General features: G+C 43.0%; 2 protein-coding genes and 1 pseudogene across 2 annotated transcripts; all 3 read right to left on the bottom strand.

Annotated features, from left to right (window-relative positions):
- Nucleotides 1-7,379: 7,379 nt before the first annotated feature.
- Nucleotides 7,380-33,010, bottom strand: LOC121272607 (EEF1A lysine methyltransferase 3-like). The gene is made up of 3 exons (XM_041179280.1): nucleotides 32,858-33,010; nucleotides 29,886-29,997; nucleotides 7,380-7,780 (listed from the first exon to the last, which is right to left on the bottom strand). The coding sequence occupies exons 1-3, from the start codon at nucleotides 33,008-33,010 to the stop codon at nucleotides 7,380-7,382; spliced, it is 666 nt and encodes a 221-aa protein (XP_041035214.1).
- Nucleotides 33,011-66,237: 33,227 nt separating this feature from the next.
- LOC121272578 lies at nucleotides 66,238-106,845 on the bottom strand (annotated as a pseudogene).
- Nucleotides 106,846-119,286: 12,441 nt separating this feature from the next.
- Nucleotides 119,287-134,195, bottom strand: LOC121293292 (extracellular calcium-sensing receptor-like). Its single transcript, XM_041216193.1, has 6 exons — nucleotides 134,059-134,195; nucleotides 130,535-130,820; nucleotides 125,095-125,925; nucleotides 123,124-123,351; nucleotides 121,327-121,450; nucleotides 119,287-120,185 (listed from the first exon to the last, which is right to left on the bottom strand). Exons 1-6 carry the CDS (start codon nucleotides 134,166-134,168, stop codon nucleotides 119,287-119,289), a joined length of 2,478 nt encoding a protein of 825 aa, XP_041072127.1. The 5' UTR covers nucleotides 134,169-134,195.
- Nucleotides 134,196-144,179: the final 9,984 nt, after the last annotated feature.

Genomic DNA, 144,179 nt, shown 5'->3' with positions numbered 1-144,179 from the left:
GACGCTTAGAAAATATCAACGGGATTTGACAAATTCAACATGGATTTATGGAAGTTAAATCACGTTTACCAAACCTACTGGTGTTGTTTGAGTACGTAACTAACAGAATACATGATGGAGAACCACTGGATGTGATGTATTTGGATTTTCAGAAAGTCTTTGGTAGACTTCCATATAAGAGATTAAGTGTGTAACATTAAAGCACATGGGCATGGATTGAGAATTGGTTAGCAGTCAGAAAACGGAGTAAGAATAAATGTGGTCTTTTTGGGGTTTCAAGCAGTGACCAGTGGGTCACCATCAGTGCTTGGACCCTGGCTAGTCATAACATTTATCAATGATTTGGATGACGGAGCCAAATGTAATGTTTCCAAGTTTGCTGATGACACGAAACTTGGTGGGAAAGTGAGCAATGAGGACGGTGTTAAGATGCTTCAAGGCGAATTGGACAGGTTCAGTGAGTGGGCAACCACATGGCAGGTGCAGCATAATGTGGCTAAGTGTGAAGTCATCCACTTCGGTAGGAAAAATAGGATGGCAATGCATTATTTAAATGGTGATAGATTGCGAAATGTTGATATACAAAAACCCTGAGTGCCCTGGTACACAACTCACTGAAAGCAAGCATGCAGGCACAGTAAGCAATTAAGAAGGCAAATTATATGCTGATTTTCATTGAGAGAGGATTTGAGTAGTGGAGCAAAAATGTCTTACTGCAGCTGGACAGGATCTTGGTGAGACCACACCTGAAGTATTGTGTGTAGTTTTGGTCTCCTTACATTAGAAAGGATATATTTGCCACAGAGTGAGTGCAGTGGATGTTCACCAGGATTGTTGTATGATGAGAGATTGGCCCCACTAGGCCTGTATTCGCTGGAATTTGGAAGAATGAGAGGAGATCTAATTGAAACGTATAAAATCCTGTCAGGAATGGACAGACTGGATGCAGGAGTAATATTTTCTCTGGCTGGTGTGGGGTCTAGAATAAGGGGTCACCATCTCAGGATACGGAATAGGCCATTTAGGACTGAGATGAGGGGATGCTTCTTCACTTGGAGGGTGGTGAACCTGTGGAATTCTCTACCACAGAGGCTGTGGAGGCCAAGTCACTGAATGTATTTAAGGAGGAAATAGATATACTCTACAGGCGTCAAGGGGTATGGGGAGAGCGCTGGGATAAAGGATCAGCCATGATCATATTGAATGGCGGAGGAGGCTTGAATGGCTGAATGACCTTCTCCTGTTCCTATTTTCTATGTTTCTACATCTACTCGGACTTTTTGCTGTCTGTCTCATTTGAATGTTACCTTATGCCACGTGCAGTGTCTCTTAGCTCACTTCTGGAATTTAGTTATTCCAGCATGTTTGGACAAAGGTTGCAATGAATTATGGAGCCGAGTGGTCCTGCTGGAACTCAAATGAGCTTTGCTGAGCGGGTGGTTGCTCAGTAAATGCTGCTTGTGGGCTCTGTCCACGACTCGTTCCTTCATTTTGCTGACGTTTCACAGTAGACTGATGGGGTTGTAATTGCTCGGGTGGGATCTGTCTCTTTGTGTGTGCGTGGACAGGGCACACCGGCAATTTTCCACAATGTCAGCTATAACCCTGATGTAGCTGTACTGGAACAGCTTGGCTAGCGGCACGGCTACTTCTGGCGCCAATGCCCTCAACACTTACATCGGATGTCATCCTGTCCCATAATCCTCGCTGTGCTAGCAAATCTATTTTCATGCTTTCTCTTAACAGCCCCTTTTCTTTATTAGACCTCTTCTGCACTTACTATATTTAGCGCAGATCTCTACCATATAATGATCATTAGGATTGTCGTAAGCTTCCTTTTTTCTGCCCCATTTTAATCCCTATATCCACAGTCCAGGGACCTCTCGCTGCTGATGTGTTTTCTTTCCGCTTTATGGGAATCCGTCCAGTCTAAATGAAAACCAGCTTCCGTCTAAAGGCTTCTTGCTGATCTGTGTTAATTTTCCCACCATTTTTGATGCCCGTTGGCCGGGGTCAGATTCATTTTCAAATCACGCAAATAAGGCCTTCTCCAATTAAGTACTTGTATGTTTGATTGTGCCTTGCCCTATTCGAATTCTGATTATGCTAAGATCACTGCTCCCAAAATACTCTTCCAATGAAATATTTTCCAGACAGGAACTCCATTCCATAGGTCCTTGATCCAGTACTGTTTCCTTCCTCATTGGGCTGGAAACACACAGAAGAAAGTTCTCCAGTACACATTCCATGAATTCCACCCCTTCTTTGTCTTTTGCACTGTCACTATTCCAGGCTGAATTAGGATAATAGCAATTTTCCTATTGCCACTACTCTCTAGTTTCTGCAGGTTTAGTCGAGTTACCCGCAATTTTGCTCCTTCGCCTCTTCCCTGCTATTTGGTGGCCGGTATAGTTTATTCCTGTACCATACTACAACAAGTCTCTGATATAGCTCCTATATAGCCATCCAATATGGTAACATGCTTATAGGTTATTTATCGAACACGTTCCATGAAGTTATTCATAATCACTTCGACCATTCCTCTACCGCTTCATGTTAGACGGTTATCGAATCCCTCCTGCTTCTGAAGCAGTTTACTGCCGTGTTATTTAACTCCCCTAATTTATTTTGCGCCTTCTTTCCGCTCTCTATTATTTTATCATGGTTCCAATACACCTGGTAATTTAATTTGAAGCCCTCGCTTCCAGCAAGGACATTAATCTCAGCTCTGTTGAGGTTCAACACATCCACCTTAAGTGGTTCTCTGCTGCTCCAGAATTTAACCCAGGGCCCCTGAGCATCCTGCACCATTCGTGCATTTGCCTGCTAACTTGTTTTATATTGTTACTATTATGCTCTATGGTGTATGGAAGTGGCAACCAACCAGAGGCTGCTGCCTTTGAGGTGATGTCTTTTTTATTTCCCCCCGAGCTCCAGAAATTTTAACAAAAACTTTAAACCTTTTCACTTCCATTGTCATTGACTCTCAAGTGGCCAAGTGTTCCTGACTGTTCACATTCAGCACTCTCTCACTGAAATACTTTACCCTGTCATTAGTGTAGTAACGCACCATGCTAGTCTCATGCTGACGTTGTGGAAACGTCAATTTCCCGCTGATCCGGTTCCCTATCCCAACTGAATTTCTACACGTTATTCTGACTCACTATGTACTAATTTGCCCTACCGTGCCTTCGAACGTGTTCTAGGCTGTGTTTTCCAAAGATTCGTCAATCTCATGGTTATTCACCGCCCGAAACCACGCCTTTGGAGGAATCCAGTACTGCCTGCCTCTTCGTACCATCTCGAATGACCACGCAGTTAAGGTCCTTCTGAACTGCCTTGTGCTGCCTCTTGAAACGTGTCGTCCCCGTATTTCACAGTGTCCCTACGTGCAGCAGAGACTTCAACTGCTCTTAAAGCTCAGAAACCCTGAATTTTAGTTTTAGCGGAGAAACTGTCCGGACTTCTAGCTGTCCAGGCCAGCAGAGTGCACTGGAGTTTCCACATTATGCAATAATTGCAGGCAACGGATCTCAGCTGTCCCACTATTTTGCTTATAATCCCCTTTAGGTATAATTCATTACACCGATGACTGATACATGTAAAAGTTTTTGCAGTACCCGCTCGCCTCTTTTTTCATAGCTGCGGTTATAAACACAGCTGTGAGCCTGAAAATTCCTGTTTGTTTATGAGTAGAGTTACCGAGATATACCCAATTATGTGAACTGTTTCTCTAACTGTTGCCTGGGCAGTTGCTTATCTGAACATCTTTGGTTAAAGACTACCGCACAATCGAACACTGAGATCTTTCTGATGCGCTGCCCCTGCAGCAGCAATACAAGGTCAAGTGAACAGATGCTGTCTGCAGAGCAGTGGGTTGAGTTACAGTGCAAAGTGTCTGATTTATGTCTAGGCTTTCAATAACAGTGTAACATACAAGTACAAATTTAAAACCTCTTCAGCAAACCGCAAGCAGTTTCATTCTACAAGAAAAGGGGGCTTAAAAGCATAAACAGTACTAATTCAGCCCCTTATCCTGCGTCACAGATGATGTTCCTAGAACGTCTTCCATTTATATAGAGAATTTAACGTAGCAGAAGGCCCCAAGGCACTTCTGACCTCTTCCAAAACAGCGTGTAGGAGGCTTGGGCATGGGTATTTAGACTATAATAAGAGCACAGTTACAACAGGAGATATCGAGCCTTCAGGAATTGACTCTCCCCTTTCTTCTAGGCTCAAAAAGTCATCGCATTGTCATGAGCCCAAACTTAGACATTTTTATAGAATCATACAATCATACAGCTGAAGAGGAGCCGTGGGGCCTATCGTGCCTGTGCCAGCTCTCTGAAAGAGTTACTGATTAGGCCTAAAATAAAATCAAAATACTGCGGATGCTCGAGACCTAAAAAGGAATAGGACAATGGACGTAAGCAGTAATGAAAACAGAAAATGTTGAAAAAAACTCCGCTGCTCTGGCACCATCTGTGGGGAGAGAAACAGAGTCATATTGATTGGACTCGAAATGTGAACTTTGTTCATCTCTCCATAGATGCTGCCAGAGCTGCTGAGCTTTTCCAGCATTTATTGTTTTCATTACTGCTTATGTCCATTGTCCTACTCCTTCCCAACTGATTTGCAATGTTTTCGTTTTTTAACTCAAGAGACAATTCCCATTTGACTGTTAGCAATGAATCTGATTTTACCACACTTGCAGGTAATGCATTCAAGATCATGACAACTGACAGTGCCATGCAAAGCGCTTCTCTGCATCATCCTCTCTAACTTTATGCCAATAATTTTAAATCTGTCTTGCCTGGCTAGCAAACCTTCTGCCAATAGAAACAATCCAATTTCTAACCTATCAAAAAGCCTCAGAATTTTGAACACCTTCAAATTAACTGCTCTGTCCTATGGTTTCTCTAGCCGTTCTACATAACTGGAAATCCTCAAAATCGACACCATCCTTATTAATCTATTGTGCACCATCTCCAAAATTTAAATGCCTTCCGACAGCGTCACTCAGAGAATCTGGCACAATATTCCAATTAATCTAATTAATGATTTGTAATAGTTCAGCACTGTCTCTAAGGTTTTACATTGCTGCTGCATTTATGAAGCCAAATTACTTTGTTTTCGCTAACTCAGCTAGTTCAGTCACTTTTAAAGATTTGTGTATGTGAACTCGCAGGCCTCTCTGTTACTGTACACCTTTATAACTGTTCCCTTTGTGTCGTACCGGTGTCCTAATTCTTCCTTCTAAAATGTACGGGAAATTGGATTGTTTCTATTGGCAGGAGGTTAGATAGCTAGGCAAGGCAGTTTTAAAATTATTGGCATAAAAATCCAGAGGGTGATGCAGAGAAGTGCTTTGTGGCACAGTTAGTTGTCATGATCTCGAATACATTACCTGCAAGCGTGGTAAAAGTAGGTCCATTGCTAACAGTCAAAAGGGAATTGTCAAATTTCTCAGCATCAATTCTTAATCTGCCAGATTAACCAGTTGACAGATATTATCCTTTTAGCTTTGGGTGGCATTTACCATTTATTTTTGCTGATATGACTTGTAGTTTTATTGCCAATACTGCAAATCATCAATGTCATTATTTATTCATTTAAACAATCTTTTCCACATTGATCCTTTATATTTCAATAATGACTCAATGTCCATTGAGTTCACATGTGCAGCTCATTCCATAGTTGTTGTACCTAACCCTTCTGGAAAATCCCTCTGATTTTCTTTTTTTCAAAGTTTTAAACCATGATCGTCTACATGCATTTCTCTATACAACAGCAAGGACACTTTTTTCTTATTCAGAATGTAGCAGGGTACTGAAAAAGTTGATTGGCTGGAAATGCAAATTAATTGCTGTAAAATATGCTGGCATAAAAAAACTAAAGTCGCAGGTATTGGTTCCACAAATGAGTGCAAATGAATTCCAAAAGAGAGATTATGGCCTGAAGAGTTTTGTCTACTCATTATTCATCTAACGTCTACAGGGCAAACTTCCAACCACTGTTAAGGAACGCTTACTCAAATTCCTCAAATTCTAACGTAATCATTTCAAATACTACAAAGATGACAAAATAAATGTGTAACACTATAACGGTGGATTTTCAAAATTGGAAGCTCTTACTTCGTGGGCAATGCTAATCAGCTGAAACAAGCCGAAAATAATTGTTGATTAATTACCCTATCAAGATCGTTATGCTTCTTTTTTTTTGTATTTTGAGCTCTATCCTATTGGGGCCGATAGAATTTTAGTTTGCTCATCTCATTTAAAATGAAAAGTTGCATTTCCTCCTCCCTTCTCATAAACACTCAAATCAATAAGACTTATGAAGACCACCCTAATTCTCCAACAATTTTCACATGTTGAATGAAAATTAGTTCTACATTATCATTATTTTATTAATATCTTACAATTGTATAACTTTTCCTAGAGTTCAACTAAATTCCTAAAGTACAAAACTTAAGATAAGAACACCCAACAAATTCTAACGATTTATCCTGAATTTATTGATTTCTGTTGTAGGCAATCAACTCATCCATGCAACTTGTTACGCGATGAATTCATACGGCAAACTATGTTGGCTTAATTTACTTAACTAAATGTCTGTGGTTCGGGACACAGAAAAGATGAATTAATAATTTAATTCACTTGATTAGAAACTTGGGTGAGAAACTCAATTTATTTATCGCCAATGACTGTAACCTATTCAAAATAACCAGGAAAGGCGAGAATTTAACTCAATCAGCACCCAGCCAGTTATACAGACTAGAGATCATGCCCCGCATATGTTAAAATAGCACAGACATATAATTATCGCTAAATCAGCATAAATAGCAAAACATCGGCTTCATAACGAATTATTCTCGTCTTTCTTGGGCATTGCAACTAAAGAAAAATCCACTGAATACAACTGATTAAAGGAAAGCCATATGATAAGGTATAATATCAATATATTGGAACAACTTGAACTAAGGTCGAGTAAAAGTAAAATATTGCAGCGTAAGCAAAACGGGATACACTCAGAGAGTGCTGGCTCCAATTTAAAGAGATGTTAGGCCGAAAATAAAAAAAAAACGCTGCAGGCTTTAACACGCAAACTACGATATTTTCCTGCTTCGTTTCCTTCCTCAGTTTTAACTGTTTGTCCAGTTTGATCACATCTTCAGTTTAATCCGGATTTCTACTGAATTAAAACCTGATTCAGGAATATGAAATACCCTTTTACGAGTTTGTATGTAGACGGTAGGAAAGAGAAAAGTCTATTTTGGTCAATGAGACATTCTGAAGACCAAAGTCAAGTCGAGTATCCCTTTTCCAACCGAACATCTCCACTGTCGGAGAGACGGAGTTCTCATTATACTGTTCGGTTTAAGCTAAATCATTATTGCTCATTTTAGTCATTTTGTACACTCGGACATCTTTGGCTTCGTTTCTGTAAACAAGCTTGGAGTTAAAATGCTGAGACAGAAACTTATAACCGGAATTAATCAAACCATGGCCTATTGACATTGTGGAGGCGAAATAAATAATCGTATTTTCATTGCTGAGATGCAGAAGTGTCTTTAAAATTAAAGGAAAACTTTCAGAATCATACATGATATCCGCACAAAGGATGTAGTCGTAGTCTGAAGGAAATGAAGTGTGATCGTAACCCCAGGATAGGGCACGGACTTTGATACGAGATCTGCAGGAGGAAGGAATATTGACCGCAACGTTCCATTCCATTTGCTTCAGAACCTCTGGCTTGTCTGTAATGGTGACGTCTCCGCCTGAAACAAGATAAAGAGCTATCTCTGTCTCTGTTAGTTAGGACAGAATATATGCGGTCCTTACTCTGTCTGGCCCAATGTGACCCAGGTCTGCAGTAACACGATTGACTCTGAACTGACCTCTGAAGTAGTCTGGTAAGCCATTGAGTTGTATCAAACCAGTTCGGAAAGAATGAAAAAGAAAAAGCGGGATGGGACACCCAGCATCAAACGAGGCACTGGAAACTAGAACGGCACGTACCGCCCAGACAACCCTGCAAAGTGCTCCTCAATAACCTCTGGGGACTTGTGCCAAATTTGGGAGAACTATAGCAAGCTTTAAAAATCCAACCCTTCAGACAATCTTCCAACCTCTTCTATCACCATCCCTGGGTATGTCCTGCCCATGCAGCAGTAATGGCACATTTCTTCACAGTGGGAAGAAGAATGCTCGGCATGTCCTCAGCATTGAAAATGGACCCCAAGAATTCTCAAGGCAGCAGGGCCCTGCTGTTGATTACTACATCCAGGTCTTTCTCAGTTCCGACCTGTGGGAGGACGTGAGGTAGTGGTAATGTCATTGGGCTATTGATCGAAACGCCCAAGTCAAAACAGCAGGAAAGCATTGGTTCAAAAGCTACAGCACCTGCTGGAATGCTAATTCAATTAATAAAACCAGGTTTGTGTTCTTTTGAATAAACTGACCTCATTAATGATGGCCATGAAGCCATTGTCGTCAAAACCCATTTGGTTCTGAATGCCTTTTGAGGAAGGAAAGCTGCACACTTACCAGGCCTGATCTGCACGTGACTCCAGACCTACACAGATGTGGTTGAGTCTTAAATGCCCTCTGAAATGCCTAGCAAACCATGCAGTCCAACAAACGACTGTAGAAAGTTTGATATGAAATGAAAGAGGACAGAGCACCTGGAATCGACTTCAGCACTGCAGAGAGAATGCATGCACATTAGTGTTGGCCCTGCAAAGTCCGTCTTATTAACATATATGGGTTTGTGCCAAAATTGGGAGAGCTGTCCCACAAACTAGTCAAGCAACAGTTTGACATGTTCATGCTCATGGAATGAGACCATACAGAAAATGTCCCAGATACCACTATCACCCTCAATGGGTGTGCCCTCTCTGACCGTCGGGATAGACTCACCAGGAGTGGTGGCACAGTGATATGCAGTCGGAAGGAGTTGCCGTGGGAATCCTTAAAAATTACTCAGGACCCCATGAAGTCTCGTGGCATCATATGACACATAAGCAAGGGAAGGTTCCTCTGATGACTACTTACCAATGCCAACCTGCTCAATCTTCCCCACCCCAGCACCACAAGCCCTCACCACGCCCCAGCACAGCTGATGAATCAGTAGTCCTCAATGTCAAACACTATTTAGAGGAAGCAAGGGTGGAAAACGCAAAAGTGCTCTCTGGCCTGGGAACTTCAATGTCCATCACCATGAGTGGTTGGGTAGCACCATTACGAGTCGACATTGTTGCTGCACTGGGTCTGTGGCAGATGGTGATGGAATGAACGAAAGGGAAAAAACTCGTCCTCACCATTCTACCTGTCACAAATACACCTGTCCATGATTGTATTTTGGCAGTGCCAACAGCCACAGATCAGTGCTTGAGGAAGCGAAGTCCAGTCTTCGCATGGATATACCCTCGATCATGTTATGTGGCACCACCATCATGCTAAATGGGAGAGATTTCAAACAGGTCTAGCAACACAAAACTTAGCAGCCATGAAGCGTCAGAATTTTGCTTAACCATCTTGCACAATCATCTCACTTCCAGGACATCACTGCAGGAGTGCCTCAGGGTAGTGTCCCAGGATCAGTCATCTTCAACTGCTTCATCAATTACCTTCCTTCCATCAGAATTTCAGAAGTGGGGGTGTTTGCTGATGATTTCACTATGCTCAGCATCATTCGCAACTACTCAGATATTGTAGCAGTCCATGTCCAGTTGCAGCAGGACCTAGACAATATCCAGACTTGCTCTTAGAAGTGGTAAGTAGCATTCACGCCACACACGAGCCAGGGAATAGCCATCTCCAACAAGAGAGAAGCTGACCATCGACATTTGACGTTTACTGGCATTACCATCGATGAATCCCCCCACAATCAATACCCTGGGAGTAACTTTTGACCAGAACCTGAATTGGACTAGCCAGATAAATACTGTGGTTACAAGACCAGGTCAGACTAAGAACCCTACAGTGAGTAACTCACATCCTGACTCCCCAAGGCCTGTCCACATCTAAAAAGCACAGGTTAAGAGTGTGATGGAATCCTCCCCATTTTCCTGAATGAGTGCTGATCCAATGACACTCAAGAAGCTTGACATAATCCAGGACAAAGCAAAAATGAAAGCAAAATACTGTGGACACTGGAAATCTAAAACAAAAACAAAATTACCTGGAAAAACTCATCTGTTCTGACATCATCTGTGGAGAGGGATACAGTTGATGTTTCGAGTCCTTACACCCCTCACATCCCGCTTCCTGAAAGGACTCCATCCCATTCTATCAGTTCCTTTGGCTCTGTCGCATCTGTTCTGATGATGCCACTTTCAATAACAATTCATCTGACATGTCTTCCTTCTTCCTTAAATGAGGTTTTCCACCCACAGTGGTTGACAGGGCCCTCAACCATGTCCAGCCCACATCCCACGCATCCACCCTTACACCCTCCTCTCCTTCTGAGAACCATGAAAGGATCTCCCTTGTCCTCACTTGTCACCCCACCAGCCTCCGCATTCAAAGGGTCATCCTCTGCCATTTCCGCCAACTCCAGCATGATGCCACCACCAAACACATCTTCCCTTCACACCCCCTTGCGGCTTTCCGCAGGGATCGTTCCCTCTGGGAAACCCTGGCCCACTCCTCCATCACCCCCTACACCTCAACCCACGGCACCTTCCCATGAACCCACAGAAGGTGCAACAACTGCCCCTTTACTTCCCTCCTCTACACCGTCCAAGGGCCCAAACACTCCTTTCAAGTGAAGCAGCACTTAAATTGCACTTCCCTCAATTTAGTCTAACGCATTTGCTGCTCCCAAGGCGGTATCCTCTGCATTAGAGAGACCAAACACAGACTGGGTGACCACTTTGTGGAACACCTTCACAAGCATGACCCAGACCTCGCTGTCACTTGCCATTTCAACACACCATCCTGCTCTCATGCCCACATGTCTGTCCTTGGCCTGCTGCAATGTTCCAGTGAAGGTCAACGCAAACTGGAGGAACAGCACATCATCTTCTGAATATGCACTTTACAGCCTTCCGGACTAAGTATTGAGTTCAACAATTTCAGATCATGAACTGTCTCCTCCATCCCACCCCCTTTCCAATCCCCCTTTTTCCAATAATTTATAATTTTTTTCCAAATATATTTTCCTTTTCCCTCCTATTTATGAATGTATTTCAATCTATTGTTTCATCTCTACCTTTTAGCCCATTTCAATTCCTTCCACACACCCCACCCCCACTAAGGCCATCTCCCACTTGCTCGTTCTGCTTTCTACCCTTAATGTCCCCATTAGCACATCCTTTAGACCATATCACCACCGTCAACACCCCTTTACCCTTTTGTCTATGACATCTTTGGCAGTTTCCTCTTGGTCTCCACCTGTCACTAGCCCCCTATTGAGCTCTACCTGTCCCACTGACTCCCCTCTACCAGCTTATATTTAATCTCATATGTCTTAGTTCTGATGAAGGGTCATATGGACTCGAAACATCATCTGTATCCCTCTCCGCAGATGCTGTCAGATCTGCTCAGTTTTTCCAGGTATTTTTCTTTTTGTTCCAGGACAAAGAAGCACACTTGATTGGCAGTCCTTCCACAAACATTCTCTCCCACCACCACGGACGCACAGTGACAGCACTTTGTACCTTAAGCAGGATGCAATGCAGCAACCCACCAAGGCTCCTTATGCAACACCTTCCAAACTCACGACCGCTACAACCTAGGAGGACATTGCCAGCAGACATGTGGGAACATCATAACCTGGAGGTTCCTCTCCAAGCCTCTCGCCATCGAGACTTGGAAATATATTGCTGTTCCTTCACTGTCGCTGGGTCAAAGTCCAGGAACTCCCTCCCCAACAGCACTGTGAGTGTACCTACACCACATGGAAGGCAGCTGTTCAAGAAGGCAGCTCACCACCACCTTCCCAAGCGCAATGAGGGCTGAGAAATAAACGTTAGCCTAGCCAGCGATGACCACATCCAATAACTGAATTAAAAAAATCACAATCTGAAAACTCATGGTCATGTGTTATTGTCAAATCAGTGGATCAACACTGATTCAATGAAAAGAACGGAAAGGCTGGCCAGGAGTAACACAAAGCATACCGAAAATGAGGGGTCAGCCTAGTTAAGCTACAACACAGCATGGCTCACGTGCCAAACAAGCAAGGAGCATGCAATAGGCAGATATAAGCAGATATAAGGAACATGGGGATATAGGAACAGGAGTTGACCATTCAGCCCGTCGAGCCTGTGTACCACCATTCAAATAGATTATGGTTGATCAACTACCTCTATACCATTTTCCCAACCATGTCAAAATCCCTTAATGTCACTTTATCCAGATATCTATCGATTTCCGTCTTGAAAATGCTCAGTGATTTAGCTTTCACAGCCCTCTAGTGCAGAGAAATTCCTCCACATCTCAGTCTTAAATTGCCTGTTCCTTTTTCTGAGACTAGAACCCCTGATTCTAGACTCATCAGCCCGGGGAAACATCCTGTCTGCATCTACCCCGTTACGCCTTGTCAGATGTTTGTAAGTTTCAGTGAGGTCACCTCTCATCATTTGAAACCCTAAAGAAAACTGGCCCAGTTTCCTCAATCTCTCCTCATAAAACAAGACTGCAATCCCTTGGGTTAGCCCGGTGAACTACCATCACAATATTTCCATGGCAAGTTGTCATTACTTAGGTAAGAAGATGAAAAGTGTAAATATTTCTCTAAGGCACGGCCTCACCAAGGCTCTATGCTATTGCACAAATACATATTTACTCCTGTACTCAAATCCCTTGTCATGGGTGCTAGCATACCATTTGCCTTCCTAATTGCTGGTTGCACCTGCATTCTAGCTTTTAGTGACTCATGAACAAGGGCACCCAGCTCCTTTCCAACATAACACTTCTCAGCCTCTCATCAGTGAAGAAATACTCTATCATCCTGTTTATTCTACCAAAGTAGATAACCACACAGTTAGTCACATTATATCCCATCTGCCGTGTTCTTGCCCATTCACTAAGCCGGTCCAAATCCCTTTGAAGCCCCCTGGATTCCTCCTGACAACTTATGCCCCCGAGAAGTTTTGTGCCATCAGCAAATTTAGAAATATTACATTTGATTCCCACTTCCAAATCATTTATATAGGTTGTGAGCAGCTAGCCCCAGTATTGATCCTTGAGGTATCCCACAAGTTTATTCCTACTCTCTGTTTTCTGTCTGTTAACCAATTCTCAATACTTGAGTATAATGCCCCCAATAACATGTGCTTTAATTTTGCTCACTAAACTCTTATGATGGGCCCTATCAAAAGCCCTCTGAAAATTTAAACACATCACATCAGTTGGTTCTTCTTTGCCTATGACACAAGTAACATCCTCAAAAACCCCAACAGGTCTGCCAAACTTGATTTCCCTTTCATAAATCCATGTGGACTCTGCCCAATCATATCAGTATTTATGTGTCCAGTTATCACATCCTTTATGATAGATTGTAACATTTTCCCTAAGACTAATATTAAAATAACAGGTCTGTAGTTCTCCGTTTTATCTATCCCACCCCATCCCCCTTCCTTAAAGAGTGGGATTAAATTTGCTACTTTGCAGTCACAGAGTCAAAGAATCACAGAATCACACAGTGCAGAAGAGGCCCTTTGGCCAATCGAGTCTGCACCAACACGTGAGAAACACCTGACATACCTATCTAACCCCTTTACCAGCACTTGGCTCATAGCCTTGAATGTTATGACGTGCCAAGTGCTCATCCAGGTACTTTTTAAAGGATGTGAGGCAACCCGCCTTCACTACTTTCCCAGGCAGCGCATTCCAGACCCTCACAACCCTCTGGGTAAAAAGATTTTTTATCACATCCCCCAAAAACTATTGCCCCTCACCTTGAACTTGTATCCCCTCGTGACTGACCTTTCAACTAAGGGGAACAGCTGCTCCCTATCCACCCTGTCCATGCCCCTCATAAACTTTTACACCTCGATCAGGTCTCCCCTCAATCTTCTCTGCATCAACGAAAACTACCTAAGCCTATCCAACTTCTTTTCATAACTTAAATGTTTCATGCAAGGCAACATCGTGGTGAATCTCCTCTGCACCCCCTCCAGTGCAACCACATCCTTCCTATAATGTGGCAACCAGGACTGCAAACAGTACTCCAGCTGCAGCCTCACCAAGGTTCTATACAACTCCAAAATGACCTCCCTACTTTTGTAATCTATGCCTCGATTGATAAAGGTAAGTGTCCCATATGCCTTTTTCACCACCCCACTGACATGCCCCTCCACCTTCAGACATCTATGGACACACACGCCTAGGTCCCTTTGTTCCTCAGAACTTCTTAGTGTCATGCCGTTCATTGAATACTTCCTTGTCAAATTATTCCTTCCAAAGTGTATCACCTCAAACTTTTCAGTGTTAAATTCCATCTGCCACTTATCTGCCCATCTGACAATCCCGTCTATATGTTCCTGTAGCCCAGGACACTCAACGTCACTGTTAACCACCCGGCCAATATTTGTATCATCCACAAATTTATTAATCCTAAAATAGTCATCTATGTTGTTTATATAAATGACAAATAATGGGGGACGGAGCACAGACCCCTGCGCTATGCCACTGGACACTGGCTTCCAGTCACTAAAGCATTTTTCTCTCATCACCATATCTCTCCTACAACTAAGCTAATTTTGTATCCATCTTATCCAATTACCCTGTATCCCATGTGCATTTGCCTTTCAGAAACTTTCCAGAATATATAGAAATTTGAAAGATAACCTTTTCTCTATAGTGATCTCCTTTAAGACGCAGGGACGTAACTCATCTAGTCCAGTTGATTTATCAAACTGAAAGCCAATTAATTTTTCGAGCAGTACCTCTTTATTAATAGTAATTTCTTTCAAGTCCATTCATTCCGTCGTATTTCTGGGAGATTTTCTGAATCTTCCTCGTGAAAACAGATATAAAGTGGCTGGTTAATTTCATCACCATTACTCTGTTCTCAATTACAAATTCTCCTGTCTCCACCTGTAATAAGACCCACATCTGCCTTTGCTTATATTTTCCTTTCCACGTGCTAAAATAAGCTTTTACTGTCCACCCTGATATTTCTCACATTCTTACATTGAAATTATTTTTCCCTTTTCTTTATCAGTTTCTTGGCCCTGCATTGCTGGATTCTAAATTTTCCCCAATCCTCGGGTTTGCCACATTTTTGACAACTTTGTAAGACACTCCCCTTTGATCTACTGCAATGTTCAACTTAATTTTTTAGCCATGGCGAATTAAACTTCTCTGTTGAAGTTTTGTATCGTAGAGTCATAGAGTTAAGCAGCTCAGGAACAGGCTCTTCAGCCCATCATGTCCGTGCCAGCCATCAAGCAACTATCTATTCTAATCCCGTAGCCCAGTATGCTATGGCGTTTCAAGTATTCTTCTAAATATTTCTTAAATTTGGTGAGGGTTCGTGCCCCTACCACCCCCTCATGCAGTGTGTTTCAGATTCCAACCACCCTCTGGGCGAAAACAATTTTCCTCAAATCCCCTATAAACCATCTTCCCCTTACCTTAAATTGATGCCCCTGGTTATTGACACCTCTCTATGGGAAAAAGTCTCTTCCTATCTACCCTATTACTGCCTCTCATACTTTTGTATACCCATATTATGTCCCCACTCCCCCCCCACCCCCGCCCCCCCCGCCCTCATCCTTCTCTGCTCTAAGGAAAACAACCCTGGCCTATACAGCCTCTCTTCATAGCTGAAACGTTTCTGCCCAGGCAACACCCTGGTGAATCGCATTTGCACCCTCTCCAGTGTGATCACATCCTTCCTATAGTGTGGCGACCAGAACTGCACACGGTACGCCAGCTGTGGCATAACTAGCATTTTATATAGCTCCAATACAACATCCCTGCTCTTACATTCTATGCCTTAGCTAATAAAGGCAAGTATCCCATTTGTCTTCTTAACCACCTTATATACCTGCGTTACTGCCTTCAGGGATCTATGGGCATATACACCAAGGTCCGTCTGATCCTCTATACTTCCTAAGGTCCTTATATTGTGTATTCCCTTGCAGTGTTAGTCCTCCCAAAATGTATCACCTCACACTTCTCAGGATTAAATTCCAATTGGCATGGCTCTGCCCATCTTACCAGCCCATCTACATCACCATGTAGTCTAAGGCTTTCTTCCTCACTATTTATGGCACCACCAATTTTCAAGTCATCTGTGAATGTACTGATCATACCTCCTATATTCACGTCTAAATCATTATCCACACTACAAAGGGGCAAGGGGCCCAGCACTGATCTCTGCGACACACCACTCATCATAGGCTTCTAATCGCAAAAACAACTTTCGGCCATCACCCTCTGCCTCCTGCCACTAAGCCAACTTTGGATCCAATTTGCCAAATTGCTCTGGATTCCATGCACTCTTAATTTTTTGACCATTCTCACATACAGAACCTTGCCAAAATTATTACTGAATTCCATGTAGACTACACCAACTGCACCACCCTCATCTACACATCTAATCAACTCATCGAAAAATTATATCAAATTTGTTAGACATGATCTCCCCATGACAAAGCCATGCTGACTATCCCTGATTAAACCCTGTCTCGCCAAGTGGAGAGTAATCCTAGCCCTCAGAATTGTTTCCAATAGTTTCCCTACCACTCATGTTAGACTCACTGACCTGTAGTTACCTGGTTGACTCCTACTAACATTCTTCAATAATGGCGCCACATCGCTCTCCTCCAGGCCTATGGCACCTTTCCTGTGGCCAACGAGGATTTGAAAATTAGTGTCAGAGCCCCTGCAATCTCCTCTCTTGCCTTACATAGCAGCCTGGGTCTGGTGATTTATCAAATTTTAAGACCACTAAAACCATTAATATCTCCGCCCTTTCAATGCTAATTTGTTCAAGTATATCACAGTCCCCCTCCCAGATTTCTACACCTACATCGTCTTTCTTCAAAGTGAATACAGATGTAAAGCAATCATTTAAACCCTCACCTACATCCACTGGCTCCACGCACAGGTTGCCACTTTGGTCCCTAATGGGCCCTAAACTTTGCCTGGTTATCCTCTTGAGCTTAATATATTTATAAAATGCCTTGGGGTTTTCCGTTACCTTGTCTACCAGTGTTTTCATGCCTCCTCTACGCTCTCCTAATTACGTTTTTAAGCACCACTTGTCATGAAGCTATTGATGTGTATAATATTGTTGGAAATAATTATTTTTTAAGCAGAGGCTTAGTCTGTGGGTGTATCTTAATTGGATTAAAGCCAGTTAGTCTGAGTGATCTGATGTAGACTAGTTTTGATGTGTAAGAGAGGTAAAGTGCATTTGCAATTATTTGAAGAGAGCATTCACGAAGGGAAGTGAAATCTGGCACTGAGCTAATGGGGACCCAGCAATGTTTACATTACTAATAAAATGGATACTATGAAGGGAGCTTAATTGTTATTAGAAGAGGTGGTGTTCAAAGGGGCTGGTGATACAATGAGAATTTACATTCAAAGGGATGTGCTGGATATAACAGTGAGCATTGTTGTATGTGCAGAGCACAGGCATGTAACATCAAAGCAGCTGTAAGCCTAAAACTGCCTGCGCAGGAACCAAAGGGAAAGGAACCTCAGTTTAAAGTTGTGGTGTGAAAATGCTTTGCCCGGTGTCTGCTAAAAGTCTATGGGTTGCTCGGGCATTAGTGGAGATTATTTTGGGAATTAGTTAAAAGTTACGATAGTAGCAATTTGTAGCCATGTGTATAGGTTTAACTTGTGTCAAGTAATAAATGTCTCATGTAGTTTGATGTGAAAAAACCTGTCGAGAACTGGTGGTTTTATGCCTGATTTCAGACTTGCAACTGAAATATACGTTATGACAGTTTTTAAAGTTTCCCTCTGGGATTTTTAAATAACAACTTTACCAACTGCAGTGTCATAACTTACCCCTACACTTTTTACACTCCTCTGGGGCTTCCACTGTTTTCAGTCTCCTGTAACTGCCATAATCCTCTTCTTTTTTGCCTTATCCAATCCTTTATATTCCTTGATATCCAGTGTTCCCTGGATTTGCTGATCCTACCTTTCACTTTTGCTGAACATGTTGGCCCTGAACTCTCACTATTTCCTTTTTGAATGACTCCCACTGGTCTGATCAGACTTTCATACTACTAGCTGCTCCCACTTTGGCCAGGTCCTGTCTTATATTGAAATCGACCTCCCCCCAATTCAGGACCATTATTTCGGGTTTTTCTTTTTCCTTTTCCATAGCCACCTTAAATCTTAGGGAGCTTTGGTCTCTATCCCCGAAATGCTCCCCCACTGATGCTTATTCCGCTTGCCTGGTCTTAATTCCCCAATATTAGGTCCAGTACCACTTGTTTGCTTGCAGGGCTTTCTGCCTTCTGACTCAAAAAGCTCTCCTGGATGCACTTTAAGAATTTTGCCCGCTCTACGCTTTTCATACTAACACGATACCAGTTAATATTGAGGAAGTTGAAATCCCCTACTATTGTTACCCTATCATTTTTACGCTTCTCTGAGATTTGCCTACACATCTGCGCCTCTATTCTCCACTGCCAGAGTGAACTCCCAGAAAAATGATTGCCCTTTATTTGTTTTTACGTTCTACCCATATAGCCTCATTTGAGGAATCTTCTAAGATACCATCCTTCCTTACTGCGTAGTTGACTCTTTGATCAATAGTGCAATGACACCTCCTCTTCTCCACCCACCCTGCTCCCCACCCCCCAACCCATGGCACACCTGAAGATTCTATACCATGAAACATTGACCTGCCAGTCCTGCCCTTCCCTCACCCAAGTCCTTGTGATAGTAACAATATCATATTCCCATGTGTTAAATAACACCCTCAATTCATCTGCCTTACTTGTACGATTCCTTGTGTTAAAATAGATGCAATCTAGCTTGCATTATTCCCTTGTGCATGAAGAACTCTGTATTTGCTCTGCCTTCCAGACTTACTTTGTTTATTCTGTATATTTGGCTGTGCATCATCCCCTACTCTACCTCCACTCTATCCCACCCCTCTGCCAAATTTGCATAAAGCTCCCTGCCCACCACCCCTCCCCACCTCCCCCTGCCCCACACTCCCCCCTCCCCCACCCCCCGCTATAGCACCAGTAATTCTCCCCACATGCATGTTGGCCCTGTTCCAGTTCAGGTGCAACCTGTCTGATCATCCAATTTGTACAGGCCCCACCTTCACCAGAAACAGACCCAGTCATCCAAGATACTAAAGCCCTCCCTCCTGCATCGTCTTTTCAGCCACACATTCAAACTCTCTATCCTCCTTTTCCTATACTCACTAGCAAGTGGCATGGGGAGTAATCCAGAGATTACAACCTTTGAGGTCCTAAATGATTGTTGCAGGACCTCATTCCTATTTCTGCTGATGTGGTTGGTACCAATGTGAACCACGACCTCTGAATTCTCCCACCCCTCCCTCATTCAGAATGTCCTGTTGTTCTGTGACATCCTTGACCCTGGCACCAGGGACTCAACACACCATCCTGGAGTCACGTCTATGGCTACAAAAGTGCATGTCTGCACCCCTCACTATTGAGCCCCCTACCACAATTGTTCTTACACTCTTACTCCTCCCCCCCTCCTTGTGTAGCTGAGCCACCCATAGCGCTGTTAAGTTGGCTCTGGTTGCAATCTCCAGAGCAACCTTCACTCTCCCCATTTCCCAACACAAAGAAATGGTTCTTGAGTGAGATGCACTCTGGGGCTTTCCTGACGACCAGCCCTCCTTTTGACTGATGGACACACATTCCCTCTCTGACTGCTCTTCCTTAGGCTGCGGAGTGACCACATCTAAAAATGTGCTATCCATGTAAACCTCAGCATCGCGGATGCATCGCTGTGTGTCCAGCTGACACTCAAGCTCTGAAACCTGTTGCTCAAGCCGATCAATTCTGTGGCACTTCCTGCAAATGTGGTAATCCAGGCAGCAAGGAGTGTCTACAAATTCCCACATGCTGCAGGCGTATAACACACTGGACTGAGCACCTTTGCCATAATTTTTGCTTGTTTCTAACTAAACAACTATTTCCTTAAACTAAAGCCATGCTCTGCTCACTGAAGTCTCACCGTTCATAGCCCCACTCTGCTCACTGAAGTTTCGCTCTTTATAGTCCCGCACTGCTCGAAGTCACTCTCTTTACAGCCCCGCTCTGCTCATTGAAGTCTCGCCCTTTACAGTCCGGACTGTTCACTGAAGAGCTTCGACCTGATCATTTGGAATGTATGTTTGTTGTAGGTCATGTAATATTTCTTTAAATACTAGCCATTTCTTGTCTAATGTCAACATTTTAAATATATTTTACGAACCCACCATAGCCAACATCGCCCCACATATTTCATAATTTCCATTATTCAAGAGTAAGACCCTAGTTTCAGAATGAACCACATCACTTTCAAACTTAACGTAAAACTTTATCATATTTTGGCCACTATTTTAAAAAGGCTCCTTTGCAGTAACGTTATCAGTTAGCCCTTTCTGATTACATTATGCTAAATCTAAAATAGCCTGATCCCTAGTTGATTCGTCAACGTACTACTCCAGATTCCAATCTCCTGCACATTCCAGCAATTCATTCTCCACAACATTAGCGCTAATTAGGTTTTTCCAGTCTACAAGTACAAAGAAGAAGAGAACAAAGAAAAGTACAGGACAAGAACAGGCCCTTCGACCCTCCAAGCCTGCGCCGATCATACTGCCTGTCAAATTAAAACATTTTGCACTTCCGGGGTCGGTATCCCTCTATTCCCATCCTATTCATGTATTTGTCAAGCTGCCTCTTAAACACCACTATCGTACCTGCTTCCACCACCTCCTCTGGCAGTGAATTCCAGACACTCACTACCCTCTGTGTAAAAACTTGCCCCACACATTTCCTCTAAAGTTTTATCCTCTCATCTTAAATCTATTGTCCCCTAGTAATTGACTCTTTCACCCTGGGAAAAATCTTCTGACTATCTACTCTGTCCATGCCACTCATAATTTTGTAAACTTCAATCAAGTCGCCCCTCAATCTCCGTCACTCTAGTGAGAACAATCTGAGTTTCTCCAACCTCTCCTCATGGCTAATAACCTCCAGACCAGGCAGCATCCTGGTAAACCTCCTCTGCACCCTCTCCAATGCCTCCATATCCTTCTGTTAATGTGGTGACCAGAATTGCACACAATATTCCAAGTGTGGCCTAACCAAAGTTCTATGCAGGTGCAGCATGACTTCCCAGCTTTTAAACTCAATACCCCTGCCGATGAAGGCAAGCATGCCATTTGCCTTCCTGATTATCTTATCCATCTGCGTTGCCACTTTCAGTGACCTGTGGACCTGTACACTCAGATCCCTGAACTTGTCAATTAATGGCTCTGCAGTTTACTGTATGATTCCTACCTGTACTAGACCTTCCAAAATGCATTATCTCGCATTTGTCCAGATTAAACTCCAACTGCCATTTCTCCGCCTAAGTCTCCGACTGATCTATATCCCATTGTATCCTTTGACAATCCTCTTCACTATCTGCAACTCCTTCAACCCGAGTATTATCTGCAAACTTAATAATTAGCCCAGTTACATTTTCCTCCAAATCATTTACATATACTACAAACAGCAAAGGTCCCAGCATTGATCCCTGCGGAACACCACTAGACACAGCTCTCCATTCAGAAAAGCACCCTTCCACTGAGACCCTCTGTCTTCTATGACCAAGCCAATTCTGTATCCATCTTGCCAGCTCACCTCTGATCCCATGCGACTTTATCTTCTGTACCAGTCTACCATGAGGGACCTTGTCAAAGGCATTACAGAAATCCATGTAGATAACATCCACTGCCCTTCCATCGTTGATCATCTTTGTCACTTCCTCGAAAAACTCGATCAAGTTAGTGAGACACGACCTCCCCTTCACGAAACCATGCTGCCTCTCACTAGTACGCCCATTTGCTTCCAAATGGTAGTAAATCCTGACACGAAGAATCTTCTCCAATAATTTCTCTACCACTGATGTAGGCTCACCGGCCTGTAATATCCTGGATTATCCCAGCTAGCCTTCTTAAACAATGGAACATTGGTCATTCTCCTGTCCTCTCAGACCTCACCAGTGAGGAAACAAAGATTTCTGTCAAGGCCCCAGCAGTCCTCTCCCTTGTCTCCCTCAGTACTCTGGGGTAGGTCCCATCTGGCCCTGGGGACTTATCCACCTTTGTATTCTTCAAGACTGTAAACTGAAGTCGCCCATTATTAGTGCATTACCGATATTGCATGCAGCTCTAATTTCCTGATTTGCAAGCAACGGATCATGTCGAAACTCTTCAGTCCTGCTACAACCTGTCAAGAATGGTAGTAGACAATTAAACAGTTTATTGAAGGACTGATTTCCACAAATATCCCAGCCTCAATGATGGGTGATTCCAGTACATCAGTGCAAAAGGCAAGGCTGAAGGATTTGTAACCATCTTGAACCATCTTCAACCAGAAGTGCCGAGTGGATGATCCCCAGAATCATAGATGCCAGTCGTCAGCCATTTTGATTCCAATCACGTTTTCTAAAAATGGCTGAAGGCACTGGATACTGCAAAGGCTTTAGTCCTTGGCAACATTTTTGCAATCGTACTGAAGAATTGTACTCCAGAGATAGCCACACCCCAAGCCAAACTGCACCAGCAGAGCTACAGCACCAGCATTTACCCAGCAATGTGGAAATTTTCACGATCCATTATGTCCACAAAAAGCAGTGACCCCATGTGGCACTTACTCAGCAAAAGCCTGCTCACTGATGTTCAGTTTGGGTTCTGCCAGGTCCGCTGAGCTCCTGACCTCATTGCAGCCTTGGCTGAAGCATGGACAAAAGAGCTGAACTCAGGAGGTGAGGTGAGAGTGATCGTCCTCTGCATCAAGGTAGCATTTCAATGAGTGTGAGATCAAGGAGCCCTAGCAAAACTGGAGTCAATAGAAATCAAGTAGAAAACTCTCCACTGATTGTAGTCTTAGCTAGCACCAAGGAACATGGTTGTGGAGTTGTTGGATGCCAATCATTTTAGTCCCCTAAGAAAGGAGTTCCATGATTTTGACCCAATGTCAGTGAAGGAGCGGCAATACAGTTCCAAGTCAAGGTGGTGTGTGGCTTGGAAGAGAACTTGCACCTGATTGTGTTCCCATGCATCTGCTATCCTTGTCCATTGAGATAGTGAATGTCGCACGTTTGGAAGGCACTGTCAAGGGAGCCTTGTTGAGTTGCGGCAAAGCATCTCGTACATGGCACACATAACTACCATTGTGCATCAGAGGTGGAGGGAGTAAATGTCAAACGTGATGGAAGGGGTGCCAATCAAGCGGGCTGCTTTTCGCTGGGTGGTGTCAAGCTTCTTGAGTGTTGTTGGAGCTTTGCTCATCAAGGCAAGTGGAGAGAATTCCAGCATGCTCCTGACTTGAGATTTGCAGATAGTAGACTAGAGTGGTTGAGTTATTCGCCGAAGAATTCCAGCCTCTGACCTGCTCATGTACCTACATTATTTATGTTATATTCAGCTTTTGGCCAATAGTAACTCCCAACATGTTAATAGAGAGGGATTCAGTGATGGTAATGCCATCGAATGTTAAGGGGAGATGGTTAGTTTCCTTCTTGTTGGAGTTAGTAATTGTGTTGTATTTATGTGGCGCAAATGTATTTTGCCCTTATCAGGCCAAGGCTGAATGATCTCCATGACTTGATACAGGGCAGGCCAGGGATGATGCTGAACATTGTGCAATCATTCGCAAACATCCTCACTTCTGAACATCTCATGAAGGGAAAGCTCTTGATGAGGCATCTGAAGATGGTTGGGCCTTGGGCACTACCTGAAGAGCTCCTGCACTGATGTCCCGGGACAGAAATGATTAACCTCCAACATGCACAAAAATCCTCCTTTATGCTAGGTATGACTGCAACCAGTGGAGGGTTTTCCCCCTGATTTCCATTGGCACCAGTTTTGCTCAGGATCCTTGATGCCACACTCGGTAAAATGCTGGCTTAATGTCAAGGACGGTCACTTTCATCTCACCTCTTCAGTTCATCACTTTTGCCCATGCTTGGGCCAACTGTGGAATAAGTTCAGTCGCTGAGCTGCCCTGTCAGAACCCAAACTGAACGTCACTGACCAAGTTATTGCTGAGTAGGTGCCGCTTGATAGCACTGTCGAGAACATTTTCCAACAAGTTGCTCATGATTGAAAGCAGACTGATGGAATGGTAAATGACTAGGTTAGATTCATCTTGCTTTTTGTGCAGAGGGCGCACCTGGGCAGTTTTCCATTTAGCCGGGTAACTGCCAGTATTGTAGCTGTACTAGAACATCTTGGTTGGTGCACAGCAAGTTCGGGAGCAAGGGTCTTCAGTAGTATTGCTGGAATATTGTAAGGGCTCAGCCTTTGCAGTATCCAGTGCCATCAGCAGTTTTTCATATCACGTGGAGTGACCTGATGGGTGAAAGGCCAAAATCTTCAATAACATGTTCCTTTTTTCAGCAGTATTCAAGTTTTGTACGACCAATCTACTGTTTACGTACATAACTCGAGTTCCTCATTCCTGGAATCATTCTCGTAAATCTTTTCTGTCCACTCTCTATTCCCTTCACATCCCCCCTAAAGTGCGGTGCCCAGAATTGGATGCAATATTCCAGTTGAAGTTGACTGAAGCTCCAAGAACACTTAGGAAGTTCAACACCAGCCAGTACAAAGCAGTTCACTTGATCTTCACCTCTTTCCACCACCTTAAACATTCAATCCCCCGACCACTGGCGCACAGTGACTTCAGCGTTCTTTATCTGCATGATGCAACACACTAACTAGCCCAGGTCTGTCCACAACACCTTCCCACCTATAGAGAAAAACAAAAGCAGCAGGCGCATGGAAACACAACCACTTGCAAGTTCCCTCCAAACATGCACCATCCTGATTTGGAAATACATCACGGTTGCTGCATTATCGCTGATTCAAAATTCTGGAACTCCATCCTTAACAACTCTGTTGATGTTTGTGCATCACATGGACAGCAAAGGTTAAAGAAAACAAAAGATCTTGCCTTTTCAATGCAACAGGTTTGGCCAATAAATGTTTGAATGCCAGCCATGGCCCAAATCCTTGAAATAATGAAACGAAAAGCAGCATTTCCAGGAAAGCAGTCGAATCCTGATCTCTGAATCTTGTGACCACGTCATTTTATTCCTGGTAGGTGAAGGGTAAGGGAGGGCCAGGTAACGTTTGAGCTGGAAGGTGATTCATGCGAAATGAGTCCTGGATCGGTCCCTCTGCCACCGGAAGATATATTTTAGTGGCTTATTAACTCAGGTACATTCGCGGCTCTGCAGTTAAACAGGAGCAAAGACATTTCTGATGCAGTAATTCCCTCTAAAGCAATCGTATCCGTGTACCACATGGAGGAGAGGCATCTGTGAGGTCCGATTGAGATGATGAGCCTCTGGATTCAGCCTTCCAACACACTTGGAAGTGTCATGCAGGTAGAAGCCTTCAGCAGTGAGTCAGAGGAGTGCATTATCCATGCTCTCTGAGGAAGTGGTGTCCACAGGTGCGTGTACTGAGGTCTTCATGTGAAGGATGATGAACGCCCCAGCAGAGTGCAGCAATGTGCGCAGACGTGCACTCCATCACAGCAGCCATGGGTGAGATCCTGCAGTGGCATTGCAAAAGGGAGACAGGGCACCGCGATCTCCCACGAGGTGCTCTTTGCCTCAAGTAGTCAGGCTATGGGCCTCAGGCCCACGAAGGGAGGAAGAGCAGCAACTGGACATCCCTGGGACATGCATTCAGGAACCTCAGAGGTAGTCCCCCACCCCCGCACCCTCTGAGTCCCCTTTGCCTGTGACCCATCAACCTTGTCCTCTGTCACCGCAAAGGGAGCAGCTGGCCCACAGGAGGACAGCAAAGCAATTTGGGGCTTCAAGTGCTCGGACCTCCAGAGGACACAAGCCAAAGTCATCAGAGGCAACAGGGCTGACCATTGCACACAGAGATAAAAGCAAAGAACTGCAGATGCTGGAAATCCAAAAGAAAAACAAAACAAAAATACCTGGAAAAACTCAGCAGGTCTGGCAGCATCGGTGGAGAAGAGCACAGTTGATGTTTCGAGTCCTCATGACCCTTCAACAGAACTAAGTAAAAATAGAAAAGTTGTAAAAAATACGAAAACCCTAGTGGAGAGAAGAGCAAAACTTCTTCAAGGCAGGCATTCCTTGAAGAGAAGTGGCAGTCAATTAAACACAGAGATAAAAGCAAAGAACTGCAGATGCTGGAAATCCAAAACAACAACAATTGCACAGGCCATCTCCAGCCCTGCGGTAGATGTCAGAGCAACAGCTAGAAGAAGTGGTAGTCCTACAAAATTCTGATAAGTGATTGCACATGTGAATATATTTTGTCACTTTATAAGCTGAAAGTGTATTTGCTTTCATTTTATAATATGTTTTGTTATCGTTCAGCTTCATTGACAGGGTTCACAAGTCCTCGCATTGCAACCTCCAATTCACCCACACTGCCACACCCTGCCCCGCAAATACTAGCAGTTCAGCTGCATGCAACCAGACCACAACAGATTCTGGAGGGAGAGGTGTGTGTGTGTGAGTGTGTGGAGAGCCTTTCAGAGCCTCGTGCATGCACTCTCACACGTGCGTGGAGACTTCATCCATCACACTTATCTCAATGTAGTGCACAATCACCCACCACCCCCACCTCACACCCCCACCCAGGAAACCTTCCTCCCCCTGCACTCCTTCCCCAATCTGAACTTCTTCCTCCACCACAGACACCTTCCGCCTTCTGAACACCTCCCATGCTCCAAGCTTCCTCCTCCCCCGGATACCTTCCTCCCCCTGACTCCATCCCCCTCCAAACCCTTCCCCCATCTGAACTCTTTCCATTACACCTTCGTCCCCACTTACACATACATCCCCACTTGCTGTATTCTCCTCGTGATGCCTTCCCCCTAAAAACCCATCTCCACCCCGAAACTCACCCATTTAACACCTTAGCCCACCCTTCCAACTTCACACCCTTCCTGACACCTTCGTACCCCCTCCCAAGCTGATCCCCCCAACACCTTCGTCTCCGCCTGCCAACTTCACCACCGAACTGCACCCCCCACCTACCCCCCACCCCCCTCCCCTCACCACACAGTAAACCTTTTTCTCCCAATCACACTGGACCTTCCTCGCACCCCCTCGCCAATCACCCATAGCAGCCAATGGCCAAGACCGTGATGTTCTGAAGCAGACCCAAGGCATCAATGGAGGCCTCCTACCTTCCAGGAGTTGCTTCACGGTGGGGCCATGTCCATGAGAATCCATCCAGCATGTGATATGCATATTCCTCCAGGATCTGGTAGCAGTAGGGGTCCAGTACCTTCTGCTCCTCGGGTGCTTGCAATCAGAGTGAGGCCCTAACAGTAACTCCCGACTCCTGCACGTCATTCTTGTCAAGGTGTGTTCTGCACTGGCGTGTTTTCCCACCAGTGTAACAGTAAAGCTGGTGTGGGAGGACGATTCTGGTCGGGCTCTCCTTTGCATCCCATTAGCTGGTAATGCACTTGGGGAGGGCAACAGAAGCAAGGGAATGCCCAATAAATAGGAAGTTATTGAGAGGGGTTGAGAAAGTGTGAGGCCTTGGAATGTATGTCCAGAGGTCCTAAAAGGTGGAAAGGCAGGTGGACAAGGTGGTCCAGAAAACATATGGAATGTTTTCCTTTATTGGCTGAAGAATTGAGTACAAAAGCATGGATGTAATGTTGGAACTGTATAAAACGTTAGTTAGGCTACAGCTGGAATATTGTATACAGTTCTGGTCACCAAGTTACAGGAAGGACATAATTGCCCTAGAGAGAGTGCAGAGGAGATTGACAAGAATGTTGTCAGGGTTGGAAAATTGCAGCTATGAGGAGAGATTGGATAGGTTCGGGTTGCTTTGCACAGAACATAGAGGTCAATATAAAAGGGACATATATTTAAGGTGATTGGTGGAAGGATTAGACGGGACATGAAGAAAAACTCTTCCATCCAGAGGGCGAAGGGCACCTGGAATTCATTGCCTAAATTGGTGGCTGAGGCTGAAACACCCCATTAATTCAAAAGGTATATGGATCTGCATCTGAAGTGCTGGAACCTGCAAGGCTATGGACCAGGTACCGGAAAGCTGGATTAAGATGAGTGGCTAGTTTTTTTTTCTCTCTTTATCGGCTGACGCAGGCACGATGGGCTGAATGGCCTCTTTCTGCACCTTAACCTTTCTATGGCTCTATGGTTCTAAAGCGGATTCACACCGGCCTCCAGCGGGATTAGCGTTCCTCCATGGTGGTCCCCAGTGAACGATCCCACTGTGTTTTCACGCCGGTGTGAAACCAATTTTTGACCTCTTGACATGTTGTTCACTCCACCCCCGACACACCACCCCGACCGCTCACCCCAACGCCAACAAGGCCAGAAAACTCCTGCCTTTGAGTTCAGCAACTTCCGATATTAACAGCCAGCCTCTCCCAAACCATGCTTCCGTTCTCGGGATTTGTAAAATAATGAAGTGAATGAATGGTGTTTTCAGCTGGTTGTTTGTTATAATCAAATAGTTTTGCAAGGATCCGGGGTCACCTATCTAATGTCAGATATGGGCAAGCGGTCTTTTCTTAAATTGGCTCATGGGATGTGAGCATCGCTGGCTAGGCCAGCATTTATTGCCCATCTCTCACTGTCCTGTTCAGAGGTCATTTAAGAGTGAACCACATTGCTATGTGTCTGGAGTCACATGTAGTCAGACCGGGTGGGAGCAGCAGATTTCCTTCCCTAAAGGATATTAGTGAACCAGATGGATTTTTAAAACAAGGGCTTTGTGGTCACCATCAGACTTTTATTGAATTCAAATTTCACTATCTGCCATAGTGGAATTCAAACTTGGGACCCCGGAGCATGATGCTGGCTCTCTGGAATAGCTGTCCAGTGTCAATACCACTATGCCACCACCGCCCATGAGGTGGTTCCTTCCCACTGACACAGGCTGCCTTCAAGTGAGAGCCTTACCAATGTCTACTTGGGCCGGCCATCCCCACTTGCAAAAGATAGATATTTCGGGGAATACAGGTCCTCTGCCAGCTCCATTCTAGTTTGCCTCACTAGATTGGTCAGAGATACATTTTTCCTGATACTTGTTTCCAAATTAGCCTGGAAGTGTATCTGTTTTATTCGCTTCCACCAAGGAACCACATTGTTTATGCTGCTTTACTAAAAGTATGTGGGACAGGCTGGATGGACCAGAAGGTCAAAACATGTTTGTATGTTTTCACTTCAACCTCCTTATTGGCACATCTTTCGGTACATTACTAGCCTTTATCATCCCACCTAGCTGTTGCCTTCTTTTTTTTTCCACTCCGAAGTGTTCCTCGCCATATTTTTCCTGCTCCTATGCATTTTTTTATTCTTTCTTTGGATGTGGGCGTCGTTGGCAAGGCCTGCATCTGTTCCCCATCCCTAATAGCCCTTGAACTGAGTGGCTTGCTAGGGCATTTCAGAAGGCAGTTAAGGGTCAACCACATTGCTGTGGATCTGGAGTCACATGTAAGCCAGTCCAGGTAAGGATAGCAGTTTCCTTCCCTAAACGACATTTGAAAACCAGATGGGTTTTTACGACAATCCAGAATGGTTTCATAGTCACTGTATCCGACACGAGATTCCTTAATTCCATATTTTGTTTTATTAATTAAATTGAAATTCCACCAGCTGCCCTGGAGGGATTTGAACCACGGAGCATTAGCCAGCGCTATACATAAGTTAATTTTTACTCACCTAGAAGGACTGTTAGAATGCCCAATATTCCAGTGCCCGAGCCCAGCTCAATCACCTTCTTCTGCACGAAGCTCATCTTCTGTTCCTCAAAGTACTGTAGCAAAGCAAGAGCCTTCAAAGGAAACGTGCACAACATTATTAATGATACAAAGGTGTTCACGCGAAGCATTGAATCAAGGGAGCAGCATCGGTAGACATCTTCCCATTGAGATCAGCCGCAAGAATATTAAACACCGCACTGCAGGTAGCAAAAGAATTAAATGCCAGCTAGTTTTCTAGTGGAAGAGGATTCATATTCACACACCACACAATCGTTGGGCAGAGAGCAGCTTTTAACGGACAGTAGCAACCAGTGTAGCCTTGCGTTTGGCTAATCGATTAAAATTATGGCCAAATGGTTCGCGCTGATTATATCTGAGTACCGGGGAGGTATGATGGAATCGATGATATAACTCAACCTCCATTTTCACGCACTGAACATTGAGCTGGGTTTCCAGCTTAAATGCGCTGGCCCATATATGGTTCAGTAGATGCAACACAAATGAAAGTGAAGAAAGATGGCCTCTGCAGTTATAGCTGTGTTTTGATACTGTTAGATACGGCACTTGTGCCGTGTGATAGGTCCCGCATCGACTACGTGGAGACCAAATAGTTCAAAATATCACAAAGGGACGTGAGCTCGGGCTTCTAGAGGGGAATCATGTACAAGCCACAGAGGAAGCCTAAAAATGCTAAGCGAAGAATAGAAGCTGTTTTTTTTATTCCACAATCAAATCGTCAACTGTCAGTTTCTTGGAGAAACCTCCTGTGGGCACTCTAGCAATATTTTTTTCGTAGGTTTTAGCGCCATGCTGTGGAGGAAGAAAATAGATGCATGCATTTCTCTTAAGGTACCAGTTTCATTATAGGTAATAGACAAAGGGTGCTCATGCTACCAAGTACTATATGTATTTAAATGTCTGAAAATTTTTAATCATTACACCCGCACAAACATCCTATCATTTTCCAGTTATTTTTGCTTTTCGTAATGCAACCTGCCTTGGTAAACATCTCATGCTACAATTACAGTCAAAGCACTGAAATCTTACTATTGGCGACATCTTCCTCGAGAAAAAAAGACGGGTTGTAATTCCACCCACGCGCTACTGCCAGCAAATTGAATTCTGATCTTTAAGGCTGCGATTTTGTTTGCAGCACGTACTCATTGCGGGAGGAATCTGTTTTCTAGGATGTAAGAGCGCCCTTGACTTTAGTTTGCTAATATAAAGGAGCGTGCAAGCTGTACGTTTGAGAATCCAATGTGGGGAATGTCGCTATTTTGGACTGCGGCGCAGAAAATGGCGGCGCCTGCCTACAGTGGTTCGCGGCACTTATTTTACAATGCTCATCCTTTTGTTTAATTAATTCCAAGGCCTAGCTCCCTCCTTTCACTCCAGCCCTGAAACCGTTCGAAATCCTGACGTCTTGCGCGAGCCCAATTTCCATCGCTCCACCATTGGCTACCTGACGTCAGCTGCTCAAGAGTTCGGGTCTGGGATTACCATGCTAAACCACCCCTCCTCTCTGTTCCCCGAGCCTCCTTGAAGGCGTTCCTTGAAACTTGCCCTTTGGCCAAGCTTTTGATCACCTGTGACAATGTAGCATTATGATGATCGGTACCAAATGGTACCTGATTACGCTCCTGTGAAGCACTCTGGGGCATTGCCTTACGTTAACGGAGCTTTACACATGTAAGCTATTGTTATTGAAAAATGTTCAGACTAGTGTGATCCAGAGTTTGGATTACGCAGTGTTCTGTTTCGTCCACCGCCCGAATAGGCAAATTGTACAAATTAGGAAAGACAGGTTTTTCGCGAATGTCACCTTTGCTATTGGATCGCCTCTCACTTTGTTTAAGTCACGCAGTGGCGTTCAAGAAGCTGCCAAGAAACTTAATGGCGCCCCTTCCGGCGGATACTGTACATTCTATAAATGAACTGCCAGTAACTGGTCTATCTCATTCAGGTAGCCACCGTGAACTGTACCTGAGTCAGCCCATAAGCACTGCCGGAATCCCACATTCTCGCCCCAACCCGCTGAAGACCGACAGCCTGAATTTTCGAGCCCCGGGTCCCAAGTATATGCAGATCTCAAGGCACCTTAATCCGGGAAGCCTGCATCAGAGAAGCAGCTTCACCTCCCCGCTAAACCCCACCCCCCTCGCCCACCCACCCACCCCATCACCATCACCCACCACCCTGCGATCATGAAAACCAAGCAGGAAGGAAAGAGGGGTGGTGATTAGTACTTAACACGTGCCTGATTATACGAGGAGAAGGCAAGTAAGGGAATCGTTTCAGGGGAAACAAACGGATAATTCAACTTAATAAAAATATTGGAACGCAGACGTGGCTCTTCATTAAATTGATTGGTGGAGGTTTGTGAGGCCAATTGTGGGTCATCCGTGTTATATGAACACTGAACCCGTTCCTTGAGCTAAACAAAATTGTTCAGCGCATTAACTGATGATAATCATTTCCCCTGATATTTTGGGCCGCTGTCAAATTAGAAATGGCACTTGCAGCGGAACCAGAACTTTGTGCATTATTTCAAGTGTAGTCTAACCAAATGCCTAAATAATTTTAACAAAACTTCTTTGAGCTTTAAATCAATTGCAAATAAACCCGATCATTCATTTTATGTAACAGCCTAGATTATATTTGTCATTTTACCGCAGAGCGTTACTGGCATCACAGCCAATCCAAATGATCCCTCACCCCTGGACCATCATGATATCAGTTCCCTGCCCTCGAATGGGGGTGGGACCGCCGACATCTTGGTCTGTATGACATAGGCTCAACATCAAAATAAAATCTGAGCCATCGGAAAAGCCCTTTAGTGTTACGTTTGAGAACAAGCTGGAAAATTACATGGCTTCATGCACCAGCAGCACTGATTTTAGCGCCCCCATATATAATTAGAGCTAGACTTACTGCATCCCAGACTATGGAGCCAAAGCCTATCTCAGTAAACGAGTATAGGCCGATGTTTAAAACGAAGCCACACGCCTTGTAGCCATGCTGGGTAATTAAATCCTTGTCCTCTGGAAGAACGTGAGTTCCATTACTTTTCGGCTGAGTCGTCATCTTCCTCTCCGCAGTTCAGTTCGTATGTCTTTAATTTCTAGTAGAATTTGGCAAACTGTAGTAAATCTCTTTCACATCCACTTTGATCGTCAATAGTAAACTGGTAATCAAAATATTTTTCAATGAACAAATCATAGAATGGTTGGACGTTTCACTTAATTTCTTTTTTCCAGGAAATCCGCTAGACTGAGGTTACCCTCAAAGCTCAGTTACCGACGTAAACATATTATAAATTATATAGAATTTACAGCACAAACACGTCATTTGAAGCAGTCGGTTTGTGTCGGCAATTATGCTCCACGAGGGCCTCCTCCATCTTCATCTCACCCATTGGCATACCTCCCTATTCTTTTCTCTATCGTGTGTCTAATTACTTTGCGGTTAGGTTCGAATATGAGGCTTGAGACAAAGAATTGATTAAATTACGATATTGAGGTAGAACAAAATTGACATTTAGCCTTCTGGAGATGACAGCTTCACCAACAAAGCTTACGCTTATTGATCCAAGCAAAACGTTTTACTTTGCATCAAGAAAATAAGACCATAAGACAAAGGAGCAGAAATTAGGCCAATCGGCCCATCAAGTCTGCTCCGCCATTCAATCATGGCTGCTAAGTTTCTCAAACCCATTCTCCCGCCTTCTCCCCGTAACCTTGATCCCCTTACCAATCAAGAACCTATCTATCTCGGTCTTAAATACACTCAATGACCTGGCCTCCACAGCCTTCTGTGGCAATGAATTCCATAGATTCACCACTCTCTGGCTAAAGAAGTTTCTCTGTCGTAAAAGGTCTTCCCTTTACTCTGAGGCTGTGCCCTCAGGTCCTAGTCTCTCCTACTAATGGAATTATCTTCCCCACGTCCACTCTATCCTAGCCTTTCTGTAAGTATTCTGTAAGCTTCAGTCAGATACCCCCTCATCCTTCTAAACTCCCTCGGGTATAGACCCAGAGTCCTCAAACGTTCCTCATATGTTAAGCCTTTCATTCCTAGGATCATTCTCGTGAAGCTCCTTTGGACCCTCACCAGGGCCAGCACATCCTTCCTGAGATACGGGGGCCAAAATTGCTCACAATATTCTAAATATGGCCTGACCAGAGCCTTATAAAGCCTCAGCAGCACATCCCTGCTTTTATATTCTAGTCCTCATGAAATAAATGCCAACATTGCATTTGCCTTCCTAACTACCGTGTCAACCTGCCAGTTAACCTTAAGAGAATCCTGGACTAGGACTCTCAAGTCCCTTTGCACTCCAGATTTCTGAATTCTCTCCCCATTTAGAAAATAGTCTATGCCTTTATTCTTCCTACCAAAGTGCATGACCTCACACTTCCCTACGTTGTATTCCACCTGCGACTTCTTTGCCCATTCTCCAAATCCTTCTGCTGCCTCCCCGTCTCCTCAATACTACCTGTCCCTCCACCTATCTTGGTATCATCTGCAAACTTAGCCATGATGCCCCCAGTTCCTTCATCTAGATCATTAATGTATAAAGTGAAAGGTTGTGCTCCCAACACTAACCCCTGCAGAACTCCACTAGTCACCGGTCACCATCCTGAGAAGGACCCCCTTATCCCCACTCTCTGCCTCCTGTCAGCCAGCCAATCTTCTATCCATGCTGGTACCTTGCCTCTAACACATGGGCTCTTATCTTACTGAGCAGCCTCCTGTGTGGCACCTTGTCAAAGGCCTTCTGGAAGTCCAAGTAGATAACATCCATTGGCTCTCCTTTGTCTAACCTACTCGTTACCTCCTCAAAGAATTCTGACATATTTGTCGGGCATGACCTTGATGAAACCATGCTGACTCTGCCCGATTTTACCATGCACTTCCAAGTATTCTGAAATCTCATCCTTAATAATGGACTTTAAAATCTTACCAACGACCGAGGTCAGGCTAATCGGCCTGTAATTTCCCGTCTTTTGCCTCACTCCCTTCTTAAACAAGAGGGTAACATTAGCGATTTTCCAGTACTCTGGGACCCTCCCCGACTCCAGTGATTCCTGAAAGATCACCACTAACGCCTCCACTATCTCTTCAGCTATCTCCTTCAGAACTCTGGGGTATAATCCATCTGGTCCAGGTGATTTATCCACCTTCAGACCTTTCAGTTTTCCCCGCACCTTCTCCTTGGTAATGGGCACCATACTCACCGCTGCACCCCGACTCTCTTGAACTTTGGGAATGTCACTCGTGTCTTCCACTGTGAGGACTGACGCAAAATACTTATTCAGTGCCTCCACCATTTCTTTGTTCCCCACTACTACTTCTCTATCGTCATTTCCCAACGGCTCAATGTCCACTTTTGCCTCTCTCTTACCCTTTATATATCTAAAATATACTTTTGAATTCTTCTTTTATACGTTGTAAGAACAACCTAATTACAAATTAAACACAAGAAACTGAATTTACTACTATGCAACGTTGTAAAAGTCCAAATTTAGGATCTGCAATAGCGTTACCTATGGCAGAGAACTCAAAAACTGACTGATCGCCGCAATCTAAAGAAGAGATTCAGCATGACCAGTCGGTCAGTATTAAACATAACTTGGGATGGTGAACTGTGACACGAAGCATATATAAAATGAGTAGGAATTATGTACATAACTCCTGACAACAACGGGAAAGGTAAAGCAATTATGAGAAAATAGGGCAAAGACGGTAAAAAAATGAGCATGAGATTGCATTCATAGAGAACAAAGCATAATAAATAAGCAGAGAGAAGAAAATATTCAGAGAGAAATTTTGCAAGAGAGACCGAAAAAGATTGCCAATCTTTTAATTAGACACAATCTCATCCCGTCTCCGGAGTCTTGGCAGTCAATGACTACAAACCTGATACGTGCTCATAAGCGCTCAATCTTCAATCTTCAATAAAATAAAATGAAAATTTCACACCGTTTGCTGTATTGTTTTATTTTAAAAGAAAGGAAATCACATCAGTCCCCCAGAGCTGTAGCAAGAGGTTGAACTCTGTCATACGCAATTGTTATGCCCTACACGCTAACAATGAGCCATATGCATAGCCAAGAGAGCCAGAGAACATGCAATGTTACATTGATGAGCGAGAGTCAAACCACGAGATTTTGACACAATATTGCGCCTGGGGCTGTGTCTTTTTTTAATCTTTCGTGTTGATGTGCATATGTGCTACGGGTGGGAAGCTTATGCATATTATGCAGATTAATCCGGAAGTGGAGTCGGGAGCGGCACACAGACAATTAGTCAGCAGTTTCAGATAACTAGAATAACATTCCAATGGGAAAAAAAAGTGGAGCAGCTAGAGAGTAGGTGAGAGGATGAGGTCGCGTTGCAGAGGTCTGGGGTCAAATAGTAACTGGAAGCAGGAAACAGATAGCGAGAGCAGGGTAACAGAAACCTGCATATTACTCTAAAATTTCGTCTTTGAGTGGGAAATCATTTCATTCTAGTGCCTGTTCTTCTGAGAAAATTCACATTAAGGGTGGATTCACAGACAGGAAAGTTGAGTGCAAGATGAAATCAGCAATGAGTAAAACACAGAAAAAGAATAACAGAATTGATTACGAAAAGCATGCAAGGGAGGGCAATACATGTGTGAAAGAAAGATTCCTCCTGACCTTGTAAGGAAAACATTGCGTTGTTCCATATTTAGCATATGTGAGATCACTCAATGAGGTGAATTATAGTTCAACCCCCATCCCAACTCCATCCCCCTCCACAGACATACACACACATACACACACACACACACACCTTATGGGTTAATACAATCACGAATATACTTAAGCAACTCAGTGATAATGATGAAATACAATAGATGGACGCACTAATTTACCTGTGAAAGTGTGAATTCTCCAGAATGGCAATACCAACGATTTTCTGGAGTCACGGTCTCCTTCATCAGCACTTTAATTGCAACTGGGTTGCAACATGAGGGCGCTTTGGAAATGATGCAGCTGTCGTTATTTTGACAGCACTGAATTCCAATGCTGAACCTTTTGCACGATAATTGACTAAGGAGGTTCCGCCCACAGCGCAATGGAACTTGAAGAAACTCCCTTATCATGTTATTCGACCTTGAAATTGCAACAAAGCGTGCATTTCTTGACGAACGCACATCCTGTAAAGCAGTGACATGATGCATCTCAAACATTATTATGTTGCAAGTATTTCAGTTGATTCACCAAAATCTGAAGGAGAACGAGACATCAGTAATAAACATTATAGAGGACCAAAAAGAAATTGTGCTGCCGTGTCACCAGTACTCCATCAACTAAAAGTCCGTTAAGTATTCATTCAACGCCCTGAACATTTATTAAGAAAGCAGATCTGACTATGTCTCAGGTGACTAACTCTTTGGGTGAGTATGACATTCCAGAGATCCCAAGCATAGACAGCTAGGTCAAATTCACCTTCATGTGCCGGGTTATCGGGAGAGCTGCAACACCATTCACCATAATGAATCTGGCGGTAAAATTCTGCAATTCGCTTGAAGGGACCATCACTTGCGATGTTGGATGCGTCTGGAACGCTAATACTGAGGCTCATAGATTTACTACCGCTGGTCAGAAGGGAAATAAAATCCTCAGCCAGTTAAAGGGAAAGGCCATTTGCTGTATAACGGAACTAAATGAGAGCAATGACTCCAGAAGCCGAGGCATGGAGGAAGTCATCAACTAGAGAAGTCCTTATGTTTCAGATGGTTTTTAAACGCTAGCTAATGCTTATTATAGATTCTTTAAGATTTATGTGTTTTTCGGTGATATTTACACGTAGCTTCTATGTGTCATAGGAGGAATATCGTCATACGTTTAGTTCAAGAGGATCTGTTTCACCTCATAGGGAGTACCTTGCAGGAAAATGGCCGACTCGATAATGACTCACTGGACATTTCACTGAAGAATTAGCCGTTGGACCATCACTGCCTACACCATAATGGCATCTTACTTGGGCAAACAGGATGAGGAGACCGATTCTCATGACGTTGCTAATGTGTCAGAGGTGCTTTCACCGGTTGAAGCACTGAGCGCAAGTGAAGGTGAGGTGCATGGAGAAGAAGCGAGGGTTAGGGCGGTTAGTCCACAGGAAATGAGGAACCGACCAGCCTACGGTGAGGAGCCGAGGACCCAGTTCTCAGTGCTTCAGTCTTCCATAGAGTCTCGAAATTATATGCATGCAGCAGCGGCAACTTTAAGACAAGTGGTTGAGAATATGGAAGAATGGGAGAAGAAGATTTCTTGCATTGCTTGTAAATTGGAGAAAGTTTGCTGCGACCTGCAGGATACCACGGAGACTGTGGCCTGCCAGAAATATCCGACATCAAGACCCTAAGAGTATTTTTTAAAGACTTTGATACCTTTCAGATAACAGTGCTGCCAGTGATGTTTTTAACCTGACATTTTCACAGAGCTTCAAGGGACTGATAGAGACCATTCGGCCTTTACTCACATCCAGCATGTCTTTAAATAAATAAGATTGAAAGGAGATCTGATCGAAGTGTTTAACATGTTTAAAATGTTCGGTTAGGCCCTTATAGATAAAATATTTTCTTGGGTGGAATAATACAATGCAATGGGGGCATCAACTTAAAATTACAACTGGAGCATTCATAATGGAAACCAGGAAGCACTTTCTCACGCAAACGGTCATAGCACTCTGAAAACTCTCTCCTTCAAAATGTTCTGGGCCCTGGGGGGGGAGACAATTGGAGATTTCAAGGTTGCGAGCGATAGATAGTGGGCAAATAGATTTGTGGTGCTGACCGTCCAGGATATATTTGAATGCTGAGCATGTTTAAGGGTATAAATGGGATGCATCTATTTTCATGATCATTCTAATATCTCCACTTTGCCAGCATCAGCGGGCTCCAGGAATGGGTGCAGACGTCAGTAAATCTTTGAAAATTAACAGGAAGTCTTCTGTTTTAAGACTTTTCCAATGGTTCCAAAAGGGCAATGCATATCTTGCATCGCCTCTCCTGATAGCCTGAAAGCTGTGTATCCCTTTGGATAATGTTACTATGAGACAAGTGTCACTTTAAACATCAAAAGCTACAGAGACCATCACAACCACAAATCTGTCAACCATATATAACTCAAGAAGCATCATTTGGCACAGTGGATGTGGACCACGAGCAAGTAAGTTAGTTTGCTCAAATTGTGGATGCAGTGTTAATAGTAAAGCTTTTAATGTTAGAGTGGATTTGGCAACAAACATTGACCTCTGAAATAAATTTGGATTGGCCATGAAGACTTCTGTAAGATGGCTGAGTGTTATTTCTCGCTTGGGGCTTTGGATTATGAAACTTGTCAGAAAACTTTACCAGCAAGCAGCATGATGTGGGCAGGTGTTGGGTGAAGAAGAGGTGACGGGCTAGGGTGGGTAATGGTGCTACGGGTAGTGCACGGGGTGAAGAATTGAGGGCAGGAGGTATCTGCTGTTTTGATGAAGTGAGCCTTGGTTTTGCAATGTGCTGGGTTTTTTGGGACGCCCTTCTTTCTCCTCCTGATGCCTTGTCCCATAACCATTCTCTAGCAATTTCTCCTTCCACCCGTCCTGAATGGCCTGCCTCGTTATGTACAATTTAATTAAAATGAAACAGGGCTTGTGTCGTAGAAACATAGAACATTGGAGCAGGAGTAGATCATTCAGGGCTTTGAGCCTGCTCCATCATTCAATATGATCATGGCTCCATCGCAATGCGGTACTTCTGCAATCTCCCCACACCCTTTGACATCTTTAGAGTTCAGAAATCTACCTATTTCCTTTCTAAATATATTCGGTGACTTGGCCTCCACCACCCATTGTGGCAGAGAATGCCACAGTTTCACCACCCTCTGAGTGAAGAAGTTTCTCTTCACCTCAGTCTTAAATGGTCTACCCCATATCCTGAGACCCCCAGCCAGAGGTAATATCATCCCTGCATCCAGTCTGTCCATCCCTGTCAGAATTTTATGTGTTTCAATGAAATCGCCTCTCATTTCTTTAAGTTTCAGTGAATACAGGCCAAGTCGGCCCAATCCCTCTTCATAGGACAATCCTGCAATCCCAAGAATCAGGCTGGTGATCCTTCACTGCACTCCCTCTATGACAGGTATATCCTTTCTTCGATAAGGAGGCCAAAACTGCACACAATACTCCAGGTGTGGTCTCATGAAAGCACTGTACAGCTGCAGTAAGTTGCCTTTGCTTCTGCACTCAAGTCCTCTTGCAATGAAGGCCAAGAAACCATTTGTCTTCTTAACTGCTTAACCTGCACGTTTGCTTTCAGTGGCTGGCGTACAAGATCACCAAAGTCCCTTTGTACATCAAGGTTTCCAAATCTATCACCATTTAAATAATACTCTGCCATTCTGTTTTTCTACAGAAATGGACAACAGCACACTCATCCACATTATACTGCATCGCCCAGTACTTGACCACACACCCAGCTTGTCTAAATCGCCTTGAAGCCTCTTAACACACTCCATATCGCTAACATTCCAACCAAGCTTTTGTGTCATCAGCAAACTTGGAAATATTACATTTGGTTCCCTCATCCAAATGATTGATATGTATATTGTGAATAGCCGGAACCCAAACACTGATCCTTGCTGTGACACACTAGTCACTGCCTGCCACTCTGAAAAAGAACCATTTATTCCTACTCTCTGCTTCCTGTCTGCTGACCTATTCTCAATCTATGCCAAAATATTAACCAATCCAATGTGCTTTAATTTTGCATACTAACCTCTTATGTGGGACTTTATCAAAAGTTTTCTGAAAATTAAAATACACGACATCTGCTGGTTCTACCTTAGCTATTTTGCTGGTTACATCCTCAGAAACCTCCAGTCGGTTTGTCAACCAAGATTTCCCTTTCATTAATCAGTGTTGACTTTGTCTAATCCCGCTGATATTTTCTAAGTGTCCTGTTATCATATCCTTTATGATAGACTCTAGCATTTTCCCCACTACTGTTGCGAGGCTAGCTGCTTTGCAATTCGCTGTTATCTCCCTCTCTCCTTTTTTTCAATATTGGAGTTCTATGTGCCACTCTGTATTCTGCCAGGACTTGCCATGATCTACAGAATATTGAAAAATTACAGCCAACCATTAATTTCATGGTCACCTCCCTTAGTGCCTTGGATGTAGATTATCAGGCCCTCGGGATTTATCAGCTTTCAGTCCCATTAATTTTTCCAGTACTGTTTTTTTAGTAATGTTAATTTCCTTGAATTTATCACCCTCATTAGGCCCTTGGTTCTCTAGTATCCTGGGGAAGTCATTTATATTATCCTCAGCGAAGACTTAATTAAAATGGCTGGTAAATTGTTCTCTCATTCCCTTCTTCTCTATTATAAATTCTCCCTTTTCAGACTGTAAGGGACCTACTTTTGTCTTCACTAATCTTTGTTTTTTTTTCTTTTTACATTCTTATAGGAGCTTTCACAGTCCGCTTTTGTGTTCCTCACAAGTTTATTCTCACATTCCATTTTCCCCCCTTAATCAATCTCGTGGTCCTCCTTTGCTGAATTCTAAACCATTCCCAATCCTCAGGCTTGCTACTTTATCGAAGAACTTTATATGAATCCTCTTTGGATCTAATACCAATCTTCATTTCTTTTGTTATCCATGTTTGGGGTGCTTTCCCTGTTTTTGTTTTTGTTCTATGCACCAGAAAAGAATGTACAACTGTTGCAATGCATACATTCATTCCTTAAATATTAGCCACTGTCTATCCACCATCATGTCTTTTAATGAAATTACCAATCTACCCTAACCAATTTACGTCTCATACCTTTGTACTTTACTTTGTTAAGACTTAGGATCCTAGTTTCAGATCAGAATACTTCACTTTCCATCCTAATGAAGAATTATATCATGTTCTGGTCACTGTTCCCTAAAGGACCCTGCAGAACAAGACTATTAATGAACCCCTTTCCATTGCGCAATACCAAATCCAGGATAGCCTGTTCCCTGGTCGGTTCCTCGACATACTGGTCTAAACAAAATCTCGTAAACACTCCAGGAATTCATCTGCCACAGCATTATTGCTAATTTTGTTTGCTCGGGGTCTATTTATAAATTAAGTTCGCCCAGGATCACTGTTGAACCCTTGTTGCATGCATCTCCAATTTCCTGTTTAATGCTGTCCCCTACCTTATCATTAATGTTTGGAGGCCTGTAGACAAACTCCCAGTAATATTTCCGCCCTTTGTTTCTTCTTAGCTCCACCCAGACTGACTCCACATTTAGACTTTCTGAGCCAATATCCTCTCTCACTATCGCACTGATTTCATCCTTAATTAACAACGCCACGCCATGTCTTTTCTTTCTTGCCTCTCCATCTTAAATATCGAGTACCCTTGGATATACAGTTCCAAGCCTAGGTCACCCAGCAGCTAAGTGTCCATAATCACAATCATATCACACCCATTTACAGGTATTTGCACTGTTAATTCATCTACCTTATTATGAATGCTCCGTGCTCTCAGGTACAGTGCCTTTAGACTATATTTTTAACATTTTTACACATCTTTTTCGTACTGTGGCCCTATTTTCTGCTAGCCCTGTTTCCTCTGCCTTCCGCTTTTGCTTTCTGCTTTTTCATTTTTCATTTCTATCTTTGTTTCCCTCTCTTGCATCTCGCCGCTCATGTTCCCACCCCCTGCCAATCCAGCTTAAACCCTACCCCACAGCACTGACAAATACCTCTATGAGGACATTAGTTCCAGTCCTGCTGGGGTTCAATCCATCCAGCTTGTATTCCTGATCTCAGTAGCATGTGGCACTGGGAGTAATCCTGAGATTACAACCTTTGGGCTCCTGCCTATTAATATATTTCCTAAATCCCTATATACTGCTTTCAGGATCTCATCCCTCTTTTTACCTATGTTGTTGATACTGATATGGGCCACAACCTCTGGCTGTTCACCCTTCAGAATGTCCTGCAACTGCTCAGTGACTTTCTTGGCCCTGGTGCCAGGCAGGCAACATACCATCCTGGTGTCTCGTCTGCAGCTGCAGCAACATCTTCTGTTCCTCTTACAATAGAGCCCCCCATCGCTATTGATCTCCCACTGAACCTAACACCGCTCGCACCATCTCTTCAGCTGAGCCACTTATAGCGCCATGGATTTAGATCTTGCTGCTTTCCCCAGAAGGAACCATCTCCCCCAGCAGTATTCAAACTGGAAAATCTGATGGAGAGGGAGATGTACTCAGGGGACTCCTGCACTCCCTGCCTAGTGCTTTTACTCTGTCTGGAGATCACCGATTGCCTTTCTATTTGTGGACTCTTTACCTGCGGTGTGACACATCACTGTACATGCTATCCATGAAGACCTCATCCTTGCAGATGCTGCACAGTGACTCCAAGTGCAAGTCCTGTTCCAAAACGTGGATTTTGGGTAGCTGCAGCTGGGGGCACTTCCTGCCCACCTGGTTGTCCTGGACAGTGGAAGTGTCCCTGAATTCCGATAACGCACAGGAGGAGCATGCCACTTGGCTGAGCTGCCCTGCCATGATCTACCCTTAAATGCATCTCTTTACTTTTCATTCCTCCATCTTAGAGAATATTAAGCACAAAAGAAACAATTATCAGGCCCTCCTTCTGAAGGCCGAGGCTCTCCCTACTGTGGAAAGGTAGAAAAATGAAAGGATCACCTCGTTCCCTCTTCACCAAACTCCCTTTCTCACTAAATTCCAACTGAAGCACTCTAATGCAGCCCAAAGCAGCACTCCAATGCAGACAAAAGCAGCACTGTTGATGACTTGATTTTAAGTTGTCTGAATCGAGCTTCTGAAAACCTGTTTAAGCCAATTATCTAATTAACTAGCTATAGCTGCAAGCAAAGCCTGTATAACCCCTGTTTTAAAGCTGGACGAAAATTCACCTTCTGCCAACCCAAAGAACAACACTTAGTTAGTGACTAAATTAAAGATGGGTTATACTTCAGATAGAAATTGACTCTTAAAATTCCCTCTCTCACCAAACTCCAACTGAAGCACTCTAATCCAGTCCAAAGCAGCACTCCAGTTCCAGTCCTCTGGCTTGTTTACTGAGGCCAATGTGCATGTATGAGCACAGATCGCCACATTGGTCAATTTGGAAAGCCTACCGAAGAAGTGACTTCATACCTTTTGACTTTAGAGTCTCTACATGAATCCATACTGTTGTATGTCAATACGCGACTGACCTTACCTTCACTCAGGGATCACACCTTAGGCGTTCAGGAGGGATTATTGGAACTCTTGATATTTTGTTATTTCTGTAATCCTTATCTTGAAAAGGCATATAGTAATTACTTTCCTCATTAAACTACTTTTTTGACCTACCCCATTAGCTTTTTTGATAAACTGGGCGGTTGAGTCATGGGAAGCCTACACTCTACACTCCTCAAAGTGACAAAGCGACTGAGAAGTCGTATTTGCTTTGGGAGGGCGTGTAAAGCGACCTATTTCGGATCAGCCAACAGAAATAAACATCTCCAGGTATTCATTTCTATGGGCTTACTTGGAAAGGAATGTCGGAAGGGCATATAGCCGCTGGCCAACGTGTGTTCAATAGTTTCACCCTGTTGCCAAAAGTCGCAAGCACCATATTAATTAAAGAACAAAAAAAACAACTTTGTCAACAAGTATGATTGGTTCTGTGACGCATGTGCTGTCAGCAAGTTCTCCATCATTAGATGCTGATTGGCCACTAAAAACACATTACAATGTATACAAAGGAATCTATGCAATACCTCACGCCCTTCCCGATCTCTTTTCTTGTGAAGGTGGGAAAGGAGCATTTGTCAATAATAGTTTTGCCAACAACGTGCATATTAGACCATGGCAGTTAAAGGATCAGTGAGGAACGCTAAAAAAAACTTTCAAACTACCGCTGCATAACAGCAAAAGTATCTATGGTAAGGATATCTTATGTGAGGTGAGCCAACTTAGCCATTTAATAACTTATATCTGTTGTTGAAGGCAAAGGAATTGTCAGGGAATTCTGGGGAACCAAGTGTTAAAGAAGAGTGGGGAATGAAAATGTAAATAATATTAAGAAAGACAAAATTATTGAATTAATGCATAAGACTAAAAACGATGGACATTAAAGGGGCTTCAAAGGCGTGACAGCAGAGATAATGGATGCATTGTTTTTGACCTTCCATAATTCCACAAGTTCTAGAACTGCACTTCTGGATTCAGAGTTAGCAAATGCAACCTCAATATTCAAAATAGGACAAAATATTGACCAATAGGTCAATTGGCCAGTCATCTGTAGTCATGGAAAAGCTAGAATGTATTATTAGGGACTGTGTAACAGAACAATTCGAAAATTTTATGATTAGCCCGAACCAACAAAATATTGTGAAAGAGAAATAGTGTTAGTCGTGTCAACAAGAGGTTATTTAGAGTCTAGCTAGTAGAGTAAACAAGGGAGAAACAATGTATAGAATGTACTTGGATTTTCAAAAGCCACTTTAAGGTGTCACCCCAGAGCTTGTTACAGAAGTTTCGGGATCACACGACCAGGGGTAACACATTCGGTTGGATGGAGGATTGGTTCACGGACAGAAAAGAGAGCATAGGAATAAATTGGTCATTTTCGGTTGGATAGGTAAGCAGAGTAGGAGGTGAGAGGATAAGTGGCTGGGTTTCAACTATTTACCGTCTATACCAATGGCTTAGATCAAGGAATCACCTATAACATAATCATGGTTGCTGGTGATATGAAGCTAGGTGGGGAACTACAATGGTAGGGCGCAAAGACGACGCACAGGTTAAGTGACTGTTCAAAATGGCGAAAGATGCATTATAATGTGGAAATTATGATATTACCGCCTTGTGGAAAATCAGAACAGCAGAATTCCTCTTAAAAGGTGAGAGATAAGTAAATATTTGTAGACAGGCAGCGAGAGTCTTAAAAGAAATGTCTGCTGAGATAGCAGGTAGAATGGTTTTGATTTTCCTAAAAAAGTCTAGATCCTGGAAAGGATCCCATGGATTGTAAATTGAGTGAATATGACTCCTCTGTTTTTGAAAGGATGGAAATGGAAAACAGAAAACTACAGGCTAGTTAGCTTAACATCTGCCATAGGAATATTGCTGGAGTGTATTATTAAGTAGGTTATAGAGAGAGACATAATAAATCTTCGGAAAGCTCTTTGATCCAAGCATGGACAAAAGAGTTGACTTCCTGAGGTGAGGTGAGACTGACTTCTTTGACAGAGAGACAACATTTAAACGAATGTGACATCAAGGAGCCCTAGAAAAACTGGAGTCAATGGGAATCAAGGGGAAAACTCTCCACTGATTGGAGTCATGTCTAGCACAAAGGAAGATAGCAGTGGCTATTGGCAGTCAATCTTCTCAGCTCCAGGACATCACCACAGGAGTTCCTCAGGGTAGTGCCCTCGGCCCAACCATCCGCAGCTGCTTCACCAATGACCTTCCATCCATCATAATGTCAGAAGTAAGGATGTTCGCTGATAATTGCACAATGTTCAGCACCACCCCTCAGACACTGAAGCAGTCCATGCCCAGGTGCAGCAAGACCTGGACGATATCCAGGCTTGGACTGACAAGTTGCAAGTAATATTCATGCGATGCAAGTGCTAGGCAATGACCATCTCCAACAAGAGAGAGTCCAACCATCGCCCCTTGACGTTCAGTGGCATTACCATCACTGAATCCTGCGCTATCAATATCCTGGGGGTATACCATTGGCCAGAAATTGAACTGGATTAGCCATATAAATATTGTTGCTACAAGAGCAGGTCAGACACTGGGAATCCTGCGACGGATAACTCATCTTCTGACTCCCCAAAGCCTGTCCATCATCTACAAGGCACAAGTCAGGAGTGTGATGGGACACCTCTCACTTGCTTGGATGAGTAAAGCTTCCACAACACTTAAGAAGCTCAACACCATGCAGGACAGAGCAGCTCGCTTGATTGGCACCACATCCACAAATGTTCACTTCATCTGCCACCGAGGCAAAGAAGCAGCATTGTGTATCAACAACAAGTTGCAAGGCAGGAATTCACCAATGATCCTTAGAAAGCACCTTCCAAACCCACGAGCACTACCATCTGGAAGGTCAAGGGCATCAGATAGAAGGGAGCATCACCACCTGGAGGTTTCTCTACAAATAATTCATTATTCTGACTAGGAAATATATCAGCGTTCTTTCACTGTCACTGGGTCAAAATCCTGTAACTCCTTTCCTAACAGCACTGTGGATGCACATGGGCCACATGGACTGCATCGTTTCAAGATGGCAACTCAACACCACCTTCTCAAGGACAACAAGAAATGCACAATAAATGCTGGCCCAGCCAGCGAAGCCCACATCCCGCAAATGAATTTTTAAAAATCCCTTCGGGAAGAGCAGCCAGAGGTGGACCTGTGGGAGATGCAGAGATGGCAGAGGGAATAAATACATCCAACGGAATCACTCACCTTCTGGACTAGCAGTCAGAGCGGTGGACCTCTCACCTGCTTAGAACTGGCCCACGCTGAGTTTGAAAGGAGTGTGAAAAAAAAAGAAATTGCGACAGCACAGAGAAGGAGCAATTTGATTAGTTGGAGAAGGAGCTAGTTGTTTGGTGACTCTTTGCTGAGTGTCTAGTAAGTGTTTAAGGTTTATTCTATTCCTAAGGTTTAAAATGAGGTAGGAACGGTACATTTGGTAAGATTCATGAAATAAAGCCAAGGAATATAAAGGCAATAGAAGTAAACGAAACTAAAATAAAAGAAGCACATGGCAGGAGAGTTTGGTCACGTAGAATGCGTGTCATGTAATATCTGAGAAGTTGTGGAAGCCCTCAAAGTTCTAGATGACCACATGAGCAAGAACCATCACTAGCTGCAGAACATTGAGCTGCGGGTTTCAAAGCTTGCATGGCAGCTGGAGTCACTTTGGTGCATCTACGAGGCTAAAAGCTGTGCTGATAGTACATTCAGAGAGGTGGTCACACTGCAGCTTAGGAATCTGAGGTAGAAATGGAATGGATGACCGCCGGGCATTCCACGGAAGCTAGGCACGTAGTGTAGGAGTCCACTGGGGTCCCACTCACAAATCAGTTTTCCATTTTGGCAGCTGGTCGGGGCGCTGGTTCCGCAGAGGGGTGCAGTCAGAGCCAAGTTTGTGGCACTACAAGCGGCTCAGCTGCACTGCAGGAGAGGAAGAACAAAGCAAGAGCTAAGTGATAGGGAATTAATTAGTTAGGGGAACAGACAAGAGTTTCTGTGACCGCAGTCATGACTCAAGAATGGTATGTTGCTTCCCTGGTGCCAGGGTCAAGGTGTTCATGGAGCTGCTACAGGAACTTCTTCGTGAGGGAGAGTGATAATGCTAAGGTCGTGGTCCAAGTTGGCACCAATGACTTAGATAGGAAAGGGGATGAGGTCCTGAGAGCAAACTTTAAGGAGCTAGGAAGAATATTATAAAGCAGGATCTCGAAAACAGTAATGTCAATCCACGTTCAAGTGAGTATAGGAAATTGAGAATTGAGTGATTAAACACATGGCTGGACTGTGATGGGACTGTGATGAATATCCATGCAGGGAGATTTACTAGTTCTGTTGTGGCGGGGCTGGTGGGGATGGGTAGGGGGTGCGGGCGGGAGTGCGGGGAAGGGGTGAAACTAGATTGGCAGGAGGATGAGAACCTGAGGGCAAAGTCAGATCAGAGAATAGAACATAGAGAATTAGTGAGTGACCTGAAAGAAAGGAGAAGCACAGGTTAAAAAGTGTACAGAAAAGCAATGTGGCAGTATTAAAAGACTTATATGTAAATGCCAGGAATATAGCAAATAAAGCCGATGGGCTAAGGACACAGATAGGCATATGGTAACATGATATTGTTGCTCTAACGGAAATTAGCTTAAGGAGTGGCAGAAATGGAAGCTCAACATCCCTGGGTATAGCGTTTTCTGACAGGATAGGGAGAAGCATAGAAAAGGTGTGGTGTAGCATTATTGGTTAATGAATCAATTACAGCTATGAGGAGGGATGACATACTAAATGAGGCATCAAATGAGGCCATATGGATTGAGCTCAGACATTTAGAAAGGGGTAGGAACACTGCTAGGAGTGTACTATACGCCCCTAAATAGTGGAAGGGAATTAGAAGAGCAAATAAGAAGGCAGATTTCCGAGTGCAAAAACAACAGGCCAGTAATATTTGGGGACTTCATCTGGCTTAATATTAATTGGGATACGAACAGTGTGAAGGGCACAGTGGGCACACAATTCTTGAACTGCATTCAAAAGAACTTTTTCAGACTGAACAGAACAAGCTCACTGAGAGTGGGTGCAATTCTAGATTTTGCCTCAGGAAATGAAGCTGGGCAAATGGATGAAGTAGCAGTCGGGGGCCATTTTAGAGATAGTGACCATAATACAGTTAGATTTAGTATCATTATGGTAAAGCACAAAGTTGAGGGGTTAACTATCAAGAAGCATATATTTAAGGTGATTGGTAGAAGGATTAGAGGGGATATGAGGAAAACCTTTTTCATGCGGAGGGTGGTGGGTGACTGGAATTCACTGCCTAAGCTGGTAATTGAGGTTGATATGCTCAATCAATTAGGGTTGAGATTAGGAAAAATTTCTTCACTCGGGCTGAGAAATTTAAGATGTTGTATCCTACTGGGATGTGAATAGCCAATCGTTGAGTATATTAAGGCTGAGATCTGTAGACATTTGGAAGCTAAGTCCTGAATCTTATGATCATCACACACCCGCAATCAGCAGGCCCGGAAGCAGACTCAAAATGCGCTTCCATAGAAAGATAGAAACTAGAAGCAGGCATAGGCCATTCAGCTCTTCGAGCCTGCTCCACCATTAAACATGATCATGGCTGATCCTCTACCTCAACGCCATATTCCCGCTTTTTCTCCACACCACCTGGTGCCCCTAATATACAAAATATTATCAATTTCTTTCTTGAATATACTCAGTGACCCGGCCTCCATAGCCTTCTGAGATAGAGACTTCCACAGGTTGACGATCCTCTGAGTGAAGAAATGTTTCCTCATCTCAGTCCTAAATGGCCTACCCTGTATGCTGAGACTGTGACCCCTGTTTCTAGACTCCAGCCAGGGGAAAATCCTCCCTGCATCTAGTCTGTCTAGCCCAGTTAGAATTTTACATATTTCAATCAGATCCCTTCTCATTTTTCTAAGCTCTAGTGAATGCAGGCCCAGTCGAACCATTCTTTCCTCATAATACAGCCCTGTCATCCCCGGTATCAGCCAGTGAACCTTCTCTGCACTGCCTCTATGGCAGGTATATTCTTTCTTCGGTAGAGAGACCAAAACTGCATGCAATACTCCAGGTGTGGTCTCACCAAGGCCCTGTATAACTGCAGTCAGACATCCGTACTTCTGAACTCAAATCCTCTTGCAATGAAGGCCAACACTCCATTTGCCTTCCTAATTGCTTGCTGCATCTGTTTACTTTCACTGACTGGCGTACAAGGACACCCAGGTCCCTTTGTACATCTACATTTCCCAATATATCACCATTTAAATGATATTCTGTCTTTCTGTTTTTCATACCAAAGCATATAACTTTACATTTATCCACGTTATACTGCATCTGCCATGTGTATGTCCGCTCAGGCAAATTGTCTAAATCGCTCTGAAGCCTCCTTGTATCCTCCTCACAACTCACAACCCCACCCAGTTTTGTGTCATCAGCAAACTTGTAAATATTGTAATCTGTTTCCTCATCCAAGTCATTTCTATATATCATGAATAGCTGGGGCCCAAGCACTGATCCCTGCGGTACACCACTAGTCGCTGCCTGCCATTCAGAAAAAAAACATTTATTCCCATTCTCTGTATCTGGTCTGTCAACCAGTTCTCAATCCATGCCAGCATATTACCCACAATCCCATGCGCTTCAATTTTGTCCATTAGCCTCTAATGTGGGACCTTATCAAAAGCCATCTTGAAATCCAAATACACCACATCCACTCTTTCTCTCTCATTTATTCTGCTCATTAAATCCTCAAAAAAAACCTCCATAGATTAGTTAAGCATGATTTCCCTTACATAAACCCATGTTGACGTTGTCTAACCCAGTGAATGCTTTCCAAGTCTTCTTTACCACATCTTTTATAATAGACTCTAGCGCATTCCTCGCGACTGATATTGGGCTAATATTAGCTCTGTAATTCTGTTTTTCCCCTTCCTCCTTTTCTAAATAGTGGGGTTACATTTTTCACCCTTCAATCTGTAGGAACTGCTCCAGAGCCTATAGAATTTCAGAGGATAACCACCAATGCATCCAATATACCCAGGGCCACTTCCTTTGGTACTCTGGGATGTAGATCATGAGGTACTGGGGATTTTTCAGCCTTTAACCCCATTAATTTCTCTGGCACCATTTTTATATACTACTGATTTTCTTCAATCCCTCCCTCTCACTAGACCCTTGGTTCCCTAACATTCCTGGGAAATTATTTAGTCATCTTTTGTGAAGGGAGAACCACCTACGATTGGCTCCAGAACGCTAGTTCACGCTGGCTGGCCTATTAACGGCCACCCAGTGTGAAACAACGCGCTGCTAAAGTCTCAACGCTGCCGGGGGGTGCTGGCAAGAGGGTAGCTGCCTACAGAAGTGAGGTTGCGCGTGAGCACTTCAAGCGAGCTCCCCGAAGGGAGACAGCTGCTGCGGAGCTGCCTCAGGGAGTTGCAAACCCGGTCAGATTAAATGGCAAAAGAAAAAGCAACACCTTCAAGCACCTGACAGCAAAATCGATCTTAATGATTTCCTTTATAGGCTTCAGTGCCGTCTTAATTGTTGTCATGCGCGCTTCCGACTGCCACGCGCGCCCACCGAGCGTAATATCGCGTCAGTGTGTGATGACGGGACACGCATGCTAAGTCTTCTCGCTCAATGTCTCGACCTCTTGGGTCGGGTGTGCGCCCGGGGAACCAGCTTAAAATTCTGGCCTGAGGGAATAGAAGGACGTGGGAATTGGTAAAGAAACAGAATTGATGTAGACGTTCAGCAAATATTTAATTGACTGTTGGAACAAGCTCAAGGCGTCGAATGGCCTACTGCTGCTTTCATTTCTTATGTTCTTATGCACTTCATTTGTTTTAATTTCCATCAAAAATCGTTTGCACTACCTGAAACACGTTAGCTTTACAGACAGATTTGAGGAAGTAGCATTTGATAAGAATCGAAGTAGTAGCCCATCCTATGATTTAATCAACTGGCGGAGAAATGTTGCCTGTTCTATTCAGTATGTGTCGGTGGGCCGGTTTGGTGGTTCTTTTAATTCAAATCACAAGCTTCAAATAGAGGAAAGTGCAATCGTTTGGAATAACGGTAAAGTAGAGATAAGTCTACATCCTATCTGGTTTCAGCATGATCTTCCTGGTCGATTGACTCGTGTGTAATTGCCTTCTTTGCAAATTCTCAGCGTGAGAAGATCATATCCTGCTAGGACTAGTGAACGATTTACAAAGCATGATCGCAATGCTTGACTTGATGGTATCACAGTAGAGAGGAGAGAATTCTTAAAAGAAGAAACCATAAAGTTATTTCACGACCCCCAGAGGTACCAGAGCGTTATACAGTCAAGTAACGATTTTGAAGGTACACTCACCGCAAAAAATACTATTAAATCGCACATCTCTCCCGCTACAAGCAAGGATAGCACTTTTTAAATGGATTATATATAGTATGGCACAAGCTAAGTGAGAAATTGAAGGCGAACAGATACATTCTGGTGATTAGGTACACAACGCTTTCATTTGCGTTTGACAGAAAGTCAATTCAACCTGTTTGCCTCTATATTATGAAGAATTGTCGTCGTTGTTTTCCAATATTTAAACGGAGGGAAGGAATGACCAGTACTTAGTTCAGAAATGCTCTTGCCTAAGAAAAGCTGGGGCTATAATTTCCATCGTTTTTACTGCATTACTATTTTACTCTGCGCTTAACAAATACATTATAGTAGGGCAACAGTGCATTATTTAGATAGCAAGAAAGAACGTCCAATTAGAAAGCGCCTTACACGATCTCACGACATTCCAGAGCGCTTTACACTGAACGAAGAACTATTCAAATGAACTCGATTCTGATGGAGTGCATTCGCCCTTTCCCAATAATCATGTTCCATTTATCTACATTGAAGTCCATGTACCAATCGTTAAGCGATCCGCTAAATCCCCCGCCCCCACCAGTCCCCACGAGCCCCAGCCGATCCCCAATGACTAGAATCAATTTCCATTATATTGATCACGTGTTTATAAAGCTGCGTGTCTTCAGAAAGTTTCATACGTCGTCCATCTAGCACTGGGATTGGACAAAAACTTCACTTAAACGATTTGGAGTCTTTGCAATTTGCTTACTCAAATTGCTGTGGATGCTCCGTTGTTGAATATGTTCAAGACTGAGAGTGATAGATTGTTGACACCAAAAGCATCAAGGGATCTGGGGGCATGGTGGATATGTGAACTACGAAGATCAGCCCGATCAGGCCGGTCGAGGGCTCCTCTGCCATTGGCCTGCCCTCATTTCTTATGCTCTTGTGTTCTTATGAATGGCTGGTCCCTTGGTGAGTAACTGATACAGCAAGACTTGTGGAGGAGCAGGTCATCAGCAACTTTCCCATTTCGATGATTAACTGTGTACATGCAAATTCAGGGAGTTTCTGTCCAGTTTGCTCCAAAATGACAGTGAGCTGTGGTGGCCTCTTCATTGTTCTTACCGCAAAATCTTGACCTATGAGCCGTAAGAACATAGGTTGATTTGTCAGGTCTGAGCCTGCAGCAATGACCAGTATCAGCATGAAGCAATAAGAGATTTTAATTAAACAGGGACCATTAAATCATTTCAGTCATTAGAAAATAAACCAAGTCGTACCAATCTCAAGGCAAGGGAATCGAAAACCGAAGGAGGTGTATAATTGGCGGTGGATACAACATCACACGTTTAACAATTTTACTATGCTATATTTAACCCCACTAGTTCGAAGCTTATCTGGCAAATCTAAAATGACCCCACATAGGGTTTACATTTTCCACTGAGGTTTGTATCATTCCCTCTTGAATGTAAGATCGGGGTTGGAAGACCCCCTCAAATTCCAGACGACAGACGTTCGTTAGATTGACTCGAAATCTCCTCTGTGCCAGGAAACCTCAATGCTTCATGGCTATTGTATAAAATAGGCACTTATACATTCTCTTCACAGGTTGCTGAATCCACATGTAGTGCGGGCTGCATTGTTTACTGTTTTGATTGTATACCATGTGCAGACGGAGAGATTAGTGATCAGACAGATGAGGAGATCAGCGTCCTATAACGTTGTCTGCTGTACTCGGTTTAGAGTATTTCTCCGATGTTAAACTTCCTAAGTATCTTTACGTCAATAGAACCAGGTCCATCATTAGTATTTTTACATTGTACTGCGAACGGTAATGTAATAGTTATGCCAATTGACTACTAACGCTGAGGGCTGAACTAATAATCCAGAGAATATGAGTTCACACGCTACGAAGACAGTTTGAGAATCTGAATAGCATTTGAAAGAAAAATATGGAAATAAAATAAGCTGCCATAAGCTAGAGTAACCATGACGCTGTAGGTTCATTAACGCCCTATAGCAAGGAAATTTTATCCAGCCTGGCCTGTATGTATTTTCAGCCCAGAGCAATGTGATTCACGCTGAACTATCTCCTAGCGTGGTAAAGCAAGTTAATTAGTTGTTTAAAAAGCGAATACAAATAACAAGAATAATATTCCAGATGAGGCAGGGACAGGCGATGGAATACAGGTCAAAACTGTTATCGGGTAAAACTTCAAATGAACACTGGGAAATCTTGAATGTCGCATTTAGCATAATCGAGGATCAGTATCTAGCCCGAAGTGGGAAGACTTCTTCCCAAATGAAACAGCCGCGATGAGCGGAAGTGGTGAGATATAACGAGAAACATAAGGAAATCGCAAAAAGACTACTGTAGATCCAGGAACACTGGGCGGGGCGGGGCGGGGGGGGGGGGTTGTGGGGATGTGCGGGGGAAGGATGTAAACAAAAAAGGAGAACAAAACAATCTTAAATATCAGAAAGTACTGAAAACGAAAAGACACACCACAAATGTCAAAATTAACACAATGCGTTATTACAAAGTTATTGGAAGACAACCACAATGTTCCTTTTACCCAAGGACGCTCCGAACAAGAGTCATATTCGACTCGAAACGTCAACTCTCTTTCTGTCTGCACAGATACTGCCAGACGTCCTGAGTTTTCCCAAATACCTTTTTTAATTTCAGATCTCCAGAATCCGCAGTAATGCATTTGCCTTCGTGGGTAAAGTGCGGTTCTTTAAGCCAACTGTGCGTAATGTTGCAAATAAAAATAAGCAAATGGAATACATGATGAATAATTACTTAGTGCAAGTCTGCAAAATAAAGAAAGAAGATAAATACTTTACATTAATCAAGCACTACAAGAACTAAATTTAACTTAAAGAAATAAAACTGAAAAACTGCAATGCACTAAAGACTGACGAAACACCAGTGCCTATTGGAACTTGCAAATATTTTAGCCATAATCTAGCAAAGCGCCATTTATTCAAGAATTAAATTTCAAGATTGAGTAATTGCAAATGTAAATCAATAATTTAAGAAAATTGATCGTGAGAAACTAAGATATTACATAAATTAGTCTAGCATCTCTTGTAGGAAGTTAACGGAGTCAAAGTTGAAGAAGAGCATGACAGAGCACTTAAGTGAAATCTGAGGTAACTAGGGAGCGTCAACATTGTTCTTTTTAATTGTGAGTAATATATCAAGAGGACAATTATAGTTTTGAAGATATAACTAAGGTAGAACGTTGGGGAATGTCTGCATGTAGTTGCTATAGACTTCCAGACAGTATTTGCTAAGGTTCCACATAAGAGACTTACCTAAAATTCAAATGCGGAGAGCTGAAAGACCGTTACTAAAGGGATTGGTTAGACTAGGGTTGTCCGACCTTTTCAAGTGGGGAGGACATTTTTAAAATTTTCCCACTCAAGAGGCTGATGAGCAAATTTCGGAAAGATGAAGTTTGGCACAAATGTACATATGAATTGAGAAGCAGAGAGATATAAATTTAAACAACTTGCTGAACAAAAATAATATGCAATAAAGATGAGTATCAGTGTGTAATAAGGTTAGACCATATGTCTCCAATTCACTCCCAGTCTCAGGGTGCTCACTCATTCACCCTCACTCCCTGTGAAAGTGGACGAGAGTGCATCATGATGTTTGATGAGGGTGAATGAAAACGCTGATACTGGGTGTGAGCCAGACTTATGGACACATTCTGCCCTCGCAGACACTCCCTCTCCTCCTTCTCACCTCTCACATCCCCCCCCCACACCCTCCTCCCTCTCCCCCTCACACACTCTCTCCCTCCCCCTCATGCCTTCCCATTGGCCCCCACACCCTCCTGCTCCCCCCTGACACGCTCCCCCTCCACATCACACTGCCCCCCCCCCACACAGGCTCCCTCACACCCTCTCTCTCTCACTCTCTCTCTCCTGCCTCACTGCCCCTCTCTCTCACATTAATTCTCTCTCTCTGTTCCCTCCGCCTCACTCCCTCTCCCCCTTGCATGCTCTCTCTGCACCCATTTCTCTTCATACCCTCTCCCCCTCACACACTCCCCTTCACATGCTCTCTCTTCTTTCTCTCCCTCATTCTTCTCTCCCCTCAAATCCTGTCCCACGCCCCATTCTCCCCTCACCCTCCATCCCTCCCCACACTCTCCCTCTTGCACACTCACACTCTTTCTCTCACTCCCTCACACTCTCTCTCTTTCACTACCTCACCAGAAGAAAGAGGTTCTGAATAATGATAGGTACTCAAACTGATAGGCAGTGTATGTATATTGATGTTAGACAAAGATATGTTCTGGGGCTTTAGCTATTTACTAAATGTATTAATGACATACGTAACTCCACAGAGAGCCATATAGCCACGTTTATTTATAACAAAATATTCATGATTAGGTAATTTCTATAGATGACAACATATGTTTACAAAAAAACATATTGACAGATAACGTAAGTGGGGAAACATTTGGTAAATGCATTTCGATGCAGGCAACTATGTAGTCATTCATTATGGATCAAAACTGTTATATCAGATTTTTTTTAAATTTTGTGAAGCTAGCAAAGTGGAGTCTAAAATGATTTAAGGATCCATGTGTATAATTCATCAAAATGTTATAGCAATTAGGAACAATCAAATCATCAAAATGACTAATGGAATGTTAACTTATATAATTAGAGGGCTAGAATATATTAAAAATATATTAAAAAGGAAATCTTACCACTTACCACAAAGTACATGTCGAACCACATATAGAATATTGTGTACGTTGCTGCTGTAGTAGAAAGCATGCAAAGGCCTTGGATAGAACAGAGTACAGAATCAACCAAATGTTAGGAGGGTTTCAGGGGTAAATTATGCAGACAACGTCTATAAACTACCCTAGCAACTCCTAGAATATATGCGGTTAAGGAATGAATTAAATTAAGTTTTAGGTCCTTGAAAAGAATTGCTAGAGTGGCCATTGTTCCTTGACCAATCTTTATCGCTGGTGCAGGATTCTTAGACAAGCTAGTGTGGATTTAAATTCAGAATAAGGCTACTCAGGAAAGAAGCGAATAAACAAATCTTCGTGAAATGTGAGGTAGAATTGTGAATCCTTTCCTACATAAATCAGTGGATTCTGCCTCAAATTATAATTTTAATTCTTGGATCGATCTGTTGACATAAAGCGATGTCATCAAAGCGGATTGGCGATCAACCAAGGTCTCGTTAAATGATGTACCAAGGAACAGTCAACGGGGGCTGAATGATTTATTCCTATCGTTGTAGTTATCTTAAGGCTGTGAAAAATGACCAATAATTTCCAGCCTTTTCAGCGATGCCTACATTCAGAAAATATTTGTTTTTAAAGTAACGATCGTGAGCGCTTGTATTATGGTTCAGTCGGCGATTTGGTGTATCAGATCAGGCCTAGGAAAACATGGATTTTCAATAACTTGTTCTCGTGTACAAAACCCTCTATGACCTTACAATTACATTTCTCCACAACTTTTTCCAACTAACCAACCTTCCGAGAACTCTGCGCCCCTCCAAGCTGGCACCTTCTACCGCCCTGGCGCCTTCACTTCCTTTGCGCCATTATTTCTGGCCATCCCAGCATATACCTAGGCTCTAAGCTACGAAATTCATTCTCTGTATTTTTCTTTAGAACCTTCCTAAAAACCTACCTCTTTTACCAGCCACCTACTGCTAAATTGCATTGTTTATCTGTTACCTTATGGACGGGAGTAGTCCTCAATCCACGATTTCAATCAAGCCAGGTGATCAACCTGGGTTCAATGAGAAGTGCAGAAGAGCACGCCAGGTGCAGTACCAGGGTCGCTTAAAAACAACCAGTTGAAAATGTAACACAGGACATCATGCATGCTAACCAGTAGGCGTAGCATGCTATGGGCGGAGGTAAGCAATGTCACAACAAACAGATCAGACCAAACCTCTACATTCCTGCCACATCTAGTCATAAGTGCCATTAGAACATTTAATGTGTAACCAAAGGAGGAGATTCGATGAACATCCCCATCCTCAGTGTGACTGAACCCAACACATAAGAGCAAATGACAAGCTTGAATTATTTGCAATCACTTTGGACAGAAGCACCGGCAGAATGCTTCATCTTGACCTCCTCCTCAGGTCCCCATCAGGTGCCAGCCTTCAGGCACACACCACGTGATATCAAATAACAACAGAGAACATGGAATACAACTGGATGGAGAAAAAACTTTCCCCACTGATAAAAGGGTCAAGAACAAGAAAACATAGATTTAAGGTGACTAGCAAAGGAAACAATGGAGAGACGAGGAGAAATTCTTCATGCAGCGAGTGGTTAAGACCTGGAATACATTGCCTGAGGGTGCAGTAGAGGCATGTTCAATTGAAGCATTCAAGAAGGATTTGGATTATTATCCCGCCATGCTGCCACCTCCTCCAGGAGTGCAGCTAGGCACTCATCCAAAACACGGGGTGCACACTGCCCCACTGCCCTACCCTCTGGCCTGGTTTGGTCTGCTGGCCTACCCTCCAGACTGACCAGCTCACCAGAAGCCCTCAGGTGAGCCTTTCTACTTGGCATTGTGAGCAGCTTTGCAAAGGCTGCCAGCACATCATTTAAACAGGCCACCGGGTCGACAACGGACCCAGTGGTCTGTACACTCCCGCAGCTGCCCGCCACCCTCAGAGGTCATGCATTACACTAGGCAGGCCTTAGTTTACCCACCTGCGTAACATGGCAACATGGACCTGATTAGGTCCAGGCCTGCTCAGCATGAGAAAATTCTCCCCTAAGAGTCGACCACATTGCTGTGGGTCTGGAGTCACATGTAGGCCAGAACAGGTAAGGATGGCAGATTTGCCCTCCCTAAAGGGACATTAGTGAACTAGAAGGATTTTTATGATAATTGACAATGGTTTTATGGTCATCTTTAGACTTTTAATTCCAGACTTTTATTTTACTAATTAATCCTGTCATGGCTGGATTTGAACATGGGTGCTCAGAGCATTGGGTTTCTGGATTATTAGTCCTGCAACAAAGAACTACGCCATTGTCCCCCCACCTTCCCTAGGCAAGTCGTAGCCTTGCAGTCATTGAAAGGCCACCCTGCCTAATGGCTGACCTGGTAGATAGAGACCTGACGGTGAGGCCCCCTAAAATTGAGTGATGCTGCCTGTGAAGCCTGGTGCTGATTACAGCGAGTGCTGCCCAAAGCAAGGTAGGCAAACAAACCCTGAAGTCCCGAGCGAAGTGCAGCTCGCCAGGTGCACATTGCTTGTGTAGAGTTGTGAAATATGTTGGTGTGCAATCACATTCACACGCCCAGATGATCCAGCATGGGAGGATGATTCCACTAAGCAGGACCTGCAATGAGATGATAAAAGTATTAAAATTAGGTTCCCAGCGTGCAGCGGCGGGTAACGCGGCCCACCATTGATGGATGGACCGGAGGATCGCAAACTGGGGCAGAATTTTACGTCCTGTGGGCGGTGCGTGCCCGACCCTATCGGGTGTGAAATCGTGAGATGATGTCAGGCGAGTGTCCTGACCTCATCACGCACTAGCGCCATACGTCATTCGACAGGCATGCGCAAAGGTCGGAAACGCAGCTGCTGGCGATTAAGAGGGTAATTGGGCCCAAATGGCGCAATTGCCTCCGATCTTTCGTAGCCAGTCCAACCTGACGGTTGGCGGACGGGCGAATCCAGCAGGCGGCCTTTGATTTTTTTCATCATATCTCATCCAAGAGTGGGATGAGATTTCCGGTATGAAGTAAAATAAAAATAAACATTTGTGAAGCATTTTTATCAGCTATATTTTCAGGTGCTTGATTATGATGCATGGACATTTGTTTGCAGTTTGGCTCTTTGCCCCATTCTCATTCAGAACTAATATTTATTGTTCAATGATTTCCGTTCAACTCATTGCTCTTTACATCGACCCAAATCGGCATTCTAGAGTTTAGGACCGCAAACCTGAACCATGTAGGGTAATTTTTAAACGGGCACTACATCCATGTATTCATGTATACCCCAGCACCCTTCGTACCTCAGCCTGAATCTTCAAGAATCTGCCTCCGCTATACTGATCATTTCTGAGAAACGTTTATGTTGTTTACACTGTGTCCAAACGATTTAAACTCACAGTCTACGGCAGATAATTTATCACGTTTTTGCAAGAGATGTTAAAGAAATGCTAGTGCTCAAGTGGAAGCTGAAGATCCAATGAGTTTATTGTATGGGATTCTGTCTCTCCTCCCTTAAAGAACGCTAATGAAACAAATCAGCGCTTTATCCATCCCTTTGTTTTTCGCGGGCCTTTGCTATACAGGATTTGACTATAGAGCTTGCGCACAAATCAAAAGTGAATTCATTTCAAAATGAGAATTTAGCGTTCAGCAAGGAGAGAAAAATTTGAAGTAATGTACACAAAAGCATTCTCTTTTATCCGTTTATTTCCAGCCTAACGAGGAAAGAATCAGTGCTGGATCTAGTTCTCCGGAATGAAATCTAGCAAGTAGAGCACCTTTCAGTGGGAAGCAATTTGGGGAAGATAATCATGTTTTTTTTTTGGACTATGATTCTGCTTTTCCATTTACATCTCCTGAGGCCGCAAACATTGTGTCTCTACTTAACCCCTTGCCTCTGGTTTGTTGTATGGCAGCATTATCCTTTTGTTATTTAATCGCAGATCATCACTTTTGTTCTTTCCTTCCCTCGCGGCTTTACCTGCCTTAAAATCATTTGTACATCTAAGGGCTACCAGTTCATAGGAGAGGTTATCGAACTGAAACATTTCTGCTGAGTATGCCTAGCATTTTCTGTTTCTCGCTGAAATTTCAAGCATCTGCAGTATTTTGCATTTGGCTTAAGATGGTAGTGGACGGCATGTAGTTCTGACCTTCACTGGCTGTTCAGCAACCTCGCAGAACATGAAAACCAGAAGAGGATATGGAGTTTCTTGAGCCTGTTCCATCATTCAAATGGATCGCTGCATATCTGCACTCATTCAATTTAAAAGTCTTCACTAACCAAAAATTTCAGTTTGAACCTATTTTCAATTAACCCACCCTCAACGGCCGACTGGCGAAGAGAACTCTCTATTTCTCGCGCCCTTCGCGTGAAGAACACTCCTAATTGGCTGAGACATCATTTTAAGTTTGTTCCCTCCTCTCCTGGATTCCTCCGTCAAAGGAAACAGTCTCGCTCCATGTACAATATCGACTACGTTAATCATTTTGGAAAAAAAATCAATTCGATCACCCCTTAATATTTAACGTTCAACGGAATACAGGCCTACTCTGCACAAACTGTTGTCATAACTTAACCCTTTTAACCCGGGACCATTTTGGTGAATCTGAACTACAATCCTAAACCAATATATACTCCTGAGGTTGGGAGAGAATTACTTCGACCCAGTCAGTGTCAAAGTGAGTTGAGTAGCGGGACGGGAGCCCATTGTACTTTTGTATGCGCTGTGCCGAGGCTCTTAAAGAGAACCAGGGCATTAGCATCCTAACTTTGGGTTGACCAGCCAGTCAGGGAGGGCAGGAAGCATGATGTGTCTAAACATTCATTGAAGGTCTTTCTTCAAAGGAAACTGGCAAGGGTCACATTGGCAGCAGTGAATGCAGCAATTCAAGGCACGAAACCCTGTCATGATGGAAGAAAGCCAGATATGCTGTTGCAGGCTCCAAAACACATAAGGATCTTCCTCCTTCCCCGAATCTCTTCCAAGGACATGTAGGGCTGTCCGCTTTCCTCTTTCACCATCCCCAGTTCTCTGTGCATTGCCATGTTGTGAAGACTGCAACAATCTTGGAGACCGTAGCTGAGGCACAGTAAATGGCTCCTCCAAATCTGCCAAGGCACTGAACCCTATGTTGAGAAAGCCAATGGCTTGCTTTACTAGTGTCCTTGTAATAACATGGTTTGAATTATAAATTTTCTGTGCCTCTCTGGTATAGTTCCTCACTCAACTGCTGTTGGGGCTGTCTGGTGGAGAGAACACCAGCAACACATGAGATTGCCGAATGATAAAGGTGATATGGCAGCTCCTGGATACCTGGCTCAGACAAGCATGATGGATTTGCTGCGGGCACAGATTAGAGGCACATTAAGCAAGTGGCAGCCCTTCTGATTGATTAAGATATTTGCTTGATCTGATGGCACCCGGATTGCCACATGCAACAAAATGTCCCCTGAACTATATGCGCCCTGCCCACTGACCTGAAGCCGAGAGCCCTCTGGATTTTAATGGACTCATCTGTGGCAAAGTAGATATAGTTTGTGGCCTTGGCAAACAAGCTACAGTAACGGTGAACTGGGTTATACAATGTGGGAAGCAGATTGTGGAATCCTACAGACGTAACCTGCAGATCCCTGGAAGGAGACAGAAGATAAGAAATCCATAGATGTTCTGATTGCCAGAGACACTGATAATACATGGCTGCCTCTTCTGTTGGATGGAGGACTGCAGCCAGAAGCCTGCAGATTTCCCCCACAATCAGCCACGAGAGCCTAAGCTTGATGTGGCACTTTGTCTTGCCATGTTGACTAAGCTCACCCTGTAGACCCTAGACTGATGGCATGGCCTCCTTCGAGATGCAGCCACGTCCACCCATTCTGTCCATGAGAGATGCATGCGTCAGTTGCTACTTGATTTGCTGCGCCTGTTGCCGCTCTTGCACGGATGATGTAGTTTTTTTATTTGGCTGGATCATTCTGTCCTTCCTCCTCAGAGGTCCAAGCCACTGTGGCATAGGTAGCCCGAACGTTTTCGGAAGGTCAGACAGACAGGAAATTGAGATTCAGATCATTAGAACTAAATGCACTTCAAAGATAAGTAGCAATTTCCTCTGAAATGAGTGAATTCCGGCTAAATTAACTCAGCGCTAGATTTTTTTCTTCCAGTGGCTGATTGCAAACTTGCAGATTTCAGCCTGTATACACTGCTGAAAACATATTAAGATAATTTAACAATTTTTCCCAGCTGTTCAATCGCCTCGTCCAACCTGAGGAGATTTCGGGATAACATGGTATCAGCCTACTGGCATTTAGAGGTTTAAAGGCCTACTTAATTGGCCCTTTGCTTATCGTAATATATATAATATTATTCATTCAAGGATGTGGGATTCGCTGGCTAGACCAGCATTTATGGCCTATTCCTAATTGCCCTTGAGAAGGTGATGGTGAGTTTCCTTCTTGTACCGCTGCAATCCATGTGGCATAAGTACACCCACAGTGCTGTTAGGGAGGGAGTTGCAGAATTTTGACCCAGGGACAGTAAAGCAACGGCATTATAGTTCCAAGTCAGGATGGTGAGTGTTATGGAGGGGAACTTCCAGATGGTGCTGTTCACATGTGAATGCTGCCAAGATGGTATTGGTCCTAGATTTGGAAGGTGCTGCTACTCACTACTGGATAGAGGACGGGGGATACCTTGGAACCTGTCTGTGTGGAAGCCGGGTGAGGATGAGATTTTGTTGGAATCCCAGCACAAAGATTTAATGAGATAATAGAGAGGGTAGGTGAGAGTAATGTGGTTGATGTGGCGTCCATGGACTTCCCAAGAACACTTGACAAAGCAGCACACAACAGACATGTGGGCAATATTGGTTTTGTGGAATCAAAGGGGTGGTGGCAACATCGAAACGAAATTGGCTGAATGACAGGAAATAGAGTGTAGTAGAGTATGGCTGTTTTCACCTGGAGAAAGGTTTATCGTGGATGTGACCTGTGGGGAACACAAGTGTTAAACCTCAAAAAGTCATAGATAAACTGGAATGGGAGAAAAAATGGCAGATAAAATTTAATGCAGAGATGTGTGAAGTGATTCATTTTGTCAGTAAGAATGGGGGTAGGCAATATATAATAAAGGGTTACATTTTATAAGGTTGTAAGACCAGAAAGTCGTGAAAGCACAAATCGTTTACGCTGGCAGGGCACATTGAGAGAATGGCGAATAAAACATTGAGCGTCTTTGGCTTCGTAATTAGGGGCATAGAGTGCAAAAGTGATGAGTTTATAACAAACCAGTATCAAATACTGGTTCAGCCTTAACTGGGATATTGCGTCTAATTCTGGGCATCACACTTGGGGAAGGATGTGAAAGCATTAGAGAGGGTGCAGAAAAGATTCAAGAGTGCGGATCCGGTGATGAGGAACTTCAGTTGCATGGATAAATTGGAGAAGCTGGGTCTATTCTTCTTAGAGCAGGCAAAGCCGAAATACGATATGATAGAGATGTTCAAAATCATGCGAGGCCTGGACAGAGTGGATTTTGACATTTGTTCCCATTGATAGAAGGATCGAGAATCAGAAGGATAGATTTGATATAGCAGGCAAAGGAAACAAGGGCAACATGAAGAAAAACGTTTACACACTAAGTTGTTAGGATCTGGAATGAAACACCTCAGAGTGTGGTTTCAGTCAGCTTCAATCGTGGCTTTCAAAGGAAAATTCGGTCATAATCTGAAGTGGAAACATTTGCATGGGTACGGGTAAAAGGCGAGGAGGTAGCACAAATGGATTGTTCTTGCAAAGAGCTGGCACAGACACTGCATGCCCAAAGCCTCTTCCTGTGCTGGAACCATTTTATGATTCTATGACTCTACATTAATTGTAGGTGATTTAATTCCCTTCACACTGCCAAATGCACCACCGCACTTGCCTGAGAGAATTCCGCACATGGTGTCCTGAATTGAAAATGATAATCCAGATGGAATATAACTAGGTTTGTAATGTAACTTCTATTCATTTACATTCCAATTGGTAGAACAGACATGACAGCGGCTGTTCACCTCATCAAAGATCAACTGCCCTCTGGTGTCAGTATTAATATGGTCTATATGGAAAACACTTTAACTTCAGTCACCTCCTTGCCAAAACTAAACTGACCACCATATACATACATGATCTACAGTTTGCAGATTACTGTAGTGTCTTTGCCCACTCTGCACCAGATTTGCAAGTCACTTTCGAGCTCTTCAATTTCTACATACAAGAAGCTTTGTCTGTCCTTGGATGTTGCCAAAACAAAACTTATACATCCACCCAGGCCTGGCCAGCCAAATGTTCCCCCTCCCATATAAGTTAGAGGAGTGACTCTGGAATATGTTTAGCACTTCCCATCAGTTGGCAGCTACCTCTCTCAAAAGGCCGTCATTGACTAGATCCAACTCCAAATCAGCTGTGCCAGCTGAGCCTTCTGAAAACTAAGGCAGTGAGAGTTTCACAACAAAGACCAATACGAGTCAACTAAAGTGTACAGAGCAATTGTGGTAACCACACTCCTATTATGTAGTGAGACCTGATGTTGAAACTTCCTTTGAGGCGCTAAGAGAAGAATTATAGCTCTCCTGGCTCTCTGGAGAACAGTATGACGGATAGATGGTTTTTAAGCTTTCCCAACAGCTTCCGGATTGTTTTGCCTGTCATGAAGCCACAGCAGTTTCGTCATCAAATTGTGGGTTAAAATAAGATTAGGGTAACAGTGAAATGATAGGGACAAGGATTGCGAAAATCTTTAAAGCCACAGCTTTTTATGTAAGAGTCTCCACCGCCTGCAGCACCGTAAAGCTTAAAATCAGCATTAGTGGGAAATGATCCCACACTTTCACTCAGTTTCCGTCAGATGGGTAGGATGCTTTTGACTTAACTAGTTCCATTTCTATCTGGTTTGGGGATCAGGTGCTTTTTGGTGCTCCCTTCTGGTTTTAACAATAAAATGTAACATTTTGGAGCAAAGATACAGGTCAACAACCCAAAGCTGGATGCTAAAATTGCGAATATTTCCATAGCCACCGTGTATTTTCCGGGTGTGCTCACATAAGCGGGGATAAAAGTTACCCAAACTGCAAAAAAGATGAGCATGCTGAATGTTATAAATTTAGCTTAATTGAACTTGTCCGGTAAGGCCCGGGCCAAGAAAGCTAAAATTAAACACACACAAGCTAACAGCCCGATGTAACCGAACACCCAGTAGAACGCAGCTGTCGAACCCACATCACAATCAAGGATAATCTTTGCACTTTGATACTTGGTGTTTTTAGTTGGGAATGGAGGAGAGGTCAGCAACCAGATGACACATATTAGAATTTGGATCAATGTGCAGAGAAAGACAATTGATCTTTGTTGTTTGGGTCCGAACCATTGCATGATGTTACTGGCCGGTAGGGTTGCTCTAAAGGCCATCTGGACTACCAGAGTTTTACTGAGGATACAGGAAATGCACAGAACAAAGCTCACTCCAAACACAGTGAGACGCACCATACATGACCATGGCGTTGGCTGTCCAATAAATGCGATGGAGCACAGAAAACACAGTATCAATGAGATTAACAGGAGAAAACTTAATTCCGAACTGTTGGCCCTTACAATGGGAGTGTTTCTGAAATATAAGAAAACAACTGCAACTGCTCCTGTGACACAAGGCTCCAAACAGTGAAACCGCCGTGAGTGTCATTTCCATGTTGTCCTGAAATGAGAGGAATTCAACATCTTTTGGAATGCACTGATCTCTTCGTTCATTGGACCATTGTTCTAACGGACAGATTATGCACTCTATCGCATCGGCAGAGGAAATAAAGAATATTAGTGGCTGTATTTTTGTTAGCGTCAGAAATTCCTTTTTTTGTCTTTACAGGTTAGTTAACAGATGTGGTAGACCTTTTTGTTCATTTCATGCATGTAGAAAGATAGAGCAAGCTCTTGATTGTAGTTGCTTTTTTAAATCATCTCAGGAGTTCTGATCGCTACACTCGCGAAATATCTACTCAAGATGTTATCCACTTGAATACCTACTTCCTGCGACCAGACAGAAATTTACCTTTTCTACATGCCTATACATGTGCTCATATGCCCTTATCTTACATCCGCAATATGGTTCATGGTAAGGACCCAGATTTACATCTCAACTGGATTAACATTCATATTTTACTATAAGATCGGATCTTAAACACCACTTTTATAGGATGAAAGATTTTTTCAACTATTGCTTTACTCAATGAAATTAAATGTAATTTCCACTTTACTCCCAATGATACGGTCTTGTTGGTGGAAACAGAAACTAAGATACGAATTGACTTAAAATGTATTTCAGTGACACGAACATTTAGTGAAATTTCGTGCCAACTGTTCCAGTTTCACAGTGAAATGCACGAAGGAACAGTTTTAAAGAAAAAACCTTTGCTGGCAAGATTGTAATTTCCTAACTCTTGTGTTTGAGAATCCCTGTATCCTGTACACCCCAACAACGAATGCGACGAACTCCCCGACTCAATGGTTACGAAAATCAGCCATTCAGCTGTCCCTCCACCTGCCCCCGCAACCCCCACCCCCCCCACCCCACCCCCAACCCACCCCCAAGCCTAACCCACGAAAAAGCATTCCCCAAGACTGCCCTCTGCCGTCTGTCCTAAACGTTGTAAATGAATGCACGGCCGAAAACAACTGCGAAATCCAAATCGCACTCAAAAAAAACTGTTACTTTGATACTTGGTGGTTTTAGCTGGGAGCACAAGAAATGTCGCCAACAAGGCCACACAGATTATAATTTGAATCAAAGCACCGAGAGAGAGAGAAAGAGAGAAAGAGAGAATTGCTCTGTTCTGTTTGCGTCCAAACTATTTTACCGCATCGTTGGAAAAAAAAAACAGAAGATGCCGGTGACACTTCGCCACAATGCATTTCATCACATTACTGGCCGGTAGGGCTGCTTTAAAGGCCATCACAGCTATCAGAGGTTTATTAAGAATAAAAGAAATGCACAGAACAAAGCTAACTCCACTGACAGTGCGACATGACAATGATGACAGCTGTCCAATGAATGAAATAGAGCACAGAAAGAACAGTATTAATGAGATTAAAATAAATCTTAGTTCTGAATTATTGGCACTTGCAAGGGGAGTGCTTATGAGATATAAGAAAAAAAGTTCGACTGCTCCTGATGTCAGTCTTATCTGGCCTGGCCTACATGTGACTCCAGCCCATAGCAATGTGGTTGACTCTTAAATGCCCTCTGAACAAGGGCAATTAGGAATGGGCAATAAATGCTGGCCTAGCCAGCGACGCCCATATCCCATGAGCGATTTTTTAAAAAATGCTCCGAACAGTGAAATCGCCAATGATGCACATTATTGATTGGCAGGATGTGACGAGTGGAGTCCTTCAGGGTTCTGTGCCGGGGATTCAACTTTTTACAATTTATATCAATGACTTAGATAAGGGGAGTAAAGGCGTGGTAACTAAATCTGCAGATGACACAAATAGAGGTAGGAAATTATGTTGTGAAGAGGGCATAAAGAGGTTGCAGACGAATTTAGACAGGTTGAGTGAATGGGAAAAAATCTGGAAGTTGGAGTATAATGTGGGAAAATGTGAAGTTGTTCACTTTGGCAGGAAGAATAAAAAAGCAGAGTATTACTTAAACAGAGGATGGCTGCAGAATTCCAAGCTGCAGAGGGAGCTAGGTGTTCCCGTGCACGAGTCACAAAACGTTCGTATGCAGTTGCAGCATGTAGTCAAGAAGGCTAACGCAGTGCTATCCTTTATTTCCAGAGGAATTGAACATAAAAGTAAGGATGTTAACCTTCAGTTATACACGGCATCGGAGGACAACATCTCGAATATTGTGTGCAGTTTTGGACTGCTTATTTAAGAAAGGATGTAAATGCATTGGAGGCACTTGAGAAGAGATATTGCTAGATTGATATCTGGGATCAGTGGGTTGTCTTATGAGGAAAGGTTAGACAGACTGGAATTATTTCCATGGGATTTTAGAAGAGTGAGGGGTAACTTGATTGAAGTATGTAAGATGCTGAACGGTATTGACAAGGTGGAGGTGAAAAGGATGTTTCCACTTGGGGGTGAATCCAGAACTAGGAGGCACTGTTTTAAAATTAGGGGTCGCCCTTTTAGGAGAGAGAGGAGGAGATTTTTTTCTTTCAGAGGGTTGTACGACTTTGGCACTGTCTACCTCAGAAGGCGGTGAAGGTGGGGTCATTAAATATTTTTAAGGCAGAGATAGGTAGATTCTTGTTAGACAAGGGAATCAAAGATTCTTGGGGATAGATGGGAATGTGGAATTCAAACCACAAACAAATCAACCATGATCTTATTGAATGGCAGAGCAGGCTTGAGGAGCCAAATGGTCTACTTCTGTTCCTATTTCATTTTCTTTATTCATTCGCAGGATGTGAGCTTCACTGGCTGAGCCAGCATTTATTTCCCATCCCTAGGTGCCCTTGAGCAAGTGGTGATGAGCTGCTGTCTTGAACTGCTGCAGTCTGTGTGGTGTAGATGCATCCACAGTGCTGTTAGGAAGGGGGTTCCAGGATTTTGACCCAGCGACAATGAAGGAATGATGATATATTTCCAAGTCAGGATGATTAGTGACTTCCAGGTGGTGATGTTCCAATAATCTGCTGCCCTTGTCCTTCTAGATGGTAGTGGTCATGGGTATGGAAGCTGCTGTCAAAGTAGCTTTGGTGAATCCCTGCAGTGCATCTTGCAGATGGTACTCACTACTGCTACTGTGCATCAGTGGAGGAGGGAATGAATATTTATGAATGTGGTGCAAAGCGGGCTGCTTTGCCCTCGATGGTGTCAAGCTTCTTGAGTGTTTTAGGACCTGAAGTCATCCAGGCAAGTGGGGAGTATTCCATCACATTCCTGACTTATGCCTTGTCGATGGAGGACAGGCATTGGAGAGTCAGGAAGTAAGTTACTCACTGCAGGATTCCCAGCCTCTGACCTGCTCTTGTACTCACAGTATTTATATGGCTACTCCAATTTAACTTCTGGTCAATGGTAACCCCTAGCATGTTGAAAGTCGGGGATTTAGTGATGGTAATGCCATTGAACATCAAGGGGCGATGGTTAGATTCTCTCTTGTTGGAGATGGTCATTGCCTGGCACTTATGTGGTGTGAATGCTACTTACCATTTGTCAGCCCAAGCCTGGATATTGTCCAGGTCTTGTTGCATTTAGACATGCCCTGCTTCAGTATATTCCTAGATCATGGTAGATCTGATTACGGCCTAGCTGAACTCTCCTTCCTGTCCTGCCCCACAATAACCATTTAATCTCTTGTAGATCAAAAGCTGACGAACACAGCTTTGAATGTTTTCAGTGACACAGTTTTAACTCCTCTTTGTGGTAGAGAATTCCAAAGATTCATGATCTACTGAGAAAAAGAAATGCATGCTCATCTCTGTCTTAAATAAGAGGCCCGTCATTTTGAAACTATGCCCCTAGTTCTAGATTTCCCACGTGGGGAAATAGTCTCTGCATTACCTGCAAGCTTTGGAATCTTACACATTTCAATAAGGTTACTTCTCATTCTTCTAAAATCCAAAGGCTGTAGGCTTAAACTGCTCAACCTTTCCTTATAAGGCAACCCCTCCATCCCAGGAGTCAACTTTGTGAATCTTGTCTGAACTGCCTCCAATGCAAGTATATCCCTCCCAAAATAAAGAGACAAAACTGTATGCATTATTCGAGAAGTGTGGGTTCACTAATGCCCTGTATAGATGTGACAAGACTTCCCTACTTTTATACTCCTTTGCAATAAAGGCCAACATTCCATTTGCCTTCCTAATTATTTTCTGTACTTACACGTTAACCTTTTGTAATTCATTTATTGAGACCAAAAACCCTCTGCGATACAGCATTCTGCAGCTTCTCTCTGTTTAAATAACATTCCAATTTTCCATTATTCCCACCAGTGTGGACAAGCGCACAGTTTCCCACGTTATTCTCCAACTGCCGAATTGTTGCCCAATCACTTGGTCTGTATATATCCCTTTGCAGATTCTTTATGCCCCCCTCACATCTTGCTTTCCTACCTATCTGTATATCATCAGCAAATTTGGCTAGAATGCACTCGATCCCACCATCGGAGTCATTAACATAGATTGAAATCTTACAATCATAGAATGATGAAATGGTGACATCATAGAAGGTGGTCGCTTAGCCCGTCATGTCTGCGCTGGCCCTTTGAAGGAGCAGCTCACATTGCACCACTCCTATGCCTTTACCCCGTAGCCCTGCATTTTTTTCATTTTCAGATGATTCTCAAATTCCCTATTGAAAGCCTCAATTGACCTTACCTCCACCATACTCTCAGGCAATGCATTCTAGATCTTAACAAATCACAGTGTGAAAAAGTCTTCCCTCAGGTCGCCATTGTTTCTTTAGCCAATTACCTTAATTTTGTGCCCTCTTGTTCTCAGTCCTTCTACTAATGGGAGCATTTTTCATTATCTACTCTGCCCAGGTCTCTCATGATTTTGAATACCTCTATCAAACCTCTCAACCTTCTCTTCTACAAGTTGGACAGTCCCAACCTCTCCAGTCATTCTAGGTAACTGAAATACATAGTTGAAGCCACCGTGCTGTTTCTTATGGTACCCCTTGATCAGTTTGCTAACCTGATAATCACCCATTTGTCCTCGCTCCGTTTGTGGGATATGTAGAATATTCCTTGCTCCAGATCTACTCAGGAACCCTGCCTCATCTCTTTTTCCAGAACATTGATGGCTGCATAATCACTGCTTCCAGCTGTCTCCCTGAACTCTCTCCCCTGAAAATACCATTGACTTTGTTTCTAAATTCCACCCTTGTCTCATACTCACCTAGTCTCTATCTGACTTTTCCCTTCCCTTCCTTGATTTTTCTGTCTTCATTTCTGGGCATAGGCTATCATTTAATACTCACAACAAGCGTGTGGATTCCCATAGCTAATTGGCTGTATTTCATCACACTCCATTTTCTGTAAGGACTTTACTCTATGCTCCCAGTTTCCCCATTTCTTTTGCATCTGTTCAGATGATGCACCCCTCAGTGCTAGCGCTTCCAATATGTATTCATTTTTCCTCCATCAAGGCTTCCCACTAGTATGATTAAGAGAGCCCTCCACCATGTCCGATCTATTTCAGGTACTTATGTTCTCAGCCCTCCTCCTCTGCCCAAGGACCATGATAGGGTTTCCTTTGTTCTCATTTCCCATTCCACCAGCCTCCGTATTCGAGAGACCATCTACCATCATTTACACCACATGCAACGCGATGCCTGAGCCAAACGCATCTTCCCTGCCCTCTCCTCTCAGCATTCAGAAGGGACCATTCGCTCCAGGTTCACCCCTCAGTCACCACGACACCGCCTTCCTTTCCTACAGCACCTTTCCATGCAAACACAAGAGATTAACCAACTGTCCTTTTACCTCCTCCCTTCTCGCCATACAATGTTCCAAACAGCCCTTCCAAGTGAAACAGTGATTTACTTGCACTTCTTTAAATTTATGATACTGCATAAGCTGCTCATGATATAGCCTCCTCCACAATGTGGAGACCAGATTCAGCTCGATGATCGCTTTGTAGAACATTCCCAGTCAATCCATAAGCATGACCCTAAGTTTCCTGTCACTTGCCATTTCAATCCCCCACCTTGCTCACACTCTGACATTTCTGTCCTTGACCTTCTGCAGTATTCTAATGACGCTCAACGCAAACTTGAGAAACAGCACCTCATCTTTCGACTCAGCAGCCTACAGCTTCTGGACTCAATATTGAGTTCACCAGTTTCAGTCAGAATATGTGCTTCTATTTTTTTGTAGGTCTAGGGTTACAAAATAATAGTAGCAGGCAAGTATGTTACAGCTTTATGTCAATGAATCAAATTGCTTCTGGTAGATAATGCATTCATCGTCTTGGAAATAGTTTAATGGTTTAATTGTAGCTCATGTGGCACACTTGACAACTTGGAAAATAAAGGGAGGTCAAAGAGAATGTTCATGGAACATGAAACGTCACTCGGATTACCTAGTTGCAATCAATTCACAAGACGTCAAGCAGGCATGGGTTTTTCTTTAATTTTCAGGTACACCTACACTGGAAAAATAAGAGTTTTTGACCAGATCCCAACATGCTAGACTGGTCACAAAAGCAAAAGCCCTGGGGTCTGAACAGAGGAGGCTGAGGGGAGTTTTAGATCTGATATAAAAACTTATAAGGGGCTTACATCGAGTGAATAGAAACAACCTATACTCCTTCGCAGAAAGATCAACAAATAAAGGGAAAATAATCAAATTAATTAGCAGAAGAAATACGGGGGATTTGAGCAGAATTTATTTTCCCTGAAGGCTGGTAAGGTCTGGAAATCATTACCTGAGAGGATGGTGGAGGCAGAAACTCTGATGGTATTTTAAAAACAGGTGAACAGAGACTCGGTAGAGTTCATATCTCCACAATGCTGTGTTACGTCAATATTATTACAATTATGCAACTCACTTTTGAGGCTTTTCTCTGTCTGGTTCATGCTCTGTAACTACAAAGCTGAGGATAGAAAGCTTTTCTATTATGAGCTTCCATCTCACTGAGGGTACTTCAAGCCAATCCACACCCAATAACATGCTCTAAAAGCACTGCTCACATGTTGGTAGTTTTGACAAATTGCACCACAGCAATTGAAATAACATATAATATTATATATATCACTGAACAGCATTCTAACTAAAACAGCACACAACATTCTAAATTCATCCCATCTCTCAATATTAACAGATCAGTTAAAAAAAATTCCAAGGTCCCGAACTGTATCTTTGTCAAGAATTAATCAGTTCTCCCTTGGGACATACCCTATCTTTGCAACATCTTTCGTTGGAATCCGCAATGTACAGGGCACAATTGCAAAATTTGTGGGTGATAGGAAACTTGGAAACATTGTGAATTGTAAGGAGGATAGTGTAGAAATTCAAAAAAGCATAAACAAGTTGGTGGAACGGGCGGACATGCGACAGATGAAATTCAATGCAGAGAAATGTGAAGTGAATCAATTTGGTTGTAAAGACAGGGATACGCAATGTAAAATGTAAGACATAATTCTAAAGGAAGTCAACAGCAGAGGGCTTTGCTGTATATTTGCATAAGTCATTAAAGCAGGCAGGACAGATTGGAGTCAAACTTTCATAATAGGGCATAGAGCACATTGTCAAGCAGATTATGTTAAACCTGTATAAAACACTTGTTCAGCCTGAACTGTAGTATTGCATCCATTACTGGGTGTCGCATATTAGGAAGAATGTGGAGGCATTACAGGTAGAGCAAAAAAGACGCACAAAAGCTTCCAGGGATGATGAACTTCAGTTAAACAACTGACTGGAGAAGAAGACCCCAAAAATAACCCCACGTTTAGCCAGAAGTGCCGAGTGGATGATTCATCACAGCCGACACCTAAAGTCCCCAGCATGACAGATGTCAATCTTCAGCAAATTCGAATCAATCCACGTGATATCAAGAAATGACTAAAGGCTGGAAACTGGAATGACCGGATACTGTAAAGGCAAAGGGCCCTGACAACTTTCCAGCAATAGCCCTGAAAACTTATGCATCAAAACCATCTGTGCCTCTGACCAATCTGTTCCCAATGAGCTACAACACTGACTTCCACCTGGCAGTATGGAAAATTACACAGGCACGCCCTGTCCACAAAAAGCAGGGCAAATTCAAACGAGCCAAGAATCAGCCCACCAGTCCACACTCGACCATCAGCAAAGTGATGAAAGGTGTCATCCACAGTGCTATCAAATGGCACTTACTCAAATGACAATTACCTGTTCATCCACACTCAGTTTCGATTCCACCAAGGCAACTCATCTGCTGACCTCATTACAGCCTTGATCCAAATATGGACAAAGGAGCTGAACTCAGCAGCTGTGGTAAAAGTGGTTGTCCTTGATATCAAGGCAGCATTTGATCGAGCATGGCATCCAGGATCCCTAGGGAAATTCAATAGGAATCAGGGGAAACCATACAACTGACTGGAGTCATAACTAGCACAAAGGAAGATGGTTGCAGTTGTTGAAGGTCAATCACTTCAGTCCCGGGTCATAGCAGCAGCAGTTCCTCAGGATAGTGTCCTAGGTGCAAATATCTTCAAATGCTTCATCAATGACTTTCCCTCCATCATAAGGTCAGAAGTGGAGATGTTTGCGATTCATTGCACAATGTTCGGCACCATTCGGTACTCCTCAGATACTGACGCAGTAAGACCTGCACAATATTCAGGCTTGAGCTGATAAGTGGCAAATAACATTCACGCCACTCATGTGCCAGGCAACACCCATTTCCAACAAGAGGGAATCTGACCATCTCCGCTTGACATTCAATTGCATTACCATCACTGCATCCCCCACTATCAACACCTCACAGGGTGACATTTACAAGAAACTGAATTGGGCTAGCCATATAAATACTGTGGCTACAAAAGCAGGTCACAGGCTAGGAATCCTGTGGCTAGTGCCTCACCTCCTGACTCCCCAAAGCCTGTAGCCATCTACAACAAGCAAGTCAGGTAATAGAATACTCTGCACTTGCCTGGATGAGTGCAACTCCAACAACACTTAAAAAGCTCGACACCACCCAGGACAAAGCAGCCGGCTTGATTGGCATCAGATCAACCACCTTAGCCATTCACTACCCACACCAACGATGTACCATGTCAGCAGTGTGTGTCACCTATAGATGCACTGCAGCAACTCACCAAGGCTCCTTAAACAGCACCTTCCAAACTCACCATATCTACCATCCAGAAGTACAAGGGCAGCAGATTAATTCCCTTCCAAGTCACTGTCTTGGATGATTCTGATCCTGACTTGGAACTATATCACTATTCCTTCACTGTCACTGGGTCAAAATCCTGGAACTCCCTCCCTAGCTGCACTGTGGGTGTACCTACACCACACGCATCGGTTCAAGAAGGTGGTTCACCACCACCTTCTCGAGGACAATTTGGGATGGGCAATAAATGCAGGCCCACATCCTGAGAACATTTTTTTTAATGAGGAGAAATGTTTTCATGCACTGAGCGATTAATATCTTGAACGTGCTCCCTGAGCATGTGCAGACATGTTCACTCGAGGTATTCAAGAGTGAACTGGATTATTATCAGAAAGGGGAGAATGTGCAAGATTAAGACAAGGGAATAGCACTGAATGCATTGTTCATTTAGGCCGCCGACGCATTCGTGGTGGGTCGAATGGCCTCCATCTGCGCAGTAACAGTTCTGTGAATCTGTTATTACTTTTTGAATTATATTGTTTGCAGTCGAACAGGCTAAGAGTTAAGGGTGGAAACATTGCTTCCGCCCAACGTTAGTGCCGGAGGTGATAATAGTTGCATATGCACTTGAATTCTATAGCCTAGAGGTAGTATTAGGCTGATTGATTCTTTTTCAGGCAGCACAAATACAATGGACTTCTCTCTATGTTATATGAGATATAGACACACTGCTTTATTGTCTTAGTATGAACACAACCCCAGAGATAAAGAGAAAATAAAATATTATACTCTCTTTGATTGACTGCTTTGTGTCATGCTGTGCTGCTGTCCGTTTGATTCGTTTTACGTGTTTATTTTCAAACTTCCCCTCAGTAATACTTAAGGGCAATTGGGGATTGGCAACAAATGCTGGTCTCACAGCTACGCTCACATCCAATAGAAGTTTTTTTAAAATATTAAAACCATGTGACATGCCAGCCAAGGCAAGGATTTTGAAAAGTTGCTACTTCGAGAAAGTAAAGTCTACGTCACAATTGGCAGACAGGTGTAGACTGGATAACAATTAGTACAAGAGTAATAGATGACCTTAGCTCTAAAAATCAAGATGTAGAATCGATTTGGGTAGAGGTAAGAAATAGTCAAGTGAAGAAGTCACTTGCGGGAGTAGTTCATAGGACCTCGAAAATTAACTACACTGTACGACGAAGTATACAGGAAGAAATAATGGAGGTTTGTAGGAAAGGTACTGCAAAAATCACGGGTGATTTTAGTCTACATGTAAATTGGATGAATCAGATCGGCAAAGGTAGACTTCAGGATGAGTTCACATAGTCTTTTCAGGGCACTTTCTTAGAGAAGCAGGCTCTAGAACCAACCAGAGAGCAGGATATTCCACACATGAGACAGGATTAATTAATGACCTCATAGTGAAGAAGCTTCCGGGTAGCAGTGACCACAACACAATTGAATTTTGCATTCAGTTCGAGAGTGAGAAGAATGGGCTGAAGACTAGTGTTTTGAACTTAAATAAAGGTAAATACAAGGGTATGAACACAGAACTGACTCAAGTCACATGGCAATTAGGTTAAAGGAGAGTAGTGTGGGTACAGTAGAGATACAGTAGCTGAAATTGAAGGAGCTATTTCATAACACTTAGCAAAGGTACATTCCAGTGAGAAAGGAATAATCAATGAAAAGGATGCACCATCCATGGCTAACCAAGGCAGTTAAAGACAGCATCAAATTGAAAGAAAAAGCATACATTTCTGAGAAGATTAATGGTAGGCCAGAATATTAGACAGAATTTAAAAACCAGCAAAAATGACTAAAAATGAGGTAGAACTGATCGTATGGGAGAAAGCTAGCTAGAGATATATTTTTAAAAACAGGTAGTAAGAGTTTCTACAGGCATTTTAAAAAGTAAAGAGCAATTATGGCTCTCCAGTGAGTGAGAATTGGCAATTAATGGGAAGTAAGGAAATGGTGGAAGTATTGAACAGATATTTTGGCCGGGACTTTCCAGCGCCGTTGTGGTGAGACCCGCCATGGGACATTTGGTAGCTCAGCCAAATATACATTGACTTACGGCGGGACCAGGCAACTGAGAAAACTATTTCAACTGAAGCCTGACAAATCAGCAGGAGCTGATGGCCTGCATCCTAGCATCTTAAAAGAAGTGGGTGCGGTAATGGCAGATGCATTGGTTGTAATTTTCCAAAATTCCCTAGATTCTGGAAGATTGGAAAATACCAAATGTAACTCTTCTTTCAAGAAAAGAGGGAGGCAGAAACCAAGAAACAACACGCCAGTCAGCCTAACATCTGTCAAAGGCAAAATGTTAGAATTTATTTTTAAGGAGGTTATAGCAGGGCAATTAGAAAATCTTAATGCAATCAGGCAGAGTCAACGTGACTTTATGAAAGGGAAACCGTGTTTGACTAATTTATTCCAGTTATTTGACGAAGTAACAAGCAAGACAGGTTTTTAATCAGTAAGGGAATCAAAGCTTATGGGGAAAAGGCAGAATAGTGGAGATAAGGATTACCAAATCAGACACGATCTCATTGAATGGCGGAGCAGACTCGATGAACCGAAGGGCCTACTTCTGCTCCTACGTCTTATGGTCTTATGGCCATGGATAAAGGGGAACGGTTCATGTGCTGTAATTAGATTTCCAAAAGACATTTGACAAGGCGCCACATCAAAGGCTACAACACGGAGAAAGAGCGCATGGCATAGGGGTAATATATTACTGTGGATACAGTATTTGTTAGCTATCGGGCAATTTACAGAATATGTAAAAGCAGTCTTTTCCAGGATGGCAAGGTGCAATTGGTGTAGTGCTACAGGGATCAGTGCTGGCGTTTCAACTATTTACAATTTATATCAATGACTTAGATGAAGGGACCGAATGTATGAGAGCAAGATTTGCTGATGATGCAGATTTAGGAGAGTAGGCTGTGAGAAGGACACAAGGAGACTGCAAAGGGACGTAGATAGGTTAGGTGAATGGGCAAAAATTTGGCAGATGTAGCATAATCTGAGAAAATGTGAACTTGTCCACTTTAACAGGAAGAATATAAAAGAAATATATTATTTAGGTAGAGATTGCAGCATGCTGCGGTACAGAGCGGGTGCTCTCGTACATGAATCACAAAATATTAGTATGCAGATAAAATTCTCACATCTCATTTGCTGCTTTTGCAAATCATTTTCAATCTGTGCCCTTTCATTCCCGATCTTTTAACGAACGGGAATTGCTTCTCCCTGCCTACTCTGTCCAGCCCCTCATGATTTTGAACAGTTCTATCGCATCTCCTCTAAGCCTTCTTCTTCCCAAGGAGAACAGTCCCAAACTTTCCAATCTATCCTCATAGCTAAAGTTTCTTATCCCTGGAAACATTCTTATAAACCTCTTTGGTACTGTCACCAATGTTTTCACATCCTTCCTATAGCGTCGCGTCCAGAACTGTGAACAATACTCCAGCTGAGGCCCAATGCGTGCCTTATATAAATTCAGCATAACCTCCTTGCTCTTGTACTCTATGCCCCTATTAATAGAGCCTAGGATGTATGAGTATGTTTTATTAACTGCTCTCTCCATCTGTCCTGCCATCTTCAATGATCTATGTGCATATACACCCAGGTCTTTCTGCTCCTGCACCCCCTTCAAAATTTCACCTCTTATTTTATATTGCCTGTCCATGTTCTTCTTACCAAAATGCATCATCTCACAGTTCTCTGCATTGAACTTCATCTGCCTAATCCACAAACTTGTCTATACCCTCTTGAATTTCCACACCATCCTCCTCACAGTTCAGAGCACTACCAAGTTTCGTATCATCCACAAACTTTGAAATTGTCCCCAGTGCACCAAGATCTAGATCATAAATATGTATGAGGAAAAGCAAGGGTCCCATACCAAGTCCTGGGGAACATCACTACAAACCTTCCTCCAGCCCGAAAAATTTCCATTGACCATAACTCTCTGCTTCCTATTTTTCAGGCAATTTTGTGTTCATATTGCTACTGTCCCTTTTATACATGAGCTTTAACTTTCTCACAAGTCAGTTGTGTGGCACTGTATCAAATGCTTTTTGATAGTCCATGTAGAACACATCAACAGCATTACCGTCATTGGCCTTTTCTGTTACCTCTTCAGAAAAACTCCAGCCAGTTAGTTAAAAACGATTTCCCCTTTAGAAATCGATGCTGGCTCTTCCTTATCAACCCATATTTTTCTATGTGACTACTATTCTGTCCTGAACAATTGTTTATAGAATCTTGCCAACCACTTAAGTTAAACTGACTGGTTTGTAATTGCTGGGCGTATCTTTAAAAACTTTTTTGAACAAGCGCATAATGTTTGCAATTCTCCAGTCGTCTGGCACCACCTCCTTGATAAAGATGGATGCAAAGTATTCATTTAGTACCTCAGCCATTGCCCCTTTGTCCATGTGTAAATTTCCTTTTACGTCCTTAATCGGCCCTACTCCTCATTTTTCTATTAACATGCCTATACTTGACTTTGGGATTCCCCTTTATGTTGGCTGCCAGTCTTTTCTCATAATCCCTCTTCGCTTCTCTAATATGCTTTTTTACCTCCCCTCTGAACCTTCCCTATGTTCGTATCTTCTTATGTAAAGAGAATTGAGAGTTCATATGCATTAACTACTGTCGCAGACGAACAGAATGAGAATGGAAGAAAGTGACCTGGAAAGCCTTGGAGATAGTTTTTGTGCTCCTAAGAATAATCATATTGGACTCGAAATGTTAACTCTGTTTCTCTACCCACAGATGCTTCCAGACCTGATGAGATGTTCCTCCATCTTCTGGCTTCATTTCAGATCTCCAGCATCAGCAGCTTTTTACTTTTATTTAAGCCTTGGAGATAGCTGCCTACGACCATTCGATTATTTTCAACCTACAATGCTCTCATTAAATATTAAGTTATCACTAACAATAAGCTGTCAACGTCTTCTTAATGTTGCAATTTAAACGTTCATTTTGACACTTCAGACTTTAGCTCTATTCTAGTCAAGCTACTAGTAGCCCGTCATACATGTTCTACTGTTTCCTCTCCACTTCGCAACAAAGTATAATTCTTCTTTTGTCTATCCAATGTCTTTTCAAATACATGACAAGATTGTCTTTGCAGTTTACGCAATTCACAGCTCTTTCTAACATTTTTCGTACCATTTCTCCTTTATTTGCTGATTCGTGAATGTAAGCATCATGTTTCACTTTTCCTACTATCCATTCTTCGATTCAGTTTCAACTGGACTCTGAGAGAAAGTAAAATCGCAAACGCGACTTTAAGTAACCAAGAGAAACAACTCATTTGAGCCAGTAGTGATTGAAAGAGAAGTCGAGATCTAAGCCCTCAAAAATGCTGACCAACGCCTAGATAATATAAAAGCACCCAAACTATTGAACAATGAGTGTGGACAACTTGGACAAGAAATAAATGCACAAGTGCAACACAAATTTTTAAAAGTGGGACGGAAAATTGGTGAACATTAAAAATAAAAGCACTCCAGGCATCAGTGCTGTTAGGAATGAAATTCCGGGGCTTTGAGCCTGTGAAGATTAAATAACAGCGTTATATTTCCAAGTCAGGATGGTATGTAACTTGGAAGGAAAATTGCAGGTGGAGGTGTTCCCACTTGTCTGGTGCCATTTTTCTTTCCCGGAAGGAGAGGTTCTGTCAAAGGAGCCTTAGTGAGTTGCTGCAGTGCATCTTGTAGATGGTGCACACGCTGCTGCCGCCGTGAAACATGTGGAGTTGGAGGTGCAGATGGTTACTGGAGGCAGTGAATGCTTAAGGTGGTAGATGGGGTGCCAGCTGAGTGGTCTGTTTTGTCCCGGATGGTGTCCAGCTTCTTGAGTTTCGTTGAAGGTGCACTCATCCAGACAAGTGCAGAGCATTCGGTCACACTCATAGCTTCTGCTTTGTAGATGGAGGAAGGATCTGAAGATTCAGGCGGTGAGTTACGCTCCATAGAATTCTCAGCCTCTAACTTGCTCTCGAAGCAACAGTATTTATATGTCCTGTCCAGTTCAGTTTCTGGTATATGGTAACCCCCAGGATATTGATAGCAGGGAGTTCAGCGATGGTAATGCCGTTGAATGTCAAGAGGATATGGTTAGATTCTCTCTTGTTGGGGGTGCTCATCACCTGACACTTGTGTGGCATGAGTGGCATTTGCCACTTATCAGTCCAAGCCTGAATATAGCCCTGGTCAAGCTGCATAAGGACATGGACTATTTCTGTGTCTGTGGAGCTGTGAATGGCGCTAAACATTGTGCAATCATCAGTGAACATCCACATTTCTGACCTTATGAGGAAGGGAAGATCGTTGATGAAGGAGTTGAAAATGGTTGGACTTAGGATGCTACCGTGAGGGCCTCCTGCAGTGATGTCCCAGGGCTGAGGTGATTAACTTCCAACAACCACAACCACCTTCCTTTATGCTAGGCACAATTCCAAACATGAAATGCTTGCCACATGATTCCCATTGAACTCAATCTTGCTAGGGTTCCTTCTTGCCCTGGGGGAGAATTTCCTCCCCATTGGGGGGTACAGTGGAAGCGGGTGCAGGCATGCACGCAGCCGATCGCCGCCCGTGATTGGCTGGGCATCGAAACTTTGCACAGGCAGGCAAAGTAAGGCCCGCCCAGTGTGACGCACACCTGGAAGCGTTATATACACCTGGTGTGGGCACGGGGAAGAGGTAGAGTCAGGGCATTCAGTCACGGAGCTGCCTCAGAGAAATTAGTGTGATTCTTCAAAATTTTAATAAGGAATTTTTTAAGGCATGTCCTCTCATGTGACATGTCAATGAACTTTAGTTTTAAAATGTATTTCATTTATAAACACTTCATGAAACCTCATCCCGCCGTGGACGAGGCTCCATGATAAATGTGAAGGCCGCCCGGGCTCGTCGCCTGCTCAGCAACCTCAAGGTTGGACGGGCAGCCCAGTTAATTACTTTAAATAGTTCTTAAATGGCCTTAATGGGCCGTTGGCAGTTCGGTGGGTGCGCAGCCGACTCCGCTGCATGCCCGCCAAACTGAGGATCAGAATGAAGGGCAGTGATGTCGGCATGCTTGCCCGAACTCACCGCGCATCATATCACGCATCTGAGAGCGGGTCCCCGCTCTGATTCCCCCACTATCAACATTCTTGGGGGATTACCATTCAAGAGAAACTGAACTGGACTAGCCATATAAATACTGTGGCTACAAGGGCAGGCCAGATGGCTAGGAAACGTGGGATGAGTAAATCACCTCCTGACTCCCGAAAGCCTGTCCACCATCTACAAGGCACAAGTCAGGAGTGTGATGGAATACTCCCCACTTGCCTGGATGAGTGCAGCTCCGACTACACTCAAGAAGCTTGACACCATTCAGGACAAAGCAGCCCATTGATTGGCACCACATCCACAAACATTCACTCCCTCCACCACCAACACACAGTAGCCACAGTGTGTACCATCTACAAGATGTAATGCAGGAACTCACCTTCGACATCACCTTCCAAACCTACGACCCCTTCCATCTAGGAGAAGGGCAGCAGACAGATGAGAACATCACCATCTGGAAGTTCCCCTCAAAGTCACTCAATATCCTGACTTGGAAATAAATCAGCGTTGTTTCACTGAAACTGGGCCAAAGTCTTCGAACTCCCTCCCTAACAGCACTGTGGTGCACCTACACCACATGGGCTGCAATAGACCAAGGAGACAGCTCACCACCATCTTCTCAAGGGCAATCAGGGTTGGGCAATAGATGCTGGCCCAGCCAGCGAAGCTCACATCCCATGAAAGAATAACAAATACTAATTTATGTGCGGCATGCCCAATTATATTTGAATACAGATTTCAAAGAACATTACTCAGTTAGAGGTAGATAAAGCATCTAATCGTATATATAAATATCCTGTAACTTGCATGCAACAGTAGTTAATGATTTCACGAAGTACATACAGTCCTCAACTGTGGGAATATATGAGTACATGCTCCCACTGCCAACACATTTGTGAAACATTATGTGTTACATGGCAAATCAAAAGCTTTCCTGTTTGTGGTAGATAGTACAGCCGGGAGGTATCTGAACCCCTACCTCGGCAGCTGCGATTTCCAACTGCTCTTTGCCAGTCGACAGCACATAAACTACATTCCGCGAATAGAAAACAGTGATGAATAAAAGCTCAATAACTATGAACTGGCCCAACCCTGTCACAGGCTGGGCAGTCATTGGCAGCAATCAAGACAGGTGGAACCCCTGTGTTTCCCCTACTCAATTCAACCACAACAGTAAGGATAGGAATGTTTGAAGAAACATTTATAAAAACATGTGTAAACTGCGTTTGATACGCATTGAAACATAAGATGAAATTGGCGTCAGCAAAAGAAGCACATGCAAATAATTGATTTGATGTTGGGCACTAGGAAATCCTAGAAGATTTTCTAAATGTTTCAATTACTTGGTGTACACTCACTGTTAAATGTGAAGTACATTTGTCATTTCCCAATGCTGTAGCAGAATGAAACCACTAAGCCACACCGAATGCGATGCTAACTAGGCCAGTTAAATCAGCCTGGATATTCCATGTCATCTACAACTAACAAATGTACGTCAACTCCACTAAATAATCAAATGGTAAAAAAAAATTCGTGTTTAAATTGACATCAAGTGCAGTCCACATATGTTTCCAAACATCTAGTCTTAAACAACGTTCTCCTTTCTGTGACATGAATTATTGCCGACAAATGACGTAAACAAAGGTTTCGATAAATTATGAATAACTGCCGGATGAACAACCTCAATAACATTCAGACCAAATTTGATTAACCTCGATAAAACAGGGAGAAAATTGCCTCAAGTATTGAGCAATAATCTCCCCGCTTGTCATCTTGCATCACAGCTGCTTAACCAATGACGCTGAACCTTCTTTCAGTTATTCCGATCTGGCCAGTGTCGCTGTGCTTCTGCAGTGCAGGATTACTCGTGAATATATAAATTGATTTCCAATCGAAGACTTGCATGCTTTTCTCCAGATGTCTCAAGAGCGTTGTTGTTTGACTTTGATTATGCAGTCACTTTCTATATGGAGACTTCTGTTCCTCTTCTCAATCAAGTTGAGTTTAGCGATTCAACCAACATGTAAACAGCGGGAAAAGTTCAATTCCGGAGTTTCTCAAGATGGAGATATAATACTGGGTGGTTTATTTCCCATACATTTCAGAACAGATCCAGCTTATGACAGGTTTCGCTCTAAACCTCAGCCAATGCGCTGTTTCCAGTAAGTAAGATGGTCAGTCTGTTTCAAGGTACCGCGGTCTGAACAGGAATGTTTCCCTGAATATGGTAAAAGTTTAAAAACAAAAAACTGCGGATGCTGGAATTCCAAAACAGAAACAGAATTACCTGGAAAAACTCAGCAGGTCTGGCAGCATCGGCGGAGAAGAACAGAGTTGATGTTTCGATTCCTCGTGACCCTTCAGTAGAACTGGTTGAATTCAAGGAGAAGGGTGAAATATAAGCTGGTTTAAGGTTGGGGGGGGGTGGGGTTGGGTTGGAGGAGAGAAGTAGAGGGGGTGGTGTGGTTGTAGGGAAAAGCAAGCAGTGATAGGAGCAGATAATCAAAAGATGTCACAGACAAAAGTACAAAAGAACACAGAGGTATTGAAGTTGGTGAAATTATCTAAACGAATGTGCTAATTAAGAATGGATGGTAGGGCACTCAGGGTATAGCTCTAGTGGGGGTGGGGGGCATAAAAGATCTTTGTGTGCATTTCTGACATTTCCTGTGCAACTTTTGAATCTTAGAAAGCAATCTACGCATTTGTGTTCCCGTCACTTTCGGTCTTCTTGCTTACAAAGTGCGTTTCTTTATGTTCTCTCACTTCGATTATTTTTGGCCTTCTTTCCGTTTTGTGTCATTGTTGAGTTGTTCTATCCAGGAATATTTCTAGTTAGACGAATGCTAGAAGCAGATCAGAACCTATCCGAAATTAGGTAAAAAATTCAGATGAAAGCGAAATACTGCGGATGCTGGAAATCTGAAAAAAAAAATCTAAAAAAAACCCCAGCAGGTCCGACAGTATCAGTGGAGCGAGAAACAGAGTTAACGTTTCGAGTCCGTATGACCCTTTTTCATCTGTTCTGAAGAAGGATCGTACGGACTCCAAACAGTACCAGCAGTTTTGCGCTGCTACTGAAGAAAAAAATAGCTTAAATCTCCCGTTAGAATTGGAATAAAGGCATCCAGATAAAGCAGAAAACTAATAGAAGTATTTTTTCACGCATGAAGTGTAAGCTCAATGGAAACCAAATGTATTGGGCCACAGAAATGCACAGGACATGAAAATACAGTTTAATTAATAAACAAATCAGATTTACAGAATCGGTGAACGGGTCGACACATTTACAGTAAAAGACAATTAATTTCACTTTTGTTGCAACATCTTATTAAACTGCAGCGTCTGCCTCCTGCCAGGGAGCAACCTAAGAATTGTACAAGAGAGAATACTGCGGATGCTAGAAGTCAGAAATAAAAACAGAAAATGCTGAAAAAGCTAAGCAGGTCAGACAGATTCTATGGAGGCGGAAACAGATTTAATGTATCCGGTCGATATTCTTTCATCAGACGTAAACAAAATTGTATCTAACGTTGCTCCCACTCAGTACACCGATGTTTATTTAACAGGTACCGTCACAGAAACGATGATATTCGCAATAGAAGAAATAAACCGAATCCAGAGCTGCTTCCCAATGTAACATTGGGCTATAAGATCTTTGACAGCTGTTACACAAGCCCTGACTCGCTGAAAGGAACCCTCAAATTACTGAACGAGGACGATGAGGCTGGATCAAGTTACACGTGCGCGATCCTTCCGTCAGTGCCCATCATTGTGGGAGACGCAGCATCTTCACAGTCCATTGCCGCGTCACGTTTGTTGGCTCCTTTTGATATTGGCCTGGTAGGATTCATTAATCAACTTCATAGGTTAAAGATCTTTTACTGAATGTCCCATAGACGCAGAACAAGTATATATTTAAATAAATAAGTATACTCAACGATCAACGATAGACATTTTAGGAACGACTTGTTATAATCGCGAGAATCATATCACAGCGGATTTTCCAGTTGATTTGTGCCCGTTTCAATGTCCAAATTGTCTTGATTTCTATGTAGCTCCCTGGCCGACATTGGTTCGGCCCGATAAAAACGATCGATTTCGAATGAAACAAACGGAGTCAGTTTGTCTTTGGATCACAATGTGAAACGAACGAGATTGGATCATTACGCATTTTTTCCGAAACTCTTCCTTGTTGCCCCTGACACATGTATATGTTTTCCAAGTTATTTAATGCTGATCATAGAGACTTTTTTTTTACATCCCACTTTGTGCTTCAATTTTCCCTACTAAAAAATTTTGGAAAATTCCATTTAATTGCATTATTATTGACCCCAATCAATGTTCGAAATTGCCGGTTATCGGTGGTAGGACCCTGCCGGATTCAGAAATGTGGTTTCTGTATTATAACGAAACACGTGTATTAACCTCTATGTCAGTTACGGTTCGTCCTGCACCTGTCTGAGCGATAAGCGCGAATTCCCAACTTTCTTCAGGACAATTCCCAGTGATGCCGTTCAAGTCAAAGCCTTAGTGAGGCTGATGCAGCGCTTTAAATGGACTTGGATTGGGATTGTAACTGAAGACAGTGAATACGGTTGATCTGAGATAATGTCGTTTATTCAACAAGTTTCTAAATTTGAAACATGCATCGCCTTTATTGAGTTTATGCCTCCTGGAAGCACCAGAATTGAGGTGCTTCAGATTATAGAGACTATTAAAAAGTCCTCTGCTAAGGTGATCATAATATTTTCCCTTGAGCGTGATACAAAGTCTTTAGCAATAGAACTTAGGCGGCACAACATAAGCAACATTCAACTGATTGCAAGTGAAACCTGGATCACATCTGTCAGGCTGTGGACGGAAGAAACACGGGGAATGTTTTCTGGAACAATTGGGTTTGGAGTCAGGAGAGCGGAAATTCCAAGACTGAGGGAGTTTCTAGTCAAACCCCACCCTTCCAAAACACCAGACAATCCCTTTGTAGAAGAACTCTGGCGGTATGTTTTTGGATGTAACCTTAAAATCTCGAATCGGAGTCTAGAAGAAAACTCATCACCTTATAAACCGTGCACAGGTTTAGAGACCTTGGAGACCGCTGAAACCACATACACCGATGTGTCACAATTACGAACTTCGTACAATGTGTACAAAGCAGTATATGCGGGTAGCTCACGCACTGCATAACTTGAGGTCGTGTGAAAATGGGAAAGGCCCATTTATCAACAAAACGTGTGGCCAGGTATCTCGCACTGTCCCCTGGCAGGCGAGGAAAGATCAAGTCATTCGAGAGAAGCAAAATTCACTCCGTATTTCGAAACAAAGTATTTATTTAACATGCTCCTTGAAGGTTAGAATGGCATGATGCGAATCTTTCACATATTCATGTCAATTTGAAAATTCGTGTTGAAATAAATAATCAGAAATGTTGCGGACTAGTGGATGATTTGCTGGTCTTTAGAATGGAATTGTTTTGCTGTGTTTAAAGTTTTCACACTATCTGAAGGAGGTTCGCTTCACAAACCAGTTTGGCGAGGAAATGCGCTTTGATAAGAACGGAGATCATATCGCTTCCTATGACGTGATAAATTGGCAGGATGGATCGATAGAGTTTGTGAAAGTTGCATATTACGTTGCAGCGTTGCCGGAAGGAGAAGAATTCGTCTTGAACGAAAGTAGAATTATTTGGCATGGATCCGACACCAGGGTAAGGATTGTTCTGTTGTTGACAGAACAACATCATTTCACAATTAGTTCTTACTTTTATTTTTTACCTGTATATGTGTTTGACTCATATACTAAGACAGAATGGTCTAAATGATCGCACCTTAGCCACAGGCTGAACCAACCACCCGCTCTACAATAGCCCACAGTGAGTGCAGAACCATCTAAAGGAATCTAAACATCAGCCCGCCAGAGCTTTCTCGGCTGCATCTCGCAAACTCGCGAAATTCAATACATGGAGGGGAAGTGGCGGTAACATCATCTCTAAGTTCCCTTCCAAATCACACACTACCGTTCACAGAATCAGATTATTTTAACGGCGGAAATGTCTGCAGCGAATCTCCAAATAAGCATTATGACCTCCTGCCCTTGAACGTTGTTTCTATTTCAGTCGTCATCTAATGTCCTCTTAAATGCCTCGACTGAACCTGCCTCCTGCATACTTCCAGGCAATACATTCCAGACCAGAACCACTCGCTGTGTGAAAAAGTTTTTCTCACATCACATTTTCATTGTTTGGTAAGTTGTCAACTGCAAATCCTGGACTTCCCTCATTCAGCAGGATTTTGGGAGCACCTTCGCCACACGTATTGAAAGGGTTAAAGAAGTTCCATCACTATCTTCTCAGTGGCGATCAGGGATAACTCGTAGCAAATCTCACACCACGAGTATTATTTTTGAAAAGTGTGTCTTTTTCGTAATTTTTCACCCCACACAACGATTTCTTTATTTTGAAAGCTTCTGCTTACCATATTTTATTTCTCTCCATTATTCTAATTTCCAAATTGTGCATTACAAAAATGGAATACAAATTAAGTGGAATATAAAGGCACCACTTATTAATTAAACAAGAGGAAATGTATTGATAAAGTCTGAGATTTGTTCAATATATTGAATTTACAAGTTGCAAAATTAATTATGTTCCTTGCTCAAAATGTTACCGCCTAAATTTTAGCTATTTTAATATCAACTCCAGCCTTTTCACAGCTATGCGGACCAAGAAACGATTCAAACCTTGTAAAACTGAATAAGCAAAGGAGATAACCTGTGCGCAAGACGAATGCATACAATATTCCTGACATGGTCAAAGAAGGTTTAAAATGTAGGATATAGTTCAGAGTGGAATGTTTAATCTCGTCGGGTCCCAATATCAGTTTGCAGAGATATTTGTCCTCCGAGTACAAGAAAGAGCGCTCGAAAAGTGCAGCCATTCTGTTGCTTTGATTGTTTGCCATGTTCTGACGGAGATATTAGCAACCAAAACAGGTACGTACCATTCATTTAATTACATATATCAGAGGGGAAGAATGAACACCCAGTACCGACTCATAACAAAAAATGATTACACGTAAATTTTCATTCTGCAACTGATGAGAAATATATCCGATTCTTCCACAGATTCTGCCGAATGTGTCAAATGCCCTACAGATCATTGGTCCAATGACCCAAGAGATCGATGCCTTCCAAAGGAAATTGAGTTCGTTTCATTTGAGGATGAAATAGGAATGACACTCACGGCGGTTTCACTGTTTGGAGCCTTGTGTCACAGGAGCAGTTGCAGTTGTTTTCTTATATTTCAGAAACACTCCCATTGTAAGGGCCAACAGTTCGGAAATAAGTTTCCTTCTGTTAATCTCATTGATACTCTGTTTTCTGTGCTCCATCGCATTCATTGGACAGCCAACGCCATGGTCATGTATGGTGCGTCTCACTGTGTTTGGAGTGAGCTTTGTTCTGTGCATTTCCTGTATCCTCAGTAAAACTCTGGTAGTCCAGATGGCCTTTAGAGCAACCCTACCGGCCAGTAAGGTCATGCAATGGTTCGGACCCAAACAACAAAGAGCAATTGTCTTTCTCTGCACATTGATCCAAATTCTAATATGTGTCATCTGGTTGCTGACCTCTCCTCCATTCCCAACTAAAAACACCAAGTATCAAAGTGCAAAGGTTATCCTTGATTGTGATGTGGGTTCCACGGCTGCTTTCTGCTGCAGGTTCGGTTAACTTTGGCTGTTAGCTTGTGTGTGTTTAATGTTAGTTTTCTTGGTCCGGGCCTTACCGGACCAGTTCAATAAAGCTAAATTTATAACATTCAGCATGCTCGTTTTTGCAGTGTGGGTAACTTTTATCCGCGCTTATCTGAGCACACCTGGAAAATACACAGTGGCTGTGGTATTCTAGCATCGAGCTTTGGGCTGCTGAGTTGTATCTTTGCTCCAAAATGTTACATTATCTTACTCAAACCAAAGGAGAACACGAGAAAGCAGATAATGGGTAGGTTATAGAGTCGCGGCGAGAACATGGCGGTAAAAAGCGTCGAGCCATTCTAAACTCCATTGACTGCAGTGGCACTGTGAAGTCTCGCTGTCGTAAGATTGTACCCACAGATTGATACTGCACAGATGCAAACCAATAGGGCATTCGCTCTTGTGCCGGATGAAGCAGTCAATAGGACTTTGCCAATGGATTGATTGATGGAATGCATGAAAATTTTTGGGATACAGTGAAGAATTTCTTCGGCTCTGCCTTCACATAAACAATTGTCGTTCTAGTCGATTGTAGCAGCAGAAAATAGGATGAAATGCAACACAGTCCAAGGCTGGAAGCTAAAAGTCTTCTTTAAGCTTTGGCCTTAGCAAGTATGTTGTCGATTTAGATGCTGAATTCATTTATTAATAATACTAAATCACACCCTATACATTTATCTCTTGTTCTTTTAATGAACAGTACACAGATTGTCATTTTGGCTGCATAGCGAACGTATTAAGCAGCGCAATCGTTGCATATGTCAGGTGATCGCTTCTGTTCTAGTCCATCCAATGCGCTGGGAAGAATTTGAAACGACACTATGACCCATCGAAAGGATTAATTCGTCCGTGTTGTGTAACTGCTGCCAAAGCTGGAAGCCTACCCCCTAACGGCATAATAAAGTCAACCGGTCCCTTTCTGTCCATTTTTTCCGTAAATCATGCGTTTATTATTTTAATCGGAACTTGACTTACTTAATGGACTGAGACAAATTTCCTTCAACCTCTTTGGCTACCACATATCATTTAGAGAATCATTAGGTCTCGGCAGCAAATGTCACTCACTCAATCATTAAACCCATTGAATACCACAGGTTCTCTCGCAACAACTAACTGATCCAACTGATAAGCTCTGCATTCATTCCGAAAATAAATATCCCTGAACTTTGAGCTCTTTTCCGAAACGCAAAAGTTCTTGTGAGCTATTACCCTGTTCATGAGATATGCGATTCTCTGCCAGGGGGGATAAACAACCATGGACTCCAAGCTTCCCTTTCCACAGGAATTTGCCTTTTATCTTTCAGCAGTGGGCGTTTGATGTGACCTTGGTGAGCAGGGGATAGTTTCAAAGTCTGTGGATGACACAAAATTTGAACGAATTGTGAACTGAGAGTTTGGCAGTGTAGAACTTCAGAAGGACACTGACACATTGGTGGAGTGGCAAGATAGGTAGCAGATGAAGTTCAATGCTGAGAAGTGTGAGGTGATTCAGTTTGTTAGGAGGAACATGGAGAGACATAATACAATGGAGGGGCATACTTTTAGGAGATGTACAGGAGCGGAGGACTGTATGTACATAGGCCAGTAAACGTGGCAGGAGAGGCGGAGAGAGCAGTTAATAAAGCATACCCTGGGATTTTTTAAATAGGAACATAAATTACAAGAGCAGGGAGGTTGTGCAGAATTTGTATAGGACACTAGTTAGACCTCAGCTAGAGTATTGTTTACAGTTCTGGGCGCCACACTTTAGGAAGCGTGTTGGAGAGAGCGCAGAAAAGGTTTACAAAAGTAGTTCCAGGGGTGAGAATGTTCAGTTATGAAGATAGGTTGGAGAGGTTGGGTTTGTTCTCTTTCGAGAGACGAAGGTTCAGAGGAGATTTGATAGAAATGTTCATAATCATGAGGGGGCTGGAGAGAGTAGATAGGGAGAATCAAAAACAGAAAATGCTGGCGAAACTAAGAAGGTCTAATAGCATCTGTGGAGAGAAAAACAGGGTCAACGTTTCGAGTCTGCGTTACTTCTTCAGAGAGAAGAAGCGTCACGCGGACTCGAAACGTTAACTATGTTTTTCTATCCACAAATGCTGTTAGACCTGCTGAGTTTTTCCAGCATTTTCTGTTTTTGTTTCTAATTTCTAGCATCCTCAGTCTTTTGCTTTTATCTTAGTAGATAGTGAAAAGCTGTTCTCACCCGTAAAATGATCAAGATCGAGAGGTCACAGATTTAAAGTGATTTGCAAAATTAGCAAATGCAATGTGAGGATTTTTTTATCACACAGCGATTGGTTTGGCTCTGGAATGCACTGCCTGTAAGTGTGGTGGAGGCAGCTTCAATCGAGACATTCAAGAGGGCATTGGATAATTATTTGAATAGAAAGGCAGGAGAATGTCACTGAATCATAATGCTCTTCCGGAGAGCCGCTGCAGACACGATAGGCCGAATGGCCTCCTTCTGCACCGTAACAATTCTGTGATCTGTGATTCCCATTATTGACACTTTCGCGATCTAACAATGTCTACCATCATTGTATTCAATTCCCCTCGATACCGAGCAGTTCCTTTACAAAGTCGATTAACATGGGATCATCCGTTTTACATGGAGATAATTTCCTGGGGTTAATTCTACAGCCGACAATCTAGCTGCGTCCTGGTGTGCACATGCAACGACAGAAGATTACTTCGCAGAAGAAGACCATTGGTGCATATTATCTCTGAGGGCATGTTGCTGGAGCGACTAAATGTATCAACAGCCCCTTCTTACTCGACACCTGTTTCGGTTGATCAGTGTATAACAGTCACGGCAACGTCACTGCATCCGAAACCTAATTCATTGCTTGAAGCTTTGAGATATTTCCACACAAAATCAAGAAGAGTTACGCTTGTCACTTTAATTCCACACGCAGTCTAACTGGATAATTATCGTATGTACACAGGCAGTGCCTATCCACAATTAATAAGTTCTCCTACAACTCCTCTTGTGCTGACCTTTTTAACGCTGCCTCCAATCTCAGGAGTGTAAACTCGAGCATACATGGCGCATTAGTTGTTCATTATCAGATTCAGTTTAGCTATTTTAAGTAACATTATGCTTCACTGTCTTCGGCCAAAGTCGTCCAGTGTTTTTCTTATTCTAGAGAGTAAGGATAGACAAACTCAGTTTTATCTGTGGACAACATTCCACATCATCACTTCAAGCAACGTGAGAAGAGTTCATAGTTCTCGTCATAACCGAGATGAAACTATCATCGCCGCTGTTCCCACCGCCTCCACCAGCCTCCGGCCCTTCCGACTCTCAAACTCACTATCCTTAAATAACTATTGCCTTACAGATTCTCTTAGATTTCCCATTGTTCTCTCGTCTTTGAAATTTCCAAGCTGTTCTTTCGATCCCCTTCCCACTCAACCATTTATCACGTAATTCCCATTTCAACTGATAAGCAAATACTTGCTTTCTTCGGATACAGTACCCCTTGCTTTCAAAGGTATAATTGTCTCCCTCCCCTCAAAACGGAAGTTGGAGAACCGGCTGCCCGGTGTTCTTGCTCGTTCAGTTCTAAACAGCTTGCAAATTCGCGATCACCAGTTTTTCACGCCCACCAAACAATTCCTCCTCTTCCGATCTCGACTCTTCCAGCTCCAGCGCTATTTCCAACATATGGCTCCTACCTCTCCAGGTCTATTCCCAGGTCTTCTGTAACGCCCTGTTTGAATTTTTCCTTGCTCTACGGGAACTTCAACACCCTTAACCATACTTCTGAACAATGACGTGAAGATGGACGCTCTGCTAACCCGTTTCGTCCCCATGATATGGCCTATCATTCCATCCTCCTCCAATGTCCTTTCCCTATTGTTTAGCCCAACTCAAGATAATTGTAGCTCAGCATCTCAGCATCTAAAGCCTCTCTTCTCAATATCCGAGGGGCAACCAGAGTTCTCCGTTGCTGTATCCTTGGACACTTCCTATTTGTCATCAATAAGCTTCTCCTCATCAACAAACACGAGGTCACCATCCCGATATACATAAAGCTTAGAAGTCACAACACAGAAATTGACCATTGAGTCCAATTTGTCCATACGCTGGATTTCATCCGACGTGTTTCCGGCGAAAGGTCGGGGTCTGGTAAATACGGCCACCACCTTCTCGCCCACCCCCGAGCTAACCCCCTATCATAAGGTAGGCGAGTTCTTGTGCTGCTTGGACTGCTTGAGCTGCCGGCCAATACACTGGGGAAATTTATTGAAAAGTAAAATGGCAAATAAGCATTGGCTGAAATTTATGGAGATATTTAAAGTTCTCAACAAACATATACTCAATTGAGGAAGAAAGATTCTGGGATTAGAATGCACAATCAGAGGCTGTTAAGGAAGGTATCAAATTGAAATAAAAGGCATATAATTAAGTGGAGATTCGTGGTAGGTCAGAACATTGGGAATATTTTGGAAACTATAAAGAGAGTGAAATTAAAATTTGATAGCAAACTGCTAAGAAATATGAAAACACGGTAAGAGCTTCCACAAGTACATAAATCAGGAAGAGAGTAGCTAAAGTGGCCTCTAAGCGAATAAGATTGGGGAATTAATAATGAGAAACAATGAAATGGCAGCAGCGATAGACAAACATTTTGTATCCGTTTTTACGGTAGAAGACATAAATAGTAGAAAATCAAGAGATAAGATGAGGGAGGAAATTAAAACAATCGGTATAACTAGGGAAAAAATAATAGGAAAACTAATGGGATTAGGTGAAGGGCCTGGTTCTTTGCCATATAACTCTGTGCCTCTATAACATTATGACTCCAATATTTATTTTAAACTGCTCTCTTTGGCCCTGTTTATATGATTCACTTGGACCCTGGTCCGAGCGTGGTTCAAGCGAAGGAATCCCAACAGTGCAGCTCCCTTATTCCACAGTACTGGGACCAGTACCGCATTAATTCAAGACCATTTCTTCAGCATCATTCTTTGAGCCAAGCATTTATCTCTCCAGTCTTATTTGCTGTATGTCAGTTTGCTTGTGGGTTGGAGTAGTAATCCAGAAATTATGATTCTGCTTTGTAATTTAGCCCCATAGCTTCTCATATTCCTTTTACGGAACCTCTTGGTTCTACTTATGTCATTGGTACCCACACCCTATCCAAGTTCCACTCCAGCCTCGAGGAGATGTCCTTAACCTTGGCACCAGGCAGATAACACAGCCTTCAAGATGCATGCTTTTGGCTAAAGCCAATAGCGTCTATCCCCCAACTATACAGTTACATAATATAATATAATGCTTCTCAATCCCCTCCTTGAATAGTCCCCCACACCACAGTGCTGTGGTCCCTTTGCTCATCCTCGCTCCAGCCCCTGCACAAGCCTATACAGGCTGCAAAAACTTCGAACCTGTTGGACAAGTGGAAGGGCTGCAACCCCTCCAATGTTGCCTCGTGAAACCCCAGAACTGCCTCACTCATAATCACACCCTACTGCCCCTGACAACGGACCAGATCTGAAGTACCTAGCCTGAGAGGTGCAACTGTCTTCTGGAATATGGTGTCCAGCTAACCTTTCACCTCCTTGATGCACTGCAGAGAATGAAGCTTGCCCTCTCGCTCATCAGTCATAAACGGAAATTCCTCCAAATGCAGACACTTGCCACAATTGTGGCTGTGCGTAACACACTGCTATCCATTAGCTCCCATATGCTACAGCCACAACACATCATCTGCCCGAGCATCTCGATACTATTTCATTTAACTAATTTGGGTTTCCAGTTTAGAAATATCACTCAATGTTTTTGTAGTTCTAGCAAGTAGTTTAACGAATTAAGTCATAAATGTCATACTGTGTTTATATTAAAAGAGATCTTGTGGTGCAGTGGGTAGCGTCCCTGTTCTTGAGCCCACAGCTACGGGTTCATATCCCACCCTAGAAGTTGATAGCTAAGGAAGGGCCATCCATAACGCAGCCTAACAGGTTGAATGTCAACGTTCAATTCTTGCCAACATGCGATAAGGGCTGGAGAGATCACTGGTCAGCCATGTGATAGAAAGTAAATAGGAGCTTCTACCATCAGAACTCATAATTCTGGGCTACAACTTGATTATGAGGGCCCTGATACAGCCTGAAAGGATGCTCAGAGAGAAGATTGGAAGTACAGGAGTTTGTGGTGGGAGGAGAGAATTGACTTTTTGCTCCTCTAATGTTGCGTTAGAGGAGGCTGAGACTGATGAAATTGTTGGATGAATCAGTCTTGCAGTAAAAAAAAATGTTTGAGGGTTCAAACAATATAGTGATCCGTTAGAGCTGGGTGCCATCAGTGCACAGTGTTGCCTTGTTCATTATGTATGTCAATGATGCCGCCATAGACCTTGAGCGAACTGGGGAGGTGGTGGAACAGTGGTATTGTCACTAGACGAGTATTCCATGGAAATCCCCTGGAAACCCAGGCTTGAATCCCATCATGGCAGATGGTGGAATTTGAATTAAATAAAAACCTGGAGTTAGAAGTCTAATGATGACCATGGAACCACTGCCGACTGTCGTAAAAACTCATTTTACGCTAATTTACGCTGGTTCGCTAATGTCCTTTAGGGAAGGGAAGCTGCTGTCCTTACCTGGTCTGGCCTACATGTGACTCCAGGCCCAAAGCTATGTGGTTGACTCTTAAATGCCCTCTGAACAAGGGCGATTAGGGATGGGCCATAAATGCTGGCCCAGCCAGTGATGTTGACATTCCATGAACGAATTAAGAAAAAATAACTCCGTCGATATTTAAGGAGGATACAAAAATGTGAAGTGCCGTTAATTCTTTAGATGGACCAAACGGAGCCTCAAAGTCTTCTTGATAAAATGGCGCAATGAGCTAAAATGTAGCAGAAGGAATTCCATGTTAACATATGAACGGAAGCATTTTACTAAAAGCAATGTCAGCGCTATTTATAAACAAAAAGAAAATAGGTTCCGTGTTATTTTAGTGCAGAGGGGTTTGAGCTACAAGGCATTAAAACGGGCGCAGCATGTTGATAAGGTTAACATAGCTAAAGTAATTTCAGATTTTTTTTCTCGAGAGATTTAAAACATAAAAGGTGATGAAGGAACATGTAAACAGGGTGGACAAATGTGATGGCGCCCGTTAAAATGAGCAAAAATGGTGTGAGTGGAATTTCCGCCGCTCAGCGGGAGGAAGTCCCGCCATCGAGAGCTGCCGGCCAATCTGATTGGCAGGGTTTAAACGAGATATTGGCACATGATTGGCCGGGGCTCAAGCAGCACCGGAACTCAACCGTGGACGCTGCAGGATTGAAGAGGTCATGGCCACTGGAGAGAGGTATGGCTGGTCGGTGGCGGCCTTTGGAGGCGAGGTAGGTTGGATCAAAGGGGGTTGGGCTGTGTTCCTGATGCGCACAAGGCACCCTCCACAAAGGAGGTACTCCCTTCATGTTTAATCAGTTTGCTTGAGAAAAAAAGTCTTGCCCCCTCCCGCCCGCCTGCCGACGCGGTGCCGGCGGGATTCAACGGTCCCGCTGAGAATGACTCGCCGCATTTCACAGCCCCGTCCCCGCCGTGACACGGCCATTAGATTCCAGCCTGTGGCGTGGGCAGCGGTGTTACTTGCGCCCATTGGCCTGGCAACAAGATCAATTGACCCTCAATTCTTTATTATAACCTGGCGGGCAGGCTGGCGATCTCACCCGCCCAGCTACCGTACGATTGGAGACAGCTCGGGGGTGGGCGAGAAGGTGGTGGCCGTATTTACCGGACCCCCACCCCTCGCCTAAAACACGTCAGATGAAATCCAGCCTCTGGACTATTTGGACTCAGTGGTCAACTTCTGTATTGTGACTTCTTAGCTTTATGTATATCGGGATGGTGACTTCGTGTTTATTGATGAGGAGAATCTTGTTGATGACAAATAGGAAGTGACCAAGGATACAGCAATGGGGAATCCTGGTTGCCCCTCTGGTATTGAGAAGAGAAGCTATTATTTTAGATGCTGAGGCTACAAAAGTCTTGAGTTGGGCTGAACAATAGGGAAAGGACATTGGAGGAGGATGGAATGATAGGCCATATCATGAGGACGAAACGGGTTAGCAGAGCGTCCATCTTCACATCAGTTATTGTTCAGAAGTATGGTTAAAGCTTTTGAAGTTCCCGTAGAGCAAGGAAAAATTCAAACAGGGCGTTACAGAAGACCTGGGAATAGACCTGGAGAGGTAGGAGCCATATGTTGGAAATAGCGCTGGAGCTGGAAGAGTCGAGAACGGAAGAGGAGGAATTGTTTGGTGGGCGTGAAAAACTGGTGATCGCGAATTTACAAGCTGTTTAGAACTGAACGAGCAAGAACACCGGGCAGCCGGTTCGCTAGCTTCCGTTTTGAGGGGAGGGAGACAATTATACCTTTGAAAGCAAGGGGTACTGTATCCGAAGAAAGCAAGTATTTGCTTATCAATTGGAATGGGAATTACGTTATAAATGGTTGAGTGGGAAGGGGATCGAAAGAACAGCTTGGAAATCTCAAAGACGAGAGAACAAGGGGAAAACGATGAGAATCTGTAGGGCAATAGTTATTTAAGGATAGTGAGATAGTGACAGCGGCGATGATAGTTTCATCTCGGTTATGACGAGAACCATGAACGCTTCTCACGTTGCTTGAAGTGGTGATGTGGAATGTTGTTCACAGATAAAACTGAGTTTGTCTATCCTTACTCTCTAGAATAAGAAAAACACTGGACAAGTTTGGCCGAAGACAGTGAAGCATAATGTTACTTAAAATAGCCAAACTGAATCCGATAATGAACAACTAATGCGCCATGTATGCTCGAGTTTACACTCCTGAGATTGGAGGCAGCGTTAAAAAGGTCAGCACAAGAGGAGTTGTAGGAGAACTTATTAATTGTGGATAGGCACTGCCTGTGTACATACGATAATTATCCAGTTAGACTGCGTGTGGAACTAAAGGGACAAGCGTAAATCTTCTTGATTTTGTGTGGAAATATCTCAAAGCTTCAAGCAATGAATTAGGTTTCGGATGCAGTGACGTTGTCGTGACTGTTACACACTGATCAACCGAAACAGGTGTCGAGTAAGAAGGGGCTGTTGATACATTTAGTCACCCCAGCAACATGCCCTCAGAGATGATATGCACCAATGGTCTTCTGCGATGTAAGCTTCTGTCGTTGCATGTGCACACCAGGACGCAGCTAGATTGTCGGCTGTAGAATTAACCCCAGGAAATTAACCCCAAATAAAACGGATTACCCCAGGTTAATCGACTTTGTAAAGGAACCGCTCGGTATCGAGGAGGATTGAATGCAGTGATGGTAGACATTGTTAGATCGTGAAAATGTCAACAATGGAAATCACAGATCCAAGAATCGCAGAATTGTTACGGTGCAGAAGGAAACCATTCGGCCCCTCGTGTCTGCATCGGCTCTCCGGAAGAGCATTATAACTCAATGACATTCTCCTGCCTTTCTTTTCCAATAATTATCTAATGCCCTCTTGAATGTCTCGATTGGTGCTGCCTCCAGCACACTGCAGACAGTGCATTCCAGACCCGAGCTACTCGCTGTGTGGAAATGTTTTTTTCCCTCACATTGCATTTGCTCCTTTTGCAAATCACTTTTTGTCTGTGCCCTCCCGTTTTCGAATATTTTGCGAGTGGGAACAGCTTCTCCCTAACCACTAAGATAAAAATAAAATACTGCGGATGCTGGAAATTAGAAACAAAAACAGAAAATGCTGGAAAAACTTAGCAGGTCTAAACAGCAACTGCAGAGAGAAAAACATAGTTAACGTTTCGAGTCCGAATGACTCTCCTTCTCTCTGAAGAAGTCATACACACACGAAAGTTAACTCTGTCTATCTCTCCATAGATGATGTTAGACCTGCTAAGTTTTTCCAGCATTTTCTGTGAATGTCCCCCCTATCTACTCTGTCCTCATGATTGTGAACATTCCTATCAAATCTCCACTGAACCTTCATCTCTCGAAGGAGAACAGACCCAACCTCTCCAATCTATCTTCATAACTGAAGTTTCTAACCCCTGGAACTAATTTTGTAAAGCTTATCTGCATTCTCTCCAACGTGCTCACATCCTTCCTAAAGTGTGGCTCCCAGAAATGTGCACAATAATCCAGCTGAGGCCCAATCCGTGTCCTATACAAATTCAGCACAACATCCCTACTCTTGCATTTATGTTCCTATTTTAAAAGGCCCAGGATACTGTATGTTTTATTAACTGCTCGCTCCACCTCTCCTGCCACGATTAATGGCTTATGTACATATACAACCGTGTCTCTCCGCTCCTGTACATCCCCTAAAAGTGTGCCCTCCATTTTGTCATGTCTCTCCATGTTCCTCCTAACAAACTGAATCACCTCACACTTCTCTGCGTTGAACTTCATCTGCCACCTATCTGCCCACTCCAACAATGAGCCAGTGTCCTTTTGCAGTTCTACACTGCCCAGCTCAAAGTTTACAATTCGTTCAAATTCTGTGTCATCCACAGACTTTGAAACTATCCCCTGCTCACCAAGGTCACATCAAACGCCCAGTGCTGAAAGATGAAAGGCCAATTCCTGTGGAAAGGGAAGCTTGGAACCCATGGTTGTTTATCCCCCTGGCAGAGAATCGCATACCTCATGAACCAGGTAATAGCTCACCAGAACTTTTGCATTTCGGAAAAGAGCTCAAAGTTCAGGGATATATATTTTCGGAATGAATGCAGAGCTTATCAGTTGGATCAGTTAGTTGTTGCGGGAGAACCTGTGGTAATCAATGGGTTTAATGCCTGAGTGAGTGACATTTGCTGTCGAGGCCTAATGATTCTCTAAATGATATGTGGTGGCCAAAGATATTGGAGGAAATTTGTCTCAGTGCATTAGGTAAATCAAGTTCTGGATAAAATAGTAAAGCATGATTTACGGAAAGAATGGACAGAAAGGGATCGGTTGACTTTATTATGCTGTTAGGGGGTAGGTTTCCAGCTTTGGCAGCAATTACACAACACGGATGAGTTAATCCTTTTGATGGGTCATTGTGTCGTTTCACATTCATTCCAACGAATTGGACTAGAACAGAAGCGATCACCTGACATATGTAACGATTGCGCCGCTTAATACGTTTGCAATGCAGCCAAAATGACAATCTGTGTACTGTTCATTAAAAGAACAAAGGATAAATATATATAGTGTCATTCAGTATTATTAATAAATGAATTCAGTATCTAAATCAACAACATACTTTGCTAAGACCAAAGCTTAGAGAAGACTTTTAGCTTCCAGTCTTGGACTGTGTTGCATTTCATCCTATTTTCTGCTGCTATAATCGACTAGAACAACAGTTGTTTATGTGAAGGCAGAGCCGAAGAAATTCTTCACGGTATCCCAAAATTTTTCATGCATTCAATCAATCATTCCATTGGCAAAGTCCTATTGACTGCTTCATCCGGCACAAGAGCGAATGTCCTATTGGTTTGCATCTGTGCAGTATCAATCTGTGGGTACAATCTTACGACAGCAAGACTTTACAGTGCCACTGCAGTCAATGCACTTCAAAATGGTTCGATGCTTTTTACCGCCCCTTGCCGGCCGCGACTCGATAACCTACCCATTACCTGCTTTCTCGTGTTCTCCATTGGTTTGAGTAAGATAATATAACATTTTGGAGCAAAGATACAACTCAGCAGCCCAAAGCTGGATGCTAAAATAGCGAATATTTCCATAGCCACCGTGTATTTTCCAGGTATGCTCACATAAGCGGGGATAAAAGTTACCCACACTGCAAAAAAGATGAGCATGCTGAATGTTCTAAATCTAGTTTCATTGAACTTGTCCAGTAAGGCCCGCGCCAAGAAAGCTAAAATTAAGAACACACAAGCTACCAGCCCGATCTAACCGAACATACAGCAGAAAGCAGCTGTGGAAACCACTTCACAATCAAGGATAATCTTTGCACTTTGATATTTGGTGTTTTTATTTGGGAATGGAGGAGAGGTCAGCAACCAGATGACACATATTAGAATTTGGATCATTGTGCAGAGAAAGACAATTGCTCTTTGTTGTTTGGGTCCGAACCATTGCATGACCTTACTGGCCGGTAGGGTTGCTCTAAAGGCCATCTGGACTACCAGAGTTTTACTGAGGATACAGGAAATGCACAGATCAAAACTCACTCCAAACACAGTGAGACGCACCATACATGACCATGGCGTTGGCTGTCCAATAAATGCGATGGAGCACAGAAAACACAGTATCAATGAGATTAACAGGAGAAAACTTAATTCCGAACTGTTGGCCCTTACAATGGGAGTGTTTCTGAAATATAAGAAAACAACTGCAACTGCTCCTGTGACACAAGGCTCCAAACAGTGAAACCGCCGTGAGTGTCATTCCTATTTCACCCTGAAATGAAATGAACTCAATTTCTAGTATCTCCGTCAGAACATGGCAAACAATCAAAGCAACAGATTGGCTGCACTTTTCGAGCGCTCTTTCTTGTACCCGGAGGACAAATATCTTTGCAAACTGATATTGGGACCTGTGTAGATTAAACATTCCACTCTGAACCACAGCCTACATTTAAAACCTTCTTTGAACATGTCAGGAATATTGTATACATTCGTTTTGCGCACAGGATATCTCCATTGCTTATTCAATTTTACAAGGTTTGAATCGCTTCTTGGTCCGCATAGCTGTGAAAAGGCTGGAGTTGATATTAAAATAGTCGAAATTTAGGCGGTAACATTTTGAGTAACGAATATAATTAATTTTGTAAATTATAAATTCAATGTATTGAGCAAATCTCAGGCTTTAACAATACATTTCCTCTTGTTTAATTGATAAGTGGTGCCTTTATATTCCACTTAATTTGTATTCCATTTTTGTAATGCACAATTTAGAAATTAAAATAATGGAAACAAATAAAATATGGTAAGCAGAAGCTGTCAAAATAAAGAAATCGTTGTGTGGGGTGAAAAATTATGAAAAGGACACACTTTGCAAAAATAATTCTCGAGGTGTGAAATTTGCTATGTGGGAGGCATTTATCCCTGGTCGCCACTGAGAAGATAGTGATGGACCTTCTTTAACCCTTTCAATATGTGTGGCGAAGGTGCTCCCAAAATCCTGCTGAATGAGAGAAGTCCAGGATTTGCAGTTGTCAACTTGCCAAACAATGCAAATGTGATGTGCGAAAAAACTTCTTCACAGCGAGAGGTTCTGGTCTGGAATGTACTGCCTGGAAGTCTGCAGCAGGCAGGTTCAATCGAGGCATTCAAGAGGACATTAGATGACGATTGAAATAGAAACAACGTTCAAGGGCAGGAGGTCATAATGCTTATTTGGAGAGTCGGTGCAGACATTTGCGCCGTTAACATTATCTGATTCTGTGAACGGTAGTGTGTGATTTGGAAGGGAACTTAGAGATAATGGACTTCCCATGTTGTTACCGCCATTTCCCCTCCATGTATTGAATTTCGCGAGTTTGAGAGATGCAGCCGAGAAAGCTCTGGCGGGCTGATGTTTTGATTCCTTTAAATGGTTCTGCACTCACTGTGGGCTATTGGGAGAGTGGGTGGTTGGTTCGACCTGTGGCTGGGTGCGATCATATGGACCATTCTGTCTTAGTATATGAGTTAAACACATATACAGGGTAAAAATAAAAGTAAGAACTAATTGTGAAATGATGTTGTTCTGTCAACAACAGAACAATCCTTACCCTGGTGTCGGATCCATGCCAAATAATTCTACTTTCATTCAAAACGAATTCTTCTCCTTCCGGCAACGCTGCAACGTAATATCCGACTTTCACAAACTCTATCGATCCATCCTGCCAATTTATCACGTCATAGGAAGCGATATGATCTCCGTTCTTATCAAAGCGCATTTCCTCGCCAAACTGGTTTGTGAAGCGAACCTCCTTCAGGTAGTGTGAAAGCTTTAAACACAGCAAAACAATTCCATTCTAAAGACCAGCAAATCATCCACTAGTCCGCAACATTTCTGATTAATTATTTCAACACGAATTTTCAAATTGACATGAATATGTGAAAGATTCGCATCATGCCATTCTAACCTTCAAGGAGCATGTTAAATAAATACTTTGTTTCGAAATACGGAGTGAATTTTGCTTCTCTCGAATGACTTGATCTTTCCTCGCCTGCCAGGGGACAATGCGAGATACTTGGCCACACGTTTTGTTGATAAATGGGCCTTTCCCATTTTCACACGACCTCAAGTTATGCAGTGCGTGAGCTACCCGCATATACTGCTTTGTACACATTGTACGAAGTTCGTAATTGTGACACATCGGTGTATGTGGTTTCAGCGGTCTCCAAGGTCTCTAAACCTGTGCACGGTTTGTGAGGTGATGAGTTTTCTTCTAGACTCCGATTCGAGATTTTAAGGTTACATCCAAAAACATCCCGCCAGAGGTCTTCTACAAAGGGATTGTCTGGTGTTTTGGAAGGGTGGGGTTTGACTAGAAACTCCCTCAGTCTTGGAATTTCCGCTCTCCTGACTCCAAACCCAATTGTTCCAGAAAACATTCCCCGTGTTTCTTCTGTCCACAGCCTGACAGATGTGATCCAGGTTTCACTTGCAATCAGTTGAATGTTGCTTATGTTGTGCCGCCTAAGTTCTATTGCTAAAGACTTAGTATCACGTTCAAGGGAAAATATTATGATCACCTTAGCAGAGGACTTTTTAATAGTCTCTATAATCTGAAGCACCTCAATTCTGGTGCTTCCAGGAGGCATAAACTCAATAAAGGCGATGCATGTTTCAAATTTAGAAACTTGTTGAATAAACGACGTTATCTCAGATCAACCGTATTCACTGTCTTCAGTTACAATCCCAACCCAAATCCATTTAAAGCGCTGCACCAGCCTCACTAAGGCTTTGACTTGAACGGCATCACTGGGAATTGTCCTGAAGAAAGTTGGGAATTCGCGCTTATCGCTCAGACAGGTGAAGGACGAACTGTAACTAACCTAGAGTTTAGTTATAACACAGAAGCCACATTTCTGAATCCGGCAGGGTCCTACCATTGATAAACGGCAATTTCGAACATTGATTGGGGTCAATAATAATGCAATTAAATGGAATTTTCCGAAATTGTTTAGTAAGGAAAATTGAAGCACAAAGTGTGATGTAAAAAAAAAGTCCCTATGATCAGCATTAAATAACTTGGAAAACATATACATGTGTCAGGGGAACCAGGAATATTTTTGAAAAAAAATGCTTAATGATCTAATATCGTTCTTTTCACATTGTGATCCAAAGACAATCTCGCCTCGTTAGTTTCATTCGAAAGCGATCGTTTTTATCGGGCCGAACCAATGTCAGCCAGGGAGCTACATAGAAATCAAGACAATTTGGACACTGAAACGGACACAAATCAACTGGAAAATCCGCTGTGATATGTTTCTCGCGATTATAGCAAGTCGTTCCTAAAATGTCTATCGTTGATCGTTGAGTATACTTATGTATTTAAATATATACTTGTTCTGCGTCTATGGGACATTCAGTAAAAGATCTTTAACCTATGAAGTTGATTAATGAATCCTACTAGGCCAATATCAAAAGGAGCCAACAAACGTGACGCGGCAATGGACTGTGAAGATGCTGCTTCTCCCACAGTGATGGGCACTGACGGAAGGATCGCTCACGTGTAACTTGATCCAGCCTCATTGTCCTCGTTCAGTAATTTGAGGGTTCCTTTCAGCGAGTCAGGGCTTGTGTAACAGCTGTCAAAGATCTTATAGCCCAATGTTACATTGGGAAGCAGCTCTGGATTCCGGTTTATTTCTTCTATTGCAAATATCATCGTTTGTAACCAGCGCAGCTCTCTGTGACGTAACCTGTTAAATAAACATCGGTGTACTGAGTGGGAGTAACGTTAGATACAATTTTGTTTACGTCTGATGAAAGAATATCGACCCGATACATTAAATCTGTTTCCGCCTCCATAGAATCTGTCTGACCTGCTCAGCTTTTTCAGCATTTTCTGTTTTTATTTCTGACTTCTAGCATCCGTAGTATTCTGCTCTTGTACAATTCTTAAGTTGATCCCTGGCAGGAGGCAGACGCTGCAGTTTACTAAGATGTTGCAACAAAAGTGAAATTAAATGACGATCGTCTTTTATTGTAAATGTGTCGACCCGTTTGCCGATTCTGTAAATCTGATTTGTTTATTAATTAAACTGTATTTCCATGTGCTGTGCATTTCTGTGGCCCAGAACATTTGGTTTTCATAGAGCTTACACTTCAAGCGTGAAAAAATACTTGTGTTAATTTTCTGCTTTATCTGGATGCTTTTATCCCAATTCTAAGGGAAGATTTAAGCAATTTTCTTTCTTGCGCTGAAGCGCAACAGAGATGGCCCCGCCTCATCCGCCTGTTATAGGCTCCCTTTGATATTCAGTTCCACTGAAGTTACCGGAATTGCGGCTGGGGCGGGAGTATAACAGGAGGCCAATTGAATTGTTTGACGGTCGTTGCCAAGTTGACTTTCTGCCTAAAATAAAAAAAATAGAAAATGCTGGAAAAACTCAGCAGGTCTGACAAAACCTTTGGCGAGAGAAACGGAATTATTAGAGCGGATGAAGAAGGGTTACACGGACTCGAAACGTTAACTCTGTTTCTCTCGCCACAGATGCTGTCAGACGTGCTGAGTTTTTCCAGCATTTTCAGTTTTTATTTCAGATTTCCAGCATCCTAAGTATTTTGCTTTCATCTGAATTTCTATCTAATGTCGGATAGGTTCTACCGTTCTCCTAACTAGAGATATTCCTGGATAGAACAATTCAACAATGACAAAAAATCGGAAGAGGGTCAAAAATAATCCAAGTGAGAAAACATAAAGAAACGCACTTTGTAAGCAAGAACACCGAAAGCGACGAGAACACAAATGCGTAGATTGCTTTCTAAGATTCAAAAGTTACACAGGAAATGTCAGAAATGCACACAATGGCAGAAGCAGCTAAAAGGACAGAGAAGCCAAACATTCGGTCTGTAATTTCCATCATCATTCAACAGCTAACAATCCGATGATGTTTTAAATATCTCTGATCTTATTTTTCCAATTGTCATAAAGAATTTATCTCCAAGTGCTAGTTTGTCTTCCTGATGCAGTCGTTACGACTGTAACATGTCCTTCTTGCCGTTTTGTCTCTGATGCCGAAAATCATTTAGTTGATGACAGAAAGACATGTCATCGACCTCCCTTCCACCTACTCGAATGCGCCCACCAACCTCCGCAATACTTCGACAGGTTATACAACTACCGAAACTTAGACATGATGACTACCCCGATTCAAGTATTGGATGCTATTTCACAAACTAAACTTTTAACATATTCAGGGAAACATTCCTGTTCAGACCGCGGTACTTTGAAACAGACTGACCATCTTACTTACTGGAAGCAGCGCATTGGTTGAGGTTTAGAGCGAAACCTGTCATAGGCTGGAGCTGTTCTGAAATGTATGGGAAATAAACCACCCAGTATTATATCTCCATCTTGAGAAACTCCGGAATTGAACTTTTCCCGCTGTTTACATGTTGGTTGAATCGCTAAATTCAACTTGATTGAGAATAGGAACAGAGGTCTCCATATAGAAAGTGACTGCATAACCAAAGTCAAACAACAACGCTCTCGAGACCACTGGAGAAAAGCATGCAAGTCTTCGACTGGAAGTCAATTTATATATTCACGAGTAATCTTGCACTGCAGAAGCACAGCGACACTGGCCATATCGGAATAACTGAAAGAAGGTTCAGCGTCATTGGTTAAGCAGCTGTGATGCAAGATGACAAGCGGGGAGATTATTGCTCAATACTTGAGCCAATTTCTCCCTGTTTGATCAGGTTATTCAAATTTGGTTTGATTGATATTGAGGTTGTCCATCCGGCAGTTATTCATAATTTATCGAAACCTTTGTGTACGTCATTTGTCGACAATAATTAATGTCACAGAAAGGATAGCGATGATTAAGAATAGATGTTTGGAAACATATGTGGACTGCCTTTGATGCCAATTTAAACACGAGGTTTTTTTTACCATTTGATTATTTAGTGGAGTTGACGCACATTTGTTAGTTGTAGATGACATGGAATATCCAGGCAGATTTAACTGGCCTAGTTAGCAGCGCATTCGGTGTGGCTTAGTGGTTTCATTCCGCTGCAGCAATGGGAAATGACAAATGCACTTCACATTTAACAGTGAGTGGACACCAAGTAATTGAAACATTTCGAAAATCTCAGGGATTTCCTAGTGCCCAACATCAAATCAATTACTTGCATTGTGCTTCTTTTTCTGACGCCAATTTCATCTTGTGTTTCAATGGGTATCAAACGCAGTTCACACATGTTTCTATAAATGATTCTTCAAACATTCCTATCCTTACTGTTGTGGTTGAATTGAGTAGGGGAAACACAGGGGTTCCACCTGTTTTGAGTGATGCTATTGACTGCCCAGCCTGTGACAGGGTTGGGCCAGTTAACAATTATTGATTTTTTAATCATCACTGTTTTCTATTCGCGGAATGTAGTTTATGTGTTGTCGACTGATAAAAAGCAGTTGGAAATTGCTGCTCCCAAAGTAGGGGTTCGGATACCTCCCCTGTATACTATTTACGTCAAACAAGAAAGCTTTTGATTTGCCATGTAACCCATAATGTTTCACAAATGCAGTAGGAGGATGTACCCATATATTCCCACAGTTGAGGACTGTATGTACTTCTTGAAATCATTAGCCACTGTTGCATTAAAGTTATAGGATATTTTCTATATATAATTAGATCTTATATCTACCGCTAACTGAATAATGTTCTTTCAAATCTTTATTGGAAGATAATTGGGCATGACGGACATAGATTAGTGATTTTTATTATCCATTCACGGGATGTGAGCTTTGCTGGCTGGGCCAGCATTTATTGCTCATCCCTAGTTGCCCTTGAGAAGGCGATGGTGAGCTGCCTTCTTGAACCTGTGCAGTCCATGTGGGTCTAGGTTAACCCACAGTGCTGTTAGGAAGGACGTTCCAGGATTTTGACCCAGTGACAATGAAGGAACGGCGACATATTTCCAAGTCAGGATGGTGAGTGGCTTGGAGGAGAACTTCCAGATTGTGATGTTCCCATCTATCTGCTGCCCTTGTCCTTCTGGATGGCAGTGGTAGTGAGTGTGGCAAGTGCTGTCGAAGGAGTCCTGGTGAATTCCTGCAGTACACCTTGTAGATGGTACACATTGCTTCTTATGTGCGTCGGCTGTGGAGAGAGTGAATGTTTGTGGATGCAGTGCCAATCAAGTGGGCTGCTTTGTCCTGGATAGTGTCAAACTTCTTGAGTGTTGTGGGAGCTGCACTTATCAGGTCAAGTGGGGAGTATCCCATCACACTCCTGACTTGTGCCTTGGAGTTGGTGGACAGGCTTTGGGGAGTCAGGAGGTGATTTACTCATGGCACGATTCCAAGCCTCTGACCTGCTCTTGTACCACAGTATTTATATGGCCAGTCCAGTTCAGTTTCTCTTCAATAGTAACCCCCAAGGATGTTGGTAGTGGGGGATTCAGTGATGGTAATGCCATTGAACATTGAGGGGCGATGGTTGGATTATCTCTTCTTGGAGATCAGCATTGCCTAGTACTGCTGTGGCACGAATTTTACTCGCCACTTGTCAGCCGAAACTTGGATATTGTTAATGAACTGTGGCCATATATTTTGCCGACCAGATAATTAATCAAATTCTTCGACAAATTCTCAATTTTCACCAACTTAATCTTCGTTACCAGAACATAGGGAAGTGGAAAGTTAAGGAAAGGCAATTGCAACTCAATCATTTAGCGCATTAACTCATCCTTTGTGGAATCGAGGTGTAATTTTGAACGATCCCTATGATGTAGCCACTCTTGTTTTATTTGTTATTTGAACTAAACTTTTCTCATTGTTCTCTAAATAAGAATTCCTGTATTTCGTTTGCAATTCAATGAATTCCATTCATCTCCCCTGTCTCTACTTTACAGTGCACTTTGACTTAAACATTGGGGTTTATATTATCCATATTATTCATTAATATGCTAGCTTCACCAGGTGCTGTTTCTTTCGAAGAACATAACAAATTATAAACTGATGTAAATCAGATAATTATCCACAATTATTACACTTGTTAAAATAGCTTCCATTTGGGCATTGATCGATCGTAGCTTACTAGAAAGGATTTTTTATTTGTTCTTAGCATGAGTGTGAGCGGACAAGATATCATTGTTTGACTATCCTTAGGTACCCTGAGAACACTTAAAACCAACCCTGCAGAGTGGGACTACAGTCATGTATCAGCCTCAGCAGAGTAGGTGAGGTGGTGGTGGCATAATGGTATTGAAACAGCACTTGTATTCCAGAGATCCAGCGTAATGTTGTGGGGAATGTTCTGGTCCCCACCAGGGCAGATAGAGCAATTTGAATTCAATAAAAACCTGGAAGTAAATGTCGATTGTCATTAAAAGCCCACCTGGTTCACTAATGTCCTTTAGGGAAGGAAACTTGCTGTCCTTACCTGGACTGCTATCTGTGACTCCTGACCCACAGAAATAAGGGCAATTAGGGATGGGCAATAAATGCTGACCTAGCCAGTGATACCCACAAAAATGGTAAGGATTTTCATCTCCCTGAAAGATATGAATGATACAGTTTTATAAAAACCATCCAACTACTTTTCCTGTTACCAGGCTTCAGAACTTGCCACGCAGAAGGATTTGAACTCACCACGACTGGGTTTATATGCTTATAGATAGTTATGATAACACTTATTTGACTATTCATAAAAAGAAAGAAACATTGATGAAAAACAAAATAAGAAATGGTATAAATTTGAATAGAATGGACATTAATAACGAGATGTATGCATTTTGGAAGGTCTAAAACAGGTAGGAATTGTATAGTAGATGGCAGAACCCACAAGTGCATTGACGGGCAGAGGGATCTGTGTGTACAGGTCCACAGGTCACTGAAAGTGGCAAAGCAGTTGGTTAAGGTAGTCAGGAAGGCATATGGCATGCTTGCCTTTATCGACAGGGGTATTGAATATAAAAGCTGGGAAGTCATGCTGCAGCTGTATAGATTCTTGGTTAGGCCACGCTTGGAATATTGCGTGCAATTCTGGTCGCCACATTATCAGAAGGATATGGAGGCTTTGGAGAGAGTGCAGAGGAGGTTTACCAGGATGCTGCCTGGTCTGGAGGTTATTATCTACGAGGAGAGGTTGGAGAAACTCGGATTGTTCTCACTAGAGCAACGGAGATTGAGGGGTGACTTGACAGATGTTTACAAAATTATGAGTGGCATGGACAGAGTAGATAGTCAGAAGCATTTTCCCAGGGTGAAAGAGTCAATTACTAGGGGGCATAGATTTAAGGTGAGAGGAGAAAACCAAAGAGGAGATGTGCGGGGCAAGTTTTTTACACAGAGGGTAGTGTCTGGAATTTGCTGCCAGAGGAGGTGGTGGAAGCAGGTACGATAGTGGGGTTTAAGAGGCAGCTTGACAAATACATGAATAGAATGGGAACAGAAGGATACGGACCCTGGAAGTGCAAAATGTTTTAGTTGACTGGCAACATGATCGGCACAGACTTGGAGGGCCGAAGGGTCTGTTCCTGTGCTGTACTTTTCTTTGTTCTTTGTTCTTTATGTCCAAGTTTGAGAATAAAGTTGGAATATTGGAATAGCTAGAAGCATAAAAAAGACCATAGTCCACCAAATTCGCCTTCTACCACCCTGATAGATGCACGATGCAACAATAATGGATTTGCTGATTAATTATATCAATGGACCTCTATCAATGATAGTCTTCAACAGAGCCAGACATGGTCTATGGAAAATCCAATGCTGGACAGTTACCGAGATGCAGCAGCAATGCACAGAGCCCGAGAATGAATAGGGAAAAATCTTAATACAGTCACTTGATTAGAGAGGAGGACAATGGTATAATGGTAAAGTCACTGGACTAGTCATTCACGGAACCAGGCTAATGTTCCTGGGGACTCGAGTTCAAATCACATCATGGCAGCTGGTGGAATTCAAATTCAGTTAGTAGTTCGAGATATAAAGCTGGTCTCTGTCATGGTGACCATAAAACTATCACTGATTGATGTAAAACCCCATCCGGTTCATTAATGCTCTAAGGAAAGGAAATCTGCCATCATTACCAGGACTGGTTAACATGCGATTCCAGATCCACAGCAATGTGGCTGACTCCTCACTGCCCTCTGAAATGGCCACGCCAGACACTCAGTTCAAGGGCAATGAGGGATGGGCAACAAAAGACAGCCTTGCCAGTGGCACCAGATCCGTGAAAGAATGAATTTTAAAAATGTTATATTATCACAATCATGCAAAAGTTGTTATCTAATTGTCATTTTAAAGCATTATTCAGTCTTACTGGCTTTCATAATTTCTTAAAGCATTCATTACGTACAATGATCGTTGCTGACTGCCCCTTGTTTTGGGATGACATCTACTCAGAGCCACATGTTGCTGCTTTGTGACACAACAATAGTATTCCTGAAGCGAGAGACATGTTGCTGAAGCTTTTTATCGTGCACGCATCAGGGCAAAAGCAAGAATAGCAAATTTCAAACAATCATAACAAATTATAATACAGGAGAAAAGGGGTCCTGACTGACCATACGAGCATACAAATTAGGAGCAAGAGTAGGCCACTCAAGCCCTCGAGCCTTCTCCTCAATTCAATAAGATCATGGCTGATCTGATTGTAACCTCTACTCCACATTCCTGGATAGCCCCGATATCCTTCCACCCCCTTGTTTGTCAATAATCTATCCAGCTCTGCCTTAAAAATATACAAGTACTCTGCTTTCACTGCCTTTAGAAAAAGAGAGTTCCAAAGACTCACTACCCTCTGAGAGAAAAAAAATCCTCCTAATCTCTATCTTAAATGAGCAACCCCTTATTTTTAAACAGTGACCCCTAGTTCTAGATTCTCTCACAAGAGGAAACATTCTCTCCACATCCACCCTGTAAATACCCCTCAGGATCTTATATGTTTCAATCAAGTCACCTCTTACTCTCCAAAACTCCAGTGGATACAAGCCTAGCCTGCCCAAGCTTTCCTCATAGGATAACCTGCCCATTTCTGGTATTAGTCTAGTAAACCCTCTCCGAACTGCTTCTAATACATTTACATCTTTCCTTAAATAAGGAGACCGATACTGTATATAGTATTCTAGATGTGGCCTCACTAGTGCCCTGTATAACTGAAGCATAACTCCCTCCTTAGTAATAAACCCCTCTCACAATAAACAATAACATTCTATTAGATTTCCTAATTGCCTGCTGTAGTTGCATACTAGTCTTTCATGATTCGTGCACTAGAACACCCAGTTCCCTCTAAATCACGGAGCTCTGCAATCTCTCACCATTTAAATAAGCTTCTTGTCTATTCTTCATTCCAAAAAGGACAATTTGACATTTGCCCACATTATACTCCATTTGCCAGATCTTTGCCCAGTCACTTAATCTATCTATGCCACTTAGTAGCCTCCTTACATCCTCTCCACAATGTACTTTCCTGCCTATCTTTGTGCCATTGGCAAATTTAGCAACATCCCATCCACCCCTTCATCCAAATCATTTTTATAAATTGTAAAAAGTTGAGGCCCCAGCATTGACCCCTGTGGCACTCCATTCATTACAGCCTGCTACCCAGGAAAAGACCCATTTATGGTTACCCTTTGTTTCTTGTTCGCTCGCCAATCGTCTATCCACGCCAAATATTACCCCCTACACCATGAGTTTTTATTTCCTACAATAAACCTTTGATGTGGCACCATATCAAATACCTTCCTGAAATCTAAATACATTACATCCCCTTTATCCACAGCATATATGATCCCTTCAATAAGTCCCAATAAACTGGTTAAATACAATTTCCCTTTCGGAAAACCATCTTGAATCTATCTGATTGCCTTTAATTGTTTTAAGTGCCCTGCTATTGTATCTTTAAAAACAGCTTCTAACACTTGTCCTATGACAGATGTTAAGCTAACTGGCCTGTAGTTTCCTTCTTTCTATCACTCTCCCTTTTTGAGTAAAGGAGTTAAATTTGCTATTTTCCAATCTAATGGAACGTTCCCCGAATCCAGCGAGTTTTGGAAAATTAAAACCAATACATCAAATATCTCATTAGCCACTTCCTTGAAGAGCCTAGGTTGAGGTTCATCAGGGTCCGGACATTTGCCATGCCACATCTCCAACAATTTGCTCAATACAACTTCTCTGGTGATTGTAATTTTCCTGAGCTCCTCCCTCCGTTCCATTCCCTGATTTACAGTTATTTCTGGGATGTTGCTTGTATCCTTGTTTAATTGGTTGGCAAGTTGACTCTGATTGGCTGAGCCATTATCATGGAGAAAGCAACGGGGAATGATGGGCTCCCCAAGCTCCCACGTAATTCAATAAAGGTTCCAGGCTTGAACATATTCCTTTTGTTTGCAGAGAACAAGATCCTGCATGTGAATGTATGTGGCTTCTATCAAGCATAAATCTTTCACGTTGTGAACTCAACTGATTATCTTAAATAGTTGGTAGTGTAGCCCGTGAGCAGACTCAGGATTGTTCAGAAAGTATTGTCCAATTGCGAAATTACATCTAACAGGCTTTTTGGTTTGGGTTTTGAGAGTCCGAGCTGGTTGAGAACAGTCTGTACTCTGCTCCTATGAACAGGTGGAGGAACATTTTATTTGATTCGCTCAGGGGCAATTATTGGGATGTACAACCTACTTTCCTGGCATCGTATTGGCACTGAGATCCATACAGAATGTTGCTCGATTCTCTTTTTGAACTTATCACAACATCCTATTAGTGGAAAATACCATTCACATCACCGCTACATAGTAGCAGCATGAAATGCTGTGTCCTCTGGTTACTGCCCATTCCATTACTGGAAACAATTTCTATTTATTTAGACTTAGAAGCCTTCCAGTGCCTAGAGATAAATGGGGCAGATAACGAACATGCATTATTTTCCTAGCTTGTTTTTCCTGGATCAGGTCGCTTGCCTGAAACCAGAGGCTAGCTTGAGAAGCGCCATTCCACATCAGGCATGGCTGACCAGGAGTGTCTCCCACTTTTGCCGTTTGCCATAGGCATATTGGAAGGATTTGGAGGCTGGTAATCAACCTGTTTGGCCGTATTATGAATACATCTTCCTTGGCCATCAAGCTCTGGAATGGGATTCGATCCAAAGGTTCTGCTTCGGGGCAGAGGCAACACCCACTACACCACAACGTCTCCTTCATTTGATTTATTTACTCAATCAAAATCTTTTGCAATTTTGAACACCTCTATTAAATCTCCTTTAATTTTCTCTGCTCTAAGAAGATCAATCCTAGCTTCTCTAGTCTCTCAAAGTAAGTGAAATCCCATATCTTATTCTAGTAAATTTCTGCTGCACCATCTCTAAGACCATAATATCTTTCCTAAAGTTTGATGCCCAGAAATGGGCATTGTACTTCAGCTGAGCCATAAACAGTGACTTACAAAGCTTTAGTATACCATCCTTGTGTTTTTACCCTATTTATAAAGTCATTATTAACTGTTCTGAATTTCTGTTACATTTTTCCAGAATATAAGAACAAGCACATTTTAAGGAAAGTCCATTAAATCTAAAAGCCTATTTCTTTTCTGATTTATGTCAATCCATCAATTCAAATACTTATCACATTTTTCTAAGCCTTCTCTTTCCAAAGAAATATATGCATTCCACCTGGATCCATTTATAATTTCTTATCCATCACTTTCAGCATCTTATTCATTATGTAAGGAGGCTACAAAGTGACATAATGGTATTCACCAATAATAGTTAAGTAGGTGGCAAATGGAGTATAATGTGGGTAAATGTGAAATCGTTCATTTTGACAGGAAGAATAAAAGAGAAGCATATTATCTAAATGGTGAGAAATTGCAGAGCTCTGAGATTCAGGGGTATCTGGGTGTCCTAGTGCATGAATCACAAAAGGTTAGTCTGCAGGTACAGCAGATAATTAGGAAAACTAATAGAATGTTATCATTTATTGTGAGGGGAATTGATTACAAAAGTAGGGAGGTTATGCTTCAGTTGCACAGGGCATTGCTGAGACCACATCTGGAGTGCTGTGTATAGTACTGGTCTCCTTATTTAAAGAAAGATGTACATATGTTAGAAGCAGTTCAGAGAAGGTTTACTAGACTAATACCAGGAATGGGCGTGTTGTCTTATGAGGAAAGGTTGGATAGGTTAGGCTTGTACCTGCTGAAATTTAGAAGGGTAATAGGTGATTTAATTGAACCCTTTAAGATCCTGAGAGCTCTTGAAAGGGTGCATGTGAAGAGGGTGTTTCCTCTTGTGGGAGAATCTAGCACTAGGTGTCACTGTTTAAAAATAAGGGGTCGGTCATTTAAGACAGATATGAGGAGAATGTTTTCCTGTCATAGGGCCGTGAGTCTTTGGAACTCTCTTCCTCAAAAGGCAGTAGAAGCAGAGTCTTTGAATATTGTTAAGGCAGGACAAATAGATTATTGATTAACAAGAGAATGAAAGGTTACCAGGAGTAGGCATGAATGTGGAGTTGAGGTTACAATCAGATCAGCCATGGTCATATTGAATGGCGGAACAGGCTCGACGGGCCGAGTGGCCCAGTGCTGCTCTAATTCGCATATCCGTATGTTGGTATGTTCATTATGTCTATTTTGTTTTTAATAGTGAGCAGGGTTTTATTCCTTACAACTAACTTTCTGCTATTTAAATTATACTGCCACATTTATGGTATTAATGTAATTATGTTACTGGACTAATACTCCATAAAACATGAGTTCAAATATATAACAGTTACAGAATTTAATCCCAATTTAACAATAAATCCTGGAAACTGCGCTAGAAAAGTGACCATGAAGCTATTAGATTGGTCTTAAGCAAAATCCAACCTGTTCATTTAAGTTGATCAGCAAAGGAAATCCGCATTTATATGATGCGTTTCATAACCTCGGTACATTCGAATGCTCTTCGCAGCCAACAAACTATCCTTAAAGTGTAATGTAGAGAAACACCGCATCTAATTTGTGCAAAGCAAGATCGCATAAACTGAAATCAGATAGACAACATGCCATTATTTCTTTAATTGTGTTTGGTTGCGCGATTAATATTGGCCAGGACACCAGGAGAACTCCCGTGGTGTTCTTTGAATAATTCCAAAGGAACTTTTGCACCCATCTGAGGGGCCAAACGGGGGTCCCCGTTTAACATCGTTGATTGCTCAATGCGGCCTTGACGTTTCATTCAGGATCATGCGCTTAAGACTGTGCACCGGGGCCTGAACACACGCTGCGCTCGAATTCAGAGCAACCACTGAGCCAAGATTAATGTCTATAATCGAGCAAAGGTGGCTTTATTTTGATGAAATTACAATTAACAGTCAACATTATATTAACTTCTTCCAGTTGATATATCAGTGCCTGTGAAGCATGTTCCAGGATTGGGTGAGTATTTTTCTAAGTTAACTGGTTTTAAATGAACACAGCACCCTGAATATTCAGGATACATTGCACTACAGTTTACTACAACGGCAATAGTAGTAAGTGCAGCGTTTTAAAATGTATAAAAGTATGCAATTTACGGAGAGAAGGAAGATTGATTTCATAGGGTGTCATCATCGCCGCCTTGCGAGCAACCTTGTGACGTACTTCCCGCCCTTTATAAAATCAGCCTGGCTTTCATTCTGTTCAATTCAACAGGATGAAGCTCAACGGGTACTACCACAGGGGTCAGTTCACTCGTTACTTGTTACTTTCCAGGAGAAATTAAAAATTACTCCCACGGGGATTAAAACCTTCTCTTCCGTATTTACATGGCTGGCCACTGATAATTTGTGTTTATTCGTTCTTGGGATGTTAGTGTCGCAGGCAAAGGCCGGCATTTGTTGCCCATCACTAATTGTCTTTAAGAAGGTTGTGATAAGCCGCCCTGTTGAACAAGTGCAGTATATCTGTAGGATGTTGATGGTTAGGGACTCAGCGATGGCAATGCCGTGTAATATAATGGTGTAGTTTTAGTCTATCTCGCCCGATGGGAGACTAACCTGATCAGAGCGGCCACTGGTTTTGCGTTCCGCCTGACTTCAAGTAAAGTCATGTGGGTGGAAAGCGTGCTGTAGATCTGATTGTGTGTCATTTGCCCCCACCCCCGGTTGGGTTGGGTAGGGTTAGAATTACCATGTATGAATGTTAATGTTTACTCATGAGCATTTTTTTAGTGTTTTGCTCTGGTCTCAGCAATATTATGAAGCATTTAGGGGCAAAAATACACAGAAGCAGCCCAAAGCTTGATGACAAAATGGCAAAGATCTCCACTGCTACCGTGTATATGCCGGGCGAGCTGACGTAGGCAGGTATAAAGGCTATCCACACTGCGAAAAAAATCAACATGCTGAAAGTTATGAATTTAGCCTCGTTGAAATTGTCGGGCAATTTCCTTGCTAGAAAGGCCAACACAAAACAGATACAAGACAAGAAGCTAACGTAAGCCAGTACAGTGTAGAAAGCCACCACCGAGCCAACATGACATTCTAGGATGGTTTTCGCACTTTGGTAAGCGGTATTTTTAATTGGGAATGGGGGCGCTCTGACTAGCCACGTGACACAAATGCCAACCTGGACACAGGTACAGAGAAAGATCACAGCCCGCTGTTGGGTTGCTCCAAACCATTTCATCACGTTGCTGTTGGGAAGCGTTGCTCTGAACGCCATCAGCACCACCACCGTTTTAGCAAGTATACAGGAGATGCAGAGCACGAAGATGATTCCAAAAGCCGTGTGCCTCAGCATACAGGACCAGGCCGTTGGCCGACCAATAAATGCCAGGGAACACAGGAAGCACATGACGAGGGAGTTCAGGAGAAGAAAGCTCAACTCGGAATTGTTCGCTTTTACGACAGGGGTGTCCCTGTGTCTGAAGAAAACGGCCAGAACTGCGACAGTTAGACAGGCTCCCAATAGTGCAATTATCGCAAATGTAATTCCTGTTCCATCTTCAAAGGAAAGATACTCGATTTCCCTGGGAATGCACATGGTCCTGTCGGCATTTGACCAGTCATCTGAAGAGCATTTCGTGCACTCCACTGAATCTGTAAATGAAACAGCATGCTGGTCAGAAATAAAAACAGAAAATGCTGGAAAATGCAGGTCTGGCAGCATCTGTACAGGAGGGAACGGAGTTAACTTTTCAGGCCAGAGGTGCCTCACCTCAAAAATGCTGAACGCCTCACTTGCCTAAATTGTCGTATCCTCCATGAACAAATCCTGCTGCATTCATGTCAACAACAGCTGCCAGGTGAGACGGTATTTTGCAAGGATAGACCAAAGAGATTTCTCAGCCCAAACCAGTTTTGCGATCCTATAGTTTGAAGCTTTTATAACGCAGGCTTCATAATACAGATCATTAGATTCTGATTTGCCTTGTCTCCTGTTTTAGTCTTTGCAAATCTGGTGGTGCCTTTATGCAGCGAGTTGTTAGGATCTGGATTACTATCCTGAAAGAGTGGTGGAAGTAAATTCAGAAGTAAGTTTCAACTAGGCCTGAATAAATACTTGCAAAGGAGAAAATGCAGGTCCAAGGGAAAAGAGCAGGTAGTTTGGGAAATGGTAGAGCTGGTTCAAACAGACAGCACGAGTAAGATGGACCGAATGACCTCCGTCTGTGTTGTTAACTGTTGTTAAAGAATACTTTATCTCAAAAAACGTTGAAGTGATATTAAATATGCGGTGAGCTTTTATCTAAAGGATCTGTTAGTAAATGTACTGCCCTGTGTGGTACTGAGCTTCCCAGATCAGGATAGGTCCAAGCTCGAGTTAGATTGTATTAAGTTAAAATTTGCCGGTGTCCTCCAGCTGAGGAAGGGAACATCAGCCAAGGCTCGCGATTGCAACCCAGATACCGCAGCAGCAAAGCGCATGTGCCTGGACATGGTTGATGGACAGGACCAGACTTGTTTATCATGCTCTCCACTATCAAAAGAGCCTTCAAGCAATAGTTTTCACACTTGAAGAATGAAGAGCCGAGCCACGTTAGGGAAGATTTAATGAATTTCTAAGCAGTCAGTCTGACCAGTTATTGGCTGTAGGAACGATGTTGCTCTCGGTAAAAGTTAAGACACAGACTAATTTTGTCTCTGCAAAACTCAAACCTGTAAAGCTGATATTCCGACCCTGGTGCATGCCTCCACTAATATTCCACTTTTGCATTAAGCGCGCAGCAGTGACCATTACCTGTTTCATTACTAATCTCCCCGTCGGCACAAGGCACACAGTCAAAGCAACAAAGAGGTTCGCCATCACGAGACGCTTTTCTCATCCCACGGGGGCAGCTTTCACTGCATGCTGACCAAGGAGGCTATGGACAAGAGCAAAAGATGTAATCAGCCCTCATTGGCCCTCAAAAGGCAACAAAAAGGTCAGACAAGACTGTGATAATTTAAGTAAGCCGTGATTCTTTACAGGTGACACGTAACGCGGTTCCCTCTTCCGAATCATTCTCCAAGTTTCTATCATTCTCTCCTGAATGAGGGGGATGATGGCTCCCTTCTCATCCCTCACCAACACGCCATTTGCCATATGTAAACATTTGACTATTGAACAGTTGTTCGGCTTCACAGGGCGTCACAGTTGACCACAACCCTGGTCTCATAAAATATCCAATCACATGTCCTATCCAGGAGTAGATATTCTACTTTAAATACATGACCTGAAAATAAAATCAGAAAATGCTGAGCAGGTCAGGCAGCTTCTGTTTTCAGTCATAAAGTTGTGATATTCTCAACAGTAATCAATTTAACCATTGCAGAACATGGTGTTATGGCACAGCCGATGATAAATGCTGAGTTGTTCAAATCCCAAAGGGAAACTTGAAACAATTGCCACAACGTGTTTTGCAAGTTGTATAAATTTCGAGATGCGTGTCTTGAATTCAGTCCTAATAAGTCCACCAGTCTTATAGGTTTTTAAAGAACTAGATTAAACATTTATAAATAAGAGAAATGATTTTAAACACATACATAGATCTACAAATTACTACTATGATAACTTCTAAATCCCCAAAATCTTAACCTGACTCCTAGTTACACTTTTGTTAAGGCAACAGTAAGACACAGATCTTAAAAGACCCAGGCAACGTGACACACAATACCCTGAACCAGTCGAATTCAAAATGAGTTTTCTTAACTTCAGTTCTTTGTAGACAGCAGCTTGTGGCATAGATGCCAAAGGCTTTTTATACTTGTTAGATCTTTAAAGTGCCTGCCCTTACACACAGCCTTCACTCCTTTATACATATTTTCCCTTTGAATGCAAATTCCTATTGCTTCACTACGTCTTTGGACTTTATCTTTCTAAGAATAAAAATTTCTCATAGCAATAAGTTTTACCAATAATATTTGGGGAAAATAAACACACTGTTTCTAAACTCCAACTAGCTAGGAGACACATTTCACTCCTCCTTTGAATGCAAATTCCCATTGTTTCACTACGTCTTTGAACTTCATCTTTCTGATAATAAAATCTCTCATAGCACTAAGTTTTACCAGTAATCTTTGGGAAAAATCAACACACTGTTCCTAGACTTCAACTGGCTAGGTGACACATTTCACCCCTCCTTTGAAAACAATCTAGCCTGGTTTATTTAAAAATGCAAATGTCCTTTTACACCTTACATTTTAAACTTCCCCCATGTTTACCATGTTTACATCAAAGCTTTCAGACTGGCTGCCTTTAATCCAATTAAGTCTCTCTCTCACACACACACAACACACATAAAATGAAAGAAAGGCATACAGACACAGGTGCCACGATTTTACAATAAATTCCAATAACATTGAGAATTATTGTATCTTCCTGATAATGGGGACTTATAAATAAACCATTCAGCTGATCGTTAATTAGTTAATTTTGAACACATTTCCCTAACTATTAACCATATTGTAAGCCATTAACCATTGAGCACATAGACTAATAGACTATTTTAACCATTGGGCACTTTATAACCATTTAGTACTTGGAATTATTTTATACCTGAGTTTTGCCACCAGTCCAGACAATAGAATGTTCTTCCAGAGAAAGTCCCAGCCCTGTGGATGCAGACGCATCAAAACGACCAACTTGGACATATTCAACATTACCACTGGCACCTCTTTGCCAATTAATCAAGTCATACGAAGCAATAGCATCTCCATTTTCATCAAATCCTACTTCTCCTCCAAACTGGTCGGTGAATCTGACTTCCTTCAGGTAATGCAGAAGCTGAATAAGAAGGTAAGCAAAGAAGAAAAGGAACAGAAGTAGACCATTCAGCCCTTTGAGCCTGGTCCAACATTCAATAAGATCATGGCTGATATTTTACCCCAGCCCCAATTGTCATCATCTGTATAGTCCTCAGTACCCAAATGTCTATCAATCTATTTCTTGAATTTACTCAAGGACTGACCATCTTCAGCTTTCTGGGGTAGAGAATTCCAAAGGTTCACAACCCTCTGAGTGAAAAGAATTCTCCTCACCTTAGTCCAAAATAGCTGACCCCTTCTTCTGAAGGAATGGAACAGGATAATGTGTCAGCGATCACGACGAATATCAATGCATGTAACCTTTTACTTTATATTTCTAGCTCTCTTCTGTCATCACCATTCGCTTATCTCAGTATTCCCCACCTGACCAAATCACTTCTAAAATGCATTCTCAAGGTGTGGGCGTCACTGGTAAGGCCAGCATTTACTATCTTTCTCTGGTCACCCTGAGAAAGCAATGGCAGGTCTTCTTCTTGAACCAATGGGAACAATTTGAAGCAATTCAATGACTTTTCAGACTATGTCAGGGTGCAGTTAATAAGCAACCAGCTTGGTGTGAGTCTAGACTTATGTATAGGGCTGACCAGGTAAAAATGACAAGCTTCCTTACCTAAATGACACTCATGAACCTGTTGGGTTTTTACAACAATCCAACAGCTTCATAGTCAATTTACTGATAACATGTTGTAAATCCATGTTTTTGAACAGGGTTCAAAGTATCAAAGTGCGATGATGGGATTTAGCCATGAATTCTTTGAATAATTTGTGCATAACTCTGGATTACTAATCTGACAAACTGCCATCTATCCTACCATGAATATGGAAAATATGAAGTAGATTAAAATCTGATGGACTTCAGAAGCTTTTGGCACTTCAAGAGCAGTCACATCCTCCTTCCCTCAGTCTTCCCTTCCTCCTATAAACTAGTAGCTTTTAAAACTCATCTGGATGTCCACTATCTGATCCCGTTAGACGATTATGGATGAAAGAGTGCATTCAGCCTGCCTTAATTAAAGTGAAGGTTACTATGGCTCTGAAACCATTGCAATATCCAATATATTTACTCAATGAATCCAGGGTTTTGCCTCAGTATTTGCCTATCTGCAAATACATTTCACACATTGGTCTTAAATAAGGAACAGAAATCAAAAAAATCAAAGGGATGATGAACGGCACAAAGTGAAAACAATGGAGTACATGTCAGAATAACTAATAATAGTTGTACTTTAGATTCTAGAGAATCCTGTGCATAAATGGAGAGACAGGAAGGATTTTGTGGTATCTATCCTAAAATTACATTTTACTAATTTGAACCTGTGTTCCCTATTTCGAATTCAACCACTCAATTTACAATAATGCTCCTACTTAATTTTGTCCATGCTGTTAACAATCTTAGACATCTCTATCAGATTATTTATCGAAAGAGGGATGAGATGAAGATTTTTTTGTACGCAGCAAGTTGCTACGATCTGGAATGTAATGCCTGGTAGATGGTGGAGGCAGATTGCATAGTAACTTCCAAAAAGGAATTGAATAAATATTTGAACAGGAAAATTTTGCTGGGCTACGAGGAAAGAGCAGGAGTATGCGATTGGTTGGATGGGTCATTCAAAGAGCTGGCACAGGACTAAAGGGCTGTGTGCGTTTCAGAATCCCCAATAAAAAGGAACAGTTCTACAGATATTTCACATACACTGCTCACCTGCCATGGTTCAAAGTTGTGTATACTTGCGCAACTCCTATTTATAAAAGGTCCTTTATCACTTTCACATAAGCTTAAACGATGCAGTGCGTGGGCAATGGCATAAACACCCTTGTACACATTGTACGATACTCTTAGTTGTGAGGTGTCAGAATATATGGTACTGATATCTTCCAGGCTCTCTGAACCTGTGCATAAGCGGACTCCGAGAGTTGCTCTTTCGGTGATATTTTTGGGCAGTTTAAACTTACAGGCAAACAGCTCTTCCCAGAAGACGTTGACAAAGTTGTCGCTGTCATGTGTGGAAGGCTTCACCCGGAGGAGGAATTCCCGGAGCCCGGGAATTTCTGCCCGGCGAAACGAAAAGCCGATCGCTCCTTCCAGATATGGCAGGAACCGTCCGGTGAAAAGCACAGCCCCAGTGATCCACGCTTCACTGGCGAGCCACTGAATCCCAGTGACATTCTGGCGAGCGACCTCCTCAATCAACTGAAGCATTTCCCTCTCGGGGGTAAATACAACAATGACCTTGGCCGAAGATCTTTTTATAACGTTCACCATTTGAGATATCTTCGCCGCGTTGTAAATCTTGGGCAGAATGTAGGAGAAAGCGATACAAGCGCCAAATTCCGTGACCTGTTCTTGGAATTGCTGAATCCCAAATCTCCCGTAATCGTCGTCATTGACAAAAGCTCCAATCCAAGTCCAGCCAAAGTGTTTCACAAGTTGCGCCAAAGCCTTTGTCTGAAAGTAATCGCTGGGGGCTGTCCGGAAAAATGCCGGATACCTGTGCCTGTCACTTAGACAGGTACAAGTAGCAAAGTAACTGATCTGGAAAAAAAGAAACAAAAGAAAGTGACGTGATTTACTTAGAGGCCGCAATGATTTATTTAGAGGCCGCAATGAAGAGCCAGGCCCATAATGAATACAAAATATAGCCCAAGACCTAACCCATAATCCAGGACCGGGCACTGTACATAGTTCACGAATGGGGCCGTAGGCAGGGTCCACAATCCAGGCCCAGTGGTCCAGGATCACGTCTATAATTTAAGGCCAGGCGCATTGTCCAGGCCTCTAGCCCTGGGCCCATAGTACAGAACCAGGGCCATAGCCTGGGGCCCATGCTGCAGCTAATGGTGCCGAGTCCAGTCACGGCCCATACAGCTGAACTGAGGCGGTGGAAGATGAGCCGCCAATGCGCTATCGCACCTTTTTCCCCAGTGGCACGAAGGTCAAAACCTGTCCCGATCGATTTCATTCTAATCTGCCCTACTTTAATATTTTTAAACGCCTCCATTAAATCTGCTCCGTTCCATAAACACAGGTCCATTCTTGTACCGCCATTATTCTATTCAAGGCAACCGCGCTGCACAAACAAGTGACCTCCCATCATCAACCGCAGCAGGACAGAAATTATCCCCTCCCCCGAACATTTCATCGCCTCAGGCTGTATCCACCAACCTGATTCCCATTCAGACACTTCTGAAGGTGCCTTTATGTGGCGTTATATATGTGTGCATTTTGCCATCAGGTGAGAAAGGATCAGGCTCTAGGCGTTTACAGCGCAGAAGGAGGTCATTCGGCCCATCGTGTCCGCACCGGTCAACAAAGGTCTGACTACGCTAATCCTATTTTCCAGCGCTTGGCCTGTAGCCCTGGAGACTATGGCAACGCAAGTGAATATGTAAGTATTTCTTAAACGTTACGAGAGTTTCTGACTCAACCATCCTTTCAAGCAGAGAGTTCCAGACTCCCACCACACTCTGGGTGAAAGGATTTCTCCTCAGCTCCTCTCTCAGCCTTCTACCTCTTACCTTAAATCTATGCCCCCTGGGTATTGACCCCTCTACTAATGGAAAAAGTGCCTTCCTATCTAATCTATATATGCCGCTCCTAATCATATACACCTCTATCAGGTCCACCTCTCAACCTTCGCTCCTCCAAGGAAAATAAACCCATCCTTTCGAATTTTTCCTCATAGCTCAGACCCTCCAGCCCAGGCAGCATCCTGTTAAATCTCTTCTGTGCAAATCTCTCCAGTGTAATCACATCCTTCCTATAATGTGGTGACCAGAACTGCACACAGTACTCTAGTTGTGGCCCAACCAGAATTTTATACAGTTCCAGCATAACCTCCCTGCTCTTGTATTCTATGCTTTGCCTAAGAAAGGCAAGTATCCCATATGTCTTCTTAACCACCTTATGGAAAAGATCTAGCTACTAAAGACTGGGCATCCATGAGACACTATGGGCCATCAGCAGCAGCAGAATTGTACTCGAACACAATTTGTAACCTCATGATCTGGGAAATCCCTCACTCTACCATTACCCTAATGCCAGGGTATCAACCCTCATTCAATGAAGAGTGCAGGATGACATGCCAGGTGCAGCACCAGGCATACCTTAAAATGAGGTATCAACCTGGTGAAGCTATAACAAAGGACTACTTGCATGCCAAACAGCATAAGCAGCAATTGATAGACAGAGCTAAGCAACCCCACAATCGTCAGATCAGATCTAAGCTCTACAGTCCTGCCACATCCAGTCATGAATGGTGATGGACAATTAAACAACTCACTGGAGGAGGAGGCTCCACAAATATCCCCATCCTCAATGATGGGGGAGCCCAGCACATCAGTGCAAAAGGTAAGGCTGAAGCATTTGCTACAATGTTCAGCCAGGAGTGCCAAGTGGATGATCCATCTCAGCCTCGTCTGGAGGTCCCCAGCATCACAGATGCCAGTCTTCAGCCAATTCGATTCAGTCCACCACCCCATCAGTCTACTCTCGATCATCTATAAACTAATGGAAGGGGTCATCGACACTTCTATCAAGCAGCACTTGCTTAGCAATAACCTGCTCACTGATGCCCAGTTTAGATTTCACCAGGGCCACTCAGCTCTTGACCTCATTACAGCCTTGTTTCAAACATGGACAAAGAGCTGAATTCCAGAGGTGAGGTGAGAGCAACTGCCCTTGATCTCAAGGCCACATTTGACCAGGCGTGGAATCAAGGAGCACTAGCAAAACTGGAGTCAAAGGAAATCAGCGGGAAAACTCTCCACTGGTTGGAGTCACACCTAGCACTAAGGAAGATGGTTGTGTTTGTTGGAGGTCAGTCATCCCAGCTCCAGGACATCACTGCAGGAGTTCCTCAGGGTAGTGTCCTCGGCCCAACCATCTTCAGCTGCTTCATCAATGACCTTCCTTCCATCATAAGGTCAGAAGTGGGGATGTTCACTGATGATTGCACAATGTTCAGCATGATTCATGACTCCTCAGACACTGAAGCAATTCATGTCCAAATGCAGCAAGACCTGGACAATATCCAGGCTTTGGCTGACAAGTGGCAAGTAATGTTTGCATCACACAAGTTTCAGGCAATGATGATCTACAACAAGAGATAATCCAACCATTGCCCCTTGATGTTCAGTGGCATTACCATCACTGAATCCCCCACTATCAACATCCTGGGGGTTATTATTGACTAGAAACCGAACTAAACCAGCCATATAAATACTGTGGCTACAACAGCAGGTCAGGGGCTAGGCATCATGAGATGAGTAACTCACCTCCTGACTCCCCAAAGCCTGTCCACCATCTACAAGGTGCAAGTCAGGAGTGTGATGGAATACTCTCCATTTTCCTGGATGAGTATAGCTCCTAAAACACTCAAGGAGCTTGACACCATCCAGGACAAAGTAGTCCGTTTGATTGGCACCACATCCACAAACATTCAATCCCTCCACCAACTATGCACAGTGGCGGCAGTGTGTACCATCTACAAGATGCACTGCAGAAACCCACTACGGCTCCTTAGAGAGCATCTTCCAAACCCACGAACACTACCATCTAGAAGGACAAGGGCAGCAGATAGATGGAAACAGCACCACCACCTGGGAGTTCCCCTCCAGGTCACTCACCATCTTGACTTGGAAATATATCGCCGTTCCTTCACTGTCACTGGGTCAAAATCCTGGAACTCCCTCCCTAACAGCACTGTGGGTGCACCTACACCACATGGACTGCAGCAGTTCAAGAAGGCAGCTCACCACCACCTTCTCAAAGGCAATTAGGGATGGCCAATAATTGCTGACCCAACCACCAAAGCCCACATCCCGTGAATTAATTTTAAAAACTTCTTGATCATAACCCCTACATTTAAATCCAAATCATTTATATACACCACAAACAGCAAGGACCCCAGCACGGAGCCCTGCAGAACCCCACTGGAAACAGACTTCCAGTTACAGAAACATCCTTCTACCATCACCCTCTGCTTCCTACCTCTCAGCCAATTTTGGGTTCAACTTGGAGGTGCAACTTTGCCTTGGATCCCATGGGCTCTTACTTTCTTGACCAGTCTGCCATGAGAGACCTTATCAAAAGCCTTGCTAAAGTCCATGTAGATGACATCAAATGCATTACACTCATCAACACTACTGGTTACCCCCTCAAAAAATTCGATCAAATTTGTCAAACATGACCTTCCCTTAACAAATCCATGATAACTATCCCTAATTAATCTGTGTCTCTTCACATGCAGATATATTCTGTGCCTCAGAATTCTTTCTAGCAACTTCCCCACCACCGAGGTTTGACTGACTGGCCTGTAATTTGCTGGTCTACCCCTTCCTCCCTTTTTTAATAATGGGGGAACATTAGCAGTCCTCTGGCACCTCACCTGTGGCCAGAGGGGATTTGAAAATTACTGCCAAGGCCCCTGATATCTCTTCCCTTGCCTCCCTCAACAGCCTGGGATACATCGCATCCAGGTCTGCGGATTTGTTCACTTTTAAGGCTACTAAACCCGTTAGCCCCTACCCCCACCCCCCACCCCATGTCTATGTTAAATTCCTCTAATATTTCACAGTCCTCCACCCTGATGTCTATATCTGCATCGTCCTTTTCCATCGTGAAGGCCGATGCATCGGCGTTGACTGTTATACCCGCTATTGTTTTAAATAGTCTAAGACATGCTATCAACGCTCACAGTTAATCAACAAACACTTCGGTGACGTATAAGAAGCCCATGAGTCCCTATTGAATAGTTTCCAGTTCTGGCCTTTGTGCATCTGTGATGTCCTATGTTCAGCCATTGGTAATCGTATCCGCAGCTTCCGAGACCCCTATGCTCTGGAATCCCCTCCCTAAACCTCTCTGCCTCTCCACTTATCTCTCTAACTTTCAGATGCTGCTTCAAATTTCACTCTTTGACCAAGCATTTGGTCATTTGGCCTCGTGCTCTTTATATGACTCGCTGCCAAGTTTTGTCGGCTTTCTTTCCTGTGAATGCCATAGGCTGATTTATCACTTAAGGGGGCTGTAATCAAGCAAGTTGTCGTTGCCCCAACAATGAGTCAAAACATATAGTAAGCAGGAAAATTGCCGCAAAAGAAATTCGGTAACGGAGAAGAAGGTTAAAGTGGTGAAAGCTTACAATGGGAACCTGGAACGGTCCTGTTGTGCTGGCAATGATACTGGACTGAAGCGATCCGGCTTCACCGATTATTGCTGGAACAGACACTGCCCCTTTGCACGTGCTGTTTGACATGTGCTCTCCAGCACCACTGAGAAATGTCATAGCTGCTCTCAGGGAGTAGATATCACAAGTGTCGTATACCCTATAGCCCAGGGTGATATTGGGCAAAATTCTCGCCTCCTTGTTTATTTCTCCAATGGTAAAGATCATCGTCTGTAACCAGCGAAAGGCTCTGAAATCAAATCTGTCCAGCACACATTAATCCCAGTATCACAGGCACAGATATTCCTTCATTCGTTTTAACCATTTGCCGTTGAACTAATGTTTTGAAGCATTTTTATAATGATTCATTCGTGGGATGTAAGCATCGCTAGCAGGTCACCTTTCCCGATTGCCCTTGAGAAATTATCAATATCTTAAAGAAAATACGCAACACTAGAACTTAAAAATATCCCTATGTGCTTTTAAAACATGTGGCCAATTTTATATTTTATATTGGAAGCCACAGAATAACGTAAGTGAATTGGAAGTATTTGCTACTGAAGCCACGGTGACAGAGGAGGAAACTTTGAATTTGCCTGGAAACCATTCCAGGGATATGAGCATCATCATCAAGACGGGCATTTATCCCCATTCCTCGTCACCCTGAGTTTCATGCTTGCTAGGCCACTTTAGACGCGCTGGATTGGAGACAGTCAAGACGACGGCCAATACTCCAGACGAACGGGGCAAGTGTGAGGGGCACGTTTAGGACAAAGAGAATAAGCATTTCTCTGCACAAGAGTTACCAAACACTGGAGCAGGTGGGATTACATCGGCACAAGAGCCTTCCTCATGCAAAGATCTGGCAGAAAAAAGCAATTATTAGCAGACCTGATGAAAGGTTACAAACCTGAACTGTTGAATGGCTGCTACCAGTCCTGCTTGAGTATTTCCAGCATTTTGTTTTTAATAAAGCAGAAATTAGCTTCGGCTAATGATACAATGAAGATTCAAAGTTGAAACTAACCTTCAGCTCCTCCAAACAGACTGAGCATCTTCCTCCTGACTTGTACAACTTGCATTTTCTGCTTTGGATTTTTGAGCATTCTAATGTCGTGACTTCCACATTAAGTGCATGTATGGGCGTTTGATGAATTTGCATACTGCTTATCAGAAAGCACAAAGTTTAAGGGAGCACAGCACATCTCAAATGGGAGTTTTCATATAATCACAGAATCACCTTTTGGACCATCATGCTTGTGTTGGCTCTTTGAACCAACTCTTCAATAATCCCACTCATCTGCTCTCCCCCCAGATCACTGTAGTGTTACTATAACATTACTGGTGCAGAGAAATGTTTATTCTCTTCGTCCTAAACGTGTCCTTGCTTGGACACAAGCTTACATTCTCCACTACTGCATCCAAATTGTCACTTCGCATGTGCACAACTAAGCCGGGAAGTGGCGTTAGTGGATCGGTTAGATAGAAAGGAATTTAAGCCATAATTTTAACCTAAATGCCGGGGTGTGGCGGGTGGGGGGAACAAGATGAATTTAGATCAGACGCCGGTTTTACGGTCTGCAAGAAATCGGATGGAGATTAAAACGAGCATCCGCCCAGAGCCCACCCCGTTCCACCAAGTGGATTAAATTAAATCCGACACTTCAGGGACAGAGATAAAAACAAAAAAACTGCGGATGCTGGAAATCCAAAACAAAAACAGAATTACCTGGAAAAACTCAGCAGGTCTGGCAGCATCGGCGGAGAAGAAAAGAGTTGACGTTTCGAGTCCTCATGACCCTGTCGAAGGGTCATGAGGACTCGAAACGTCAACTCTTTTCTTCTCCGCCGATGCTGCCAGACCTGCTGAGTTTTTCCAGGTAATTCTGTTTTTGTTTTTTTACTTCAGGGACAGAGATGTTCGCAGTTGCCTTCACACATCACCAAGCACTCAGTTGCGAAGCAGCCCAGAACCGGCTGCGCGTCTGCCGGTTGGATTGGTGTAGCGTGCGGGTAGATAAATCAAAGAGGAAGAGAAAACCTGGAGGAACATTTAAGTGGAGAAATTATATCTTAGGGCAGGTGCAAACTGACCAGTAATGGATTCGCTGCCCGACATGCACCTCGCCAATTTGAAGATTAAAATTCAAATTTGAAAATTTGAATATTAAACCGTCTGTGTAACGCTTGGTCACTCCTTTACTGATAATGAGATTCTGGGTGTGATACAACAGTACCATCAACTGAATATAACAACCCTGTGTTAAGGAATAGGTTGCACGCTCTTCCCCGTATATTATTCCCGGTATATCATACAACGTGGTAACATAGCAGAGAACTGATGATCTGAAGACATGAGCTCAAATCCCCACAGCGTAGCAGGGGAATTTAGACTGAATTAATTAAACAAATTTAGAATTAAGAAATTAATGTCAGTAACTGTGACCATGAAACTATTGGGTTGTTATAAAAAAAAACAGCTGGTTCATGAATGTCCTTTAGGGAAGGAAAAAATCTGCCGTCCTCACCCGCCCTGGCCTTTATGCAACTCCAGACCGACAGCAACGTGGTTGACTCTTAAATGGCCTAGCAAGCTTCTAGTTTGGATTCAAGAATGCAGCTCACCATTCCCTTCTAAGGGGCTATTGGGGAGAGGAAATACATATTGGGCTTGGCAGCAATGCCCACATCTCATGAATAAAATTCATCCAGACGCTCAGTCACCATATCTCTGTCCTCTGGACTTGGAAAGAAAGAGCAGTGATATTAACATATTACAAGCAAATAACAGAAGAAAAATTAATAGCCAACAGTTGTCAGAAAGGATAATTTACGTAATTGTCAATAGAACTGAAAATCAAATTTATCGAAGAATAAAATGCAATTTATTTGTTGTATATTGATTGTCGCTCCTTTCTCTTTTGCTCTTTCCTCGCCATTTTCTGAACTTTCTTTGTATATACCTCCTAAGCAATAAGGAACCGGTACTATACTCCGGCTCCTCCCTCCGTCTCACAGTTTCCAACTCGAACTCATCCCTTTTGAGGATCCTAAAGCTGGAGAACTCATTGCGTCTCCCAATTTTGTTTTACGTCCAAATCCCACGGGAATAAAATTCAACTTGGCGCGGGGTCATAAAGCGGGCAGCCGCAAATTGGGCGCAAGTTATTCGCCCGTAAATTCATGGAAAGAGAAATCAGGCGGGATGTGCAATGGCGGCAGCTTAGTTACCGCCCGTTTTGTGTCGAGCCGTCCAAAATTAAGCATTACCCCAGCCAACATTCCGGCAAGGCCTTAAACTCCGTGTCCCTTTCTCTAATTTATTTGGCGTTGTCTTCTACTCTTCCTAACAGCGGTGTTGCCTTTCATTATAGATTCCGAACCTTCATCAATATTTAAAGTAAAATTGTGATGTTCCACAGGTGAGTCACCAGAACCCCAGTGAAGAAACTATAAAGTGCCTATGCAATATTTGAAACATCGAACGGACATTGACTCACCCCGTGCAGCGTAACTCGTCAGGTTTTGCCCGAAAGTGAAGTTCTGGTATATTAACATACAAACTCACGGGAAACAATCCTCCAATTGTCACGTCGCTGTACTGTGCCATCCCAGGTGAAACAAAGTGTTCTTGTAGTTTGCATAATCCAGTTGCTTTGGATTGGAGAGCGAGTACAGAGAGCAGGATGACTAAAGATAATTTCCAGTACATTGCAAGTCTCAAAGGCAAGCAGCATATTAAAATGATTAGAATACCTTATATATCAACCACTTATACGGACCCATTAGATATGTGAGACCGTGGGGATTTCTAAATACGGCTTCGCTTAATCCCAAATGATCCGAGCCCTATTCCTAAAACGGAACTTCATTAAAAAAACATATGTTCCCCTCCTGCTTCTGCTTCCTGTGCATCGTCCTGGGCGGTTTAGTTAAATTATTGCCATAAAGTATCGGTCACACCTGAATAATTCCAGGTAAATATTTTTGTCCATTGGGTATAGGACGTTCTTCAGTGTTTTTACACTAATGTTGAAAGGAATTCCACACAAGTTGTAACACAAGTAAATAGCTTCTGTAAACTGAAAGATACCAGATTCAATACAGGTTAAATTGTTCGCTTTAAATAGTTCCGACATGCGGTACGGGCAGTACATTTCTGGTGTGGTCTGCAGTCTGTAAATTTACTGATGCTCCAAATCTTATTAAGGTGTTTATATCTTTCCGGCTGAAATTGGATTTGGACAGCAGAGCAAGATGGGTGGTGCCTGTTTCACATGCTGCCAGGTTTTGTTTTATTTTATTTGGCAGATGTAAAACTGACATTCAATTCACTGCTGTCCATTTTGTGATTCTGCCCAAGACCAGATTCACCCCGTTCAGTTTGCACGTTTATTAAATATGGCTCTGGTAGGTAAGTGCATTGCCGGGGGCAAGTCACACATTCAAAGTTTCCAGAGAAGTCTTCTGAGCCATGCACCTCTCAACTTGGCATCGCTCACAGAAGCAGGAGATGAGGAGTCCGAGCAAGTGAGGTCGATGGCATGAAAGGCAAACAGTGTAGAAAATAGCTGCACCTAGAATGTGTGAAATTATTGTCAGCCTTTTGTACGGAATTGCATCGCAAGCACGTAGATTCATATCGGTCTTGTTGAATGAGGCATGGCTGGATCTAGTCCTTAAGAATAAAATGGGTTGAATGGAGTACGACACAATGCGGGATCCTTTCAGGACTTAACTTTAATGGGACGTGTGCATCGCTGGCAAGGCCAGTATTTCTTGTCCATCCCTAATTGCCCTTGAACTAGGCTATTTCAGAGGGCAGTTAAGAGTCAACTACATTTCTGTGGGTCTGGAGTCACATGTAAGAACTGCAGAGTTCCTTCCCTCAACTGGACTTCTTTTCCGTAAAGAGCATGAGTGAACCAGATGATTTTTTGCAAGAACAGATGTTAGTTTCATGGCACCGTTACTGAAACTAATTTACAATTCCAGATTTTTATTCATTAACCAAGTTTAAACTCCATTAGTTTTTGTGGTGGGTTATGAACCTATGCCCTGAGAGCACTGGCCTGAGCTCTTGATTATTAGTCCAGCTACAGTACCACTTCACCACCAACTCCCTTATAGCAATCTAACGATCATAAGTTCCATATTAGTTATGGAGAAGGACAAGGAGCAAATTAGTATAACAATAGTTAACTGGGGGGGTTTCAGTGAATTGAGGAGGAATCTGCCTCATCTAAATATGAGCCAAAGATTGGCAGGTAACAACAACTAATATTTATATAGCATATATAGTGTCCCAGGGCACTTCACAAAAGCATTATAAAACAAAGAATGACCCTGGGTCCCGTAACGTAATATTGGATCAGATGACTATAAGCTTGGTCAAAGAGGTAAGATTTAAGAAGTGTCTCAAAGGAGGAAAGAGGTATAGAGGTACATGGGTGGAATTCCAGAGCTAAAGCCCAAGACAACTGCAGGCACAGCCACCCATGGTGGAGCAAATAAAAGGTTACATATCTTGGAGGATTGTTGAGTTGGAGGAAATTACAGAGATAGCGAGGGGAAGACCAAGGAGGAATTTTAAAACAAGGATCAGAACTTTAAAATCAAGATGCTGCTTAAATGAGAGCTATTTTAGTTCAGCAAGGACCGGAGTGATAGCGGAATGGGACTTGCTGTGAATTAAAACATGAACAGAAGAACTTTGGATGACTTTAAGTTTATGGAGGGTAGATTTTTTTTCATTCATTCACGGGATGTGGGCTTTGCCAGCTGGGCCAGCATTTATTGCCCATCTCTAGTTGCCCTTGAGAAGGTGCTGGTGAGCTGCCTTCTTGAACCACAGCAGTCCAAGTGGTGCAGGTACACCCATAGTGCTGTTAGGGAAGGAGTTCCAGGATTTTGACCCAGTGACATTGTAAAAGACCAACTTGGAAAGTCAAAATGCAATCCATCAGAGTCAGTATGGTTTTACGAAGAGTAAATCATGTTTGGCTAATTTGCTGGAGTTCTTTGAAGATGTGACAAGCAAAGTGGATAATGGGGATCCTGTAGATGTAGTATATCTGGAATTCTAGAAGGCCTTTGATAAGGTGCCGTACAAAATATTAATACACAAGATAAGATCACACAGAGTTAGGGCTAATATATTAGCTTGGATAGAGGATTGGCTAACCGACAGAAAGCAGAGGGTGGGGATAAATGGGTCTTTTTCTGGATGGCAAGCTGTAACTAGTGGGGTGCCACAGGGTTCAGCCCTTGGGCCCCAACTATTTACAATCTATATTAATGACTGGAATTCAGGGGTAGAAGGTACTATAGCTAAATATGCAGATGACACCAAAATAGGTGGGAAAGTAAGTTGCAATGACGAAATAAGAAATTTACAAATGGATATGGTCGGGTTAGGTGAATGGGCCAAAATTTGGCAGATGGAGTTTAAGTGTGGTTAGAATGTTGGTTAACATAAAAGTCAGTCCAAAGGTCTACTTTTGGCAGAGGATCATTGGACACAGCCTTGAACATGAACAGGGGAGAGACCTCATCCTGAATGAGATACAGCCAGGGTGAGTGTGGGTATTGGCAATTTGGTGCACAGTGGATATTGAATTGGTAAGTCTTTCTCTATAATTTCTCTCTTATTTATTGTATGTTCAGTAGTCTAGTTAAAAGGTTGGTAAGGTAGCTGACTCAGCTGACAGCTTGACAGTTAACTGTCAATCACCTGAATCCCGACTAGGGCCTGAATCGGTGTTGATTACTATTTGGTGGATAAGTGTGAGATTATCCATTTTGGTCGGAAGAATAAAAAGGTGACTTATTATTTAAATGGAGAGAAACTTCAGAATGTTTCAGTGCAGAGGGATCTGGATGTCCTCGTGCATGAATCGCTGAAAGCTAGTATACAGGTACAGCAGGTAATAAGGAAGGCAAATGGAATTTTGGCATTTATTGCTAAAGGAATAGAGTATAAAAATAGGAAAGTGTTGTTGCAACTGTACAAGGCATTGGTGAGACCGCACCTGAAGTACTGTGCACAGTTTTGGTCCCCTTACTTGAGGAAGGATGTAATTACATTGGAGGTGATTCAGAGGAGGTTCACTAGATTGATTCCAGAGATGCGGGGCTTGTCTTATGAGGAGAGATTGAGCAGTTTAGGCCTATACTCGCTAGAGTTTAGAAGGATGAGAGGATATCTAATTGAGGTATAAAATATGCTAAAGGGGATGGGCAAAGTAGACATGGAGAGATGTTTCCCCTTGTGTGGCATTCTAGAACAAGAGGCCTTAGTTGTAAATCAGAGATGAGGAAGAATTACTTTTCTCAAAGGGTCGTGAATCTGTGGAATTCACTACCCCAGAGTGCAGTGGATGCCGGGATGCTGAATAAATTTAAGGAGATAGACAGATTTTTAATTAGTAATGGGTTGAAAGGTTATGGGGAGAGGGTGGGAAATTGGAGTTGAGGCCGAAATGAGATCAGCCAGGATCTTATTGAATGGCGGGGCAGGCTCGAGGGGCTGAATTGCCTACTCCTGCTCCTAGTTCTTATGTTCTGTGAAGAGGAGAAAATTCAGGTACAGTTGAGGTATATTTCCATGAGAGCAAGCAAAGGTCCTGGGTGATAAAGGAATTAGAATATAATGAAGCAGAAATAGGGAGCATGTGACAGATGTCAGCTTGATAATAAAAGTGAGAAGCAGGATAAATATGAAAAGTAAAGAGTAACAATGTACTGGAAAAGGAAATACAAGGGGCAGAGAGACAATAGAAAAATAGAATGGTGGTTAACAGAAAAGTCAGTCCAAAGGTCTACTTTTGGCAGAGGATCATTGGACACAGCCTTGAACATGAACAGGGGAGAGACCTCATCCTGAATGAGATACAGCCAGGGTGAGTGTGGGTATTGGCAATTTGGTGCACAGTGGGTATTGAATTGGTAAGTCTTTCTCTATAATTTCTCTCTTATTTATTGTATGTTCAGTAGTCTAGTTAAAAGGTTGGTAAGGTAGCTGACTCAGCTGACAGCTTGACAGTTAACTGTCAATCACCTGAATCCCGACTAGGGCCTGAATCGGTGTTGATTACTATTTGAAGCTTAACTAGTGTAAGTCATCTCAGCTCACCTCAGCTCTATTTAAAAAAGGTACTGTTTGGAAGCACACTACAGTGTGCTTGCACACGAACAGGGGAGAGAGCTCATCTGAGTGGGACACAGCCAGAGTGAGTGTGGGTCTTGGCAATTTGGTGCACAGTGAGAATTTGGTGCAGAGGGGAAGAGATACTCTGCGTTTTTTCTTTGCTATCCAACTTCTTAAACCTTCACAGAGTGGTCTTGCCCTGATGCAGCAGTAGAGGCTACAAGGGAAAGGAATGACTGGTAAGTAGTGGGTAAGGTCAGGGAAGTACTTACTACTTTTTATCACTTATAGCTTAATGTCTTTTTGTGGTTTATTGTTTGTATGTTTTGTAGTGATGAGGATCAGGAAAGAAGGGCCCTAGAGTAATTGACTTACAAGGTTTAATTTAAAGGGATAAGTCATGGCAGGAGAGCTCAAAGCCGTGGTGTGCTCCTCGTGCTCCATGTGGGAAGCCAGGAACATTTCCAGTGCCCGGGACCAGCGTGTGTGCAGGAAGTGTGTCCCACTACAGCTCCTGGAAGCTCAGGTTTCAGAGCTGGAACAGTGGCTGGGGACATTGTGGAGCATCAGTGAGTCTGAGAGCCTCGTGGTTAGCATGTTTAGAGAGATGGTTACTCAGCAGATGAAGGGACTTGAGGAAGGAAGGGAATGGGTAACCACCAGGCAGTCCAAGAGAAACAGGCAGGTAGCTCAAGAGCTCCCTGGGTCCTGCTCACAAATCAGTATACAATTTTGGAGCACACTCTGCCAGGGAGTGCAGACAGAGCCAAGCTTCTGGTACCACAAGCAGCCTGTCTGTACAGGAGGGGAGGAATAGAGGAGGTGCAATAGTAATAGGGGATTCTATAGTCAGGGGAACAGATAGACACTACTGTGGCCGTCAACATGACTCCAGGATGGTATGTTGCCTCCCTGGCGCCAGGCTCTGGAATAACATTGAACAGCTGCAGGGCATCCTGAAGGGGGAGGGTGATAAGGCAGAGGTCATGGTGTATGTTGGCACCAATGACATAGGTAGAAAGAGGGAAGAGGACTTGCATCAAGAATTCAGGGAGTTAGGCAGTAGACTAAAAAGCAAGACCTCTCGGGTTGTAATCACTGGATTACTCCCAGTGCCTCGTGCTAGCGAGCTTAGAAACAGGAGAATAGCACAGCTGAATACGTGGCTTAAGAGTTGGCGCAGGATGGAAGGTTTTAGATTCCTGGATCACTGGGACCTTTTCTGGGGAAGGTGGGACCTATACAAGCGGGACGGTCTACATCTGAACCAGAGCAGGACTAACATCCTTATGGGCGGGTTTGCTAGTGCTGTTGGGAGGAGTTTAAACTAATTCGGCAGGGGGAGCGGACACAGAATGTAAGCAGAATAGGGACAAATCATAATAAATAAAACAATCAAGCCAGAGGGAGTACAGCTGCATTACATTTCAAGGGAGTAAAGCAAGGCTGGATGGCCTCTACTTTAATGCCAAAAGTATTACAGGTAAAATGGATGAGTTAAAGGTCAGGATTGACACGTGGATTTGTGATATAGTAGCAATCGCTGAGACATGGTTAAGGGAGGGGCAGGATTGGCAGCTCAACATTCCAGGATATAGAATCTTCAGGTGAGACAGGGGAGGGGGTAAAAGAGGAGGAAGCATTGCATTATTAGTTAAGGAGTCAGTTACTGCAGTAAGGAGAGATGATATCTTGGAGGGGGCATCGAATGAAGCTTTGTGGGTAGAGATTAGGAACAAAAAAGAGGCAGCCACATTATTAGGTGTTTATTATAGACCCCCAGATAGTCAGCAGGAAATTGAGAAGCAAATATGTGCACAATTTGTGGAGGAGTGTAAAGACTAACAATATGGTAATTATATTAGGTGATTTCAACTTTCCCAACATTAATTGGGAGAGCTTGGATTGAGTAGATTTCTTGAAATGTGTACAGGAGAACTTTTTAGGTCAATATGTAGAGGGTCCAACAAGGGATGGCGCAGTGCTGGACCTAATTCTGGGGAATGAAGCTGGACAGGTGGCTGAGGTGGTGTGGGGGAGCATTTTAATGATAGCGACTACAACATGGTACAGTTTAAGTTTGTTATGGACAAAGAAATACATAAATTGCAAAAAGATGTTCTGGATTAGGGGAGATTGTAATTTAGTAAAATAAGGCAGGATCTGGCCAAGGTAGACTGGGAACAGTTACTTGTGGGGAAAATCTACAGAGGAGCATTGGGAGGCATTTGAAAAGGAAATGGGGAGGGTACAGGCTCAACATATTCCCTCTAGGGTGATAGGAAGCAGCAATAAGCCCAGAGAACCATGGATGACCAGAGATATTCAGGATACAGTGAGAAGGATGAGAGAGGCTTTTAGCAGGTACAAGGGAAGCAAATCAGCAGAGGTTTAGTGGAGTACAGAAAGTGCAGGGTGGAGCTCAAGAAAGCCATTAGGAGAGCAAAGAGGGGATATGAGAAAGCTCTGGCTGGTAAAAGTAGGGAAAATCCCAAGTTATTCTATAAGTATATCAATGGGGAGAGGATAACCAGGGAAAGAGTAGGGCCCATAAGGGACCAAGGGGGCAATCTATGGGTGGAGCCAGAGGACATCGCTAGAGTGTTGAACAAATACTTCACACCCGTCTTCACCCAAGAAAATGAGGATGAAGGTATGGAACTCGGGGAGAGAGACTGCAATGTTCTTCAGCAAATTGAAAAAGGGAGTGTCAAGGTATTAGAGGTGTTGGCAGGCTTAAAAGTGGAGAAATCTCCAGATTTAGATGATTTGTGTCCCAGACTGTTGAGGGAGGCAGGGGTGGAGATCGCAGGGGCTCTGACCCAAATTTTTAAATCCTCTCTGGCCACGGAGGAGGTGCCAGAGGACTGGAGAACAGCTAATATGGTTCCGCTATTTAAGAAGGGTTGTAGAGATAAGCCACGGAACTACAGGCCAGTGAGTCTCACGTCAGTGGTAGGGAAACTATTGGAGAAAATTCTGAAGGAGAGAATCTATCTCCACTTGGAGAGGCAAGGTTTGATCAGGGTAGTCAGCATGGCTTTGTCAGAGGGAGGTCATCTCTAACAAATTCGGTTTAGTTTTTTGAGGACGTGACCAAGTGTGTAGATGAGGGTAGTTCAATTGATGAAGTATATATGGATTTCAGCAAAACCTTTGACAAGGTCCCACATGGGAGACTTATAAAGAAGGCAAATGCACATGGGATACAGGGTAATTTGATAAGGTGGATTCAAAATTGACTTAGTTGTAGGAGACAGAGAGTGATGACAAAAGGCTGCTTTAGTGACTGAAAGCCAGTGTCCAGTGGCGTACCATAGGGACCTGTGCTGGATCCCCAATTATTCATCATTTATATAAACGACATAGATGACTATGTGAGGGGTAGGATTAGTAAGTTTGCGAATGACACAAAGATTGGCCGGGTGGTTAACAGTGAGGTTGAGTGTCTTGGGCTACAGGAGATATAGACAGGATGGTCAAATGGGCAGATAAGTGGCAGATGGAATTTAACCCGGAAAAGTGTGAGGTGATACACTTTGGATGAAGTAATCTGACAAGGAAGTATTCAATGAACAGCATGACACTACTAAGTTCTGAGGAACAAAGGGACCTTGGCGTAGGTGTCCATAGATCTCTGAAGGCAGAGGGGCATGTTAGTGGGGTGGTGAAAAAGGCATATGGGACATGCCTTTATCAATCGAGGCAGAGATTACAAAAGTAAGGAGATCATGTTGGAGTTTTATAGAATCTTGGTGAGGCCACAGCTACTGTGTGCAGTTCTGGTCACCACATTATAGGAAGGCTGTGATTGCAGAAGAAATTCACCAGGATATTGCCTGGGATGAAACATTTAAGTTGTGAAGAGAGGTTGGATAGACTTGGGTTGCTTTCATTGGAGCAAAGAAGACTGAGGGGCAACCTGATCAAGGTGTACAAGATTATGTGGGGCATGGACAGGGTGGATAGGGAGCAGCTGTTCCCCTTATTTGAAGGTCAGTCACGAGGGGACATAAATTTCAAGGTAAGGGGCAGGAGGTTTAGGGGGGATGTGAGGAAAAACCTTTTTACCCAGAGGTTTGTGACATTCTGGAATGCACTGCCTGGGAGGGTGGTGGAGACGGGTTGCCTCACATCCTCTACCTGGATGAGCACTTGATGCTTTCTAACATTCAAGGCTATTGACCAAGTGCTGGTAAATGGAATTAGGTAGGTAGATCAGGTGTTTCTCACGTGTCGGTGCAGACTCGATGGGCTGAAGGGCCCCTTCTGCACTGTGTGATCCTGTGATTCTGTGACCTAAACAGAGATTAATTGATGGTGGCAGGAGGCTTGGCTCAGACACTAAATAAGTGTTTTCTATTCATGTTGATGAAGGAAGAGGACTTTGCCAAATCTGTGTGAAACAAAGTGGTTGCTGACATATCGGATGGGATGGATAATGGGGAGGCACTAAGAAAGCTGCATTGGCTTGATAGATACTAATTTGTTTTTTTCTTAGAAACTGTGGAAGTCAGTTACTAAACACGTTCACAAGAGTCTGCCGGTGTATTTTAGTGTAAAAAATGAAATGTTTATTAAGCAAGAAAAATAAATTATATTTCACTAGGCAAAAAGGTTGGAAAGATTTCAATGTGAGCACCAGAAAATGATTCAAACTCACACAATTCCTTTTATCCCAGCGATATTCTCACAGACACAAAACCCCAGTGAAGGTTCACCACTATATCAACACCAAGGCTTCTTGCTAAGACTGGCTCAGTTGCAAATGATTTTCCTTCAGGCAGATTGCTGAGCATTCGCTAGATGTTTTTTCCCTAGCTGGTAACCCTCCCTGAGACACCCAAGAACTGCAATCTAAACTCACTATTAATTCAACTTCAGAGCAAACACATGGGTTCTCTAAACTCAGTTCCCCAGCAGTATTGCAGGATTTCTTACAAGAGAGTTCTTGTAAGCTTTCACTTTCTCTGGCATATGTGTACTCTGACTGAACTGCTTTTCTGTCTCTCCCTGTGTCTCAGTGTGTCCCTGAGCCTTTGTCACTTGGCAACAGCACAGTTTTTTCTACTTGATGTTTTTTTCCCTAAATGCACTAAACTACAAACTCCATTGTAACTCATCTTTTCACTCAGGGTTGTAAAACCTCATTAAAATATATTTATGCAAACAGGACTTCCAGGCTTCCTGGCACCAAGCACACAAGAAAAAACCTCTAACTGAAACTAGAACCATGTTCCACCTTTCTAAACACACAGATACAAATATCAATTAAACTTAAAGTTATACATTGCTCCTAACTCATGGATGAGTAATTATATTTATTTGGATAGTTTGGAGATGCTGGGACTGTTCCTCCTGGCACAGGGAGCTGAAGAAGAGATTTAATAGAAGTGTTTAATATCATGAAATGCTTGGACCAAGTAAATAAAGAGAAACTGCTCCCAATAGCTGAGGGTCAATAGCCAGGGG

This window comes from Carcharodon carcharias, chromosome 2 (assembly GCF_017639515.1).
Source record: "Carcharodon carcharias isolate sCarCar2 chromosome 2, sCarCar2.pri, whole genome shotgun sequence".
Taxonomy (NCBI): Eukaryota; Metazoa; Chordata; class Chondrichthyes; order Lamniformes; family Lamnidae; genus Carcharodon; species Carcharodon carcharias.
The sequence above is the reverse complement of the archived record's forward strand: the minus strand, read 5'-3'. Positions and strand labels throughout refer to the sequence as shown.

What these genes read in the sequence shown, in the direction of transcription:
- LOC121272607 (XM_041179280.1), bottom strand. Translation starts at nt 33,010, where the DNA reads ATGACGACTCAGCCGAAAAGTAATGGAACTCACGTTCTTCCAGAGGAC. An exon ending in GCTCCATAGTCTGGGATGCA is followed by an intron (nt 29,998 to 32,857) that starts GTAAGTCTAGCT and finishes TTTCCTTTGAAG; the next exon opens with GCTCTTGCTTTGCTACAGTA. An exon ending in CATTCTAACAGTCCTTCTAG is followed by an intron (nt 7,781 to 29,885) that starts GTGAGTAAAAAT and finishes ATCTTGTTTCAG; the next exon opens with GCGGAGACGTCACCATTACA.
- LOC121293292 (XM_041216193.1), bottom strand. Translation starts at nt 134,168, where the DNA reads ATGGCACAGTACAGCGACGTGACAATTGGAGGATTGTTTCCCGTGAGT. An exon ending in ACAACTTTGAACCATGGCAG is followed by an intron (nt 123,352 to 125,094) that starts GTGAGCAGTGTA and finishes CTTCTTATTCAG; the next exon opens with CTTCTGCATTACCTGAAGGA. An exon ending in GGAGATTAGTAATGAAACAG is followed by an intron (nt 120,186 to 121,326) that starts GTAATGGTCACT and finishes TTTCATTTACAG; the next exon opens with ATTCAGTGGAGTGCACGAAA.